This window comes from Prinia subflava, chromosome 14 (assembly GCF_021018805.1).
Source record: "Prinia subflava isolate CZ2003 ecotype Zambia chromosome 14, Cam_Psub_1.2, whole genome shotgun sequence".
NCBI lineage: Eukaryota > Metazoa > Chordata > Aves > Passeriformes > Cisticolidae > Prinia > Prinia subflava.
In genome coordinates, this window is record NC_086260.1 from 13,620,437 (window position 1) to 13,749,591 (window position 129,155).

General features: G+C 46.5%; 4 protein-coding genes across 9 annotated transcripts; 2 read left to right on the forward strand and 2 right to left on the reverse strand.

The window, feature by feature from the left end:
* Window positions 1–18,070: 18,070 nt before the first annotated feature.
* On the forward strand, window positions 18,071–79,988 carry RAF1 (Raf-1 proto-oncogene, serine/threonine kinase). 5 transcript variants are annotated; one of them, XM_063411827.1, is made up of 18 exons: window positions 18,071–18,383; window positions 53,163–53,218; window positions 61,327–61,542; window positions 62,230–62,342; window positions 63,356–63,458; window positions 65,008–65,165; window positions 66,049–66,147; window positions 67,586–67,739; window positions 70,986–71,013; window positions 71,099–71,226; window positions 72,235–72,352; window positions 73,599–73,683; window positions 74,503–74,679; window positions 75,430–75,476; window positions 76,837–76,955; window positions 77,474–77,605; window positions 78,120–78,254; window positions 78,902–79,988. In XM_063411827.1, exons 3-18 carry the CDS (start codon window positions 61,336–61,338, stop codon window positions 79,040–79,042), a joined length of 1,944 nt encoding a protein of 647 aa, XP_063267897.1. In that variant the 5' UTR covers window positions 18,071–18,383; window positions 53,163–53,218; window positions 61,327–61,335; the 3' UTR covers window positions 79,043–79,988. The 5 variants fall into 5 exon arrangements, with proteins under 5 accessions (XP_063267897.1, XP_063267898.1, XP_063267899.1 ...); XM_063411828.1 differs by lacking the exon at window positions 18,071–18,383 and adding an exon at window positions 43,197–43,370; XM_063411829.1 differs by lacking the exon at window positions 18,071–18,383 and adding an exon at window positions 43,373–43,395.
* A 2,946-nt stretch (window positions 79,989–82,934) lies between these two features.
* Window positions 82,935–89,574, reverse strand: MKRN2 (makorin ring finger protein 2). The gene is made up of 8 exons (XM_063411832.1): window positions 89,419–89,574; window positions 88,844–88,972; window positions 87,792–87,934; window positions 86,835–87,157; window positions 85,884–86,098; window positions 84,831–84,941; window positions 83,714–83,858; window positions 82,935–83,247 (listed from the first exon to the last, which is right to left on the reverse strand). Exons 1-8 carry the CDS (start codon window positions 89,442–89,444, stop codon window positions 83,104–83,106), a joined length of 1,236 nt encoding a protein of 411 aa, XP_063267902.1. The 5' UTR covers window positions 89,445–89,574; the 3' UTR covers window positions 82,935–83,103.
* MKRN2OS (MKRN2 opposite strand) lies at window positions 89,538–94,133 on the forward strand. Its single transcript, XM_063411833.1, has 4 exons — window positions 89,538–89,781; window positions 90,402–90,451; window positions 91,027–91,189; window positions 93,426–94,133. Exons 1-4 carry the CDS (start codon window positions 89,585–89,587, stop codon window positions 93,730–93,732), a joined length of 717 nt encoding a protein of 238 aa, XP_063267903.1. The 5' UTR covers window positions 89,538–89,584; the 3' UTR covers window positions 93,733–94,133.
* Window positions 91,205–103,807, reverse strand: TSEN2 (tRNA splicing endonuclease subunit 2). Of its 2 annotated transcripts, XR_010082308.1 has the most exons (13): window positions 103,727–103,807; window positions 102,447–102,636; window positions 101,628–101,709; window positions 100,927–100,963; window positions 98,843–99,329; window positions 98,669–98,746; window positions 98,156–98,206; window positions 97,430–97,568; window positions 96,407–96,443; window positions 95,654–95,765; window positions 95,218–95,307; window positions 94,609–94,773; window positions 91,205–91,687 (listed from the first exon to the last, which is right to left on the reverse strand). XR_010082308.1 is itself a non-coding variant. In XM_063411831.1 (12 exons), exons 2-12 carry the CDS (start codon window positions 102,618–102,620, stop codon window positions 94,714–94,716), a joined length of 1,347 nt encoding a protein of 448 aa, XP_063267901.1. In that variant the 5' UTR covers window positions 102,621–102,636; window positions 103,727–103,807; the 3' UTR covers window positions 94,275–94,713. The 2 variants fall into 2 exon arrangements, 1 of the variants encoding a protein (XP_063267901.1); XM_063411831.1 differs by lacking the exon at window positions 91,205–91,687 and having other exon boundaries at window positions 94,275–94,773.
* Window positions 103,808–129,155: the final 25,348 nt, after the last annotated feature.

Below are 129,155 nucleotides of genomic sequence, written 5' to 3' on the forward strand. Positions count from 1 at the left end.
TAAAAATATCACTTATTAATGTAACATGATTGGACTCGATGAGCCCAGGCATTCCAGGATGTTGATGCCACCAGTGGAATATTTGTGCCATTCTGTCTATTCTGACAGAGTATCTCCTGAGCTGGGACTCCAGGGGAGGGTCAGATCCCACAGCTAATCCTTCTCTTTGCTGGACAGTCCCACTGGGCTGGGTCAAATGGATTTTGGAGCCTCCACTCGAGATTCACAGCCAGCCCATGTTGTATCAGTGAACATTTGACATTGAGCAACTGTCCCTGGACACCAAAAACTTTATCTTGTTGAGGGGCCATCCCCTCATGACTGTTCCAGTTAACTCTGGGAAGGAAAGAGATTCCTAGGAAAAAAATTAGTATGTCAAGAGGGCAGTGGCAGAGCAGACACATCCTGGTGCTGGAACAGCATTACAAAGTTTTCCAGAGCTGGAAGCAGAGAAGTGGACTGGTCTAGGCTGAGCTGACTGAAGAGAGTTCAGTGCAAAGCTGCCTTGTCCTCTCACACTGCCACGGCTCCCAGCAGCAGGTTCCTCACCTAGTTTGGATGCAGCAATCCTCAGCCTGGATCCAACACTGAAATGAGCTCTTTATCTGGACTTGACCAGGCTCCAAGTGATTTCAGTAAGAGGAGGCTGAGTCAGGACTTGGCTATAGGTGGATGGGAGCCTTTGCAGTGTTTATTTATTAAATATCTCCCATCTGGTGTCCTGCTTGCAGCCTGCCAAAAGCAAAAGGGATTAAAACCTTGCCCCCCCGACATCTCATTACTGAAGTAATGAGTAGAACTTTTTTTCTCCTCTACATTATTCCTGGAATAAGCTGTCAAGCAAGCAGTTGAGTTGTTGCACCTTACCACAACCTTTGCCAAGAAAGATTTTGCAGCATGATAATTTAATGGAAAATATTATAGCCACATTCCTTTCAGACATAAATTCTCTGCACAAAGATAGATATCTAATGGGAAAAAATCTGTGTTAATATTACAGTGATTTATCTGCTTTATTGTTTTTTCCAGTGAGGTGTTTGACCCAAAATAGCACAGAGGATATAGGAGGGTGAGCTAAAGTGAGGTTATCCCACCTCAGACTGAAATGTGGATACAAACCTGACAGCATCATTTCAGCTGCATTAAATAATACATAGAAGTACAAAAATAAGGATGAGAAATACTCTTTAAAAAGAGATGTTCATCTAAAGCTGTGCAAAGCCATGTTAGGGAAATGCCTGTCAGGAAGGAGCAGTGGGAATAACTCACAGGAGAGGAGAAATTATCTAAGAAATGTAAGCATTGCCAACAACAAAAAGATAACTGAATTCCATGGTAATATCCACCAAGCAACAAACGAAAGCGATTGGGCTCTACCAACAGAGATGACAAACAGTTCTGTAGTTCCTAGAATATTTGTAAATGCTAAAAATAGGCATGGCTCACTGGAATTGCATGAGAAACTACAAACTGAGGATGAGTAAAAGGTCATTAAAAGGTGCTGGCTTAGAGGTAGAAAAGCATAGGAACGGGCATATCGCATCTCACAGTTGTGACAAAGGTGTGTGTGTGAGATAGACTGTTAATAGGGTTGCTTTAATTATGTAATATGCCCAAAGTTGGAGCAATAATGCAGCTGAGGAAGTTTTAAAGGTTAAAAAAATCCCCAGGTACTGTGGGGTTCCCCAGAAGTGCAAACATACTGTGTTTGGAATTGTAAATGTGAAAATTTACGGGAGAAAACTCCTAAAAGTTGCTCTCAGTTTGACTCTTTTCATGTCAACTCCATATAAATTAAATAGAAATGAAACAATTTTCTCTTCATATAATTTCTCAATTCTAAATTTACAATGTTAATTGTTGTTACAATGCAAAACAATTATAATATTTTTTACAATTTTCAATGCTAGTTGTTTGATTCAGCCAAAACCAAAAAAATCCTCAGCTCTTGGTAAGTGACAACATCCCAAACACATGAAGCAGCTTTTTGTCCTCAGTGCACACAGCTGGGTCCTGCTCTTCTTCTCTTGAGATGTTCTAGAGTTGTTTTAAGGATTTCAGTCCAATAAATAGAAATGGACATTGCAAAACCATCCTGAGGTCTTGGGGTATCGCTGGTTTAAGCAAGACTTTTACTTAGGAAGGAACTATCTTCATTTCCTAGGCTTCTCCTCATTAACATGTGTAAAGTTTAACTCAGTGAACAGCTACCAAAGTTTTAGAAAAGGATTTATTCATGAGCACATATGGCCTGCTATATAAATTCATAGCTCATAATTCATAAGAAGTGTGATCTTCTCTGTATAAATAAATAATTTTCTTCTGTTTTCCAGCTTTTTGAATTGATTACTTATAAAATCTTGTGGTGCATTCTTAGGGAATCTAGGAATAGCTCTCTCTGGCACATACACTTAAAACTTTCACATAAACTCTGATTTGAGTGCAGAAGGAGCTTCCATTCAACCTTTTCAGGATACATTTGCCAATGCTCTGCTGTCATGACAGGTAAAAGAATTATGAAGGAAAGGCCTCATAAAAACAGGCCTGCTCTGCTAAATTGCCAAAGTTAGCCCGTCACTTCTTTTAAGTAATTTGCAAGTTTCCATGCAAAACCAATCTTGGTATGAAAACTTAATACTGGTATCTAGCAAAAGATAGAAAAAGGGACGCTGTGTGTGAAATAAGGAGAAAAATCAGCTGTCCCTGAAAACTGAAGAATAAATAGAATGATTTGATTTTGTTCTTTACAGAAGGAAGATGTTATTTTTCAGAAATTATCACTTATTTTTGTCTTCAGTGTGTACCAGGATAAAGCACATTATCTGCTCTGGCCGTGGTTATTTTCCTGGAAGCAGCTCTCAGTGAGCTTCAACCTGGGAAAAGCATAGAAGCAATAACAAGTGGAAAGTACCTCAAGAATGTATTTTCGTATTTGGAGTTGGGAATGACCTTGGGTGTTGGCTGCTCCCTCCATTGTTCCCAGGGTTCATGCCGTGAGTAACGTTGACACTGCAGCATTCAAAACAAACACATTCATTAGCCAACCTGATGAGCAGGTTTGTGGGCAGGGAACTCCACTGAGTAATGAAAACTCGGGTGTTGTGTTGGAAGCAGAGCCCTGAAGTGCAGGGAATGTGCTGTGGGGTGGTGGAACCCACTGGAGTGGCTGTGCTGGGGACACTGGGCCTGGTGGCAGCACGGTGCAGCTGAGGGGCTGTGCTCCCCAGAGTGGGTCTGGGCAGCTTTTCAAGCTGAAAAAAGAACTTAAATCAAACGCTCCTTGTTCCTCACCTGCTGGCCACGGGGATCTCTTCCCCTGTGCAGGTATAAAGGGAATGTCTGAGCACTTTCCATTAAATTTTCATTGAATGAAATGGAACCTCTTGCTACAAAGGCAGGAAAGGGGCTTCGGGCCAGTCCATTAGTGCTGGTGAATAAAATTGTTAATTCTTCCTCACACCTGAGCTCTGCTGCAACTGCAGAGTGTTGGTGCAGCTCGTGAATCCAAAACTCACCCAGAAAAAATGCAGTTATTAGAATACATTAGAACACAGATCAAAACTGGGACATGCTAGGGTTAAGTTTGTTTTTACAGCCTCAATTAGGAAACAGCCTTCAGTGAAATAGTTCAGTGCTGCTTTTTCCCCGCCTCCCTGGAGTCAATCAGGGTTGCTTGCTAATGGAACATTTACCTTGCTGGAAAAGCTGGGAGATGCACAAGGAGACTACAGCAAAGGGAAAGGATAATTTCATGGCCCAGAGAACCAAAGCTGGTCCAGGGTAACTGAATTCTGACCTGGTCTGTGTACAGATCTCAGGTGTGATGGCACACAGGTCACAGAACCTTTTCCCAGCCGGTGACAATGTGTATGTGTTTCATTTCCAGAGGCTCTGTGTGTGAGACAGGAGTCAGGAATGACCAGAACCGTCAGCAGATCCTAACCCTGAAGCACACGAGCCCTGGAGTTACCAGGAAAAAGTCACAGGAACTTCTTCTGAGCCAAGGGTCATCCTTGGGAATTGCTGAATGAGTTTTATTTGGTTGTGTCTCACCAGGTGAGACACACACATTCATCTTGAAAAAAAATTAAAATTTGGGAGAGTGCTGAGCAAGCCACCCTAGAGCCTTTCAGAGGAAAACATGGGTAAATAATCCACAGTAGTCAGTCTTTAGACTGCCTCTAAGTACAGGGAAGGCAGTGGGAGAGATGGGACCAAGGAAAACAGGGGAACTTCTGCCCTTCCAGTTTTAAAAAGTGGGACAGCACAGAGTAACCAACAAGGCTTTAGGGAATGTAACAAACTTCTCACACCAGCGTCTCCGTGCTGATCATTCCTTTGAAACAGAGGCTGCTCCAGAGCATTTCTGCCAGTACACATCCTAAAACCCCTTTAGATGTGTGTTCTGCAGCTACAGGAGAACAGCTTTCTATCTGCTTCCCCTGCCACGGAGAGATCCGAGTGTCCTGATGCTCCATTCTGAACTCCAGCCAGGGCTCTGACTCACTCCGGCCCAGGAGCTGGAGGGGAGCCCTGCCAAGCCCTGCGCACACCCAGCTCGCAGGTGAGGGCTCCAGCCCCCTGTCCTGGGCATGTCCCTCCTCCTCCTCCTCCTCCCAGCTCCCTGGAAGCTCCATCTCTGCACTCTGAGCTGGCAGCAGCAGCGACTTCAGCTGCCCTGGGGAGGTGCCACAGCTGAGATTCTCCTGGCTGAGCAGCAGAGATCAGTGTTCATTCCTCTGTACACCTCTAATTGTCCACTCTGCTCTGGGGATCTCACAGCCTGCAAAACTCCCAAGTTTTGCTTCATTCCCCTTCATTTTTAAAGAATAACTTGAGAGAAAAATGGCTCCCAAGAAATTATTGCAGAGTACTTGGAGACTGATCAGATGAATTGCAAGTCAGTGATGCTCTGTCTCTGTGTTGCAGTACAAGTGGAAACACAGACTCCTTGGCAATGCTAAACTTGTCAAAATCAAATCTAAAACTCCTGGTTTGTTTTTCTATTTGACATCTCTCTTTCTGGGTTTTACACAGAAACTCAGGGGGAAAATACTTGTGGAAAAGGGTGAGTGAAAACTGATAAAAGGTGTTAAGCACAGCCAGGGGAATCCCTCTGTACAAACCAGTCTTCCTCCTTTTAGTTCTCTGAGAACAAGACCACTGTCCATATATCATGCCCTTATTTTTGTGTTGTCTCTGAAAACAAGCAGTTTATTTCTAAAATAAAAGAGGATATTGAAATAAAGACTTTCCTTAGCCAGTCACTGGCTTCCTCATCTCAAATTTAAACAAACTAAAATCACATCCTGTTTGAGGAGTCACTTTAGAGAGTTCTCTTAAAATACAACCCAGCTTCTTTTCATTATTATATCCTAGAAAGCCACTGGTCTAATTTTGCACTTGGGAGTGTGATCAGAGGAGTAATTCTGTTTTGAATAATGTCCAGGCAGAGCCCTGTGGTACAAGATGTGACAGTGGTCAGGAGGAAATCCAGAAAGTGCAAGGGCCCTTTTCACCCTGTTTGTACCACAGAGAATGGGATGTGTGAATTCCAACAGATCCCATTTCAAGTTAATTCCGTATTTATACTCCTGGTGCTCATCTGTTCCACCAAGAAAAGATCATCTGAAAAATGTGATCCCTGTTAAAAGCAGCTAAAAGGCTCATTCAGCTCATCAAGTGAAGCAAGCAGAAAGCTCCTGGCAGGAGCAACAGCTGTATCCTGACCTTTCCCCATTCTCCTTTTCCCTCTCTGCACCCAGGACCAGGCTCAGGCATTCCTAGGAACTGTGTATTTGGAAAAAGAGAGCTATTTTTATTCACCGTGTGGTTTCTCAGCAGAGAGGTCTTCAGGAATATTTCCTTTCACGTCAATCCCTTTAAACATTTTACAGAGCAGAGTCTGTTCTGGGAAGTCAGTAAATTAGAATTCATGTTTTGAAGTTTTATCATGGCTGGGAATATAACGTGCAGAAGGCAGCCAGCAGGGCTGATGAATAAAGCAAATGCAGGCTGTGTAGTCCTGCTAAAGCTATTACCAGAGTATTTTACATTTTCTGTGCACCCAAATTAAACCCTTCACACAAGCAGAGTAATCCAAAACCATCTGGCACCAGAATTTGGGATTTCATAATGCTTTAATGCAAACCATGTGAGCACGATGTCCAGAATGTCTGTGTCAGTGTGTTGAATGAATAGAAGTGGAGAAGATGAACTCTGCAGTAGTTTTGTCCAGTTTTCATGTGTCCAGTCAGTGCCTGTCTTGCACCTCTGGGGTTGGGCAGGGATAATCTCTGCATTGTCACCTGGCCTTGCCTGACACTGGGCACTTCTCTGCTCCTGGACACAGAGGAAAAACCAGGAGCAGAGAGGAGGAGCCCAACTCTGAAGGCAGATGTACAACTCCAGAATAAAGCTAAACAGCCACCTGAGGTTTTTGCCATCTCGACACTGAATGGCAGGCAGGATTTGTTATATAATAGATCATCAAAGAGCTGTTTGGCCCTCAGGATGGACAAGATGCTCCAATGCTGCTAATGCTCTCCTGAAGTGCTTTTCCACCCTCCACTGCAGTTTACCAAGCAGTGGGAATAACTGTGACCAAGGGAACTGAGGATCACTTGGAGTTCAGGGTTCCTCTCCTCCCCTCAGGGCTCAGTCCGGCCAGGAGTCCCCAGGGGACCAGGCAGAGCCTGGTTCTGTGTGAGGAGCCCTGTGTTCCCAGAAACAGGGCAGGTCACAACAAACCAACTGCTGGCACATTCAGCAGCCCCCAGCTCTGCTTTCCCTGCCTGTGCCTCTCCACAGGGTGCTACAGGAGGCTTTGCCATCCACCTTTACCTTCCCAGGCTCCTCGAGGTCCCAGCCGGGGCATTCTTTATCCTCTTCCCTGTGTGGATTCTTTATTCTTCCCTATTCATTTCCTCTGAGGACACTGCCACAAGGCCCCTGCACTGCTCACGCTGGGCCCTGAGGACAGCACCACTGCTCAGCCATCCCTCCACTGAGAGCTCTCCTGGAAGGAGGTGGATCCTAAAGAGGGGCATCTCCAAGGAGAAGGAATTGGGAGATGCCAGATTCCATTTGCACTTGGGAATGTGCACGGTATGGAAATGGGTAAATCGTGGAATCCCAGACTGGTTTGGGTTGGGAGGGACCTCAGAGCCCCCCCAGTGCCACCCCTGCCATGGCAGGGACACCTCCCACTGTCCCAGGCTGCTCCCAGCCCTGTCCAGCCTGGCCTTGGGCACTGCCAGGGATGAAGGGGCAGCCACAGCTGCTCTGGGCACCCTGTGCCAGGGCCTGCCCACCCTGCCAGGGAACAATTCCTTCTTAACATCTGATTTAAACTCTCTATCAGTGGGAAGCCATTTCCCCTTGTCCATCCCTTGTAAACCATCTCTCTCCCTCTTTCCTGTAGCTCCCTTCAGGCACTGGAAGGCCACACTTTGGTCACCCCGAAGCCTCTCCAGGTGAACAATCCCAATTCTCTCAGCCTTTCCTCACAGGAGAGCTGCTCCAGCCCTCTGACCATCCTCTGTCCCTGAATGTGACAGACAACTCTGCCCTGGCAGGGTGGGGGACGAGAGAAGAGGACTCATCTGGCACCCAGCCTTTCTAGACAACATTTTAAATTAAAAAAACCCGGTAATAGTGCCAGTAAAATAATCACAGCAATTACATTTCTTTGGGATGGCAGCACTGAAGTCCTTATGGCAATGTGAAGCCAGGAGAGCTGGAGAGGGACTTGGGACAAGGGCTGGAGGGACAGGACACAGGGAATGGCTTCCACTGCCAGAGGGCAGGGCTGGATGGGATTTTGGGAGGGAATTGTTCCCTGGCAGGGTGGGCAGCCCTGGCACAGGGTGCCCAGAGCAGCTGTGGCTGCCCCTGCATCCCTGGCAGTGCCCAAGGCCAGGTTGGACAGGGCTGGAGCAGCCTGGGACAGTGGGTGGTGTCCCTGCCATGGCAGGGGTGGCACTGGGGGGGCTCTGAGGTCCCTCCCAACCCAAACTGGTCTGGGATTCTGTGATTCTACACCAGCAATCAGTACATTATCAATTACACAGTGACTTTACCAGCAATATTTACTGGTAATTTCGTAGCTACTTTATCCCAAAATTATTATAAATGCAGCTTGCCAAATGAACGACTTCGAGTAAATTCTCTCTTTATAAAGCCCTCTTTCTAGATGTCGGAACACAGAAATGCCAGCCGGGTTCCTGCTGCCGGGGATGGCTGGGGACAGACGAATGGCTCAGTTTTGGATGCCCGAGTCCGCCACGAGAGGGAGGACGTGCCCTGTGCCAGCTCAGGCGCTCCTTCACACCGAGCTGCTATTTTAAACCAGCGCAGCCAAAATCGGTGCAAGATGTTGGCTGACATTTGTAGCCGAGAGCAAGAATAGCTTATTTTGGGTTGCCATAAACACATCCCAAGCTGACATAAACTAAACGAAGAGCCTTTACAAAGTGTTTACACCAGTTTCACTGGGCTGGTTGAAAGCTCCGTGGGAGATTAACCAGTGGGACCTTTGTGTTTGGATAAACGCTGAGCCTGAAATACACTCATTTAGCTCAGAATAGGAATGAAAAACTCTGGTTTATCCTCAGAAGTAAACGGTGCTCTGTATTCAGCAGCAGCTTCACAGAAAGTCCTTCTTGAAGAAGAGGCTCCTCATCTGTATTTGATTGTTTCTTTTTCAATGTTTTGCATTAATTTTTGTTGTTGGTTCTGCTTCCAGACAATCTCTTAGCGCTAGGGCATTCTGTGAATGCAGCCACACGTCTGAGGACAAGGGAGAAAAGATGTCCCAGCACTTGGCTGCTTGAGAACTTTGCGTTTAAAGCAAAATTCGTGGCTGAAAAATTTACTGAGGATTTGTTTCAAGGATGGTGCTGAGGTTTGTTTGCTCAGATGCAGGGGGAAATCACTGTTTGGAGTGGTTCAGATTTGAAATGTCTGGATCTGCACAATATCCTCTGAATATTTTTCCCATCCCTTGCTTCTCTCAGTTAAGATCACCTCGTTCCTCCCTTTCAAACACTTCCTCCTGGGCTTTGTAATCTCCATTGCCCCAAGGAAATGCAGCTGTCATGATGGTTCACAGATCAGAATTCAGCCTTTAATGTAGCTAAGGCTTGATCCATTAACCACTTTGAAGATTATGAGCAAAGCCTGTAACTGGCATCTGAAATATGAGACTTGAGCAGGAGTTAATGAGGCCCAGGGAAGCTGCACAGCAGCTCTGCTGTCCCATACAGGGGAATTAGGGAGAGACAAAAGCAGCCAGCCCTGCAGCAGGGCGAGGGAGAGCCTCAGACATCCCCAGCAAGGTTAAAAAGCAGTGAATTCAGAAGGAAGAAGGGGATTTTTGACTACACTATTGAACAGACACAGAAAGGAGCAAAATCTGGAGACAGGAGTGACGTGACTGCTGAGATTCCCAAGCCAGTGTGAGCAGGAGTTACTGAGAGCAGGGGAGACACGGGCAGAGGCTGCCCTGGAAGCACAAGGATGCACGGTGAGATTCCCAGGATACACAGGAGCCACTTGCCAGAGGAAGGCTCTGCTGATGTAAATGGCAATAATCCAATTTACACACCCTTGGTCCTGTCAGCTGAGAGGGAATGCAGGGATATAACCCACACTGAGCTGGGGGTGAGCACTCACAACCCTGTGCTCAGATCTGGGAGCTTCTTTTGAGTGAAGAAAGAGCTCCAGTCCTTAAAACTCCTGTTAAAAATAAGCTGTGCCTTCATGTTGACCAGCACAGCCCTAGGGAGCCAAAGGTGAAGCCACTATTTTCCTGAGCTGCAGGAGAAAATGAGCAAGGAGCCATCCACAGCATCAATTAAACAGGATTCATTTCACGTCAGCACACAGAGAGTTGCTAAGACCAAGGATCCACCAGAAACAGTCCAATAAGTTTCCACTAAATCAACATTTTCTGATGGAAAACTCAGAATATTCTGTGATTTTGTCCTGTGTCTAGAAGTTACAGCATCTCAGACTGTTACATTGAAAGCACCAGTTATCATTTCTCCATTCCATGAATACCAAATGCTCACAATTGCTGCCTTTTTGAGTTTATTATCATTCTAAATATGATCCTGCTGTGACCCATTGGAACAGAGTAAATGGCAGAAAATGCAAATTGACAAAACTTGGAGATTCAGGCGTTAGAATTATTCCATTCAGTGTATAAGTCAGGCTCCCATTACGAAAAATAACTTAAAATTTTGGTTTCAAGTACTCACCTCTACTTGTGCAAGACAAAGTCAAGTCACTACAACTTGGTTGTGCTCTTCTGTTTTACACTTCACCAGCTGAGTGAACATATTTCCATCTGAATATTAAAGAAAAGAGCCTAAAAGGGAAAATAATTAGTCAAAGTTTTGTGTTTTCAGTTGGGTAATATATTCATGAGCAACCAGAATTTTTTACCAGCAGACACAGCGAAAGTGGAGATGGCCTTGTTCATACAGTTAATCCAAAATCATTCTTCAGCCTTCCCCAGGAGTAAGGCAGGATTGAAGAAACAATGTATTTGAGGTGGCACGTCCTCACCTGACTGATAATGTGCAATTTTTCTGTGATAGGAGGAGCACTGAGCCTGAGTTTCAAGGAATTTCTTTCCAGTTCTATGCCCTAATGTGGGCAACCCTAGGGATGAACTCAGCCCCTCAGTTCTAGTGAATGAACTAATCTGGTTCACAGCAGGTCGGCAGTGCCAGAGCCATGACATCACACCCAGGCCCTCTGTAACCTTCTGTGCAGGGACAGCTCCCACATGACTTCCAAGAAACGAAACTCCACTTTAGAATTGGATATTAACTGCTTGCTGCTGGGACTTTTGCTTTGAGCAGGTGTTTATTTGGTTTCATTGTCTGGAGCTCACTGCTGGGCCAGCTCTGGCTCCCTGGGGCTGGGAAGCAAAATGTGAAGCTGGATTGGGCATAGTGACTCTTGGGGTTTTTTTACTTCTTTAGTGGCTGAGGTTTAGGTGAGTCTCAGGGTTATTGATTTCCTGAGATTCTCCTTGGGGTTGGTGTTCCCCAAGGTGCTCAGGGTTCCCCCAAGGTTGCTGTTCCCTGGGAGTTTCCTCTGGGTTGCTGTTCCCAGAGTTAATCAGGTTTTCAGTCTTCTCTTTGCCCTGGGTGTTTCACACCAGAGGCAGAGACGACAAGCTGAGTCCCCAGTGCACATTTCCAAGGTTGTTTATTCTTCATTATCTCAGTCCTTTTCCAGCTCTGCCAGGCCTCCCTGGCAGGGTCCCTGATCTCAGTTCTGTCCCAGCTCTGCAGGGCGTCCCCAGCAGAGCAGGACACGCAGGGGACTGGGGCGGATCAGAGAGCCCCACACCTTATGTACAGTACCCCTGACCCAAACACTGTCCAAGACGTATTTTTTATTTACAAAATTTTACGAATACCTACTACATATACTAACATGTCAGTTCTACTCTAAACCAATCCTTGAGATCCAACTCAGCAGAAAATGGGGGACGAGAGCAAGAACAAGGAGCACGGGGGCCACTCCCCAATTCCTCCATCTTGTCTCTTCAACCCCATATACTAAAAATCCTAGATTCTACATTTACATTCTATGATAAACTAAATACTACTTATTTTGAATTCTCTCAGCTTGTGATTCTCCATACACTGTGGGCATTCACTCCCATGGCAGGGATCAGAGGCAGTGTCCTCCTGGGCTCTGTGTGAGGCTGGTTGACCCCCTTGTACAGATCCCAGACCCCCTGTCCGGTCTCCAAACCCTCCAGGGTGGCCAGAGGGATGTTCTAGACTCCAACAGGTGAGAGGTGTAAATGTTTGTGCTGTTTCCCAGGCCTCAGCTCACGGGTCATTACAAAAACACATCCTTTGGGTCAGGGACTCACAACTCAAGGTGCACACCTGCCTTTGAACAGCATCCGTGTCCCCACAACAGCACAGCCACCTGTGCCACCACACTGCCTCGGTCCTACAGCTCCAAAACCATCCCAAAAATGGGTCCCCACTCCACGTGCAGCTGTGCTCACTGCTGAACTGCAGCCCCTCACATCCTCCCGAGCCCAGACTCACATTGTGCTTCATGGTTTGCAAGCAGCTCCCACATGTTCTTCATGGCCTTGCAGTTGGAATATTTTAGTGTGGAGCCACCACATGCCAGCTCCAGCACTCCCTTACCACCAGTGAACTCAGCACTGCGACTGGGATTGCTTTGCTTTTGTTTGCTTAAGCATTAACCAGCCTCTGTGATGCAGGATTTGAATGAAGCAGAGAGGGAGCCACTGAGAGAGGCACTGAAAGAGTGACTTCAGGTCCTGAACCCCTGAACGCCTCCATCCCACCGTGCCACAGCCAATATTGGCTTCACACACGGCCAGCAGAGGAATTTGCTCTGCTTCTCACATGCCCCCATGCTCCTCTGCCTCTGCAGGTATTTGTTTCTAGCTGCCCGCAGATATTTTGCAGGAGAATTCCCTGCAGGGCAGCAGAGGAATTATAGTTAACTCTTCCCAGGCCAGTCTGTAATCTGGAAATAAGCCAGAAATCTTGGATTAATGTCAGTGTTTTGTTCAGGAGCTCTGACAACCAAACCCTCCAGAGCATCAACAAGGCCCTTGGCCTCTGGAAGCTCCCTGTGAGAACACTTGGGAAGTTGGCACTTGCAGGATTTACCCTTCCTGGAACCCTGTTTGAGCTCAGATCTGAAACTCTGTCATTTTTAATCAACTTTCAGGCTGTTTTCAGAAGTCTTGGGCTGAGGGGAGGCAGCTCTCGGTGCCCCTTGGTCCAGCAGGACTGGCTGAGGTTGCTTTGGGAGGCACTGTCCCAGCTTTACTGGGGTCAGGGCTGAGGTGACACAAAGCCCTGGGGGTTGGATGTCACAGTTTCCCAGGGCCAGCCCTGCTGCTCTGCTCCTCTGCACAGACCAGACCCTGCCCCCAGAAACCAAATGTCTCCTTCCTCAGGGAGAGCTCTCCCCTCTCCATCTCTGCAGGCCTGTGAGGAAGGGCCGTGGGAGGAACAGGAGTGACCCTAAAACCTACGGGCTGAGGAGCAAAAATCAGTGACTTTGTGAAGGTCACGTTGGCTGTGGCTGTGAGCATTTCCCTCTGCAAGGCAAACCTCAGCTGATGCCGGTGTTTGCTCTTTGCATACACCATAAAGTATCCAGGATATGAAAGGTGGAGCACGCAGAGATGCAGGAACACCTCTCACCGAAGGACTTCTCTGATTTAATACTGCACCAAGGTGAAAGCTTCACTGTGCTGTGGCAGCTCCCCTCAGCACTTCAGCAGGAAGGACCCTGCCTCCCTTCTGGACACTGAAGGCACAGAACTGCCCCAGAGTGTCCCAAGGCTGAGCCTGAGTCAGCCAGCCTGGCTGGAGAGCAGGAAAACAGCAAAGCTCACAGCACCTGCCATATCTGCAAGCTCCCTGTGCACAAAAAGCCTCAGGGGTAGGTGTCACCTGGAATTTGGGCCCGGTGTGCAACAGCCCCGGGGTTTAGGCAGTAAATGAGTCAGGGCTGGTGGCTCAGGTGCCCTCAGAGGAGCTGGCATTCCCTTTGGTGTCACACAGCAGCTGCCCAGGGATGCTCAGCTTTAGGAGCCCTCTGTGGAGACTGGAGCGAGCTCCAGCAGCAGGGAAATGCAGCACTGGGTTTGTGCCAGCTGATAACAGGAGATGGAGTCTCCTCCCACCCTGCCACATAAAACCAGCCCCCAACACCCAGGATCCAGTTCCAGCCACAAAGCACCGGCTCCTTATCAGCCCCAAGGAGTGCCTTTGTTCTCCTGCTGGCTCTTGACCTGCATCAGGAAGGCAAACACGCTGCAGAGTTGCCTTTCCTGTGTCTCAGGCATGAAGGAACAGCTGGGCCAGTCTGAAGTCCTTGTTCCAGCATAAATTTCTCAAAATCCCAATTATCTGTATCTGTGCTGCTGCCCCATGCACCTGGGATGCTCTGCTTGCCAGTGTCACAGCCAATTCTCCATTATCTGATAAGTTATCATGGAGAATTCATCCATGGGCATGGGATGGTAGAGAGAGCAATGCCCAGATTTCTTGCCCACAAATCCTGATTTTAACCCAGGTGTAATTATTGACTGGGAGGACTCAGGGATGCTCTCTTGGGTTTGCCCCTCCTGAGCTGCTGAGTTGTTCTCAGGGCAGTTTATAAATCCAACAGTTCAATGCTTCCTGCTGAACTCCTGACACCCTAGCTCACCCCAAGCCATCAAAATCATCACAATTATTCAGGTCATCCATTTTATGAGGTAGGAAAAAAAATGAAAGAGTTATTTTTCTCCAAAACGATATTACTTCTGTATTGTTGTCAGGCTCAGCCCTGTCCCAGATGTACAAAAAAATCCAGTTTTCTGTTTAGCAATATGCTGTGATTGCTTTCTTCTGAAGAAGAGAGAGGCTGGTGATACTCCTGAGTGATGTAATGGTCATAGGGGAGTTCACTCCCCTGCTCAGGTTTGGCTCCTGCTCTCCAGTGTCTCCTCTATAAAGCAATTTATGTTTCATGGAGGCTTCAAGGGCGTGGGAGCCTGCGTGAGAAAGGCAAACAAAATGTTAACTATTGCATCATCCTTTAATATCCAAGTGACCAGCTACAGCAATTGCTGTAAGAAACCCAGGATTTGGTTATTTTACTTCTAATTTTGTTGAGTATTAAGAATGAGGGCATCGGGCATATTTTAATCAATAGGGTTTGCAATTAAGTCAATCAGAAGGTAAGAGATGTAAAAAGAGACCAGCTAGGGTGGCCTGCTTTGATTCTGAAAAAGAAATACTTCTTTAAGCACTGTAATAAACCATCTAAACTGAATTTATTTGCTTATTTTAATAGTGACATAGCTGCTCCCACTTGCCCAGAGATCAGCCCAGTGTCAGCACTCACTGGATTTTCTGCCTTGATCCCCTTCTCCAAGCCCTGAGGACCAAGGTGAGAGAATTCTGAGACAGTTGTGATATTCCAGAGCTGCTGTGTCAGCTCACACTCCCTGGCACAGTCTGTGCATCCAGAACGACAGAAACCAGAAAAATGAAAGAGCAGATGAGAAATTCCCTTAACAAGTCACTATTACTCTTCTGCCACTTAAAAAAAAAAAAAAAAAAAAGAGCAAGGCAATGGGACATGGGCAGATTGCCAATTTTTGACTCATCATTGAGCCTGAATCTGAAGCACTTTCAAGGAGGTGTCTCAGGCTGCCAGCCAGCAGCAGGAAGAGAAAGTGAGGCTTGGGGTCAATTCAGGGAAAATGTGGATGAGAAGAACAATTCTATGGAAAATTTGCATCAGCATGAAAGACTAGCAGGTTTTTATCTTCAGTTGTGCCTGATGTGATGAGCCAGTGCAGCATCACAGTGGCAACAGCAGCTCTCAACTCTGATATGCAGCACTGAGGGTCAGTAATTCACTTTCCTTGGGGTTCCTTTTAGGAGTTTGCCAATTTGGACAAAGAAAATGAAGGGTTCATCAGGAATGAGCAGAACCAAGAGGAAATGTGATCCAAAGAATATGTGAGAAGAGAGAGGATGAGCACACAGGAGGGTGCCTGAGGTGTGTTTGCCAGTCTATTCCCAGTCAGTGAGGGCAGAACACCTCCTCCTCTGTGTGAGGTGACACCAGGGACAGCTGGCACAACTGCTCCCAGGTAGGTGAGCAAGTACAAAATAATGCCAAGGAAACATGCTCAGGTGACTTAATTTGCCCAAACCAGTTTTAAATGTGCCAGGAATTAAAAAACCCAAACCTGTAAACTTTATGCAGTGGAGACAACAGACAGGTCACAGTGGCTCTGTTAAGATCTCTGCTTTCGACTCATTTTGCTCTGCGTTTGTTACTGATGAAAGGGCAGAGATGCTGCCTTGTAAGAAGTTAATTTTTGAATGAACAGTGTGAGTGTCACACACTGTGGATATCCAGGAAATATCCCTGCAGCCCAGCATTCCTGCCTCCCCTCGTGGAGCTCGGTGCTGTCCCCTGCTCCACGGCAAGCCCGCTGCTTTTTGTTTTCCTTGATTTCTCCCCTTTCCTGCCAACAAACACCGAGCCCTGCCAGAGCACGGGCACGCAGCAAAGGGCAGGAGAGGAGCATTCCCAGCGTTTGGAGCTTTATTTGGAGGCTGCAGCAGGAGCAGTGAGCTGCACTCGGGGTGGGCAGGCTGAACACCCCAGCCCAGCCCAGGCTCTGCTGCTGCCTCATCCTGCCACCTCCGGGAAGGAAAATACCTCTGTATCCTGGATTATACCTTCTAACCCAGATATGGGGCAATTGAGAGGTGTTTTAGAGACTTTTATTCCATTTGCAGAGTCATGAGAAGGGTGAGACAGTACAGATGTTACAATTCACACCATCACAATCAGAAGTCAACTATTTCCTAATTACAATACATTATGAGCTTTTGCCACACAATGTTGTAAATGCCTTAAACCCAATCATGTAAAATTACTTCTTGTGGGTCCTACATCTTTCACAGTTCTATTTCTCCAAAGTTTCTAGTCTTATTTGCAAGGCCATCCTTTGAAAGTTGTTTCTAGTTCCATTTCTCTCTCAATGTCTGTCCTATTCCACGGCATTTCTTATCTCAAAGTTTGCATACAGATGCATACTATGTGAGCCTTCTGTCAAGCTTTAAAAATTCTCTGCAAATGCATTTCCCACATCCATACACTCGTGTTTTTCTTCCTTGGAGCATTCCCACTCTGTTGTAGACACGCTGCCGTGGTTACAGATCCCAGAATAGTCGGGATGAACAATTTTTCAAGCAGGTAAATCGGCAATCCCTCACTTGGCTCTCTGCTGCAGGGCCAGAACGGAAAACTAAAAAGTCACTTTGGGTAAGGTGATCCAGCCAGATTTATTCCAGTGTGGAAGGGAAAGGTAAAAACCTGACAGCTGGGTATGGGATGTGGCCCTGATGGATCTGGAACAGGCTGGGGGCTGCATTTCTGTGAGTACAAAAGGAGCCATGGGAAGGAGCCTGGGAGAGCTGCCCTGGAGGAGGCTGCCAGCACTCACCTGCTGCCCCAGCCTTAGACAAAAAAGAAGACAACCTTGTCACCCACCCATCGACCTTTCTAAAGGGCTGTGCATGCCCGGCCTGTTTCTAGCCTACTGCAGTGAAATATCTCAGCGTATTTTTTTGTAAACTCCTGCTTTTGGAACCCAGCTCCCACAGCTCTCTTGCAGGAGAGGCCACTTTGCACCTTGGAGTTTTCTCTGCTTACCCCTCGCCCTTCCCAGCTCTTCCCTCCATCCCAATGAAGTTCCCTCTATCCCGATGGAGTTCCCTCCATCCTGATGAAGTTCCTTCCATCCCAATGAAGTTCCCTCCTTTCCGATAAAGTTCCCTCCTTTCTGATGAAGTTCCCTCCATCCCGATGAGGTTCCCCCCATTCCGATGAGGTTCTCTCCATCCCGATGAGGTTCCCCCCATCCCGATAAAGTTCCCTCCTTTCTGATGAGGTTCCCCCCGTCCCGATGAGGTTCCCCCCATCCCGATGAGGTTCCCCCCATCCCGATGAGGTTCCCTCCATCCCGATGAGGTTCTCCCCATCCCGATGAGGTTCCCTCCTTTCTGATGAATTCCCCCCATCCCGATGAGGTTCCCCCCATCCCGATGAGGTTCCCTCCATCCCGATGAGGTTCTCCCCATCCCGATGAGGTTCCCTCCTTTCTGATGAATTCCCCCCGTCCCGATGAGGTTCTCTCCATCCTGATGAGGTTCTCCCCATCCCGATGAGGTTCCCCCCCATCCCGATGAAGTTCCCCCCATCCCGATGAGGTTCTCCCCATCCCGATGAGGTTCCCCCCATCCCGATGAGGTTCCCCCCATCCCGATGAGGTCCTTTCCCGAGGCAGGGCTCAGTTCGGGTGCCGGGCCGTGCCCGGTGCCGGGTTTGGCCGCTCCCGGCCGCGCTGCCCGGCCCGCAGGCCGCGGTGTCCGGTTACAGGCGCTGGCGTCAGGCGGGCCCCGCGAAACGCTAAAAATAAACCGGCCCAAAGCACAAACCCCGAGCAGAGCGGGATATTAAAATTCCGGGAAAGCTGGAGGAAAAGCTGGGAGAGGCTCACCGGGGTGGTGGTGGGGAAACACCATCGCTTTGGGGCGGTTTAAATGAAGCCTGTGGGTTTGCCTTTTGTAGCGCTGTCACCCGTGTGACCCCGCGGGGCCCGGCCTGTGGCTGCAGGTGTTTGTGCCCGCACAAAGCATGAGCTGCAGAATTTTGGGAAGCAGAAACATCCCCGGTGTCCCAGCTGTCCCCGAGAACTCCTAAGCCCGGGTACACCTGGCTGAGCCGGTCACCTTTGGATTTCCCTTGGATCCGAGGCTCCGGATGGGAACGCGGCTCCGGTGAGTCCTCGGGGCGGCTGGGGCTGTTCACACCCTGCAGCACTTTTAATTGTCTGGAGGGTTAAAAATGGATCTGTGAGTGCAGGCTAAAGGGTCGGGATTAAATGCTTACCCAACCTGCTTCCAAAGGTTAAATGAATTAGTCGGCAATCAGATGGAAAAGCCCCAGTGCTATTTCTAAGGGGAGGTTTATGAATTTTGTATGAAGGATTGGGTGGAAATTTCCACAATTTCTGAGCAAAAATCATAATCTAATAATCTTTGAAATTGTCGTTTTCTGTTTAAATATCAGATAGAGACAGGGATTAATGTTTACCAGGTCCAAAGCTGTATTTTGAGGTGTGACTGCCTTTCCTGGAGCAGCACAGTCCCAGACTTTCAGGCTTCCAGACTGCCTGCCTTTGACTTGTCCGCAAAATCCCTTCCTAGATTTAATCGAAGCCTCTTTGCAGGAGGCTTTATTGCTGCCTCCCTTTTGAAACGAAACCCGCCAGGAGTGTGAAAGTGAGCTTTAAAAGCAGCTGTGTGTTTGCATAACAATGAATTACATGCACACAGTCCTGGGGCTCCCGCAGTCCATGTGCACCGCTGGAGTTTCAAACCATGGCTGAGATTAATGCCTACAAAGGGGAGTTCTCCAAGTGTGCCACAGTTTAATCCTGTGGGTGCTGAGAACCACGGAATGAACCGGGTTGGAAAAGACCTTTAGGCTCATCTGGTTCTGCTGCTGCACACCCAGGGCTCAGCCTGGAGCAGGGATTGCAGGGTCTGGTCTGCAGCACAGGCTCTTGCAGGGATGGAACACCGGGGCCTTGTCCTGCTGTGCCATTTTTCATCTTTGCTTTGGTTCTTCACCTTAAGAACAGCAGCTGTTTGAGAAGGGAGCTGGGGGTGATGTCCTGCCCGCACTGGGTGGGTGTTGGAAACTGCACTGGTGGTGTTTAATGGGATCACAGAACATCTGAGCCAGGAGGGATTGCCCAGAGCAACCCCTGGCCCTGCACAGACCCCAAAGCCCAGCTGTGCATCCCTTGGCCGTGGTTATGTCCAGCACTGGGGTGTATAATGTGTGTATAATGTGTGTATAATGTGTGTATATGTGTGTATATGTGTGTATATGTGTGTATGTGTGCGTATATGTGTGTATATGTGTGTATAATGTGTGTATGTGTGTGTATATGTGTGTATAATGTGTGTATAATGTGTGTATGTGTGTGTATATGTGTGTATATGTGTGTATGTGTGTGTATAATGTGTGTATGTGTGTGTATATGTGTGTATATGTGTGTATATGTGTGTATATGTGTGTATGTGTGTGTATATGTGTGTATATGTGTGTATGTGTGTGTATGTGTGTGTATAATGTGTGTATGTGTGTGTATATGTGTGTATATGTGTGTATATGTGTGTATGTGTGTGTATATGTGTGTATATGTGTGTATATGTGTGTATGTGTGTGTATATGTGTGTATATGTGTGTATATGTGTGTATGTGTGTGTATATGTGTGTATATGTGTGTATAATGTGTGTATGTGTGTGTATATGTGTGTATATGTGTGTATAATGTGTGTATGTGTGTGTATGTGTGTGTGTGTATGTGTGTGTATATGTGTGTATGTGTGTGTATATGTGTGTATATGTGTGTATAATGTGTGTATATGTGTGTATGTGTGTGTATATGTGTGTATGTGTGTGTATATGTGTGTATAATGTGTGTATGTGTGTGTATGTGTGTATATGTGTGTATATGTGTGTATGTGTGTGTATATGTGTGTATAATGTGTGTATGTGTGTGTATGTGTGTGTATGTGTGTGTATAATGTGTGTATGTGTGTGTATGTGTGTGTATAATGTGTGTATATGTGTGTATAATGTGTGTATGTGTGTATAATGTGTGTATAATGTGTGTATGTGTGTGTATAATGTGTGTATAATGTGTGTATAATGTGTGTATGTGTGTATAATGTGTGTATGTGTGTATATGTGTGTATAATGTGTGTATAATGTGTATGTGTGTGTATGTGTGTATGTGTGTATAATGTGTGTACGTGTGTGTATAATGTGTATATGTGTGTATAATGTGTGTATAATGTGTGTATAATGTGTATATGTGTGTGTATAATGTGTGTATGTGTGTATATGTGTGTATAATGTGTGTATGTGTGTGTATATGTGTGTATGTGTGTGTATATGTGTGTATATGTGTGTATAATGTGTGTATAATGTGTGTATATGTGTGTATATGTGTGTATATGTGTGTATGTGTGTGTATATGTGTGTATATGTGTGTATATGTGTGTATGTGTGTGTATATGTGTGTATATGTGTGTATAATGTGTGTATGTGTGTGTATGTGTGTGTGTGTATGTGTGTGTATATGTGTGTATGTGTGTGTATAATGTGTGTATAATGTGTGTGTATATGTGTGTATGTGTGTGTATATGTGTGTATGTGTGTGTATATGTGTGTATAATGTGTGTATGTGTGTGTATGTGTGTATATGTGTGTATATGTGTGTATGTGTGTGTATATGTGTGTATAATGTGTGTATGTGTGTGTATGTGTGTGTATGTGTGTGTATAATGTGTGTATAATGTGTGTATGTGTGTGTATAATGTGTGTATATGTGTGTATAATGTGTGTATGTGTGTATAATGTGTGTATAATGTGTGTATGTGTGTGTATAATGTGTGTATAATGTGTGTATAATGTGTGTATGTGTGTATAATGTGTGTATGTGTGTATATGTGTGTATAATGTGTGTATAATGTGTATGTGTGTGTATGTGTGTATGTGTGTATAATGTGTGTACGTGTGTGTATAATGTGTATATGTGTGTATAATGTGTGTATAATGTGTGTATAATGTGTATATGTGTGTGTATAATGTGTGTATGTGTGTATATGTGTGTATAATGTGTGTATGTGTGTGTATATGTGTGTATGTGTGTGTATATGTGTGTATATGTGTGTATAATGTGTGTATAATGTGTGTATATGTGTGTATATGTGTGTATATGTGTGTATGTGTGTGTATATGTGTGTATATGTGTGTATATGTGTGTATGTGTGTGTATATGTGTGTATATGTGTGTATAATGTGTGTATGTGTGTGTATATGTGTGTATATGTGTGTATAATGTGTGTATGTGTGTGTATGTGTGTGTGTGTATGTGTGTGTATATGTGTGTATGTGTGTGTATAATGTGTGTATAATGTGTGTGTATATGTGTGTATATGTGTGTATAATGTGTGTATATGTGTGTATGTGTGTGTATATGTGTGTATGTGTGTATATGTGTGTATATGTGTGTATGTGTGTGTATATGTGTGTATAATGTGTGTATGTGTGTGTATGTGTGTGTATGTGTGTGTATAATGTGTGTATAATGTGTGTATGTGTGTGTATAATGTGTGTATATGTGTGTATAATGTGTGTATGTGTGTATAATGTGTGTATAATGTGTGTATGTGTGTGTATAATGTGTGTATAATGTGTGTATGTGTGTATAATGTGTGTATGTGTGTATAATGTGTGTATAATGTGTGTATGTGTGTGTATAATGTGTGTATGTGTGTATAATGTGTGTATGTGTGTATAATGTGTGTATGTGTGTGTATAATGTGTGTCACCTTCTCAGGCAGCTTCCAAACCTGCCTGCCTGTGTTCACACGCTTCCTGCAGCTCCATTCCTTACTCAGGACTTTTGCTCTTGGTCGAAGCTCTGTTTCACAGAAATCAGCTCAGTTTTTTGTTAAAACAGTTGCCTGATACACCTCAGGTGTCTCCACGTTCATTTTCTAGCAGCAGGTGCAGGGAACAGCTTCAAGGTGTGCCCAGGATGCAGAGTTACCAACATCCTCTGGTTACTGGATAGAAAAACCCCACTATGAACTGAAAATCTGCAATGTTTACTGACCTCAAGATTAGCCCTGTGTTTGATGTATTTTAGGCTCGCCTCACCTCTCCAGCAGAATTAGAATTAGCCCTCCAAAGACCTGGCCCAGACTCACTGCTTCCTGAAGTCATTAATTAGGGTAGCAGCTAATTTTGTACAGGATCCTTTATTTTTTGCTGTGTTTTATAGAATGATTGCTGGAGCATGTTGGATGTGTTGCATCTTGAGTATTGCTGAGGCTGGAAAGCAGCCAGAACAACCAAGGAGCAAAACTTCCAGGCAGTTTTCCATATCTGCAGTAAACTCAAGTCTGCAGCAAAGCTATCTGAGGAATTCAGGCTGTGAACAACAAATGGAAAAGGGAATGACACATGATATGAGGGGGAAAAAAAAAGTGAGGTATTTTATGATTTTGGACAGCTTCCTGCAGTTATATCACTGCATTGCTATTATTCCTCAGCAAAATCAGAGTCAACAGATTGCCCTTGAGCAGCTCCACTCCCATTCTCGTTCTCTGGCAAGCTGGGGAAATCCAAGGGAGCCGAGAGAGGTGGATCAGAGGTGATTCCCCACCCTTGCCCATTCATTCCAGAGTGAAATAGCCAAGGACCAGAATGTTGTGGATATTCCCCAGTATTTTAATTCCTTTGTGCCTCATCTTTGGTACGGTTTGCTGAGTATTCCATGGTTTTTCTAAGAACAAGGGGACTGAGCTTACTGTGTTCTGAATGTCAGAGCACATTTCAAGGGAAAAAACCCCAACCCATCGCTCCACAAACAGCAAGACTAAAGCAGTTCCACCACAGATTTATGTGGTCTCATCCCCAAAGCACCTCTGCTGTGAGAAATAAGAATCTTTTAGCTGTGGTTCTCATTTCAGAGGGCAAACCCCTCACGTGCTGGGGTTAATTCAGCCTCAGGTACATGGGCACTGAGCAGCCTGCTGCAGAAACAGGAATATTTGGTGCCTGAGTTCTTTCTTTCCTTCAGCTGAGGAATGAGCATGGCTCCTTTTTCTGTCTGCAGCTCCTGACTTCCAAGAAACTTTAGAAAATTAATTCTTCTTGAGGCCTTGACTCATGTGTCAAATATGTTTGAAATTTGGAGCAAGAGATAGACTGAGCCATTACATAAGCTTCCTCTCCTTAGGAAAGCAACCTAATCAAGCTTGTTCCATAAAAACTCCCCACCCAACTGACTGGAAATGGAGCTTTTTTACAAACACAGACCTGTGCCAAACAACAGCCAGCAGAACCCCTTTGCCCAGTGTCCTTTTTCTTGGCAGAGATACCTGCTTGTGTTGGACAATGGAGCACTCTTTGTCCTCTGTTTTGAAAGAGGAGTTTACAAGTTAAATCTAATGCCAAGTTATATGCCCAATCCAAATCCTTCATCAGCTACCATTAATCAGGCTGGGGGAGAAAGAATAAAAAAATGGAAGTGCATTCAGATTTTCCCCCAAATGTTACATTGCTGTATTTTCCCCTCTCAGCTCCAAGGCCACACTGCGTTTCCCTTCACTGACAAGTATCCCAAACTTCCTCAGAATCTGAAGCAAAAAGGTTGGGATGAGTATTTTGGGCATTGTGAGTTGGATGACTGTAGATAATGACTGTAGTTAATGACTGTAGTTAATGAATGCAGGCTCCCTACCCTGCACACCCAGCGCTCCTCAGCTCCTGCTGAGTCTGGGCTCTCTTGTAGGTGATGTGGTCACTGCCTCCTTCACTTCTACAGCCCAATGTGACATTTTTCCCATTTTTTCCATGTTCCTCTGGTCTGGGTTGTGCTGGGGTGCTCCGTGCTCCTTTCTCTGTCCGGAGAGAAAACCCAAAGAGGAGCAGAGCTGCCAGCAAGGATGGAGCAGCATTCCCTCCAAAATTCCCTCTGCCACTGCACTCACTGATCCTTGCACAAAACCCTGTTGTAGTTACACCGTTCTCCCATAAAAGATGTGTTTGGGCTTATTTCATTTTCAGTCAGATCATTTTTAATCAGAGTTTAATCAGGGAAGTTTAATTAAAGACCTGTTCATTTTGATACTCAGGAGGGTATTAACTTTTGCAATCAGTTGAGTATCAGCAGATTCAGATGGACTCTCAGGTTTAAGACTTGCTCATTTTGATCCCACCAGGTGCCCAGGAGCCCCTGCTCACGTCTGAGGGCCCAAAGCTTGTCCCCTCTGACTATTTCCAGCCAGGAATCATCACTCTTTCTCCCTGCCTCAAATATTTTGTTACCCTGGTAGCAGGAAGTGTATCAGGGGGTCAAGAGAGAAACCTTTTTCACTGGAAAAAGGTTTCCTCTTCTCTTTGGAGGCTGCAGAGAAAGAGTCCAGAATTCTGTCACAAGGTTTTATTTAATTTTATCTTGCCCCCTTAGCAAGAAGAAGGTATAATGGTTCCATAAAGAATGTGGACTTTTATACAGAATACATCCCTCTGGTGCCCAAACACCCTGGTATGTGCAATGATTGTTTGCTTAATAAAAGGAAAACAAAAAATGCAAAGTTTTGGCAAGCCCTGGCTTTGCATGCCCCAAACACCAGGTAGGCACCTGCACAAATATTGTTTGCATACAAATAAATCTGTGTACACAGAGGTGGAGAAGAAAAAAAATCTAAAAGCTGAACCACTCTGTAGGAGCCAAGCCCCAGCTCTCCAACTCTTACAGTATGTAATTACTGAAACAATTACTGTATTAAAGGAAAAAGAGAATAAACATTTTTAATGAATGCTGCCAGGTTCACACTCTGGGACTTCACTGGCATTTTTAACTCGCTGACTGAATTTACAGCAGAGTATTTTTAGCTGCACCTGTAGGTTGTTTTTGCTTTTGTAAAACATCTCCACACCCCCTCCAGCCTTTCCAGCCACTGTCTCCAGTGCTGCTGGAAGCACCACACACACACAGAGAGCCACCCCACAGACGGGCTGGTCTTTTCTCTATTTCACTTCTTAGCACATTCATGGGAATAATTTCACTCGTTTCACTTGAATTTGTAATCTGTTTGTCCACCAAGTCACCAATACCTAAACCAGCTGGTTAAAACTTGAGTATCCTCCCAGAAGTTCCATAGAGAAAATTATTTCACTTTTTTTTGTTAGGAAATCTGTAGTGGATTTGAAATGAACTTTGTAGTTTTGAGCACTGAAAGACAGGGAAGAGTTCTAGGTACAGAAGCTTGACAGTTGAGGCAGAGAAAGCAGTGCTGCTGTCTGGATAAAGGTTATCCCAGACTTTGTTACAAATCCTGTCCTGCCTGTGCATTCCAAAAGCCAAACTCCAGGTGCTGGGGACTGGTGATTTTCCTGGTGTCAGAGGTGGAACAAGGCAGAGGCCACAATGAAAGAAGGGGCTTGATACCAGGATGCCAGCAGGGAGAAGTTTCTCAAAGTGAGGAAAAGGAGAGGAGTTGGTATTTTCATATTTCAGTCCAAGCCCTATTTTGGTTGCCACAGACCCCCACTGTCACCCCATGCTGATCTGCATTTAATCCTGCAGCCTCCTCCCCACTTCTCCATGGCCTTGAGCAGCCCCTTACAAACAGCAAATCCTTTCAAGTTGAGGAGGATTCATGGGAATGCCTTTGCCTAAGTGCAGAGTGCCAAAAGCAAAGAATATAACCCTGATTTTGCAAAAGGGGCCACCAAAAGTGCGTCAGGCTGAAGGTGCTGATGCTCAGCAGCAGCAGCTGCAGTTGCTCTCTGAGGCTCTCCTTGCCTTGTTAAATCAAGTCAATACTTGCTCAATGATCAGAATCTCTCCCAGTTTCAGTGCTGTGCTGGAGCTCAGAGGAGGAGGCTGCACAAAGGCCTCACTGTCCTTCTCCTCCGAGCTCAGAACCGGTGCAGAAACGGGAGCAGGAGCGATCTCCTGCCCAGGGATGTTATTGAAACTCCGTGGAAATCCTTTCCTTCTTGGTGCTGGCAACTCCCAATCTGCAGTCACCTGCAGCACAGGAGGAATTCCTTGGGTGTACCAGATACTTCATTTCCCTTTGGGCAGATAGCAGGAGAAATTACAGGTTAGTGAGCCAGTTCAAAAGGGAGAAAACCCAGGGCAATTAGAGGGCCCTTCTTAAGCAGGAGATGAATTCCTGCCAGGCTGCATTCTGGGCTGCTGGGATCAGCTCCCAGTGCCAGCAGATGACATCCAGAAGAAGTGCAAGGCTTTGATTTTGAAATTACACGCATAAATATATACACACACACATATATATTTTATCTGAGGGAAGATTGTAATCGTTGTTTAATCAAAGGTGAAGTTTTCAAGGTGCAGAAGGAACTCTGCTCTTCAGATTATATATTAAGGTTGGATGTGCATTTCTAAATCTTGTTTTGTTTCAAAATGTGGACATGGTTTTGCTTCCAGTATATGATATACTGGTGTACAAAAATATATGAAAGCCATTTAATGCATGATAAATTGGGGCTGTGTTAGTTGTGAAAAGCATTTAAATACCACAATTAACTTTACACATGGACTGGAGACAACTCTAGTTCTTTGTGTGGAAACACAAGGTAGGCAAGAGACCTTTGGGGCAGTTTTGTGTCCATTTTGAAGGCATTCAGCTCACAGAATAAATAAATAAATAGTGCTTAGAAGATATTGAAGCCTATGTTGAGCAGCCAGAACTGGGGAATTTACCCAGTCCCTGCAGTTAATTCACACACCAGGGATGTGCAGTCTCACTGGCTATTTCAGCTCTTCCTCTGCCCAAATTAACCCAAATTAACCTCAAAGTTCCCATCCTGCACCGAGGGGTGGGTGATGCTCTGGGGGTGTCTGGGCACGTGGCAGAGGGGATTCCTGCAGCAATTTTATTCTTCAGAAAATACCACCAGATTGCATTACAGGAGTCAATGTTCCTATGTACTGAGATTAGAAAAAAACAATTGCTAATCATTTCTTTCTCCTAATTCAGCTGAAGGAACCAGTGTCTGAAAGGCTACTAAAAATGATCAAATTCATTACATGCTACTTTATTATTAATTTATTATTCTTAGCTTTCCACGGGATTCAGTTCTCTCAGAGGAGTTCAAATCAGTCTAGATGAGTGCAGTTTTTTGTGTGTGAGCGAATGAAGGAGAATCATTTCTCCAACCTTTCTCTGAGGGCACTCCAATCCCCAGGACCCCTTGAGGGCACTCGGAGGTGTCTCCTGCTCCTGTGGTTCTTCCCAAGGCTGCTCCTGCCTCCTGCCCATCAGAGGCTGCAGCCAGGGGATCACTTGAGCCTGTGCTGGGGAAGGTGGCTGCAAACCAAAGGAGGTGTTTTCCCCTGGCTGCAGGAGCCAGGCTGCTCACAGCTGCCTCTGCAGACAGGCAGCCCTCAAGTTAAAACAGAATTCAGAGTATCCTGCCTTGCTGGGTAATGCCATGCCAGGACATGGAAGAGCCAGCTCGGTGTGGAGTGTGGAAAACAACCCCAAAGCTGCCTGAATTCCCCCCTCAGCCTCCCTGCCAGCTTCACCACTCTCCCACCGTGCCAGCCAGTGCCTCCCACTGATTTCCAGCTCCTTGGGGAATCTGGTTTCTCTCACAGGCTTTGCATTTGGGTTCCTTCACCCCTTGCCAAAATCCTGCAGTTTGTCCTCAAATCCTCAAAATTCCAGAAGAATGCTTTGCTCACCTTCTCCTGGTTCCTTCTTTGACCCAATTCTGGAAATACAGAGCTGAAGGAATGCAGTGACAGCCTCAGCTCTGCCAGGAGAATTCCACCAGTGAATATTGGTTCAGGAGCTGATGAAACTGTGGATGAGCAGATGCCACTGCAATTCTGAATTGATGTGCTAACAGGGGCTTGTGGGAAATTTATTATTTCACCAAAGAATTCAAATTCTTGAGTGCAGGCTAATGAAAAACTACTGGTACACAAAGTTTTACGTATTTAGGTCTTAATGAGAAACTTGTGCAATGTTGTTTATAGAATTGTTCAGATTCAGATGTGGCTGTTAAACCACTTTTGTTGAGACTAAATAGATGCCATGGCACAGAATAAACATTGATATCTGATCAGGTTCACTGGGAATGAAGTGATTACTGACTAAAGTCTTTATTTAAGGACAAAGATAGCAGAGATGAACCATGAAGTCAGCAGGACCATCATTCTTCGATCCAGCTGGAATGAATCCTTTGTGTGAAATGAATCCTTCCCACTAATATAATACTTCTTACCCATTTTCCACACCTTTACATTATCAACTATCCCTTGATATGAAAAATGTCCTTAAAGTATTGCTCTGTGCCCCTTTGATAGTGGTAAACTGCTCCAAATGCCACCTTTCTGCATCCTGCACCTCCAAACGAGAGTGGATGCACACTCAGCAGAGACATTCTGTCATCAAAAGGAGTTTTTTATTCCCCTGGTTTCAATTACACACTAAATGCTGAGATTATAAAAAGATATGATCTCATTGCTGAAGTGTCTCCAGCACCAGTGAACTGAAATTGTTTTTCTCATTCAACAAGCAAAATGCAGCATTTTCACAGCTTTTCTGAACATGGTTGTGGAACTCTTCATTCAATATTAGTAGCTTGTACATCCCTGGATTTTAAAAAGGCCAGAGGGGAGATGAAATTTTTTTGGCCATCTTAGCAGAGGTGTGGTGCTTCCCCTTCTCTGCTCTGGGAATAGACACAGGATGCTCAAGTCAGCAGGGAAAATTATTGAAAAACTGGGAAATTACGGTGCTTGTCTTGTCCACAGTCACTTTTGTGCAAATGATGACCAGAGAGCATCCAAGAAAAATTCATTGCCCAAATCTCAGGGGCAGTACCTGTGCCCAGAGACTGAACTAAGCAGTAAATTCCATGAGCAGTAATTCCTGAGCTGTTCCTGCATCACCAGCATCAAACCTCTCCAGATGCCAACCTCTGGAGTTGCCCATGGAGGGGGTTCCAACACCCCCAGCAAAGCCTCCCTGTGTGGAGCCACCTCTGCTTTGATCTTTTTCCATCCAGAGGTCAATAAAACTCACTGGAGTCATCTCGAGCAGAAATCTGTGGAGTATGAGGGAATATGTATGTATTGTATACATTAAAGCTGCTTTCTAGATTGACATTCATGGGAGCTTTGCTTTAACTTGGTCTCCCTGTCCAGAACCTGGCAGGGCATTTTGTGGTCACATCTCCTGCAGGGCAGCAGAAATTGTCAGCATTCAACTGCAAAATGCCTCCTCGTGTATCTGGTTTGAGGGGAGCACAAAGATGATACAAAACACTCAGATTCTCTTGTCTTCCTCTAATTTCAGTGCTCAGAGTGCCATAAATTATCACTTGATGGGCCTTTAAGATTCTGCTTCAGTGGAATTTATTGGGCAATATCAAAAGCGAGCAAAGAAGTTGAGAATGAAACGCAGCTTCCAATCTGAGGGTAGTGTTCCATGCTGAATTGTCCACAGAAATTGTAATTGCTTTCTAGCAGGAAGCAAAAGATGCTCAATCTCTTTCAGAAGAAGAAATTAGTCATGCACAGATCAAAACCTATTCATATGCAAAGACCACTCATCAATAAATTGCAGCTGCCTGAAAATAACTGCAAGCCAGTGGAGAATGCTTCTGTGTGTTTGTCAAGTTAATTACATAAAATTGCATCTGTTGGATGACACTGATGAAGCTCAAGATTTTCAAATATGTCCTTGGCCTGCAGAGTGACTACACAAAAAGTATTTCTTCAGAAAAAGAACTCATCAGGGATCTTTTTGACAAAATGCTTTTTCATTGGAAAATGAGATTCACACCCAGTTTTGCATGGAAAGTTGAAAGTTTTGCATGGAAAACCAATTTATTTTGGTGATGCTTTTGTCAGGGAAGGTCTCAGAGTTCTAATGCAAAGTTTCTGGTGCAGAAGAGCTGTCCCTTCATTCCCAATTATCACAGTCGAGGCCAATTGCTCGGAACAAAGAAGTTCCAGGATTTTGCTGGTATTTTTGTGTATTTATACAAAGTAAACCAGTTCCATCAGGAAGGACTTAAAAAAAAAAAAAAAGAAAGACATCCCAGCCACCAGAGGTGTGGAGCTGTCCCCTCTTCCAGAGCCCTGACACAAAGCCCAAATCCAGGGACACGTGGAAATCTCGGAGCAGATCTGGAGGTTCCACCCCAGCCTTTCTAGGCCAGTGTCACCCAGTCCTGTGACATCCCTGGGTCATGTGAGGATGGGCACTGGTCTTGTGAGGATTTGAGAAGTTCCAGCTCCTCCGGGGGTTTCAGGCTGGCTCAGGATAGGACAGGAGCCCTGTGAAATGCTGATTTCCTCCTTGCAAGCAGCAGCAAGGCTGGGACAGCACAGAATAACCCAGAGTGAAACGTGGGGCACTGAAAGAGCTCTTGAATTTGAACTGAGAGTGGTGGTCACAATCTGAGATATCCCCCCATCTTCTGGGCACAGAGGGAGAACCACAAACAGAATAAACAGGATTATCTCGTTTTATTTCAGTGTGATCTCACAGTTCTGATGGGAAGCTTTGGAAGCTCCAGGTGTACAATACAATAGATAATCCCTGTTTTCATTCCTTGCTGCTTCACACTTTTCCCCACCTGGTTCCCACTATCACTAACATATTTTGTCATTCTTGGAAATCTCTTTATTGCTTTTAACTTAATCTCAGAGGCAGTAAAACATTTAAGATCATCTAATTTCCATTACTTCCTTGAGTGACTTGGCCAAGTAGTTTCTGGTAGAGCCACAATTTGAGCCCTTCACTGCTTTAAATCCAAAGCCTTTGTATTTGTTGCTCATTAAAATTTGCCATGATGTTGTGTATATTTTTGTTGTGCATTCTATCTTAAAACCACATTATTTCCTTAATAACACATGGCTCTATGAAGAGAATTAAGTGGCATAAGGCATCACACTTGAATATTCAGCTAATCTAGAAAAGAAACCTGGAATTAGTGGAACTGGATAATGAGAGTGACCTCAACAGGCAGGAGCTGTGACAGTTCCACAGCCAAAGGAGGCTGTGGTTAAACTCCTCACTGCTGTGGTGATGGGGGAGAAATGCAAAATCAATTTATGGGCTGATTTAAATTCAAGACCAGTCCTAAAGATGGACCCAGCAAGTCATGTTCAGCTCATAGCAGAGCCACTTTGTTTTTTTTCATAAAGGACATTCTAAAAGGGTTTTTTTCCCCCCTTTCTGGCCATATTCCGTGCTGGAAGGAGCAGTAATTCTCTCATGTGGTTAGAAATACCCACTTGGCCAATGATCTCATGCAGCAGGGCTATGGAATGATGCTCTTTGCTGCCATCAGTGATTAACACACTGCATCCAGCTATTAATTATCTTTAACCAGCTCAGCACTCTGGTCTTTTCCAGTGTATTCTAATGGAAATCTCAAAAGTTGTTGTATTTTTAAAATTACCTTTAACCAGTCACAGCTCAGCACTCTGGTCTTTTCCAGTGTATTCTAATGGAAATCTCAAAAGTTGTATTTTTTACCTTTAACCAGTCACAGCTCAGCACTCTGGTCTTTTGCAGTGAATTCTGATGGAAGCTGTATTTTCTTTCTGGCTCACTTAGAAATGGTTTAGGATTACATTTTTAATAAAGGCTCTTTGAAATACTTGAGATTTTGGAAAACCTTGTCCTGGAGGATGTTACTGTGGGAGTGCAGGCTGGCCAGGCTGACATGCCCTGTGCTGCATCCTGATCTCCTGGCTACCTTTATTTCCATCACACGACAGAAAAGCAAAACTCCTCTGTGTTTGAGAAGCCCTGAAGTGCCTTCCTGAGGGCAGGACCTCGGAGAGGGCTTGCTGGACACTCCATCTCCATTCCCTGCTGCAGCAGAAGGAATTCAGAGGCTTTGTGATGATGCATTTAATTAGAAATAAAGGTGTTCGCATCACTTCCATGCAGGGATTTCTCTCTTCTGCCACAGGGCACTGATGGAGCATCAGGAGGAACAGCTGAACTCCCCTGACCTGGGCCACTGCCCTTTGTGCTTTTTCCTAGAGTTTGGCCGAATATAAATTTTTCAGTTTAAAAAAAGCAAGGGTTTAGTCCACATTCACATGACATCACTCCATGTGACTCCTTGGGGGGTTATTTTTGTAGCCTGTGGTGATATCACTGAGTTCCTAGAATCAGGCTGATATATTTTAGCACTCAACATTTATTTAGTTGGGGAACTTCTGCTTTTTTAATTTTTTTTACTGCAAAGTTCCTTATTTTACTTCTCTTTTAAGCCTGGCTTTCTGCAAACTGTCTGTTGGGTTGAGTCTGCTGCTCTCTCCAGAATACCTGCATGGGAAAATGTTATTTCTCTTTGCTCTCCCATCCTCTCTCTCTCTCTTTTTCTCTTTTTTTTTTCCCCTTAATTTTATTTATTTGAGAGAAATCTGGGATGACAACCCTGAGTGTTTTAAACTTGCTTTTTAAAAACATATTGCACATTTTCCCGAAGCTTTGTGTTGCCAAGCTCTATATAAACAAAAACTCTTGAGTTCAATATCTTTTTATATGCTCTTTGCACCTTTATTCCAGAATTAACACCCCAAATGTTTCTTTAGGATTTATCTGTCAAGGATTTTCAAGTTATTTATGGGATTTTTGTAAACACAGCACAGCTTCTTAACCCTTCAAATTAAACCATGTGGGTTTTCTGCTTTACTGTCAAAACAGTTCTGAGTGTTGTTATGTCACATTGGTATTTTTTCTGTGTTGGAGAAACAACTCTGTGTTTATCCTAACAAAGGTCAAGCATGGCAAAATGTGCTCTCCAGGATTTTGGGAGGGAACAAGAGCATCACTAAAGCTGAGCCATAATTGCTTTGAAAATCCTTGGCTGTCCTGGCTTAGCAGATCCAGATTCCAACAGCTATGGAACATTTGGAAAACAGATCTGCATCTAAATCTTGTGTCCTAAATACTTCTCAAATTAGGAGATGCACGAGTAACGTGTATTATCTATACATTACTTATTTTTCAATAATAGATTATTGATTTTATCACTCCCTGTCTGCATTTTGAAGTAACAGCTAAAAGGATAAAATGCTTGCAGGTTGTTCAGAGACTCAGCATAATTTATTTAATAAAATAAATAATTTTATTTTAAAAATCCCCAAAAACTAGAAGGATCTTTCCCTCCAAATCTAAACAGGACAAACAAAGAGCAATATTAGCTGCCAAGAAGTGATTTGTCACAGTGTAAGTTGTTTTCAAATGGCAATTTAAAAGCTCTTGGCTCTGGTATTTCAAATATAAAATCATAGGAAGCTGCACACAAATCCCAAATGGCAATTGAGAGAAATCATAGAAGAATTTTAAATGCCCAGAAATAGAAAATCAGCCTCCAGTTCAGGAAAACCTTTCATTGATTGCAACGACACTGAAGGTCCTAGTGGGAGCAAATACACTTTTGTGTTTGCATGCAGCACCTTCCTGCTCACTGTCCCTGGATTTGATCGGGAACATCCACAAATCCCCAGCACAGTCCCTGCTTGCTGAGTTCCTCCTTTCTTACCCAAATCTTCCCAGTCCCTGCAGGATGACTGTATAGGCATGTGAGAGCTGCTTGTCTCATGAAAGTCACTTTCTTTTTTCTCTCATCCTTTTCTCTCTCTCCCCAGCTGAAGAGTGCTAATGCCTTTAGTTGTTTGTCATGTGGGAGCTGGTTTGTGTCTCTCCAAATCCCTGGTGCTCTTTTCTGTTCCTCTTAATTTTGTTACACAGAAATGGCAGTGCAGGAACAGACCTTCATGCTGTGTTCAAAATGTGGGAACATCCTTAAATTCAAAAATTTAGGTAAATACTCTCTTCTGTTTTGTTGTCACCTCTGTCCCATCCTAAACTCCTGATGTTGTTTCTTGTTTTAACCACAGCTGGCATTTTTAGGGAGCTCTTCCCAGTAAATCCACCTGTCTTTATCTGGTTGACAAGAGCTCAGCCAGAACTCAACTGGTAACACACACACACAATTTAGGCTGTCTTTTCCTAGACTGTTGCTTTGCATCCACTTTCCTAAGGTGTAATCAACAATTTCATCATCTAAGACTGCACTTTTTCAATGTCTGTGTTTTAGTCTCGAGTATCTTGTAAAATTTATCTAAAATTTGTTTAGCAAATTTTCTTGCCTTCCAGTTGACTCCTGCTGTTACTTTTTATCACATTTTGAAGGAGTCACATGGGCTTTCTTCAAGCCGGGCTAATACCTGTGGCAGGTAAATTAATTATAACGTACACGGAATTTGGAACAATAGATTAAAAAATAATGAACGTCTTCAGCTGTGCCTGCACGTAATGATCTTGCTGCTCATGTGAGCGTGATAAACAGCTGAGTAAGCAGGGCTGGCCTTTTTGCATATGCAAAAGCTGCTCTTTGTGGGATCAGCTTCCAGCTGCTCAGGCTGCGGCTTCCCAGCCAAGAACCCGCTCCGTGGGCTGCTGCCAAATGGGGAGATTCCAGTCCCTGCACACCTCAGCCTGCCCTGGCCTTGCTCAGGGATGGCGTTAGTGAGGAGAAAGAAATAGAAAATAAAACCTGACTCAGTGCAGTGAGTGCTGCTCCAGGTGAGAGGGGCAGGGGGGGCTGCAAGGGTCCCTTTGGCACCTGTTGGATTTTAGATCCTTGTCGAGCCTTCTCTTACAAAATATTATCTTCAGTATGTTCTTACTTTTTTGGAAGTCTTCCCAGGTTTCTGCTGTAGCAGACCAATCCCATTTAACCCAGATATGATTACAGTGACACGTACTGTTAAACTGCACCTCAGCCCCAAAGCACAGCACTGCTCCTACTTCCTATTCGCAGAGGACAAGATGAGGTTCAGAGAATTTAACCAAACCCTGCTTTTCTCTTTGTTGTCTTAACCAAACCCTGCTTTTCTCTTTGTTGTCTTAACCAAATCTTGCTTTTCACACTGCTGCCTGGTGAATCCTGAACCTGTGACAAAGCTTGACTTGTGAGCACATCACCTGTGAGGAGCTTCCACTCACACCGCCCCTGCTTGTGCCTGGAAATTAAGCCAAAAAATTAAAAGTGTTTTAAGGAAATATGAAGCCTGACTCAGTTAAATCTGTCTGATCGTGTGAGTCTAGCAAGAATTACTCACCAAACTCTTTGAGTTAATCCTGTGGCTTCCCTGGAGGAGCCGCAGCTGGTGGGAGCTCCTGGGTGGCAGCAGCTCCTGCAGGGCAGGTGAGACAGAGCTGAGCCAGGCTGCCTGATAACAGCGGGCTCTTTGTTTACACGGGGATATCAACGAGGAAATCACAATAACAAGTTCAGGGGAAGCCTAAAAATCCAGCAGTCAAGGCTGTCAGGAGGTAGAACTGAAACCACTGCACGGCACAGCTGCTTCTCTGTGAATTATGCTTCACACTGCCTCTGCTAATGACAGTCATAATCTGAAAATGCTAATGGAGAGCAGGGCTCTTATGCCTTGTAGTGAATAGTTGTGGTAAGAATGGTATTTATAGGGCTTATTGCTTTGGAAGTTCTCTGCTGCATTAAGTTACTGGGAAAGGGTAATTCTGTTTTGTCTCCTTCCGTGATAAAACTTTTCTTGGAACTGCTGTTCCTTCAAAGAGGTACACTGTGATGAATGCAAAATAACTAATTTTCATAACCAAATAATTGGTAAATTCAATAGCCTGCATAAATGGTTATTTACAATGCTGTTCAACTTTGGTTACCAAGGATTTTATATCCTCGCCAAGTCTTTTCCAAAATCATGTTTTTAATAATTCTTATTTTTGAAAGCCTGCCCAGGTTTCTGCTGCAGCAGAACAATCCCATTTACTCCAGATTAGTGAATTCTACAATACCAGCTGCTTCCAGACCAAAACCTGCAAAGTAAAGGTAATTAGGACATCGTGGTTCCTTGCCAAATTCCAAAGCAGCCTTCCTTGGCAATTATCATCCCAACTGTTTCACAGGAGTTGCTCCACAGCAGTTCCACTTTCCTCTAGGAAAAGCGATTTTATAGAAAGGGAGTCTGAGCAATTCCTACCTCTTGCCTATTTCATTATTTATTGTTCCATATCACTACACAGCAGTGGCATATTTTGTGTAAATTCTTTCCATTACTCACAAAGCCACGCAAACAGCTCGGAGCTTTCCTCAGAGAATTCTTAACTTCCTGCAAAAACAAGGAACAAAAAAGCCACCAGGAAAAGTAACCAAAGACTTTTAATTGCTTGAGTCCATTTCCTATCCCTAAGAGAAACTAGGATTTTCCACCTGCTTAAGTTAAATACTCAAGTGAATTACCTTGTATTAAACGAAATAAATCCGTGATATTTTATTGTGTCAGATATCAGAATGGATCCTATTTCTTATTCTTACTCAAAGACTTCCAAGGATTGCTACAGAAATGGCAATTCCTCTTGAGTAGGTCTGTTTTATGCAATCTCAATAATATACTTTACTGTGATAGCACTAAAAATCTGAATTTAGGCATTTGGTTGTAATGGAAATATCCTGAACTCTCCTGGTATAAACAAAGCAGGGGTGAAAAATTCTTTTATAAAATATTTAATATATAATAGTACATAGTCTGTATATTATTAAATTTGCATATAAATTATGCATTTTTTATTTGAATAAAACTATGGCTATAACCATCAATACTTCTTTAAGAATAAGTGCAGTTGACTGATATAAAAAGATAAATGAAGAGAGGGAGGGAGGAAAAAAGAAGGCAAGAAATTTTGCTTGCATTCTTGTCAGCCAAGAGCGTGATCCTACTTGAAAACGTGATAGATCAAAATCCATTTCTTGAGGAAATAATTTATTGCTTTGTACTGAATGTTTCACCCAAAAAATTAGTTAAAATAGGTAATTTTGAAGGCTGAAAGCTACAAGAAGTTTGATAATTTACCCAGAGAGTGCTGGGACAAAGCATCTGAAGATTGCCTGCACCAACATAAGATATTTTTGGTTATGCTGTTCCTTATTTACAAGGAAAAGGGTTTCACAAGAGGAGGGAAAATCCACCTTGGTTTATTTTCAAAGGACAGCCTTGAAAGAGGTGAATCTGTCAGGTGTGTCCTGGGGAGATGTCTCAGCACCGAAGCTCCCAGAGGGAAATAATGCCTTGGAGTCACCTCCCTGCTGGGGAGGGCTTTGGCTTTCCTGAATTCCAGAAGCAGCAGAGCCCCAGTGCCTGCCCCTGCAGCCACACTGCTCGAAATTCAGTATGGGGACAGCTGGAATCTGTGTAAGAACCGAAACAGGGGATGCTGAACTCATCAAACCCAAGCTGGAGCTATAGGTAAATACATTATTACATACTAGCAACAGAACATTGCTATTCCTTTCCATCCATTCCACTTTGTATGTGATAAGGGAAAAAAAAAACCCTTCTTTTTCATTTCCCATCTAGAATTCATTGTATGAACACAGAATCAGTTATTCCAAGTTACAAATACTTGCTGTATGAAAAGCAAAGGCTTTAGCTCGCTTTAGATTTTGTTTTTTCTATTTCTTTGGCCTCACTATCAAATCAAATGGATGTCTCAGCGATGATGTTCCAGCAGTTGCTCAAGCCCTTATGTCACTGTTCCATTTCTGTGAGGGCAGAAGAAAGCCTTGCATAATTTGTTGCTAATGCAAAGCTTCTGTCTCCACCAGAAATAGATTTGGAGGTGAGGAATGTCTGAATAAATGAATGTGAATACCTGTGAGTATTCGATGTGTATCTCCAAAGTATTAAAAATACTCAGGTACAAGCAGACATGTCCACACTCATTTCTGTGCAGTTGCTGAGAGATGGAACAAATCTCCTAACGCAGCACACTGGGCTCCTGCTCTGAGCTCCAGCAGGAGACTTGTATGTTTGCATTCCTTTGGCCTGATGTCGTTGCTAATTACTGCTCAAGTAATTTACTTGTTTTGCTCATAGCATTGTTTTGGGTTTTTATTATCTCGCAGAAAGAAATTAAAAAATAAGTTTGTTCAAAAATAAGACCAAAGTGAACATCACCATTCATTTAATCAGAGTTGACTTGTCTATTGAAGCAGAAGTATATCCTGATACATATAATCAACCTGATTACCACTGGCCAGTCTGAGAAATAATGTGCAACAGCAAAAAAGAAATGAACAAATTAACAAATGAAATATCTGACAAAAACATCCCCCACCTTTATAATCAGACACCAAATGAGCCATACACACATGCAAGCTTTTAAAAAACAGCATAGCTGCACTGGTGTGTGGTGTTAGAGCTTCCCAGGGGGAATCTCCTGATCCTTGTGCTGGGACAGAGCAGAGCTGATCCCTGTGAGGGATGAGTCCACCAGCCCAGAGAGAAATTTCTGCCGTGCAGCCCTGGGGTGCTTTGGACAGGGCTGTAAGAACTTCCCCTTGCACAGCTGCAGGACCAAACTCCTGCCCTGCTGGCACATTTTCCTGAGTGCACTGCTGCTAAGGTAGGTGCTTGCAGTGTGATTTTTAATCGTCCTGGCCCTCAAAGCTCAAATTGCTCTGTAGGCCATGGAGGACAAGAATCAAAGGCTGGCTACAGCAGGGGTGGATCACCAAAAGTAACGCAGCCCTTTGATCACCTATCTTTGTTTATCCCAGTGTTGGAGATGAACTTGAAAGACAATGGATAAATAGGCTGGAGCTGAAAGCCAGGCAGCTTCTTCTCTGATTTTGGATTGCTTTTTGTACCAGAATCCAGTTAATGAGAGTTGCTTTTCTCTTAGTGCAGGAATGCAGGCACATGGCTAAAATGGACTTTTGTCTTGGTGAACCTTTGAGTGGTGCAGGTATTTATGACCTTGTACCCACATGTTAATTAGCATGTGTTATCTGGAATAGCAGAGCTGCAGAGCAGTGGGATGGATTCCCTTCTGGGTTTCCTTGTCTCTGGAATCTGCCTTTGATAGAAGCTGAGGGTGACGTGAGCAGGGCAGGAGCGAGGCTTTCACATCACAGTGAGAGCAGGTTTCTCACCACAACTATAAAAACAACACTGGGGCTTTTTGATGAAGAAACAGAACAAAAAGGATTTTGAAGACATAAAGGAAGGTTTGTGTATTTTTCAGCTACAGTCTGATACCAACTTCCTGTCTTACCCTGTCAATACTCATTCCATACTCAGGATTCCTCACACAAAAATGAAATTTTGCTGTCATCCTCTACATTATTACAGTGACCATCTGTAATTCTTCTGTTTGGAGAGAAACTAAGTATTGAGTGGAGTTCAGTGACCACGAGAAATTGTCAATGCACAGCTCAATGTCACAGTAAATCAGGTGATAAATCCTTCATGCAGCTCTCTATCAGGTGTAGTTGCTCTGCTGCAGAAGGAGTTTTTATGATATGTTCAGGCTGGGTTCTAAAAATGTTTGTCAGGAAAGAGCTATTTATGCTTTGTTATTTTTAAACTGTAGTACCTAGCTCTGAAGGGATTTTGTTGTGGTTAGACTTTTTCAGAAAGTCAAAATAAACCAAATAAACCAGTCTGGTTAGGTTTCAAAAATAGAATACATGTGTAAATCAAAATGCTGTATTTATTGTCTCTGCTGTAGGAATGACTGTTTAAATAGGCACAAATTATAGCCTAGATTTTTAATTTTTAAAAATCTCTTTTTGGAGCTCAAATAATGCTTATTCAGGCTGAGTTTTTATTCCCTGTGCAGGTGGCACTCATCAGCTCAGCATCTCCACATTAAATTTATAAAACATTGTTCTAAAATTATTTTCATGCTTTGATATTCTCAGTATCCAGTGCTACCCCTGCTGACCTGGTGCATTTGTTTTGTGCTCTTTGAAACTTCCTATGTTCTGAAAGGAGATTTACCCAGACCCTCAATCCTTTCCAAAATTATTTGGAATTTAACTGCTATTTTTCCAACACATTCCAGCTATGGGGAAAACGCAGTTATAGTCACCTGAAAAAATACATCTGTACCCATCAGCCACGACAGAGAGCACTTTGAAGCCACGTGGCTTTAGGGATATTTTCTATTTGCTTTTTCTCAGTTGATCTGTACAAATAAACAGGCACCAAGGTGTGGAACAGCAGAGGGTCACGGGGAGGATTGTCTGTGAGCAGGACCTGCACTGACAGCTCAGGTTTCGAAGCTCTGGGCAGCATTCTTGCACGTCACAGCTCCTGTCACACCAGGGGAAAGTTAAATCTCGGGCATCAGCGCTGCAAATGAGAATCTAAAATTCAGGAAAGCCACTGAGCTCAGCCTGGCTGGAGGAGAGTCTGAGAGGACTGGCTGGGGGAGTGCAGTGCCGTGAATTTTCCTAGAAGCAAATTGCATGGCACTGAAATTGGAGAGGCAGCAATGCTCCGCTGCCCTGCCAGAACCAGGGCACAGACACTGCAGAGCTGCAGGCCATAAATGACAGCAGCAGCACTCCCAGCACTGCAAACTGCTGCCCAGCCCGCTGAAAATTCCACGGATCTTTTGTGTAACATTATCACCGGGGAAGGGCTAATATAACTGTATTTCTTCACTAGGAGATTGTTGGTTACTGCTTATAGAGCTGCACTCTCAGAATTATTTAATTACGCAAAGCTTAATGAAAAGCTGTTTCAATTTATATTCTGAAGTGTTGCCACACAAACTGGTATTGAAAATCTACAGAACTGATATTTTCACGCAATATATTTATTGTTAATTTTGTAGAAAGACACCCAAGAACTACATCAGTATGAACACGTAATAGATGATAGTAAAGAGATTTTCATATGGAAGAGAGAGATTTGGCTCCCAAGATTGGGCTGAAAAGCTGCTGGACAGGGTGAGAAAGGCATGCACTGTAACCAGCCCAACAGCAACCACCTTTGGCTGGATATGGATAAAGTAAAAGACTTGAACAATTTGTTCAGGACAAAACAACAAAAATAGTGGTTTTCATTCCAGCAAAACAAGTTTCTGCACTGTTAACAGCTTCTTACATAAGGTGTCCCGTTGTTGTAAGGCAATTTATGCAATTGAAATTCTCAGTGTATGAAAACCCCAAACTAAAAATTATATTTCCAATCCTTTGAACACTTTAGTGACAGAGGGAAATAATAAAGCCTTTCAGCTGGGTGATAAAATATAAATAGTTTATGCATCATCATACAAATAAGAGATGCCTTATTTGGCTTTTCTTTTAGGTTGCAAATGCTTGATTTGTTCAAGGCCACTTTCTTCATGGTCTCTGTATGCTGGACTTCTTTTGTATCTAACTTGACTTAAATTTTTTCCTGAGCAATGTTCTCTTAATCAAAAAGAAAAAAAAAAGACCTTATACAGGAGTAAGAGGATAATTTGTAGCATAATCAAACCTTGCAGAAGGACAGTGCTTTGACTGTGGCTGGGTGAAATGGCAAAGTTTGTCTACAGCAATCCTTGGATTGAGGAGGGAGGAAGATTTGAACCCCAAAATTCCATAATAAAGTGTGTATATGCGTTTCTTCTTTTTCCCAGCCAGCATTCCACTCCTAATTCTTGCTGCTCATTCTTGTGAGGCTTAGAGGTATTAAGGATACAATTATGTGGTGCCACTTCAAACATTCGATATTTTTGGAGACTCCCCAAGTAAAGACTGGGAACACAGGAATACTGCACACAGCAAATGGAATCACAGAAATCAGGAAAGGGTTCACTTTTCCATGCTCCCTTCCAGCAGTCAGTGTGAAAACTCTTCTCAGCAATGGGGATCACCCCTCCTGTTTTGGACTGTGAGGAAGCTGAGCTCCACGAGGCTGAGGTGGCTTTGTATGACAAACCCACTGGAGAAAAGGGAATTAATCCCCAGGCAGATCAGCCTCACACCCCAGGATAACGGTGCAGTCACAGCCTAAAGCCCAGTGGTTTTCATTCTCCTAATCGCTCCCCAGGCTGCTTTTCATGCAGGTAGGAAACCCTGCAGATGGTGAAAATGCAAGATCTGGTGATACGCCTGGACAAACGAGAGTCTCACACCTGAACCTTTAAACATCTCACCACAAACATAAACCAGATCAGCCTGGGGAAGAACGCTGATCATTTTCAGTTTATTTTGGAAAGTCTGTTCAGGTTTTGTTTCCCTTCTGCTTCAGTGCTGTAAGGTTGCAGTTTGCCTGTTTGCTTTTCTGTTTCTTTCTTGCAGTTATTGTCTGTCTTTGCAAGTGTTGCATTGTTTAACTCTGAGATCTGGCTTGCTTTCCTCCAGATCTGTGTTTATTTGCTCCATGACTACACTCCTTCACTGTTCCAGTCTTCTTTTAAAACAAGCTTTAAACTTTATGGAAGGTCTTTGTCAAAACCTCTTCTTCTTGAGGTGGTTTTCCCTCCTTTCTGTCTTTATTTTCAAGCTCCTCATTGTGTTTATATTTTATAGTACAATATTTTATGATCAAGATCCTTTTGCATATTTTGCTAAAATCTGTACTACTTCACCATATTACATGGACATGCTTGGTTTAAGCCATGTGAATATTTATTGTACACACTGCTTTGAGTGTATTTTTGGAGAGCACCAGGACCTAAGGACTCTCTTATGTTTGGGGATTTCTTTTCTTAATTGGTGTTTAGTAGAGGCAGACCCAACAGTGCTGCTTTTTCCTTGTCCTTGCTATGACTCTCTGAGGTTAATGTGACTTTAGCTGAACTCAGGTTTTGGTTTATATCAAAACTTTCTTCCGTAGAGAAATCCAAAATAAGGCTGAGAATTTTGCTGGAGGCTCTTTTTTAGAGTAACACTTATTTAATTAACAATTAGTGTAACTTATATGACTGTAAATGCAGACATGCAATGCTCTTTAAAAGCAGTTCTAGGAGAAATGTTTTCCTTTGCTATGGCTACCCTGAGCAGCTGTATTTTGGGGTGATAATTTGTTTACTGTTTTGATGTGCTGTTCTGTACGTTTTCAAAGCTAAACCCCGTGAGTTAACAGCGAGCAGAGCCCTTTGGTATCCTGCTTTTCCATGGAGGCTGTGCTGAGTTACACACGGATTGCTGCCTGACAGCTGGTCCCTGTCTCCTCCAGGAAAAAGAGCTTGCACGCTATTTTTTTTTTTCAATTTATTTTTTTATTTCTCCCCAGATACCTTTCGCAGCAGCTCACACCCCACCCCTCAGCACGTACCGCCCCTTGGGAATTGCTGCCTGCTCCCTTCAGAGCCAGGCTTTGCTTTGCTCAGGTAGGACAGGGCTCGCTTTGCCCAGGTAAGGCAGGGCTGCCTTGGCACGGCTCAGGGCTCCGCCAGCGCGGCCGCTGCTGTCGGACCCGGCCGGTGCCGGTGTCCACACATCGGGGTAGTTAATTAACTAATTAATTGTCAAACTGCTGAGGGACTCAGCCGAGGCAGGGCTGGAGCGGGGTGGAGGGAGGCGGCCGGCTGCGGGAGCTGAGGGTGAGGGGCTGAGGCGGCAGCGCTGCGGTTCCCTGAGGGGAGCCGGCTCTGCCGCCCCACCGGCGCCGGCTCCAGCCCCCGGCGCGGCGGCAGCGCTCATGCCGCACTCCCAGGCCGGGTGGCGGGCAGGGCTGGAGGCGCAGCGGCGGCGGGGTCCCCTCGGGGTCCCCTCCTGTCCTCCCTCAGCCGAGCCCGCGGCGCCTCAGCCGCTCCCAAATGGCGGCGGGGCGGAGCGGCCGATCCGCAGCTCGGCGCTCCCGCGCCAGGCGGGGAGGCGGGAGCGGCCGGGCAGACGGGCGCAGGGACGGCGTCGAGCGCCGAGCGGGCGATGGGCGGGGATAAATGTCTGCCTGGGCGCGGGGCCGCCATTTTCTGTGAGGCGCGGAACGAGCGGCGCCGGGCGGGACCGGGGTGCGGGGGACCCGCCGGGGGCCCGGGACGCAGGTACGGGTGGCAGGGCTGTGCCGGGGCGAGCGAGAGAGCCGTTCCCGGTATTTCCTCTCTTTACAGCGCTCCGTTCCGAGCTGGCGCCGCTCCGGGCTCGGCCCCGGGCGCGCTGACCTGGCCGCCGCCTCGGCTGCTCGGCGGACACTGGGGAAGGAGGAGGAAAACGGGGCGGCTTCGGGCTCGCGGAGCTTCGCGGCCGGATTGCCCGGGCCGGGCCGGGGGGATCGGTGCCGAGAGGGCTGGGGCGGGGCGAGGGTGCCCGAGGGTCGGGGGGAGCTGGGCTGGGTCGTGGCCGTCGCCTGTCAGCGCCAGCGCGGAGCCGCGCGGGTGGGCCCGCAGCGCCCGGGGTGAGCATCCCGCAGCCTGGAGCCGTGCCCCGAGCAGGGGGGATGAACTGAGGGCATCCCGCACAGCTGGAACCGTGCCCCGAGCAGGGGGGATGAACTGCGGGCATCCCGCAGACCTGGAGCCGTGCCCCGAGCAGGGGGGATGAACTGCGGGCATCCCGCAGCCTGGAGCCGTGCCCCGAGCAGGGGGAATGAACTGCGGGCATCCCGCAGACCTGGAGCCGTGCCCCGAGCAGGGGGGATGAACTGCGGGCATCCCGCAGCCCTGGAGCCGTGCCCCGAGCAGGGAAGGATGAGCAGCAGGATGAGCATCCCGCACAGTTGGAGCTGTGCCCTGAGCAGGGGAGGATGAGCAGTGGGATGAGCATCCCGCAGCCTGGAGCCGTGTCGTGCCCACTGCCAGGGCTGTGCTGGCCCGTTCTCCTCAGGACCCCCTGGGATGCTGTAGCTTTGTCCTTGCTGTTCTTCCAGCGGGGCTGCCTGACCCTCCTGTGATCCAGAGTCTGCTGAGCTTTGAATAGAAAATGCCTTTAGGTGTATCAGCACAATTGATTTCTTTCTGCTCAGGCATTCTTCAGTTCAAATTGCTTGCTTGCTTATTTTTTTGCAGCTTAGACTCTGTTAGACATTTGCTAACAGGAGGAAGAGTGTTTTGTGTCCCTGTTCCTTGTCAGCCGTTCAGCCTTGCCCTGTAGCAGTGGTGCTCCTGCAGAGCCCTGTCCTGTTTCCTGCCTCTCTTTATCTGCAGCCTGGCTGCACACACCAATAACCTGCCTGTCCCACTGCTGTCCCTTCTTCATCTCGCCTGTCACAGGCCAAATGACTTGTGTACAGTCGTTTTCCTTCTTGGCCCTGGGGTGACATCCATAAATGCAGGGACTTTAGTTGGACCAGTGAGACTGCAGAACCAGTTGCAGTGGGATTGCTGCAGCACAGTTTGTGTTCCAGCTGCAGGTTGGAGGTGTGCAGAACCAGAAGGATCTACAGTGGTGTAAAACTCAGAATCTTTCCAAAACGGAATCCAGCTTAAAATATCTGAAGATGTTTATTTTAATGGTTCTGAAGAACTCGGCTCCAGCTCTTGCCTGAAGGATCACTGCATTGTGCCAAACTGGGATATCATTGGAATGGGCATGCTGATTCTTCAGGACGTGTCTGCAGTGTCAGTGCAGAGAGAGAGACTGAGCTGGTGAATGTGAGAGTTAATTCTAGGCAATTCACTTAAATCTCTTCTGGGGACACCCACTCAGAATGGAAGTGGCTTTAGTTTGGTTTGTCTTAATGGGAATTTTCTGTAGGCAAACCCTAAGGCTGCAATTAATCATGAAAGACATAGGGATCTCTGTGTGTACTCATGAAATGAATATGGTGACTGATTAATGTAGTAAGCAATTTAATCTTAGATTATTAAATCAGAAGTGAATTAGCATCGTTTGGTTGCGGCAGTGATGCTTTCAGGGACCTGGAATATTTTTTTCATATGGTTTGTTGCAATTCTTAGTATCTTCAGGACTGGGCAACTTATTGTGCAACACTGCTGATTAACTTGCTATGAAGGAAAAGCTGGAAATGGCAGAAAAAAGTTTATTTTTTTCCCAAAGAAGATCTGAACCTATTTTTTTCAATTTAATTCCTTTTCCATTTTTTTATTCTTAACCAACCGTGCATTCTGTTCAAATTACGTATGAAGTCACTGCTGTCTCAGGGCCTGAACTCACTACATCTTATTAAAATAACTCATTTTCTAAACCACAGACATGACCCACGGAAATCATTGGTCAGCACTTCTTGGTACGCTACATCAGCAGTAATTTCTTCTGGGACATCTACTCCCCTCCTCCCCCCAGATTATTTATGTGGCTCTTTGCGCTGTTGGAAAACCAGGAGTTGAGAAGAAAACCGAGTTTTCCTTCTTGGAAAACATTCAATGCAGAGCTGTTGGTTTGCAGGCTCCTGTAGGAGATAGGAACCAAAAGCTGTTGGGTTGAATTATTGTATATAAAGGAGCTTCAGTCATGGTTTCAGTGCAGGAGTTGATGTTCTGGATACAGGATGTTGAAATTATTTTTATGTTGCTGATTAAGTTAGGAGAGCAAATGAACTTGGACAGTGGAGTGCAGGTTGATATTTGGGTGTCTCTGTGCAGCCTGTCCTTCCCTGTGCAGCCAGAGCCATTCCCTGTCCACACCTCTGTCACACCTGCAGCTCCCCTCGGCTCCCGAGGTGTTTTCCTGCTCCCCTGGGCTCCCGAGGTGTTTTCCTGCTCCCCTCGGCTCCCGAGGTGTTTTCCTCCTCCCCTCCCCGAGCTCCCGGGGTTCCTGTCCTGCCTCCCCGGGCTGCCGGCTGGGCAGGAGGGAGGGCGTGCCTGGATCTGGGCTCCTCGCTGGGAATGCGCTCCTGCTGTGATGCCCTGGCTGATGGAGAGCAAGGAATTCCCCCATACTTAGGCTTCCTGTTTCTATATCCTGTGGGAATGGCCTGTTCTTTGTGCCTCTGGCTAGCTTTAGAAAGGAGAAATTCCCCAGAACTGCTGGAGGAGAGGCAGGACAGTTGGGTGTCATGATCACCTACCACCAGTGGCCCCAGGAACAAGGACAACGGGGTTTGTGCTGCTGCATTTCCAAAACTTCCATGGCAGTGCAGGAAACAAATGAGTGTTTGGCCACTGTGTGCAAATGAATGATTGAGAAGGATGACTGTGTTGTAAGAAATAAGTTCTTGGAAATAAGTTCTTCTAAATTAGAAACACAGAAATCTAAAGAGTGTGTAATGAAAAATAGTCCTTGGTGTTCTATTTATAATAAAACCATCAAATTGCATAAGTTAAAGTAATTTTTATTTGGAGAAGCAACAAAAGTCGTCAAAAAAGATGAAAACTTGTGATTTACCAAATTTCAAGCACTGTGATTGAAGCATGATTTCAGTGTGTTTCACATAAGTTTAATTTGTAAACAGACGTGTTTACATCTACACTGTACCGATTTTGATTGATCCTGTGTAATTGCTTATGCAAAACCCTTTGGTGTTTTCTGGTATGGAATATATCCACTCTATATTGACTAAGGTTATGGAAACATTTGGTCAACTCTACAAATTAATTGAAAGTGGAGTTGATGTAACAGTAGGGACTTGGCTAAAAATTCTGACTTTATGACAAATTACCAAGGTATTTTAGCAATGAGCATGCATTAGCTCATGGCTTTTGAGAGAGGGTGAAGTACATACAATTTATTCTGTATGGGTAACCCATGTTTAGTAATGTTCTTATTTTTTTCTGAAAAGAAAGTCTCTTTTGGCCTAAGTTCTGTGAATAATTCTCCAGCTCTGCTGGCTCTTGCTGCGTGCGCTGTTTTTTTGTAAACAAGGGTTTTGCTTTGAAAAGCAGCTGGCGCACGTTTATTCCTTTAGTGACTTGAATATTGTGTTTGTACTATAAATGTCATCTGTTTTACACAAAGTTGATTTTATTGCAGCAGTGTGTACTGACCTTTTACAGTTTAATAGAATATGGTCATCTTGTGTACTGAAATGCTGCAGTGCACGCAGCAGATGAGGATAAACACAGTGCTGCTCTGGAGTCATTTGTAAATGAGAAAAGCATTTTCAGAGCTAGGAATTAGAACTGATAATTAATAAATAGCATGTTTACAGAAGTCTCCTGCTGCCAGGCTTTGAAGGGATGTAGTCCATGTGACTGAAGTGTGTATTGTGCTCTCTTCTGGGGAATGGGAGATGTTACCAGCAGAACCCTGGAGCTGTGTGGCACAGCAGGGTGGGAGGCGCAGGGTTTGTTTGCAGGTGCAGGCGTGGCAGCTCTGCCTCAGTGCTGCTCCAAATGGGAGCAGAGAGCAGCACGGTTAAACCAGAGCTGCTTCTCTTCAGGCAAAAGAGCTGCAGAGTTGCCTTGCAAATCATCTGTGCGTGTGGTGAGTGTGGAAGGTCTGTGTTTGCTGGGCCCTGTCTGGAGATCCCAGGTGGGACCTGTGTCTTCTGCCTCGCTGTCTCGTGGCTCCGCAGATGCTGCTCTGGGCGCTGCTGCTTCCCCCCAGATTTCAGTCCCGTTCTGTTCCTGCCATTGCTGTGCCCCCGAAGCGCCGCAGTTGCGAGGAGCAGCTGACAAAGGGCGTTAATGAATTAATTAATGAATGGGGCATTCCGATGGCCGCACGCAGCACCGCGCTCACTCGAGCCACGGGTGTATTTTTAGTTCACAGGCACGGCGAGGTTGCTCCCCTGACTCGCAGCTGGGTGTGGCGTGGGGTTAACCAGATTCATTAAAGCTGCCTCAGAGGTTCGGGCTGTCAGAAATGGCTCTGAGCCCCCATTACAGGCTTCTGTTACATAAACTTTTTGCCTGAACTTTTTTGCTGAATTTTTTGTAGAACAAACTGGAGTTCTGAAATTGAGGATTTTGGGAGCACTGAGCTGAGAGGTTACCTAGAGGAAGATGTAGGGTAGTGCAGAACTAGAAGAAAGATGTCTCCAATTCTTCTGTAGGGGAAAACATTTAAGGTATATATTGAAATATTTTAACACATGACCAATTTTCCTTTTTCTGTAATGTCTTTTAGTTTGATTCCAGTGTATGTCCCTGTCAGCTCTACCAGTAATTTGTGCTGGCTTTTGTATATCCCTCTTGTTCTCAGCCATTTAAGAGTGTTTGCTCAAAGTCTGGTAATACTTTCAGTATTTTATAGTGGTTTTTCAGTCTATTAGTACACCCCAAAAGGCACTTCTCTTTTTACTCGCTACCTGTAGCAGAGATGACTAAATTAAGATTCTTTTTTCTTTATTCAGATTTTCTTTGTGTATAAAAACCGTGAGATTTTATGTAGGCCTTATTGGTGGAACTGAAGGAGCACAGTGAGGCAGGTGAAGATGTGTGTACTCTCTTTTGTTTTTATGGAATTGTTGCAGAAATTTAGGAACACGGAGGGAGAATCCTGCAAAGCAGAGCAGATATAGGAGGAGGGACCATTAGACTGGAATTGTTACTGGGAAGGAAAAATACTAGTTCATCATACTTCAATTTTTTTCTTAAGTTCCTAATTTATTGCTACCCAAAAAATGCTATTTATATTGTTTCCAAATCATTACCATAGAAAGTACACTATTAAAAGTTTCTTGTAAAAGAGAAAGTAAAGTGGATTTTAATTCCACATAATTTGGAGGTAAGAGTGCCTGTAATTACCTGTGCAGCTTTCACTTGCAAAGGTGTATTTTGATACATGGGAACTTGGGCTTGTTTAAACCTTGCTCTAGAAACTTTGTTCTAAAGTTTCTCTAAAAGTTGCTCATATTTATGGTTCAGGATGTGACTTCACCTTCACAGTCAAGAAGACCTTTTTTTTTTCAATTCCTGAAGTTCAGAGCTTATCTAGTAATTGTTAATTCCAAGACTACTGTTGGGTTAATATTTTTCTTATTTTGATGATTTCTGATAGAAATGGAATTCTTTCAGATCTAATCTATTGCATAGCCCCATTAAAATATTTTTTCAGTTCTTGTGTAGTTCTGATGTGATTTTTCATGTATTTTGGGATTTTTTTGTGGAACTTGTGTTACAAAATTCATACATTAAAAGTACGGCAGAAGTGTCGAAACTCTTTACTCTTGAATTTGCATGAGACTGATGCTTAGTTTTTTAAATAAGCACCCAGTACAGGGTGCAAATAACAAACATCTCTGATTATTCCAGGGCTTGCAGGTTGAAGGGGAGGTAAATGTGTTGATGATCAGTCAGTTTTTCTTAGACTGAGGTAAAAAGTGTGAGAGCCCTGTGGCAGCTCAGTGCCTCCCTGTTTTCCCAAGCTCTCTTTTCCCTCCCCGTGTGCCTGCAGTGGCTTTGGGGAGTCCAATCGATGCCGATGTGGAGGAGGAGCAGGCAGGAACCTGTTTGTGGTGCTGAGGTGGGAGGTGCAGGTTTCCCTGGGCCTAATTAGAAAGCTAAGCACTTTTGGTCACCTGCAAGTCAAGCTGCTGGCTGTGGAGCAGAGTCTCTTCTGGTAAAACAACATTTCTGCCTTTGTTTGATCACCGGGCTCACAGTTTGAATGCTCAGGTTGGGATGGGTGTTATCTTTATGTGGAAAAAAAAAACCTATTTGGAGTTCAGTGCTGGGGAGGGGTTGTTCCAGGCTGGCTGCCTGCAGAAATGGGATAAAAGGAGTTCTGTAGAGGATGGGTCGTGTGCTTGGCAGAGAATGGAGTAAATTAAGGAGCTTCCAGTGTTCTGCAGCCAAAAGGAGCAACAAAGTGTGCAAGCCTCTAATTTTATGCTGACATTTGACAAGAAATCCACTGAATTCTGAGTGACATCATCCCTGTGCTGAGTGCTCTGGTGCAGGTAGAGAGCTCACACAGGCAATGACAGTGCTGCAGCAGAGGCTCCCGGGATGCAGGGGATTGATTTCAGCTCACAAACAGGGCACAGCTCACTCTTGGATTTCTGCAGCCTTTTAAGTTGCCTGTGTAACTGGCTCGCTGGCAGTGGTGAGGTTATAAAAAGAGAGCCAGCTGATGTTGCAATGTAAGCACTGCCCCTGGAGTGGAAAGACTGTCCTTTGGCATGTGCACTGCTGCTATTTTTACCTATTCCAGTAAGATCTGCCCTTGTGATGGTGAATTACAGGACAGTACCTGGAATGATTTTCTGTTACAGAGTGCTGTATGTGCTGAAGAAAACCTTCAACAAAATTGGGCAGATTGACACTAAAACCATCTTACACTGAAAAATGTTTTTTCTTGTGTCAGCACAAATAATACTGTAGCTGTGACTACAAGAGATTCTTTCACTTTTGTTTGGCTATTTTATGTCTGGCAGAGTTTTTCTTCTTTTTAATTTTAGGTTCCTTTGCATATTGATTATTTTGTCCTCAGTTTCTCATGTGGAGACTTAAAATAGGCAATGTAAGTTTTAAAGATAGGGATTAACAGTGTAGCTCCCTCATAAGTGGAGTATGAGGTTTTGTCCTAGTTTTAAAAGGCCAGGCTGATGTTGACTAATTTTTGTTTTTATTCCTGCACACTATAGTAAATTAATGTTTTTTTCTGGGAGTAAATTGTCAGCACTGGCAGTGACGAAATGCTGTATCTACCCAAAGAAACTGGAGCAAACAGCAAGAATGCCCTGACAGTGAGACAGGGGTTTGGTGGCACAATATCACACAGAGAAGTGGGATTCCTGAAATCTCTGACATTTGTGATTACCTTATCTCAGATACAAGGTGTATTTTCTATAATCATCAATATCTATTTTGCAGCAGTGATTGACAACACTGAAACCCAAGCCCCAAGCTTTTGTCCTGGCTCTTTGTGCATTTTAGGAGTAGATTTGGGGCAGAATCTTTCCAAAGCAGTGGTTTGACACTGCAGTGTGATGAGTGATGCCAGGACAGAGGGATTTTCTTCTCCCTCTGCTCTGCCATTGTCTTGGGTGAACAATCCTGGTCAGGTTTAATTGAATCTCACATCTGCAGTAACAGCTGGGCATTTTGGCAACTCTTTTAAACTCTCGTTGTTGCCAGTTCTGTTAGCAGATGTTCTTACTGATTTTTTTTGTCGTGTGTCTCTTTATCTGTCAAGAAAAATAAGAATTTTTTCCTGCCTTACAACTGTTGCTTTGGTGGCAGATAGAAATACTGCACCTGCTTCTTCAGCCCATCCCACTTGTTTTGTGCTGTGCTGTCTCTTCTTGATTTATGCATGAGCTTTCTTTTCCTTCTTGCTGATTTTACTGTAGAAATGCTTTGGGTTTTCATTCTGTGAGTGCAATTTCCCCATCAGTTTTGACTCACTGTTGTCTCTTGTATTTGGTTATAACTGAGGATCTCACCTTTCTCTCTGGTGTGAGGAAACCAGAATTCCTTCTTTCTCCCCAGTCACCCCGCTTATCTTTTTCCCTGATGGAAGGTGTATTTACAGTATTTTATATGCCACATTCCTTAGTGTTTGTTGGAGACAGGTGTGCTAGGTGTAAGCTGGGTAAATGCACAGTTCAGATGTCAGCAGGTTTTACTTTTTAAATGACTGAAAATGGCTCAAGGTGGAGGTCCCAAAGCATTCATCTGGTTTCTTGGTAATTTTTGAGAGTTTGTTGTCTTAAAGTTATTGCAGCTTCTTTTTATTTATTTGTTTTAATTTTTCCCCCATCTGCTCTGTCCAGAAGACACAACCAAACCTCTAACCAAAAGTGAGCTTTATAGGATCTCTTCTTGATTTTTTTTCTTATATTTCTTACAAAGACATGAGGAAGCTGAGACTTCTTGGTCTGGAGAAGAGAAAGCTTTGTGGGGGATGATCCCACCCAGATCTCTTCAGCCTCCCTAGGAATTCCTCTTACAGTTGGTGCTTGTATGCAGGATACAGAGAGCCTGCAGAGGCCTCGCTGCTCGCTACTGTTTGTTTGTTTTGTCTCCAAGTTTTGGCAACTTTTGTGAGTCAGCAAGGTGTTTGTCTGAGTGAGGAACTGACGTGGGAGAAGGGAGTATTCAACTCTTGTTTAATTTTCACTTCAGTGAGTTTTTAGAAAAACCTTGTAGAAGATTTTTGGTGTTCTGTCATGAAATGCTGTTGAGCTGGGTAACGTTTGGTTGTCCTGCACTCTGTGTCCTTACACTGAAATGCTGCACAAAATAATGAAAGATTGGAAGACCCTGAAAACTCTAAAAGTAGAAGGATGATAATTCAGCACTGATGTGATTTTTTTTTTGTTATTTATTTGGTATGTAGTGCACATATATGTTTGTCTATAAAATGTCAATACCCTCTTTTTTTGTCTTCCACAGATGATGTGCTTCATCCTTTTGTCATAGGACTTCATTTGCTGAAAGGATAACTAAAGGTATAAATAACTTTCTCTTGTTATCTTCCTCCTTGTTCCCTTCTTTTTCTTTGGAGATGCCTGGACCTTTCCTTCAGGGAGGGAAACTCAGCTCAGCCCAGCTCTTGCACTACTGCTGAAATTCACTTTTTGTTTTTTTTGAAAAATGCTACCAAATCGATCTGGAGCTACAGTTGTTACAGGATTTGCTTTATCAGTGTACATTTAACTTAAGCTCTCACTTGAGTCAGTCTCCCTGGGTATTTACTCTGCAGGGGAAAAGCCCTTCCTCAGTTTAGAACGTTGGCTCTTGATATTTACCTGTCCCCTCCAGACACCATTTGCCTTTCCACCCAACTCAGGTCTGTTGGGAATAATCCAGACCTAACATAAACCATGTCTGTGACATTATCTTCAAACTCTGTCTCTCAAACAAAAAGGCTGGTATGGCACTTCGTTAAATACACAAAACCCACCCAGACCAGAACTGTAATTTCATGGGTATATTTAATAAGATAGTGTTTAAATGGAGCATAATTTCATTTGGAGGCTCTCAGGACAGTAAATGTTTGACATAGTCTTAAGTATTTTTTGTTGCATACAGTCCTAAATTTTTAAGTACATTCCATTTTTATTTGCCATTTTATTCAGTTTTCCTGGCAAATACAGGTGCATGCAAACCAATAAAATAAAGTTGTTACAGCTGCCAGGCATTCTGTTGTGGAAGGATCTCTCCAGCTGTTCCCAGGTGTGTTTTGTTACACAATACAATGGAGAATCCTTTGTTTCATCTCCAGAAGATCTCTAAGGCCGCCTCTGAGCGTGGCTGGGTGCTGGTGTCCCCGTGCCCTGCCCTCTGCCCGTCTGGATGGTGTTTCCAGGCTCTTGGAGTGCCATTATTGAGCTCCACGTGGCACTGCAGGCCTGGCACAGAGCCCACAACCATCACATCGATGCCCTGGCTGCGGGCTGCCCAGGCTGTGGGCAGTGCATCCTGCTGGGTGTGCAGGAATGCAGCATTGCCTGTGCTCTGCAGAGCTGTGTGACAGCTCCCTGCAGGCTCTGTGTGTGCAGTCACACATGAGCACAGCTCCAGCAGCTTCTCTGGCAATCCTCAGGCTGTCCCTTCTCCAGAGCTTTAATCTGGGCTCTTCTCAGTGCTGTTCTCTCAGTGTTGCTCCATTTCCACACGGGACTGAGGGAGGACAGAGCCAGGCATTCTTTGTGCCGAGGTTCTCAGTCACTTTTTTGTTTAATCCTTGAGAACTCGTGTGGGAAGGGCATTTGGTGGATTGCTGACATTTGAGTAACTTTTTTCGTCCTTGCTGTAAAGTGGATGAGTTCCAGGCAACTGCAAACACAGTTTGGGGCTTTCAGACTGGGAACAATTGGGGCATGAGCAAGTGCAGAATGCAAACAGGCACATGGCTGGGAAGGTATGTGCACTTGATTGAGAGATTTGGGGAAAAAAGGCTTGTGCAGAGTGTTTTGACCATGTAAAGAAGGACAAAACACTTGTAGTCCCACTTGTGTCTGCAGTGTTAAAGAGATCTCTCTGTAAATCTCCCTTTGGAGGATTCTCCTGAGAAGAATTTAACATTGTGGCACAGAAACAAGAAGTCTGAGTGACAGGAGTGTCACATAATGTGATTCTGACACAGTCAGCTATAAAAAGCAGTTTTCAGTGCTTTTTGTTTCTAGTAATGAGTTTGAGTCCACTGAATTAAGAAAGGAGCACATCTTAAATATCACTTCAGCTTTAATAGTCTTCGTAATGTTAAGAGCACATTAGATAAAAAAATATGAAATATTATGCTAAAGAAAAATGGAAGTTTTATTCCATGGCAGAGTTCAGGTGCTTTGTAAGCAAAAGTTGTACAAAATGTATGAGCACTTTCCTTGCTTGCTTTTCCCTTTCCTACTGTTCCAATAGCAATTCCATAAAGTTGTTTGTGAATCTATATAAACTCTGTAGCTGTACTTAAATCTAATTTAAAAACACTCTGATTAGAGACACCTGCTGCATTTTTCTTTTTACCTAGGATTGGTTTTTTGCTTTAGGAAAAACAAAGCTTTAGATTCTGTATCCTTCTTTTAGATGCAGGGTGTTCAGTGCTCCCGTTTCTCCAATGTAGGAATTGTGGTTTTGTAGGGAAACTTGGAGCGCCACATTTGAATTTCATGGAAATACCGTGGAAAGAAACAGGTGACTGACATGGGAATGATCTGTGTGGAGAGGACAAAGCAAACAGATCTTCCTGGGAATTGGCTGGGAAAAGCAGCCTGGAGCTGTTAGAGCCAACAGAGAGCAGGCCCAGGGTGGTCAAAGGTGCAGATTGTTTTGGTGACAAACTGCTGCTGAGCAGAGCCCAAAGTACAGCCTGCTGCAGCCAGCGAGTCTGCCTTGGCTTGTGGTTACTAGCCAGAGTTTTCATCTGACAGCAGCTTTCAAATACAAAAAGATAATAATCTCGCAAATAGTCAAGTCCCAAAGCAGGGTGAGGGTTGTATTGCTTATGTCTTCATTACTGTAGGGCCCACCTGTTGGAAACCAATGTTATTTTTTTTCCCTGAAGGCTGAAGTAGTGATTAAAAACAGAATACTTCTGATAAATAAAGGAAAAAAGCAGAAAATACTCTTCAAGATCAGAACAACAGAGGCAGAAATTGTATGTGTTTCACTTGGTTTTTTCCTGTTTGGTTTTTTTTCCTGAGCACTGACATTTCCTTCTGTTAATTTTTAATTTTTGTCAGTTGTCTTAGGGAGGAGTTTGTTTTTTGGCATTGATCTCGTAAAATGAAGGACACGTGAAGGAAAAGCACTAACCTTGTAGATGTAAGAGGGATCTGCCTGGCTTCTTACACTGATCCCAGCTCATGCCCTGCATTCATATTTCCATAGATCACAGCTTTATTTATTAATTTAGGAATGGTACATATTTATACTTTACAGCTCTGAAAAGCTACTTTTAAAAAATACTGCTATAGATCACAACAGAAATTTGTCTGGTTTGAATTTCTGTTTTTCCTCCAGAGAATTGGTCACCCAACTGATATTAGATCAATTATTTTCTGTATGGGAGAAGAAAAGGCCACAGTTAAATGGGTCATTGATCTTTTTGTGTTAGAGATGAAAAATTTGCTTCTAAGCAACTTTTCAAGCTTATATTTACTGACAAAAGTGTTTAGTTTGAAATGGATTCTGGACTTTGTTCTGCGCTGTTCTGTCTTTGTGGGTGTATTCCACGAAACACAAAATTCCGTGAATCTGTGTGGATAAAAATGGCAGCGTGTGTGTGTTGGCAGGGGGAACTGTTTTGACATGTTTTTAAAAGCTTTGGGTGTTTGTTCCAGAAAAAAGAAAGGACAAAGTACCTGAACTCTGGAGTGAGAGTTCAGCTTTGTAAGTGAACTTTCAGCCTAATTCAGTACCAGCTTTGGCATTTCGTGAGGAGGGAGATTGAAATTTTGAACAGTTCAGACCAGCAGTTTGTCCTGCTGGTGGAAAAAATCAGAGTAATCTCCAATACCTTTTAAAGTGGACTGAATGACATGAATGTATTGATTGTGTATGAGTGACTGATCTCCAGGAATTTGTTCCTGTCAGATGTGCACATTCCAGAGCTTTTGGTTTAATACTTGTTCCAGTGCTCCATTGGCAGGATCTGTAATGTGTGCAAAAAGCACTAATGAAAAGTGCAGTCTTGGGCACAGTGTGCAGAGTTCCTGGGGGACTTGCAGCAGTAAATGACATTATTTTTCTGCTTAGGCTAAACATTGAATATGAAACCAATCCGTATCAGTTTCCCAGCAATCCTGGGACTGATGTACTTTAATATCTTAAAATATTCTTTGAATGCTGCTGTTGCTGCTTGTCAGTTAGAGAAAGGCTGTTTGAAGTCATTTTCATGAAAGTGATGAGCTGCAGGAAGAAAAGATTTAAAGGAAATTTTTAGAAATACACATGAAGACATCCAGCTGGCAGTGGATTGTTTGAGCATGGCATAAACATAAATCCAGTATCTGGTAATGATTATGTTTCATAAACATGCTTGTAATTAATTTAAAGAGAGAAAAGCTATTTTTTCTGGAAGAGACAAACCTAAGAAGAATATAGTTATGAAGGCATCATTGTAAAATCTTTCCTCCTTTATTTTAAATTTAATGTTTCTCTTTAGAACAGAGTTTCAAACATCTTTTCACTGGAGTGAATTGGTGTGGATGTTGGGGGTGCTGGAGTAAATGAGAGTAGTGAGTAAAAATGCCTTTAATCGAATATTGCTTGGAGCAAAATACCCAGAGGGGATAAAATCGATTCCAGGGCCCAGGTTCCAGGACACTGCACATGAATTACCTGTTAAAGTGGACTCAGACTTGAGTCCAGAGATGTTCCCCCTGCTTTGTTCTGTTGTTGTGCCAGTTCAGGGTTCTCTGAATGAGCCAGAAGTGGTTTGTGTGGATGTGCAGTATTAGGTTGTGTCATTAAATGTTACATTCTGTCAGCTCTAAGGTGCTCAGTTAGGTGCCATATTAATTCTCTTCTCTCCTACCTGTGCATGCAGTGAGCCTCTGGAGTTCCATGGGGATGCTTTTGTATGTATTTATATAAATTTGGAGCCAGCTTTCTTTGCACTAGGAGGGTGGGAGAAAGGTGTAAGTCATTCAGAAATCACCTCTTAAGCAGCAGCTTTTCTGGCTGTTCTTCCATGATAATAATGTGGATTAAGGCTTGAGAAGCGAGTGTGGCTGTCCATGCTCTGCCAGAATTTGAGTGTTCCCACCCAGACTCTTGGTGGCCCAAGTGAAGAGGCCCTGGAACCTCTGGTACCCTCAGGGGGCTCCTGTGAATGGCTGCAGGAGTCAGCAGCAGGACAGTTTGGGTTTCCTCAAGGAGCTCCACCTTTCCAGCTGCCAGCCCTTGTGCAGTGGGTGCCAGAGCAGGTTTAGCAGCTTTCCAGCAGGGATTCCCTGCCTCTCCCCAGGAGCCTGTGCAGATCTGTTAAACTTCCCTTTCTTCTCCTGTGCCCCTGCACCCTCAGGCCTCTCGGCAGGTTTTTGTCAGCTCCAGGCTGGGTCTGACCTCTGTTCTTGTGTTTTCCCTTCAGTGCTGGCTCCTGAGTAGCACCAGAGCCCTCAGGTTAGGGGAGCTAAGGATGGTGTGTGGGACATCCATTTCCTAGGAAAAGAACTCTGAACATCGGTGCTGAAACCCAGACTGCCAGGGACTCAATCCTCAGCCCAAAGAGACAGCAAAACCCCGCTGATGGCAAGAGAGAGCAGGGCATTGCTGGAGGGGAGGGCTGTGCCAGACATGCCCGGTTCTGAGACTGTCCAGCACTTACTGAGGCAAAGATCCTGCGAGAGAAGGATGCAAATGCCTCATTAAAGATAGAACTGACATTTGGATCCACAGAAGGCTGAGAGCAGTTGCTGTCTGTGTTTTTCTGTGTGTGCAACAACCTTAAAATACATTGCTGTGATCTTCCCTGGTAGGCTGTGCTTCAGTGTGCAGTGTTTGGGAGAGAGAATACCCCGAGAGCAGGGAAGGAGCTCTGTGGGTATGAAGCTTATCTTTTGTCAAAATGCAAGTTTGAATTGTCATTTCCTGCTTTCTCTGTAATGTTTCAGGAAGTGTTGGCAGCATATCAAAATATTAAATATAAAGGCTGTAATGTTGGGGTATTGTCAACTTACATCAGGAGGGACAAGGAGGTTTGGATGACTGTCCTGCTATTCCTTAGCTCAGCAGAAAAATCAAGTGGAGCTCCTCTTTTTGTTTAGTGTCATCTGTTACCTGGAAGGATGAAACAAAGGAGTTTCCCATAGGGGATAAGTTAAGAGAAGCTCTCTGGGTTTCATCTTTCTCTTCTTATCTAACAGTTTATCTGAGTTTTTATTACTGCCATCTCAGTAGTTACTCTTTCAGCTGCCATGTGAATTATATGGGTGTTGTAACTGAACATAACTTGTTTTTCACCTTTCTGGTGCCTAGGAGTTGTGAGATGTTTCAGGTGCTTATGTGTGGTGAACTTGGTTGTATTCCTCAATTTTATCTCCCATATTTCAGAAAGTGTGTGTCTTGCTATTCCTTATTCCTGTTTTACATCAAATATAAACCTCTTCTCATTTATATGCCATAGATTAACAAAAAAACCACCCCAAATATCTCAATCCTGTTAGATGATTGGGGATGGAGTTTAAATCGTACTGACAATTAAATATTTGGAACCTTTGGATATGCACAGGTGATGGATTGAGGAATGGCAGGGATTGGCAGGAGGGGAGGTGAGGATGTGTTGTCACTGTGTACCTTGTCAGTGAAGGAGATATTCAGGAACTGACTGAAAGTTCCCTTTGAGGCTGAGGGCTCTGCTCTGGGCTCTGCGTGTGGTGTTGGTGACCTCACCTAAACCAAACCTTTCTCTGGAACTTTGTTGTTACATTTCCTTTCAGACCTGGGTTTAGGTCTGGACCGAAGCTGCAAATCTGCTGTGGCTTTTCAGAGCTGTGCTGTGAAGGAAAACACTCTGAAATTCAGTTCAGCCTTCTGGGCACCCCAGAATGGGCACTTAACGTTAGTGGAGATCTTTTTTATCCAAGAATTCCATTGTTTTAACTTTTGGAACAAACACTGCTGGCTTTTCTCTGACATAAACATGAGGAAATGCATTGGAAGGTTCAGATAATTTGCAACAAGGGAGGTGCAGGACCACACATGAAATGAGACTTGAGCAGCTGCTGACAGGTGTTCAGTCACAGAGTGCTGAGTGTTCTGAATTAGTTTGTTTGATTTCAGTACAGACTTTGGTTTTGCCTAATTTTGAATAGGATATTTGAGTATAATTTGGAGTTCAAGCTGCATTGCAATTGGGATAGCTGGGGGAAAAATCCAGTGGTACCTTTATCTTTGTCCCTGCGTGTGCAGAAACGTGTGCAGGTTTGGAAGTGTGCAGGGGCTTGTTGGTGTCCTTGCACTGAAAGATGTTTGTAAAATCATAAAATTATTTGGGTTGAAAGGGTCCTCAAGCTCATCCAGTGCCACCCCTGCCATGGCAGGGACACCTCCCACTGTCCCAGGCTGTTCCAAGCCCTGTCCAGCCTGGCCTTGGGCACTGCCAGGGATCCAGGCTAGGGCCTCACCACCATCACAGGAAGGAATTTCTTCCCAATATCCCATGTAAATATCCCATCTGAACCTACTCCCTGTCAGTTTGAAGCCATTCCTTTTGTCCTGTTAATTGTAAATAATCCTCTCTGTCTTTCTTTTGGCTCCCTTCAGATACTGGAGGGTTACAGCTGAGTCACTCTGGAGCCTTCTCTTTCCCAGGCTGAACAATCTCAGTTCTCCCAGGCTTTATTTATGCTGAAATATAACTGAGCATAGTGGCTGTGAGGGTTGAGAAATTTTTTTTGCTGTTTCACGCTATGTAAATTGTGATAGTATTAAAAAAACCCCAAATAACCAAAGCCTCAAAATCAGTGTTAATAATAGATTCCTTAATTAGTTCTTTTTATTGTAATTCCTGTTGAGTCTGCTTTCTTAAGTCTGGGCTAATGCTTGTGTGGCACATCTGGGTTACAGGACTGCAGTGCTGGCCTCCTACAGAAGTCTTTGCTCTTGTGAGGGTCAGGTTGGATCTCAGGGAAGGTTCTGCCCCAGAGGGTGCTGGCACTGCCCCGAGGCTGCCACAGCTCCAGGGGTGCCCAGGGTGGGATTGTTGGGATATCTGTGCAGGGCCAGGGCCTGCACTGATGATCCCCGTGGGTCCCTTCCAGCTTGGGATATTCTCTGATTGTAGAATCTGCCCACCTTTCTGAAAGCCCCTCAGACACTCATTACGTAGATTAACCTGATGGTGAAGTGCTGCCGTGACCCTGGGGTGCAGTGGGAGCAGTTCCACGTCTATTCCTCGTGCTGTGTGTGTGTGTGGGATGCCCAGTGCCTTCAGGGGTCAGGCTGGTGGTGCAGCTGTGGGTGAGCTGTCCCCTGCCCCTGTAGTTGGTCACAGCACAAGGCAGGGCAGCTCAGACACTCCAGAGGAGGCTGAGGTTGGGCGTGTCGGGAGGAGAGGGCAGCATGAGAGAGTGAAGGGCAGGGCCATGTCCCTGACTGTCCCCATCCTCCGCAGGCCGCGCCAATGGAGCACATCCAGGGAGCCTGGAAGACCATCAGCAATGGGTTTGGGCTGAAGGATTCTGTCTTTGATGGCCCCAACTGTATCTCACCCACCATCGTGCAGCAGTTCGGGTACCAGCGCCGCGCCTCCGACGACGGCAAAATCTCGGACACGTCCAAAACCAGCAACACCATCCGCGTGTTCCTGCCCAACAAGCAGCGCACCGTGGTGAGTCTGTGCTGCCCCTGCCTCACAAACCCTGCCTGTTCCAGCTGCTGACACTGCATCTGGCATGAGAAGTGCCTGCCTTCCAAAGGGCAGCTGGTTGGTTTTACAGGATGTGTTTGATTTTGAACGGGAGCTGTATCTGTATTTTGAGAAGCTGTATTGCTCTGCCTCAGTGCTGTGGATTTTTTAATGCATGTGAACATATTCCCCATTAAAAGTCATTGTTGGCTCACCTAAACAATGAAGCCTGTGTGACAGTTCTGTCATTTTCCTCTCTTGGATGCCCACAATGTGGGGGTTAAAGCCGACGTGAAGCTTTTTGAAGGAACACTTCTGTTCAGTTTCTTGGAGCTGAGTGTGCCTAATAATAGTCTTACCCAAAGTTCCCTGAAATCTAAATTAATTCTTTTTCTGTGCTTGAGGTAACTCCATTTGCCTGCATTTCTGTTCCTTCTATAGGCTGCTTACTTGTGTGAAATCCTGTTTCATGGAAACTCAGTCATTGTAAGAAACTGAGAAGTTAGCAAATGGCTTCAGAACATCATTTTGCAGGAGTGCACAAAAGTGCACTTTGTCCAATTTTCCTGGAACTTCTAGAGAAAATGGTCTTCCACTCTTGGGAAAACTTAGAGGAAGTGAGGAGTCATTGCCTAAAAGTTTTGTTGTTTGTTTTCCCTTTGCTCACAGGTGAATGTGCGAAATGGGATGACCTTGCATGACTGTCTCATGAAGGCACTGAAAGTCAGAGGTCTGCAGCCAGAATGCTGTGCAGTTTTTCGACTTCTTGCTGAACCAAAAGGGTAAGAGTGAAATTTCCTCCCAGAGAGTGTAAAAATCTTGGCTTTGGAATAGCAGCAGTAATGTTTTCTCCCCCTCTGGGTAATTTCTTTTAACAACAGTTTGGTTGTGAACACTTCACGTTGCTTTCTTTGCCCTCCTCTAGGGTAACTCAGTCAGCTTCCTCTGTATTGGCAATTTCATTTTTGCTTTAAAGCTGAATATTGAAAATATTTCGAATGGAGGGGTTCACTCCAGTGCTTGCAGCCCCTTGGTGAGGGTTTTGCCATGCTCTAGATGAAGTGATGCCTTCCTTCATATGTGAGTGCATGTCTGTGCTGCCTTTGTAGTTGCTCAATTCGGTGTCAGTGATTCTTAGCCCCCTTCCCTGAATGGTTCTGTGTGCTCAGTGTTGAGGCTCTGCATTCCTCTGCAACTTCCCAGTGTTTGGATTTCAGTCTCACCTCAGATATTCCTTATTTTTGTTGTAGGAGCGGGGATGCTGCTATTAAATACCAAATAATTGTTTTACAGGCTGAGGGAGTGAAGGTATCTCATGGAGTTAATGCACTTAACTTCACACCTCCTAAGGCTTGGGCTTAAAGCTCCCTGTACCTCAGGCCTTTGTTGGGTCACATCTCTGAGCAGCTGAGGCCATTCTGGGGTCACCTGTCAGTGCCCAAGCACCTGCTGATGGCTTTTGTGTCACTGAGTCTGTCACTCAGCATTTCTGTTATATTTATAAGGGTATTTCTGTGCTCCATTAAAGCTTCCAGGTGCTTTATGTCAAATATTTTAAAAATAAATAACATGTTAAAAATGAGCAGAAGAAGAGGTGACTTGCAATGTCTTCCAAGTTGCTTCTGATTTTCTGAGTGAAAGATCCTGAGATCTATCTAGCCCTCACTGTAAGAGGTTAGCCATGCTTTTTTGGGTATTTGTTTTCAGTTTACTCAAGAAAACTCACAAAACATAACTGTTGATGAGGCCAGACTTATCTCCAGAATGATTTTGTTGTCCCCATTTTCTCTTTCAGAAAGAAAGTGCGTTTGGATTGGAACACAGATGCTGCCTCCCTGATTGGAGAGGAGCTGCGAGTGGACTTCCTTGACCACGTCCCACTCACCACACACAATTTTGTAAGCTTTTCCTGCTCTGAGTTCTGGTGTGGATTTTAGCAGCTGAACCACAGGTCTGGCCAAAGAATGTTTTGGGCATTTGACAGCTTTTGGCTTTCTGGACACAGAGGGTTTCAGAAGTTGTGGTTGATTCCTTCACCCCTGTTCCACACAGATTACATTCCCCAAGTATCAATTTGCGGTGAAATGCTAGAATTCATTCATCATCATCACACTGCTGATCTGCAGGTGTCAGAGGCTGTCAAAGCTCACATTGTGCATGTTCTTCACAGGTCTGATGATTGCCATTTTTATCTTATGTAAATACCTATGTCTGTAACTGTTGTGGCAAGATACCCATGTCTGTACAGTCCAGAAAAGGGAGAAAATCTGCATTTTCAGTCTCTGGCTCATCAGTCAAAAAAGGCTAAAGAAGTTCAGCAGCTTTATTGGACTGATGGTCCAATATTTATTATTTGTACTGGATATTCAGAGGTGCTGTTAATTGTGCAGGTCATGGCATTATTGTGTGAGTTAATGCTGCCTTGTAATTTGACAGTGTTCTGTGGGGGAACAAAAGGCTTTACTTTGTAGTTCCTTCTCAAAAATGGATTATTTATTCCATAAAAAAGAAATAGAAGGTGGTTTTGTGGGTTTTTTAATTTTTCAAAATCTTAAATTTTTTTTTACAAAGAGAGTGCCCAACTCCAACAGTTTTACTTTGCATTATTGTCTTCTCCCTAGGAAGGAACTCTATTCCCACAGTTTAGCTTTTTTTCTTGTTTTGTTCTAGAAATACATTGTGGCAATCCTAAATCCTAAAGGATTGTCATTTACATCCATTAGAAAGGTTAGGGTTGATTTACAAAACCTGAAAGTCACTTTACTTCCACATTACATTAAAAAAAAACAACTACAGAAAATGTCATCTGCAGTCAGCAGAAAATGAATATTTTTCTCCACATCTGGAAGAAGCTGAAAGTTGGAGCCTTCTTCTCCAGTAGGTTCTGGGTGAAGAAATCCCTTGGTTCACTTTAACATTTTTTCATACTTCAGAATCTTTTAAAAAAACAAAGTAGGCTGCCATTTAAAAAAGCAGAAATTCCTTAGATTATTTTGATTACTAAGGAATTTATTTCTCATGCAAAGGATAATGTTTAGTCATAAACACCAAGAGTTTTGGCTAGTAAAAACAATGAGGTGGGCCTTCCAGTCTGATCCTCTTTCACCTCTTTGGTGCTGCTCAGAACAAACAAAAACCCCAGCTCGTGGCTCACACAGCTCTGTCACCTTGCTGAGCAAAAAAACTGCTTTTTTATTTGACAGAACACTTGTCCTTTCCTTGTTTGGGTTTTTGTAAATAAAGCCTTCAGTGTTTTTAAACTTTCCAGGTTTCCAACCAAACTGGAAATCCATGGTAGAATATTTGAGTGTGATTTTAAGCTCAGTAGCAACATGGGGGCTCTGATAGCATTTTAGCTGGTTATTATTCCTGCTGGGTTCTGAAAATCCAAATCTTGGTTAATGAAGAGGTAATTAGCTCAGATTAATCACTTGCTGTGTTTTCCAGGCTCGGAAGACATTTCTGAAGCTTGCCTTCTGTGACATCTGCCAGAAGTTCCTGCTCAATGGCTTTCGGTGTCAGACGTGTGGCTACAAATTCCACGAGCACTGCAGCACCAAGGTGCCAACCATGTGTGTGGACTGGAGCAACATCAGGCAGCTCTTGTAAGGACTGCTCCTCTCTCAGGGTGGCAGCTGGGTTTGTGTCTGATCCCAGAGATGCTCTGGGGTGTTGGGAGGGCAGTCCCTGTGAGCAGTGTGCAGTTGTGGATTGATCTCGTCAAACAGCCAGCAATGAGTGTCTGTTCCCAGGGGACAAGGCCGTGCACAGCAGCTGCATTTTGTTCTTGCTCTGGATTTTAATATGCTGGGACAAGCAAACAAACACCTGGAACGAGCAGGCAGTTGCTCCAGTGCCCTCTGTTTGAACAGGGGACAGCAATTCCTCTCACACAACACATGTTAGGAATAAAGCAGGCCATGATTCAGTTGGATTTTAGCTGTTGGAAATACTGGTGTTCTACACCTCAGCTTCTGACACTGGGGAAAATGGTGAATGGTGAGAAAACAGATGGAGGATAATGCTTTCCTAATACCAGCTACAAAAAGTTGAAAATCATTTTTAGAAGTCCTATAATGCAAAAGTATGAAAGCCTGTAATTGTTTTTATGTGTCTTAGCAGTTGTATTTTTTATAACTAAACTTGGTCACCTAGTTCTGCATTTTCTGAAGAGAGTCAGGATGACTTGTGCCACTTGGTGCACCTGGCTTTAATAGAACTTAATTATGTCCAGTGCCCTTTCAGGAAAATCTCAAGTCTGATATAAAAGGATTTTGTCTCTCAAGTTTTGAAAGAACACGTAGAACTTTCCTTTGGGAGTCTGAAGGCAGAGGTTTTAGCTGTACACAGAGGAAAAACATAATGTAAAGACAGGAATGTGTTCATCATGCTGCAAAGAAACAGCCCGTTCAAACTTGAGCTTTCAGGAGCATTGTACAGGAGGTAGTGTAGCAGTTGAAGTTGTAATTGTTTTTGTTGATATTTCAGATTGTTCCCAAATTCAAATATCAGTGACAGTGGTGTCCCTGCACTACCTCCCTTGACAATGAGACGGATGCGGGAGTCTGTCTCCCGGATACCTGTTAGGTAAGCTTGTATTTCCTGTCACTTCTCTTTTGGGAAATACACTTCTTTCAAAACAATCAGTCCAAAGCCACCAGAGACCCCCAGCTCCTCCAAAGCAGAGCAGTCTGATGGAAGGTTGGGATGGATGTGCAAGGCAGCAGCACCACTTCAGCACAGATGATTCTTTCCTGTTCTTAGATGCACCAGAGCACTGATTTGAGATTTCACATATTTTCAATTTTTAGCCTTAAATTTTTAAGGTAGAGTATGAAAGGCTTTTTGCAGACCTTTGTTTTCCTGCCTAAGAAAATCCAAGGCTCCCTTTTGGTATTTTTGTGAATTAATTTTATGTTATCTGATCAGGTAGTGTGCATTGAGGGTTTGTGTCTCGTGGTGGATGATTCACACCCATAACTAAGTTAATGCTCTGATACTATGATGACAGATAGGAATTTATAGAGAGAACAGTGGGAACTGAAAATATGCTCCTCTTCAAGAAAATTCTGATACCTAAAGAGAGCATTCCTGTAGGTTTAAGTGCTGAAATGAAACTTTGTCCCTTTGCCAGGGGCCTGTCCCCTGACCCTAACGTGTGCCTGTGTTCTTTCCCTTGAAATTCTAGAGGCTGAAGAGAGCAGGCCAGCTTTTGTTTTTTCTGCACCCGTTTGAAAAATCTGGTCAGGAATGAGGCACAGAGCACGTAGCTGACTTGGAAATGGTTTTATGTATTTATTTCTTTATTTTCATGGGAACTGCATCAGGAATTGATCTTTGCCATCTTACTCTTATTTCCAGTGTTGTTGAACAGTGACTTGTTAGCTTTATAGATGTTTTGAAGGGTTTTGTGAAGGCTGGCCCATTCCATTAAGATGCATTTGTGTTTTGGGATCCTTATGGTCTGAGTGGCCTTAGCTGTGATTTATAACTCTTTGTTGAGCTGGATTTTAGTCTTGGCCTCCTTTGAACTGGTGTTGGGTTTCATGACTTCCTTGCTGGCTGTTCTGTGCAAACCATTGAACAGTCTTGCAAAGCTTTACCAATTCAGGGCTTAGCTCTTAAGCTGTGCATTTAACAGGCTTGGAATGAGCAGTTTGTTTAATTTCACAGTCCTGAATTCATCTCTCAGAGCCAGTATTTTGTCAGTGTATTAAATGTGATTTGATGAAGATTGAGGTGAACTGTGGCAAAATTCTAACAGCAAAACCAGACCTCAGCTAAACACACTAATGAAATATGTGAGCTGACAAGATCTTCAAGTTTTTCAAATTTGTTTCTTAAATCAAACTGGGAATGTTTCAGCTGACCAAATAGTTTAGTTGATGTGTGAATCCCAGCTTTTTCTCTGACCAGAATTGTGTGTGTATTGCTTTTGGACAGGTTACATTGAACAGTGTTTTTCACTTGCCAGAGGGAAAAAAAAATAACCACAACTCTCCCTTTGTCTCTCTTTCCTCCTCAGCTCCCAGCACAGGTATTCTACACCTCATGCCTTCACTTTCAACCCATCCAACCCTTCCTCTGAGGGCTCTCTGTCCCAAAGACAGCGCTCCACATCCACCCCCAACGTGCACATGGTCAGCACCACGATGCCTGTGGACAGCCGGATCATCGAGGTAACGCTGGGGCTCAGAGCTCAGAGCTGGGGCTTCCTTTGCCCATCCTTGGGGCACTGGCTGCTCCTCCTGCCTCTCCTCTCTCACTGTCTGCCTCACTGAGTGCTGAACAGTTCAGGAGAGGCATTTGCACTCTATTAAAGAGGTTAATAATTAACTATCGCAGTCTATCAGCTTTGCTGGAGTAATTGGTAAATTCTAGGGGTGTATAAAGATGGGGTGGAGCTTAACAAGCTCAAGTTTTCTGAAGAAATGCTTTTTAGACATGTCTAAAGCTGTTCTTCTGAATTTCAAAGTCTGGGTTTGTGGGGGGCTGGTGTTAATTTGAAATCAGACTAAAGGGGCCCTGAGTCTGGGTGTAGTTCTTGGGCATGGAATGCTCAGCTCAGAGCTTCCTGGTGATCTGCTCCATGTGCACCTGGATGGAATTAATGGCAGTTCTGGGCCTGTGGGCTGAAGCCAGCTCTGTCTGGGACTATTCCCGCTGTTCTTGCCTTCAAGCAGGTTTCTCTTGTATTTTCCTGCCTTAGACTGGCAGTGAGGGACAGCTCCTGGAAATCAGGCCCAAAGTGGTTGGGTTTCTTTAATTCAGTTTTGTGATCACCTTAACAAACTGGTGCAGGAAAGGCTGGCAGAGGCAAGTGCTGAGCTGCAGGGTTGGAAGAGGGAGCAAGCACTGTTTGCTGCTTTTGCCTCTGGAATAGTTTAAAAGCTCTGGAGGCCAAGCAAAAGCCTTTGACTGCTGAGTTCAGCTGCATCTTCAGCTGGTGATTTGTGGCTTCTGTGAAAGGTGAAGATGCTCTGAAGTGAGTTAGAGAATTCCTCTGGCCCTTGGCAACAGAACCAAGGTGCTCCAGCCCCATTTTTGGTCAGAGACTTTGTGTCAGCTGGGTTTCTGGGGAAGGGTGTCCTCCCTTTCTTTCCCTTTGGGTTTCTTTGGCTCCCAGCCCTTTTTTCTGCTTCAGGGGCCTGGCTGACCATCCTTGGTGGCACAAACCACAATGGAGCACTCAAGGAAATCTGAATTATTGACCTTGGTAGAGTGATGAGTCTTTAGGAGACATTGCTTTCTTTATTCTTTATGCAGAGCAGTAAAGGCAGAAATACTTTCTATTCTGGCTCTTCACATTATCATAAAAATAGTTGTTATGTCTTAAAAGCTCTTAAAAGGCCCCAAAGCAATGGAAAAAGAAAGCAGGAGAGACTTTCTAGTACACCAGGTGAAAAACCATCATAAAAAAGTGGTTTACCCAGGGATAGATCCTAGTGAACCTCTGGATTTGCACAGCAATAATCACTTGAATTTTTTACTGCACTTAAATTATCATTTATCAAGCAAATTAGGGCACTTTTTCTTTCATTTAGCCTAACATTTGAGTTTTAAAAATACTTTTTTATACTTCCTCTGTTCTTTTCTTTTATCTCTTACTGTGTTGGCCTAGAATAACAGCCTGAATGCTTCTCCCAGCTCGTGGTGCAGACGCTTTTGTTTGAGGGGAAGAGTAGGTATTTCCTTGGTGCCTGTTGTTTTCTTGTGATTAACAGGATTGCTGTAACTTGTAAGCCATGGCAGTGTCCACGTGAAGTGTTTAATCTGGAGCTGATTTGATGAGAATCTTCCCAGCATGTTTATACTCAAATATGGAGGCTGTTAATTGGAAGAGGCAAATTGATAAAGAGCTTCATGTTTAGTTGAGCTGGCTGAATTCATCCTCCTCTGAATTTGAACAGGCTTGGATTAGAGTGCACTGGGTCACACAGCCTTTAAAGCAAAACCTTCTCAAAACACATCCATTGTGTGGCTTTTCCCCTCTGGAAATGATTTTTATTGACTGTACCCATCCAAAGCCCTGAGATTAAGAACACGTTGTTCTGTTTTTGTTTCCCATCAAAGTAAAGTTGACAGACTACAGCACTGGGGGATGGTGTTATTTGTGTTGTAAGGACAGCTCTAAAGCACAGGGGGTTTGGTTTGTTTGCTGTTGAATTCAGAAGCAAATAAGCAAATATTCACATCAGCATTGAAGCTCAAAAATACTTTTTCAAAGTAAGAACTTCATATAGATAAGTATGAGAAACAATTTAAGTTCTTCAGTTATCCTTTGCCAGCTTCCTTGAGAGCAGTTACATTCTCAGGCTGATGTACAAAACAAATCACTTGTTATTCAGGTTCTGAAAGGTTTTATTATCCTGAAAATGAACAAAAGTAATAAATTGAAGAGTTCTTGATTGGTTGTTTATGCAGATTTTAATCCACTCAGGTGTGGAGCAGTGACAATCTGCAAGAATGCTGTACCTAGCCCAGCCTGGGTGAATGCAACTAATGAGCTAAAACAATGTATTTCATAACTGAATCTCTGCTCAGGATAATCCTAGTTTGAAACTGTGGAGTGCAATGTGGGCTTGTTCTGTCCTCCTATGAAATCTTACATTTATTGTTCTACTAATTAGTTAGTTTGAATTGACTTCTGTTAACTTTGACAGTGTTTAACCTCTCTGTAGTGCATGTTCTTGCTTTGTACTTACACAGTCCCTGGATATTTTCCCTTTCCTGTTTGTACTTTGGGATAATACAAATGGCAGGTGAGAAAAGCTGTGCAGTGCTGTCTGTCAGAGCTTAGATCTCTCTTGTGCATGGCTGTAGAGTTGTGTTGTGCCCGTGGCATGAGGTGACACTTGTGGCACTGTCCTGGTGACCTGTGGGAAAACACTGCTCAAATGCCCAATTCCCTGTGGGAATGTGCTTGGAAAAGGAGAGGGCTTTGTGTAGGGGCACTTGATGAGCCTTTCTTGGGGGTTGAAGTAGTATGGAGAGTGATTTCACCATGGATATTGAGCTGGAATATTTGGGGGGTTTAAAAGTCCTGCTTAAACCCAAAATCTGTTTGGGAGTTGCCCCTGGGGACAGGAGCTCTGTCCACACCTGGAACACAAGCATGAGGTGCAGGGGGAATGCAGGCAGTGTTGCTGCTGGTGGTTCTTGTTTTGTGTCTTTTTTTTTTCTTTCCTTTTGGTAGCAGTCCTTTCAATATGCTGTGATTCTCTTCCCTGTTCTGTAAGAATTCACAAATTGCATGGGTTTCCTGCAGGATTGGTGTGATGAGCAAATCCCCAATCCTGCAGCTGCTGGCCAGTGCTGTACTGCACTTCCCAAAACTGGCCCAGCAATTTCCACACCAGCCCTGCTTGGTCCTTTGTGTGCTCTCTTCCATTTATTAACTTCATTTTCCATCCTCTCTGTTGCAGGATGCAATTCGAAGCCATAGTGAATCAGGTATGGTTTCTAAAATTAAACATTTTCTGGTGTCATTTGATTTGGTTGTTTTCTTGTTCATAAACTGTTTTCTTCTGTCCTAAAGCCTCACCCTCTGCTCTGTCTGGAAGTCCTAACAATATGAGCCCGACTGGCTGGTCTCAGCCTAAAACCCCAGTCCCAGCCCAAAGAGAGAGAGCCCCTGCATCTAACACACAAGAAAAAAACAAAATTGTAAGTATGGTGATACTTGTTTTAATTAAAAAAATCAGTTAAACTGTGCTGGGAGGAGCGGTGTGTTGGAATGAATTTCTGCACTAAAAGATGCAGGTAATCTTGGATTGCTCTGCACTGTGTATACAGGAGCAATTTAATTGTAATTAATTTGGGAATGATGGCATGATTGCCTTGGGTTCTAAATACTCAGAACAAAGTGTTCTGGCTTGCAAATTAATTCAGGCAGTGGTGTGACATTGTCAGTGCAGGTCCAAGGATTACCTTTTAAATCTTTAGAGGTTGCATCTTTTTGATTCAGTTTTAATATATTTAAAAATTATTTTAATTAGCACTGTTTGAACTGTTCTGTTTCCACAGAAAGTGGATATTGACAGTGCCTTCATTTTCATTGGGGTGTCAAATATCTCAGGGAAAACCAGATTTTACAAAATGCAACTTTTCCCTCAAAGGTTTGATTTAAACTCAGGCGTGGAGAGAAAGAAAGAAGAGTCAGAATAGTAATTGATAATACCTTGAAATTTTTGAAGGCTTCTATGCTTTCACAGTGAAAATTCAGTTCCTTAGTGGGATTCACAGTTTTTGCTCAGACATTCAAGAATTTTGCTCTCATCTGTTTGGCTTATTCCATTTAGATATGTAAGAGTTCCAGAATTTTAGCATTGTACTTTTGAAGAAACCGCTTTCTTAAATATTTCAGATGTTTTTAAATAATTGATCATAAAACATATGTTCTTTTGGGAACTCAGATTAGGGTTTAATTTTCTAGTGCAGACCTTCGTGATAAACAGTTCAAGACATCCAAGAAAATGTGGTGATTTGTAGTTTGGGTTGTTTTGTTAAACACCACCCCTCCCAAACTGAGGAGAAAAACAAAAGTCCAAACTGCAGGACAAACTCTTCAGGGTTTCAGGTTGTCTTACATTTGTGTGAAGGAACTTAATTATTTTTGTGTGTGTGTACAATACAAACGATTAAAAATGAAATCCCTGTGAATTGCTGTTGCAGAGGCCTCGTGGCCAGAGAGATTCCAGTTATTACTGGGAAATAGAAGCCAGTGAAGTGATGCTCTCCACCAGGATAGGCTCAGGCTCCTTTGGGACAGTTTACAAGGGCAAGTGGCATGGTGAGTGTGATCTGGGGGGACAGCAACCCAGGGAAAGTGGATTTAGGGGTGCTGGGGGCTCATCTGCCTCCAAAGGGAAAATGAATTTAGGGGTGCTGGGGGCTCATCTGCCTCCAAAGGCAGAGGGGAAAATGGATTTAGGGGTGCTGGGTGCTCATCTGCCACTAAAGGCAGAGGGGAAAATGGATTTAGGGGTGCTGGGGGCTCATCTGCCTCCAAAGGCAGAGGGAAAATGGATTTAGGGGTGCTGGGTGCTCATCTGCCACTAAAGGCAGAGGGGAAAATGGATTTAGGGGTGCTGGGGGCTCATCTGCCTCCAAAGGCAGAGGGAAAATGGATTTAGGGGTGCTGGGGCTCATGTGCCTCCAAAGGGAAAATGGATTTAGGGGTGCTGGGGTTCATCTGCCTCCAAAGGGAAAATGAATTTAGGGGTGCTGGGGGTTCATCTGCCTCCAAAGGCAGAGGGAAAATGGATTTAGGGGTGCTGGGGTTCATCTGCCTCCAAAGGGAAAATGGATTTAGGGGTGCTGGGGTTCATCTGCCTCCAAAGGCAGCAGGCAGAAACAGGAACAGCTTTGTGGGAGCAGCACTGGAGTTAAAGCAAAGCACAGACACCGAAAGCTGAATGTCACAGCTGCATCTCCATTCTCGCTCCACTGATCTCTTCATTCCCATGTTGCACACAGCTTGCTTTCTGAAAAAGGTTTATTTTCTGTTAGCTGGGAAATTCCACAGCCTGCTGTTAAATTATATTTACCTTCTCTTAAAACCTTTGTGGCCTAATTATCATGCTTCATTTCCAGGTAGGATGGAAAAGAAATCAGCATAAACTGTGGAGTTTTTTCAATGAGAAAATGTTTCATGTAAGAAGGAGAGATGTTTTCTGATGTGCTCAAATGAAGTTTATATATATAAACATTTCAGTATTTAAATTTGATAATAAAACCACAAAGGTGTGTGTACATATTTCCTGCAAAAAGCATTCTACCCAAACATAGCCCTTAAAAATAGAAGGGAGGTGTGTGAGTAATTAATTAGTAACTTCTTCCATTAGACTGAAACTCAGCTAAATTAATTGCTTCATACCACACAAATTTGTCTGCAGGGAAATCTTGACCTTTGGACAAATTAGTAGAGGTGTGCTGTTCCCAAATGAGGAATTTTAATTACGTTGCTTATTAATGTTATTTTGAAGGGGAAAGGAAAGCTGCATGTTCAGTAACTTTGGTGGTGATTTTATTTCCAGGGGATGTAGCAGTGAAGATCCTAAAGGTTGTAGACCCAACCCCAGAGCAGTTCCAGGCTTTCAGGAATGAGGTGGCTGTCCTGAGGTGAGCTGGGCTTTCACTGCTGGCTTCTGATAGCCCAGGCTCCTCCTTGGAGCCTTCTGGGCCAATATTCTGTGTGTGATAGGCACAAAAAGGAGATTTCCAGAGAAGAATAAAAAAGGCAGTCGTAGTTCAGAGTATTTTTGTGGTCTCTTAACACCCACATTGTTCAGGATTCATAAATTCTGCCCTAATCCTCACCACCACACAACACTTAAACTGCTCCTCTTCAAATTGCAGCATAATATTTTTTTTCCTTAAGCACACTTACTGTTCAGTGTAACTGTTTTCTGCTTTTCAAATCCTGAGGTTTTTTAGTGTCTGTGATGTTACTACTGAAAAAGAACCAAAGTAGATACATAAAAACCATCTCCTCATCTGATAATTCCTTTGGGGTTTTCCTCATCTGATAATTCTTTTAGGGTTTATAGTTATCCTTTAGTTTCCTCTTGGGATTCAGTCTTCCACCTAAAGCTGGCACTTTTTCCCAGCTTTTGGGGTGATTTCTGTCATTCCAATATCATCTAGTATCACAAGTGTGACTGTTGCTTACTGATGTCAAACCATTTTGAATTTTCAGAAATCCTTTTCTTAAATGTTGATTTTAAATAACTGAAAGGAAGTATTGTAACTAAAAAGCAAAAAAAAAGGTTAAAAAAAAGGGAAGAAAAAGGAAACTGTGGTGTATTTTAATTATTTTAAGCCCAGACTTCACTCAGACACTGCCCCAGGATTGCAGAGATGAAATCCCCTCAGCCTTGAGTGCATTTTGAGAAACTCTGGGAGCGTTTTTGCACTGATCTCTCTTGGTGCTCCCCGTAGGAAGACCCGGCACGTGAACATCCTGCTCTTCATGGGCTACATGACCAAGGACAACCTGGCCATTGTCACGCAGTGGTGCGAGGGCAGCAGCCTCTACAAACACCTGCACGTGCAGGAGACCAAGTTCCAGATGTTCCAGCTCATCGACATCGCGCGCCAGACCGCGCAGGGCATGGAGTGAGTGGGGCACACAGGGCTGGAGCAGGGCCAGGGTCAGCTTCTGGCCACACTGGGGCTGTGGCTGTGCTTTCATTCCGTTGTTTTTCCCGTGGGTTCTTGCCTTAGCTCTTGTCTTTTATCACATTTTCTCTAGCTGGTCTGCTCTTACAGCTTGGGGCGTTGCTGTGGTGCAGCAGATGAAATCCTGCTCTGATTACAGAGTGAAGGGGCTTTTCCTCCCCTGTGTCACTGCAGGGTTTGGCACACACTGAGTGATGCTGTGGGAGGTGAGGGGTGGCTGCTCTGTCCCAGATGTTTTTGGGAGCACTCCCAGCTGTCTGAGTGGCTCCAGGCCCCCCTCTCTGCTTCCAGCCCTTGCTGTGGTGCTGGGAGCACAGAAGCAGCTGCTGCTGCCAGAGCTCATTCGTTTTGTAGAACAGGGCCCAGGTTTGCAGTCAGGCACCAGAAAACAGGGCACAATCAAATGGAGGCACTTTGGAACACTCAGCTTCAGCACGGGGTATGGATTTGAGGATATGAGGACAGTCCCAGTTTTCCAGGGGTAATGGAACTTGTGCCTCTCCTTCCTGACATTTCTTTACTGCCCTGAGCACAGCTCCATTTCTTTGTTCCCAGAGTAGACTCTTGGAAAGCCAGAGGTGTGTGGAGGGGTTGGGTGTGTAATAAATGGAATAAAGTGTCTGTGGGGAATGAAAATGCTTTTTGTGAGCAGCCCTGCTAATGGCTCTTCTGCTTTTCCCTTCACAGCTATTTACACGCAAAGAACATCATCCACAGAGACATGAAATCCAATAGTATCCTTCCTGAACCTTGATTTTCTGCAGGGAGGGAGTGATTTATTGTTAATGTGCAGCTTTCTGTGGGGGTTGCAATAGCTATTTTAAATATATTTAAAAATATAACTACTAATGGGCAATGCCTATGGATGAGCTAGCAAGGATTTGCACAGAACATCTGTGCTTGTTTACCACACTTGGGATAAAGATGTGCAACAGTTGTGCTCCAGGAGTCTCTTATTTTACTTAAATGGGGTTTATTCAGCCCTCTGGTACCCAAATGCTGCTCTCCTCCCTGGTGGGAGGTGTGTGTGCCTCTTCATCTGTGTGCACACATGGGTTTGTTTCTGTTCCTTGTATATTTTTAATATATTTAGAACTCTTCACGTGACTGGCAGAAATGAAGCCAAAAATCTTACTTTAAACTCAAGAAAAGGCAGCCTTTTACCATTATATTTTGTGCAAAAATACCAATTTAGTAATGCATCTGGAATGGAAACGGTGTGAGCTGATGTCTCTCACCTTTGAAATGCCTAATTTTGGAATTACCAAATTAGCAGAACATCCATGGAGGTACCAGCAGGACTTGGGGCTTCCTTCCATCAGATGTGAGCAGGATGTTTTGGCAAATGTCATAAAAAAAAAAAAATAAAATCTGCCAAGTTCAGTAGTTCCAAAATGTCAGTGGATTCCATTTTCAGTTAAAATCCCCAATGATTTTAGTGTATGGGAGACCAGAAATTTGTGATTCCTCATAAATTATATAATTTATGATAATATATATGAAATATATTAGCTGTGCTCCTGACATGGAAATGAGTATTCAGTCGTGTTTATATTTCTGAGTTACCTTTCTGAACTTAAGACATTCCCAAGTGAAATCATTAAATGAGAGCTTCTTAAAGTAACCCCAGCAAAGAAAGTGCTGGTATCAGTAACAGATCCATGAAGGAGATAAATATTGTGGATATATTTCCAGTTAAAACCATAGTTAAATCTCAGGAGATCTGCCTTCATTGAAATTGATTTTATTTTGATACTTCTCCTTGTAATTGTTTTTGTTTTTTTACTTTGAGTTGTGAGATCTCTGTGCTGTTTCCCTTTCTCAGTTATTTAAGGAGCTGCAGCCATGGATGGTAATGAACTGCTGATTCCTGTCCTAGCTCACCATAAAGATAAATCTACAAATAATGCAGGAACATCTGCTCTGGTTTAGAGTTCAGTGTTAATTTAAGCGTGGCTGCCATAAAATCCCTTTTCCTTTGTTCCACATACAGCTCCCAGCAGGTTTAAATAAAACAAGCAGCACTTGCTAGTCAGCTCAGAAAATACAGAACTGTTGACTGGAGTTTTTGCAGTTTCTTTAACAAAACCACAGATATATTTCTTCATGAAGGCCTCACAGTGAAAATAGGAGACTTTGGTCTGGCAACTGTAAAATCCAGGTGGAGTGGATCCCAGCAGGTGGAGCAGCCCACGGGCTCCATCCTGTGGATGGTGAGCAAAACATTCCCTGCCTTCAAATATTCAAATACTCATGCATCTGTCCCTTCAACATTCCAGTCTGTAATTCCTCTGCAGCTGGAATTTTTATTCCAGGTGTAGGACAAGTTAAAATGGAAGTGCTGGAGAGATTAATTAAAAGTAGGCACCAATCACCCAGGGGTTCTCCATGGGGGTTTGTGAGTTACTTTAAATATTTGGGGCTGCCAGTATATCTGGAAATGTGTATTAAAAATATTAAGATGCTTGGATAAGAATGGTTTGTGTTTTGTAAAATCACCTGAAACAAAGTTCCAGAAGCACTGATTTTTTGTGTGTGCTCTGAACTGTGCTTTTAATAAGATGTGGAGTAGCCCTGCCTGACCTTCCCCAGAACCATGAGTAAACCCATCAAAGGTTTGGGGGTACCTTTGCTCACTCATTTCTAGCTGAGCTCACTGGCTCTGCTTCCCCAGTGCTTCCCCTCCTCTTGTGCACTCTGCTTTTGTTGATAATTTGTTTTCCCCTGCCAGGCCCCCGAGGTGATCCGGATGCAGGACAGCAACCCCTTCAGCTTCCAGTCAGATGTCTACTCCTATGGAATAGTGTTATATGAGCTGATGACAGGAGAGCTGCCCTACTCCCACATCAACAACAGAGATCAGGTGAGGAGCCCTCTGGGAACACCCCAGATCCTTCCTGGCACATCCCCTTGGCCTCCAGAAATGCAGGATAAATACAAATGCAAAGCAGCTGCAGTGGTGTTCACAGCCTGCTCAGTTTCAGCAGTAACTGAATGTTCACCTCAGTACTGACAGTGCAGGTACTCAAAGGAAAAAAACCCTTGAAGTGCCCTGTTAATTTATTCCCAGGTTACAGCTTTTGCTGCACAGTAAAATACTGGTTTATACATTTGCAGTTATGGGACATTTCCCCTTTTGGTGTTAAACATGCTGCTGTTACATCAGGAAGATTGGATTTGGAGCTTTTTACTAAAGGAAAAAAGCCCAGTAACTGTAGTCCGGCCTTTGAATATTGAATATTTCTTTAGTCCTTCCCAGGCAGGCCTGCAGGGCTCTGTTGGTGCCTGCTGGGACTGGGTTTCATCACCTGGGGGCACTGAAGCTGCCCACGGTGAGGCCCCTGCTGTGAGCTGCCCTTTGTGCTGCTGCTTTTCAGATCATTTTCATGGTTGGCCGGGGCTACGCGTCCCCAGACCTCAGCAAGCTGTACAAGAACTGCCCCAAGGCCATGAAGAGGCTCGTAGCAGATTGTCTGAAGAAAGTCAGGGAAGAACGACCTCTGTTCCCACAGGTGAGTGGGGTGTCCTGCACAGGAGCCTGAGGCTTTTAAAAGAGCCATTGGCACCCACCAGAATCTGCTCAGATAGGAATTGTGGTTAATAGGAGTGCAGCCCGTGTCCTGGTTTTGTCTTTATTCATCTTGCACACAACTCTGAGCAAGCAAAATCCACTGAGGGTGTAAATTCATGTAGCAATTTCTGCTGTTTTTACAAGGGATGTTTTACCTTTTCCTGTCACTATGGGGAAGGTACTTTCTTATACTCGTGAAATACGAGTAATTAATTAATTACTCCAGCAATTTTGGAACAGTAACTTCTTGCTGAAATTGTTTAGAAAATTCTTTCTGAAGGTCAGGCAGAAAATGCCTTCCCTGTTACTCCACTGGAGGATGGTTTAGGTGCTTATTAATGGATCCTAATGGCTGTGAGCTGATGACAAACACCCTCCCACCCTCTGAAACTCCCTGAGGCCCTCACAGCACTGACAGTGGCGGGCAGGGTTGGATTCCTCCAAATCTGTGTTTTCAGTGCCCCACGGAGCATTTAATAAAGCTTAGAGCCATAATAAGAAGTGAATGAACGAGTGAATGAATGTTTGAATGGCCACAGAGGGAGCTGCTGGTCCCTTGAGCCTCTCTGAGCTGCTGTTTCCCCCCAGATCCTCTCCTCCATCGAGCTGCTGCAGCACTCTCTGCCCAAGATCAACCGCAGCGCCTCGGAGCCGTCCCTGCACCGCGCCGCGCACACCGAGGACATCAACGCCTGCACGCTGACCTCCACCAGGCTGCCCGTGTTCTGAGCCCTGCCTGGGCTGGGGCAGCACCAGGAGCTCCAGCTGTGCCCCCCCGTGCCAGCTGTGCCCCCTGTGCCAGCTGTGCCCCCTGTGCCAGCTGTGCCCCCCACGCCTCCGTGCCCGGGCTCCTCCCGCGGGACCCTCGGCCCCGCTTGTACAAAGAAGCTGCTCCGGATTCGTGCAGTTCTCAGCCTGCAGGGACACAGCTCCTCATTGCCTTGCTACCATCTCTTGTTCTGGGAGAGGTAACAGACTACGAATCAAGAGATCTATTACTATTTTTTTAATAGATGCACTTGAGCCTTATTTCCCCCTTCCCAGAAGCGATGGCTGTTTCTTTGGCAGTGGTTGTGGCTGGGTTTGCCCAGCGAGGTGGCTCTGAGGACAGGAGATGTTCTGGTGCTCTGACTGCCCCGTGCCAAGTGCCACCTCACCCCGGGGAGCTGTGCCTGGAGTGGGAAGAGGAAAGAACTCTGGAAATCAGCTCCTGCCTAAGAGCTTCACCAAGCCAATGAAATAAGTTCAAATGCTAATTCAACACAAAATAGTTTTGCAATAGTTTTGCACATAGAAGAAAAACTCTTGCAAAAAGGATGGAATCTGTTGTGAATTGTCCTGCTCAGAGAAGGAGGTGAGCCAGCCCTGCTTTGGTCATCTTGAGAGGCCTCCCAGCTGCCTTTGGTACTAGGGACGTGTTCCTGCAGCCCGGGGTGAGCGAGGAGGGCTGGGCTGGGCTGGAGAAGGCTGAGGGATGTCCCCACCTCCTGCACAGGCTGCATCCCAGCTGTCGTCCAAGAGATGCACTAGCAAGAGGAAACTGAGCATATACAGTTTTTCTTGTTGATTTGGGTTTTAATTTTGTTTTTATTGCTCCTGAGAAAATGCATTTATTGTAAGCCAAGGATCCTCTGATTATCTTATTTTAATAAAATAAATTAAATTTTAGGTTTAAGATTCAATGTCATCATTTTAATGTAGCCATTCACAGTTCTGATGGGACATCTGCATTTGGAAAACTCAAGGACTGACATTCTGAATCGTTTTTAAAAAGTAACTGATAAATAACAGCAGTGCAAGTAAAAACACACTCGATAGAACAATCTCTACATTTCCAGTCACAGGACAAGACAGGTTTCTCTACTGTAACGCTCTTCCAGCAGCAGCTGCTTTGGACACCACCCTGCTGTGCTCTCAGGCTCTTCCCTGCACACCTTTGGCTCTTTTCTCTCATTTATTGAGGTGCAGGTGAGTTTTGTGTGTTGGCTGAACTCCACGGAGGACAGGAAGAGGTGGGGGAATCTGAAAATGGTTTTTTTCAAACAGCAGTGCTGAAATGTGGCTGAATGGAAGCCCAGTTTGGGATGTTGTTTCTGTGGGTGCCCAGGGCTGGCTGTGCCCTCTGGCACCTCCACCCCAGAGCTGCTGCCTGTGCTGGGGACTGGGACAGCCCCAGCCCTCCCTGCAGTGCCCAAACAGCCTCTGCAGCTTCTCTGCAGCAGCAAAACCCCACAAAGCTCCTGGGAAAGGAGGAGAGCCAGACACAGAATCACCTCCAGTCTGTCCTCAGAATTTTCTATACCAGAACAAGGGCAGAGTGTTAATAATCCCTGGGTGATTACTGAGGATGCTTTGCTTCCTTAATAGTAAATTGAGACTTGAAGGAGACTGCTCCATAAAGTTCTGCATGGTTTTTAATAATGTTATTGGTATTTGGGCTGCAACTCTCTCTAAACATTATTTATCTCTAATTTTCATTTCATTATAATAAGCTTAAAACATGGAAGAAAAAACCCAGAAGAGGTAAGCTGCTTTTACTTTAATTCTGATTTCCCAAAAGAAACCATTAACCCCTGAGTTTTAAACCAGATCATGTGTCTCTGAAAAAACTGAAGTATTTTTGGTAAGTAGGTTTATTTTAAGCAGCAACTGAAGTCCAATTAAATGAAAGGTGCTGAGTGGAGAACTTAGAAACTCAGACAGTGTAAGTCCCTGGGTAGCTTTGAAAAACAAGTTAAATTTTTAATTTCAGACTACTCCTCACGGCTTCTTGGGGCAAAGTAAATCACGAATGTCTTGTTTCAGGTCAAGAACATCCTCTCCACTGATTTTTTTGTTGTTGTTGTTGTATTCCTGCCAGTATTTCTTTCTGGAAAAAAAAATTATGTGCAGGAAGGAGCAGATGGAAATGAGCTTCAGTGGGGGTATCCTGGGGTAGAAAAGGTGTTTGGGTGCCCTTGAAACATTCATCTGAGTGTGTGACATCCCTCTGAGGGGTGATTTGCCTTCTCCTTTGTAATTGGTGCTGACCAATTGCACTGATTGCAATTAACACCTTTGCTGGGCCAGTTTTACCAAGAAACTGGGAATTGTTGCAGACACTGCCAGGGCCAGACCTGACTGCAGTGAGCACTGCTAAAAATGAACCTTGGGGGGAATAACGATGAGAAAGTTTAATTTACGTGTCAGAAGAGAGGGCACAGCTGGCAGGGGCAGAGACCCAGAAATGCCACCAGCAGCTGCCTGGATAATCCTGGAGTCACTGCTCTGGTGCCAGTTCCAGATGTTTGAATCCCAGATGCAGGTTCCTGCTGTCCCCTCCCAGCAGCAACCCAGATCCCGGTGTCACCTCCCCAGGGGTGGCCCTGCTGCCAGCAGCTCCCTGCCCAGGGCTCTGGACACGTTTTGTTCCATCCTTTCCACCCCTGGTGCAGCAGGACTCTGACCATCACAGATCCATGGGGGGTGATTACAAACTTTTCTGCTCTTGGCCTTTCTTTCTTACACATTTTAAAGTATTATTTTTATGCTTTTATATTGCTACAGATAATAACCAAACCAGCTACACACCTGCCTTCCATTGCAACCAAACTCTTCTAAAGCAAACCCCACATCTCTGTATTTACAAACCCTGCTCAGTGCCTCACTCACCCCCAAGGGATTTACCAGGCCCTGAGTCAGTGCCAGCTCAGGCTCAGGGCTGTCCCTGCTGTTCTCAGCAGCTCTTGAGTGCACACTGAATTCTTGGTTTAACTGCAAAGTTTGTACAAATGATTTAGCAGAATTAACTTCTGGTACCAGATTCCATCAAACTGCCTTTGCCACATCAACAGAAATCTCATTTTTAACGAAGCCAGAATGCAGTGACAATTCTGTGAACTCAGCAGAGCTGTGCATTCATCCCCCAGTGCTGGGGAAAGGGGAATGGGGGCACTGAGCTGCTGCAGAGCCACTCCTGGAGTGGGGCAGGACTGGCCAGGACTGGGAGAACTCAGAGCTGCTGCAGCTCCAGTGCAGTGAGCTCAGCCAGGGCAGCTGCAGCTCCAGGGCAGTGAGCTCAGCAGTCAGGGCAGCTGCAGCTCCAGTGCAGTGAGCTCAGGGCAGCTGCAGCTCCAGTGCAGTGAGCTCAGCAGTCAGGGCAGCTGCAGCTCCAGTGCAGTGAGCTCAGCAGTCAGGGCAGCTGCAGCTCCAGTGCAGTGAGCTCAGGGCAGCTGCAGCTCCAGTGCAGTGAGCTCAGCAGTCAGGGCAGCTGCATTTGCTCTGCAGCAGGAGCCACTGCTGCCCCTGAGCCCTTGGACCGTGTGAAACAGGGCTGGGAATTCACCTGCAGCCCCTGCAGAGCCCGGCCCTGCCTGCCCCACACAGAACCCAGCACACTCCGGGTGCTATCTGAGGTAAAATGTACCAGCTCCTCTCAAGGAGAAAACCCTACACTGACCATTACTGTAGTTAGACATTTAGCTGATTAGTGGAGAACAAAACCCAAAAGCACCCAAACTCTATTTAGCAACAGTTTTTACCAGCTCAAGCTTTCACTGGACCTGTATTTACACTACCACTCAGCTCACAAGACAGCATATGTTAGGCCAGAGAGGGAGAAAACCCTCCTGGGATTAAGGGATTTTTTTTCCATGCAGTCAATTCTTTCTTTTTAATGTCTTTTAGTCTTTTTTTGTTGTTGCCATATAAAAACTATCTGAAAACGTTACCAGGACTGCACAAGTAACCACCCAGCAGGGCACGCTGTGTTCTGGGTGTGCTGGAGAGTAAAAGCACGGCCAGGGAGGAGCTCAGGGGGCAGCAGGGGGATCCCCCTCGGCTCCCGAGAGGTGCATGAAGAGCTCCCCCAGCTCCGTGACCTCGCTGTCGGCGCCGGGCGCGCTCCGGCTCTCCCTGTCCTCGATAAAGTCCCACAGGCGCACGGAGTTGAAGAACTGCAAGAGAGAAGAGCAGCCTGAGCACCACCCACAGCACAGCCTGCCCTGGGCAGGCATTTCCTCGGGAAAAAACAAAAAAGGAGAGATCCCAGCGCTGGTGTGAGCTCAGGGTGACAGCCAGGCTCTCGTGTCCCAAACAGGCAGTGAGGGGACACAGCCAGGGCAGAGCCACCACCACTGAAGGTTTTACCCTTTTGAGCTGCCCCCAGTGCCAGCACAGGAGAGGAGCTGTGGGTACTGTGGGTGAAAGCCTCAAGGGCACAATTCCACTGAGGAAAGGTTTGGAGTGGTTGAAACAAAGCAATGATATTTTGCAGTTAAACAAGAAACGCCTTCTGTCTCCTTGGAAGAACCAACCCTTGCCCAAGGACACTGGGATGTGCCTTTTCCACTTGTCGTGCGTGGCAGGAGCCATTCCCAGGTGGCCCTGCCCGGGCTCTGGGGACAGCAGGGCTCTCCTTACCCGCACTGTGCCCTCGGAGCTGAGCTGCTTGCGCGGCTTCTCGGGCTCGGCGCGCGTCCCGTCGGGGTAGGCGTGCAGGTACAGACACTTCCCTCCAAAGGGACACGTCCCCTTCCCCTGCTCAAAGTACTTGCAGGGCTTCTTCCTGAGTGAATCACGAGAGAGAGGGTTGCTGCCTTCCAGCTGAAGGGAGGGACAGGCACTGCAGTCCCCACAGCCCCAGTGGTGCTCTGCTAACACAGCCACAGCTTTGGCCTCCCATGCCCCAGCTGAGAGCAGTGAAATAGAGGGCAAAGGTCACTAAAAGTGAACACAAACACACAAAACCCCCCTGCATCACAAATCAAATAAAATGGAACTGCCTTAACATGTGCAAAGTGAAGGATGTTCAAAGAACATCACCATGAGCCAAGCAATTACTGTTTTCCCAGGCTGTGTTTTCTCCTGCACTTTCATGACCCAGTTCCTCTGCCCCAATACTTTGTTAATTAAAGTTCCCCTCAGCTCTGCTGATCACCCAGGCTGTCCTTACAGCTCCGGGGTGGGTCCTTACACAGGACCTGGGGCTGCTGGAGGGTTTTTCTACAATTAAATTGTTCACAATGAAGAACAGCTGAAGAGAAAACCGCAGGCCCAGCTGTGCCTGTTCAGCCCAAAAAGAGGGAGCAGGAGGAAGTGGCAGCTCCTCACTGCTCTGGGAAGCACAGGCCTCACATTCCAGCCAGATTGCTGCTGGACAACGCAGGGAATGCTCTCCTGGAGTATTTGCCATTTCCAGCAGACATTACAGAAGCCCTGTGAATTTTTATCCCACTGTCCATTTTCCTTCCCTGTTTGCTCTCCTCAGTCACCACGGCTGAGGGATCCACAGAAGCCACACGAAGCCAATTTTGGCACTGAGCTGAAACAGCTTCAACATTTCTGAGCACAGGGAGGCTGAACTTGTGAACTCCAATTGCACAGCCACAGAGTGAAGCACAAGTGTGACCAGGGCTGAGGAGCTCTCTGTAATTACAATTCTTAATTACATGAAGTTTAGAAATAAAGGCTCAGCACTTGACTGAGTCTTGGAGCAGCTGAAGAACACCGTGAGGAGTGTGGGTGGTGCTGAACTTACCCCACTCCCTGCTTAAAGGCTTCAATCAGCTCATTCTTCTTCTCCTGCTCCTCCACCCAGTACACGCTGGGGATGACAAACTCGGAGATCACCCGGCACTCGGGGCAGGACCTGCAGCAGGACACAAACAGGGATGCTCTGGAACCTCCCCAGATCTGCCCCAGGCAGTGAGGATCCTCCCCAGGGAGGGGGGCTCTGTCACCTCGGGCAGCAGACACCTCCTCCCACGTTAGCACAGCACTCTCTGTGCATTCCAGTTGGAATTCCAGTTGGAATTCCAATTCAGGGCACTCAGGGCTTGTGTTTGTTTCTGGACTTGAGCAAGAGCACCAGGGATTTCCTCAATGTGCAGAAACAAAACATGTTCTGTGAGTGCAGCAGGAAGCCAAAACCACAAATTAGGGTGTCTCAGCCTTTTGAAATGCAAGGAGCTGATGGTCACCTCAATGAAATTTGGAGTTAAAGTTGGGCAGAAAAGTCTATTGTGGTAGAAGACTGAAAACATTTCCCAGCTTCTCCTCAGCATGTTTGTAACTCGGGAGATGCTCAAAGAAGGAAACCTCCCTAATTGGATGTTTTAAATTCTCTCATCTCAGGGGGGGAAACATGTTTGGAACACATTTTTGTAGAGCTAGAAGATAAAGGCATTTACTGAGATAGATAAAGTGTGGTTAGTGGGACGTTTACCTGGAGCAAGCTGTAATTTAGGGAAAATCCCCATCATTAAGCACATCACAGGAAAAAGTGGAGTTGTTTGTTGGTTTTGCACTCAGGTCAGTGCATGGGGCAGAGCTTTGCAAGGTCCAGCTGTCCCAGTGTCCACTCTGCCCTCTGACCACACAGTCAGAGAGGGCCGAGCTGCCACGGGCCAAGCTCCCCACACAGGGCCATGGGATAAAGGGAACCAAAGGACACCCAGTGCACCCTGCTGCTTGTGCAGGCAGCTCCAGCCCAGCCTGGGCCTGGGCAGCGCCCTGGGCAGGCTGTGCTGAGCTCTGCAGCTGCTGTGAGCAGGCCCAGCCCCTCTCAGGCCGAGGCACAGGCAGGACTCACTTGATGATGGGGTTCTCGAACTGCTTGGCACACCTCCACTGGCGGATGCAGGACAGGCAGTAGGTGTGGGTGCAGTTGGACAGGATCCCAAACCTCCTCTCCGAGGCCGAGGGCTTCTCGTACACCACCTCCATGCAGATGCTGCACACCTTGTCCTGGCTGGCCTGGATGGCAAAGGCCCTCTCCATGTCGTGCTCAAACGTTGCCATGCACATCTGCCAGGGCACAGAGTCACTGTCAGTGCCAGCCTGTCACAGCAATTCCCTCTGGAAAGGATCTACTGCAGGGAAAACACGGAGTGCTCACTGAGGGCACCAGTCCTACCTGGCACTGCCACAGTTTAATTTAAAGAACATTAAATTCAATCATGTGTTTCAGCTTCAGTGTTCTCTCGGCTGTCAGAAATAAAGATGCCAGGGTGCTTCATTCACCCCTTTCTGCATCTCTGTCAGAGAACGAGTACTGAGTTATTTGCTGCTTCCAACATCCCCAAAAATCATCTCACTGAATAGATGCCACACTCAAGGTGTTCCTCTGATTATAACTAAGGCCACGTTCATTCACCAGATGCTAATTTTTACCCAGTTAAGGAATTAGTCTCTTATTTCAGGCTTTCCTCCAGCCTTTCTCATCCCAGCAGTGACAATCTCCAACCCATTCCCACTCCCACTGCAAGGTGAGCTGGTGACTCAGGCAGAGCCCTCCCAAAGACATCCTGGGAGAGTTCAGGGTGCTGTGGGTGAAGGCTGCAGGGCAGCCTCTGATGAGGACACAATGGGAAAGCCACACGCTGCTGCCTTGCAGCATCACTGCCAGTGGAGCTCCAGAGGCTTGAGCTGGCTGCTTCCAGCACCGTCCCCTGGACAATCCAACAGAATCCCCTTGGAAGAAGCTCCTCTGGAGCAGCCAGCCCAGCCCTGCCCCGAGCACAGCCCTCCCCAGCCCCGTTACCATCTCGTGGGCCTTCCTCTGCTCCTGGTCGAAGGGGTGCAGCACCTGCAGCCCGCAGATCTCGCACAGCTCCCCGTGCAGGTAGAGGCAGCGCTCCCCGAAGTGGCAGGCGCCGGCGGCGGCGAAGGGGCACAGCTGCTCCGCGGCGCCGGGGCAGGCCCCGCCCGGGCAGCCGCCGGCGCCGCCCGGCTCCTCCAGGCCGCTGCAGATCGCCTCCAGGTACGAGTGGGGCTTGGCCTCGGCGCCGTCCCCGGGCTCCCCGCAGCTCTCGCCGGCCGCGGGGCCCGGGGGCCGCTGCTGCTCCTCGCCGGAGCCGCACAGATCTGCAGGGACCAGCACAGCCACAGCCACTCAACCCCGGCTGCTCCCTTCCCTCCAAATCCCAGCTTTTCTCCCCAGTGGGATCTCATCCCTGAGCCTTTCCTTGGGATTCTCCCAAGCTGCCTACTGCAGAGCTCAGTTGCAGGATTTATTCAGGTGTTTTCTGGCAGCAAATAGACTGAATAAATCACGGAATCATTAAGGCTGGAGAAGACCTCCAAAATCACCAAACTGGACTGATCCCCACTCTGTCACCCAGCCCAGAGCACTGAGTGCCACACGCAGCTGTCCCTCCAGGGATGACAACTCTCTTCAATGCATGACCACCCTTTCCATGAAAGAATTCCTCCTGCTGTCCAGCCTAAACCTCCCCAGGCCTGAGGGATCAAACAGCTCCCCTTGTCCTGCTGCTGTCTGACACTCCCCCACTGCCCCCTCCTGCCGGGATGGACAAACCTCCCCCCAGGGAGCAGAACGGGAGCAGGCACTTCACAGAGCCGGGGACAAGGACACCGGGCAGTGTCAGCAGGAGGAGGCTCCAGGAGGGAGTTCTGCCCTTGAAACTCCGATAACCACAGGAGATCCTTCCCTCCCTCCCTCCCCCGGCCCGGGCCGGGCAGAGCAGCCCCCACTCACTCCTGTCCCGCAGCACCAGCGTCCTCTTCTCCCTGCGGCTGCGGGCGGCGGCGCCGTGCCCGGGGGGCGCCCGGGGGCTGCCCGGGGCCGCGGGCGGCGGCACCGCGGCCGTGCCCGCCGGAGGGAGCCTCACGTGGTCGTACCTGCGGCAGGAAAGCGGGATCACGGCCGGCACCGGGACACCGGGACACCGGGACACCGGGACACCGGGACACCGGGCCCGGCAGTGCCCGGGGAACGGAGAGCATCCCAAACAGCCGCTGGGGCTGGGGAGACACCCCAGGAAAACCGGGGAGACACCCCGGGAAAACCAGGGAGACAGCCCGGGAAAACCGGGGGGACACCCCAGCAGTAGAGCAGGAGCAACCAGGGCAGTAAAGGGCCCGCTCCATGGACACACGCAGATGCTACAATGTTTTAACGGGAACAGAAACATCCCCTGTCTGTTTCTGGACATGAGCAGCCCTGGCCCCAGCCTGGCACACGGATCAGGCATGGCAGGGAGCTGTGAGGGGAGCTCCAGGCTCCTCAGCCAGCAGGGAATTCCTCCAGGAAGGACCCAGGGGCGGCACATCCCCGATGGATCAATGCCCAGTACTCCCTGGAGCGTTCCCCTGGGAGTTTGAACCCGGAGACTCCAGGGAAAGCTGTGGAAGCTCAGCCTTGCCACCCACCCAGGGGCCACGAGGAGGGCGCTTTGCTCCGGGGCAGAGCTGGAAGTCCCCAAAAATGAGCACCGGGATGAGCAGGAGGGGGTGGCAGCTGCCCCAGGAGCTCCCCCAGCCTCTCCACGGGCACCTGCAGCTCTGCCTGTAAGAACTGCAGGGAAAACACACCTGGAACCCAAGGCTCCATTCCTACAGAGCAGAACAAGCCCTGAGACCGAGCCACAGCAAAACTCCACTACTGGAGGTGACAGCTGCTCTAGGCTCCGGCAAAACTCGCATGAATAAATGATTTCATCCCCCTGGTCCTCTCTGCTCGCTCTGTGACTGCCCTGGGGCGCAGCTGACAGGACGGGAGCCCTGGGGTGCCGGGAGCAGCGGGGTTACCTGCAGCGGGAGCCGTAGGCACACTGCCCCTTCTGGTAGTACTTGCAGACGGTGGAGGATTTGCTGGTGGCCAGATCATGGGAGAACAGGCACTTGCTCCCCTCCCGACACACGCCCTGCAGGTAGTACCTGTGGAGAGGCGCGGGTCTGAGCAGGCGCTGCCGGCACAGGAACGCTTTGCTTTGCTTTGTTTTGTTTTCGGAGAAGCACCGAGGCTGCAGAGCCCTCCTGGCGCACCGACCCACGCCGTGCCCGGCCCCGCGCCCCGGGCAGCCCCTCCATCACCCCAGCGCCCTTCCAGTGAACAGAACTTCCCCGAGGAGCCCTGGAGGAGCCCCTCATGCTGGCCCCGCTCGTTTCCCGGGCCGCCCCCGGGGGAGAGCGCAGGGCTGGGTCCGGCGCAGGGCAGGGGCAAGGGCGGCTCGGGGGGCATCCAGGACCTCCAGCCCGGCACGGGCGGAGTGCGGGGGGGGTGGGAGCGGGCCGCGGAGGCGCGGGCGGGGCCCGGGGGTGCCCGCGGGGCTCTGAGGGCTCTGAGGGCTCTGAGGGCTCCGGGCCCGGCGGGCCGCGCTCACCTGCACGTCACCTGCTTGGTGCTCATCGTGCCGCCGCGCCACCGCGCCCGGCCGCCTCCTCACGCCGCGCACCGAGGTTCCGCGGCGCTGGGGGAGAGGGGGCGTGGCCGCGGCCCCGCCCCGAGCCGCGTTTCCGGCCGGACGCTTTTTGCCGCCGCGCCGGGCCATGGACGTGCTGCGCGTGCGCCACTGCCGCGCGCTGGTGTACTGCCGGCGCGCGCCGCCGCGCTGCCCCGCGTGCGGCGGGGACCTGCGGCGGGCCGGGCTGGCCGCGGCGCCTGTGCGCCTGCGCTGCCCCTTCCGGCACGGCCACGGCCAGCCCCGCGCCTTCCTCGTCAGGCCCACCCGCGGCACCTTCCTGCAGTAACCGCCAGGGGGCGCTGCGGGAGCGGGGCGGGGCCAGGAGTGGGCGGGGAAAGGGGCAAGGGGCGGGAACGGGAATGGGCGGGGACGGGAATGGGCGGGGCAAGGGGCGGGGACAGGGCGGGGAAAGGGGCGGGAATGGAGGCGGGGGAATGGGAAATGGGAGAGAAATGGGAGGGAAAAGGGAGGGAAATTGGGAGGGAAAAGGGACGGAAAAGGGAAGGAAATGGGAGGGAAAGGGGACGGCCATTGAGAGTTAATGGGGAGGGGAAAGGGGAAGGACAGGGCAGGTAAAGGGGAAGGAAAGGGAATGGAAGACAAGGGAAGGGAAGGAAATGAAATGGGAAGAGAGAGGGAAGGACAGGGGAAGGGGAAGGGGAAAAGGAAGGGGAAAGGAGAAGGAAATGAAATGGGGAGAATGGGGGAGGAACACAAGGAGAAGTGGAATGGGAATTGGAATGGGAAGGGAAGGGCAGGGAAGGGGAAAGGCTGGCCCGGGGCTCTCGCAGGTGCTCTGGCAGCGCAGTGCCCTGTGCAGGCGCGGTGGGGCTGTGCCTGTGCCTGTGCCGGGCTGGGCAGGGACATCGCTGTCCCCCAGCCGCCCCTCTGCTCCCTTCCAGCGACTACGACGGGCACGGAGACCTCCACGTGGGCATCACCAATTCCAAGGGTAACCAGGGCCCTGCCAGCCCGGCTGCCTCCCCTGCTGCCCCGGGAATTCCAGCTGGGAATAGCCCGGGATGGGTCACTGGGAATGACCTCACCTTGCAGCAGAGCTCCAGAGCAAATCCATTCCCCTGAGTGGATTAAACAGGCACTGAATGGGATAAACAGGTGCCTTCCACCCCTGGAGTGAAAGGCTAGGCTTGCTTTAAAGGAATTACAGTTTAATTGAGTTTAACACAGTTTTTGCTAATTCTAAAAACAGCCCTAATTAAAAAACTTTTTTAAAAGCCACATGAAAGATCCTATTGGGTTCTAGCTGGAGTAGACCCACCCTGCAGAACATCATTTTGTATATTTAATAGAAAGCCAGTCTCCTTTGGGGGCTAAAAATGAAGCCTGATTGTCCTTAAGTTTGCTCTGATTATTAAAAGATCCAAACATTTTTTCAAACCACGCTGTGAGAATGAGACCAGGTTTTTCCTGGAAGCCAGGAGTGCACTCCCTGCTGGGCTGAGGGGAAACTGAGTCAGGAAAAGCCCCCCTGAAGGGCTCAGTGTGTCCCCTCTGCTGTGTTTGCAGGCGTGGTGTACAGCTACGACCAGCAGGGCGTGCACAGGGCAGGCAGTGGCTGGGAGCAGAGCATCTGCATCCCCCTGGTGCAGCCCGACATGTGGGAGCTGCTGCAGCGCTGGGACGAGCTCCTGGAGGAATTCTCCTTGGGAGAGGCCTGGCTCCCACACAGGTGTGTGGGGAACGGCTTGGGGGGGTTTGGGTGAGCTCTGGGGGTCACTCAGAGCCTGCTGTCCCTCAGGATTCCTGGTAGCTCAGCCTGGAGCAGCCTCAGCCTGGCCTGCCTGCACAGAGTGTTCTGGATTTTAAGTAAAACTTGGCTGCTGGAACATTAAAGCTCTAAAGCAAGAGGTGGCTTTAGGGAATTCTGCATTAAAGCCCCAGTTCAGTGAAACGTGACCTGCATGCTGCTGAGCACAGAGGTCCTGGCACAATTCCATCATTACTGTTCAGCACTTTGAGGTGTATTTGTATTTAAAGGCCGAGCACAGTGATGGCATTCTTGCCCAGCTGCTGTTTTTGATGTCAGTGGTGAGAAATGGCAGCCAGGCTGATTTCCAGCTCGTGTGGTGACAGAGCAGCTCTCCAGGAAAACACCAATCCTGGGATTGTCCCTCAGTGAGAGCAGCTGCAGCACAGAGCCTGCCTGCCTGTCACTGAAGGAATGGAACTGTAACAGAAAAGAAAAAAAATCCCATCAAATCAAAAGCATTTTTTAGCAATTCTCTATGTGCTGACTATAAAATTTCAGGGATCAAACATTACCCCCCTAAAGGAGATGGAAAATTTGATTTAGAGCAGAATTTTTAGATGTTTACAGAGCTGGTAAAAGCCAACAGAATTTCACTTTTACAGTTCCCAGTAATACTAGAACTGCCTTGACATAAAAAGCCATTGGCAGGAGGTCAGAGATGTCTGTGTCCCTTCTCCAGGCTTTCCCTGGTTTCCGTCTGCCTCCTCCTGACCTTTTTCCACAACCACACCAGTGATATCTGAACTGAAAACAACTCTTTGAATTAAATCCTCTGCTTCCATTTTCAGTGCACAGGAACTGCACTAAACTCATCCTGGAACTCCTTTGGGTTCAGGCCAAGCCCAATTCTGGTGTTCTTGAAAGCTTTTCACTTACTGAAGGGTAGCAGAGAAGGATTTGATGCACTGATAGAAGGATTTGAAATGTGCTCCCACACACCCAGGGGGGCACACACAGCTCTGGGGCTGCAGGAGGGAGCTGGTAATAGAGGAAGGGCCAAGGTTAACAAGGTGAAATAAGTATAAAAAAATAACAACTCATTTTTGAGTCAAGCCTTGCAGCCCTCTCATTTTCATGCTCAGAATTCAGGCTGGGAAGTACCACTTGTAATGAATATATTGAACCACTGGGAAGTTCCTGGAGAGCGTTCCTGAGTGAACACTCCCCCAGGAGTGGAGATGGGTGGGACTGGCTCTGCTGAGGAGGCGTTTGATGGGTGGGAGTGCCCTGTGGAGGTGTTTTAGTGAGATGAGGAGGTATTTAGGTGAGCTGAGTGTTTTGGTGAATGTCCCTGCTGAGGAGGTGTTTTGGTGAACTGAGTATTTTGGTGAGTGGCAGTGCCCTGCTGAGGAGGTGTTTTGGTGAATGTCCCTGAAGATGAGTGTTTTGGTGAGCTGAGGAGGTGTTTTGGTGAGCTGAGGAGGTGTTTTGGTGAGCTGAGGAGTGCCCTGCTGGGCAGTGTTTTGCTGAGCGGCAGTGCCCTGCTGAGGAGGTGTTTTGGTGAATGTCCCTGCAGAGGAGTGTTTTGGTGAGCTGAGGAGGTGTTTTGATGAGTGGCAGTGCCCTGAGCTGAGCAGTGTTTGCTGCGCGGCAGTGCCCTGAGCTGAGCAGTGTTTTGGTGAGCTGAGCAGTGTTTTGGTGAGCTGAGCAGTGTTTTGCTGAGCAGCAGTGCCCTGAGCTGAGCAGTGTTTGCTGAGCGGCAGTGCCCTGAGCTGAGCAGTGTTTGCTGAGCGGCAGTGCCCTGAGCTGAGCAGTGTTTGCTGAGTGGCAGTGCCCTGAGCTGAGCAGTGTTTTGGTGAGCTGCAGTGCCCTGCTGGGCAGTGTTTTGCTGAGCAGCAGTGCCCTGCTGAGGAGGTGTTTTGGTGAATGTCCCTGCAGAGGAGTGTTTTGGTGAGCTGAGGAGGTGTTTTGGTGAGTGGCAGTGCCCTGCTGAGCAGTGTTTTGCTCAGCAGCAGTGCCCTGAGCTGAGCAGTGTTTTGGTGAGCTGCAGTGCCCTGCTGGGCAGTGTTTTGCTGAGCAGCAGTGCCCTGAGCTGAGCAGTGTTTTGCTGAGCAGCAGTGCCCTGAGCTGAGCAGTGTTTTGGTGAGCAGCAGTGTCCTGAGCTGAGCAGTGTTTGCTGAGCAGCAGTGCCCTGCTGAGCTGAGCCATTCCCCAGGTACGAGGAGCAGCAGCACAACTGCTTCACGTTCGCGCTGTCCTTCGTGAACGCGGTGCGGCGGGGCCGGGCCCGGCCGCCCCTCAGCAAGGCCGGGTTCACCGAGGCCTTCTTGCTGCCCCACACGCGTGAGGCCGCCCGCTACCTGAGCCTGCAGCAGCACCTGGCACACAGCGACTTCTACATCGTGCCCCTGGCTGAGCACCAGCAGCAGCAGCAGCAGGAGCAGCAGCAGCAGCAGCAGGAGCAGGAGCAGCAGCAGGAGCAGCAGGACAGCCAGGCTGGACACCAGGACCTGCTGCAGTAGCAGTGGGCAGCGCTGAGGCTGCACGCTCGGGGTTTCAGGTTTAGTGTGGCTGAGAACAGCTCTGACCTCACCCTGCACCTCAGGCAGGGATCAGGACTCTGAGCTGGTGCAGGGCAGTGAGGTAACACTGAGAATTGCCACGGGAGCTATTCCTGTGCAAAAATGTCTTGTGAGTTAGCATTCCCTGCGTGCTGTGTTCTGCAAAGACACTTCACAGCAGAAATCAGAACTGCTGTGGAATTCGGGGCTTTACAGCTACCAAAATGGCCTTTTCCTGTCACATTGTTCACTGATGAGTGAAAAAAAGGGAACGTGTGCTTGTGTGCTGCTGAAATCCCAAATCTCTCACTGGTAATTGCCTTTCCTTTGATTACTAATAAATATACCAGCAAATAAATCCAGCCTGTTTGCCCATCGGATTTCTTTTTCCATTCTGAACTGCATCGCAAAGGAAAGAAGCCAAAATAGAGTTACCTGAATGTGAAGCTGCAAATCCCAAGGGAAGAAACACATCTCACCCAGATGGGAAAAGGTGCCCAGACCCCAGAATAAATTTAAATTCTGGGAAGAATTCTTCAATTCTGAGCTGTGATTGTAAAAATAAGTTCCAGGGTCCCAGCTGCAAAAACAAAACCTCTCCACAAATGCAAATCTCAATTGACCAAGACTGTGAAGTCAGGTTTGAGCTGCCATAATATCAGAAATACTGTTCCAATGACCAGTGGAGCCACCAATCAAACATGCACCTTTTTCATTTTATGTTTTGAGCTGAGACACAGCTTTAGTTTTTCCCCTTTCATCTGCTCAGTTACATTTTACAGTAAAACATCTCCAGTAAACATGATACACCTCATTTTAAACAGCATTTATACACACCAAGTGAATGTGTTGGTAAAAAATCTCCTGAGGCAACAGTTCATCAGGAGATCAGGTAAAAACCAACAAGGAGTGGTTTTTAAAGAGTGAGGTTTTCCTGTGCAGTTAAAATTCATCCTGCTCACTGCGCTCACGGGAGGAAACCCAACGAGTCACAATCAGCTCCTGAAATAATAATTAAAGCAATTATTATGGGGAAAAAACCCAAAGCCACAGAAAATCGGTGAGGGATGAGAACTAGGTCTGTAAAATTGGTGTGTATTATGTGACCACTGAGACCTTTTAGTAGATGACTGTTTGTTCCTGAAGTGAGCTGAACTCTCACACACTTTCCCCCTCTTATTTCTGAGCTTCTCTGAGCCCTCCTATCTCCACAGGTGTTTGAGAAATCCCTTTTTCCCCCAGGGAAATGCTGACATGCACAGGACCAGCAACATTCACGTTCAGACTGGGAGATTTAAAGTTCATAGAGATTCTGTAATGCCCTTTTCATGACTTGGGGCATGAAGGAATTTAATTTTACTGCAGCCACGTGTGCAAACCCCAAATCAAGCCAAAGAACAAGGCCCAGTTCTCTCAAGGACCTGCAAAAAAGCAGGAACCCCTCACCTGAACCTTGATTCTCTTCATGCACTCTGGGGTTGCCATCTCCTCTGCAGTCATGTCAGAAGGTCTGATCAAATAGCACAGCATGAGCTCCTGTGGGAGGAAACAGGAATTTCTGTGGATAATGGAAGCACTGTATGCTCACACAGAAAATCTCAGGGCAATTTCAGTCTCACTGCTCAAAAGGAAATCCTGGGAGATGGAAAGGGCTTTAAAAACACAAGTGGCAATCAGGAAACAACCATCCCTCGGGTAATTTTGCTGTTCTTTTTAACATTCCTACAGGTGGCACAACTTTAATAATTACTACTTAATAATAATTCTTCCAGGATTCACCAGGATATTGACAAAGGATCAATGTGTTGTTCAGCAGGGTTCTCCTCCCAGCCTCACTCCAAACTTTATCCTCCCACAGTTGGTTTTACCCCAGCACTTGTACCTTGGATGCATTTGCAGTTGTTCTGTTCAGCCCAGACAGGGACATCCAGCTGAGGGGTCTGCGAAGGGAACCCTCAAAATTATCATCCACCAGCTCAGCAATGACAGAGTAACTGCAAAACACAGCAGGCAGGGCAAGTCAGCCAAAGGAAAGTGGCATTTTCTGAAGACAGCTCAGAGTTAGAGGCTAAAACTGGCCCTGAACAATCTGCCAGCTGGCAGGTTGCAAGCTGTGAAATTGAGTGTTTTTCTGTAAGGAAAAGAGGAGAAATACTGAAGTTGTGCACGTGCCCAGGGGTGCCTTCCCTCCCCACCCTTCTGATGTTTGTAGCTTCTCTTTGTTGATGCCAAGCTGCCATTTATAACCAATTCATTATCTAGGAGTTCAACCTGGCTAGGCAACAAATAAAGACAATTACCACCCCTTAAAGGTCTCCCAAATTACATAAATTACACAGACCACATATTTTTCTACGTCAGTAATACAACATCCAATTATTTTCCTGAGTGCCCCATCACATGAGTATTGAATCCATTGCAACTTGTAATTTTTAATGCCTGTTATTTTTATTCAAATAAATGGGGTCATTTAGCACCTCTGTTAAAAGGATTTTCACATTCTGGGTGTGAACACAGCTGGCATTTTTGAGTACTTTGAGTGATGAGTATGTGCTGAAGCAGTGAAGATGCTAAACTGGTGTGAGTGAAATTTGATTTGAAGCAAAGGAATGAGGCAGAAACACGAGTGTCAAACCTGGCATGGTAGAAGGGGGGCCCCTTTCGATACAGCACTGAAATGAAAGAGAAACACCTCAGTTAGATCACACTTTCAATGAGTTTAGTACCAGGGCCCATCAATATTGTCAAATGTTCTATAAATTTTAATTACACAAGACAGAACTTCAACTCTTCTGAATTTTGCTCAGAATTAGGAAGTGGAGAGGGGAAAGAGCAGCAGAGTGACTCAGGCCAGGTCAAACTAAGGCAGAGGAACCAGAGGAATTAGCAATTGTTGTAGGGAAGAGTTTAGGATGAAATTTTTTGGCAGGGATGATGAATTCAGCCAGAGCTCCACACTGACCTAAAGGACTTGCTCAGCACCACCCCCAAACTGTGTCACCACTTCAGCAGCTTTACAAAACCTGCTGGGTTGCTCACACCCCAAAACACCTCACTTTAATGCACACTCTCCTGTACTAACAGGCATTACTGCACTGCTTATGTTCACACGAGCTAATGGAGTTCCTGAATTCCTTAGCAAGGACACCACTAATTAATTCTGTAATATTAAACCTCCAAACAATAATTAAAAAAGGCAAGTCCATTTTCTATCTCCCCCCCAAACCCCACACAAAGAAACAGTCTTAGAAGTAAGTTCAGCAGAAGTCCAGCCTCTCTTAAAGGGGATGAATGAGGTGCATGAACTTTAATGTGAATTGGGATCTGCATCCAAACCTGTTCTTCTAGAGACTGTCACATTAACACTGCAGGAGAGGTGTTTAGAAGGGGACAGAGCAAGTTGGGAAGGGAATTTCAGGGCAATCCTGTAGGAAATATGAACCTCATGCAGCAAACCAGACCTTCTCTTCACCTGCTGCACATGGGATGTTCCTTTCCACTCACTCCCATCTTCACTGCTAACCCCAAATGGCCTTTGCCAGCTGCCAGCAGCAAAGGCTGCTCAGCCCTGCAGCTCCTCCCTGAACTCCCCTCTGGCCTGAGTTGTGCCTTGCCTGGAGCAGGGGGAGAGGAAAGGATCCCATTTTGGGGTACTCACAGAGATCCGTGCCGTACTTCAGCCCCACCTTGGGCACCCAGCCCTTGCCCCTGAAGTAGTGGTAGGCCATGTAGGTGGTTCTGAAATCAGGCTTCACCTCACTGAACACCTCCCACAGCTTCACGATGCTCAGGGGCTCCTGCAAGGCACACAGCAAGGTGACTGCACTGCTGTGAAGCAGGCATGCACTGCTGCACTGCACTGCAGGCAGACACCAAAGGTCACAGGCTGCTGCACAGAGCACGCACTGCAGGCACTGAAACACAGAATCCCCAAATTCACACAGGAACCTGCTGCCCCACTTAGGGGGGTTTTCAGGCAATCAGTCCCATATCACCCCTGTTAAGCTGATAAATCTTAAACTAAAAGCACAGGTTTGAATTATTATGGCACTACATGAATAATAGCTTGATAGAATTAATGTTTAAAACTTCAAAGAATTTTGCCAGCTCAGGTGTGTGATTAATCCTCCTATATTTCCTGCCTAAGTTACAACAAAAATCCTTTCTCTGCAGACAGACAGTGCTTAATTATATTTGTCCTGGTGAACTTAAAGCTTTCAGACCTGTATTTCCTAAAAAGAAATACCATTACTTGTAGGAAAATCTTCCAATTTCCTGTGTTTGGTATTTCCTCCTCCAGAATTAACAGCACAAATCACTGCCATGCAGTGATTCCCCAAAGAAAAAGCATCCCCAGTAATTCAAAATTAATCCAATCTCTTACCTCCCCGTAATAAATACTTAAACATCCCAGAGCATACACCAGGAAAAAAGCCTGGAAAAACAAACAGAGTCACTTTAACTGATAATCTACCTCCTGTAGTTTATACACAAAGCTCTGCAACAACAAAGGCTTCACTGATTAATTTCCTACAGTGTCATCCCTGCTGAAGGCAGGGTGTTAAAACTAACACATATATTTAGAAGCAGCAGAATTGAAACAGGACTCACATAAATGTTGTATTCCTGGTATTTCTGTATTTAAGTCCTGTCACTGGGCTCTGTCAGTGGGATTACTCACCTACAGCAAACAGGACTGGACCCTATTTTTTAACCATCTCATGTAATTATCACAGCTTATTAAAGCTGAGTTTAATGACTAAGACAATCCAGGTACTTAGGAGACACAGGAGGATCCTGTCTTCTAGAAACATATTTTAAATGACAGTGTAACACAGATTAAGGTTTACTTTTTCAGATGAAAAGCAAACTAATTTGCACTTTGCTTGACACATACCTCCTCCAAGCTGAGTTGTAAGTACTCAAAAATCCTAAATGGGTTTTTTCTGCATACTAACACTTCCTTCTTGACAAGCTACAAGAAAAATTGACTATTGTTAAAACACTGAACTGGAAAAAATACTGAATTTTAAAATAGCTTTTTCTAAAAGATTAGGATGCTTTTTCTTACATTCTCTTGTGCCTGACTGGAGTCATCTTCAGGACAGGAGCTTCCTTCTTCTTCCTCCTCTTGCACCAGCACATATTCTGGAGCACATTCCCTTGAGTCCAACGCCTCCCAAGCCCTCTGCTCAGGGCAGAGCACAGCAGGGTCCCCGTGGCAGGACCCTTCAGCCCCTTCCCTGGAATCCCCCTGCTCCTGGAGCCTGGAGCCACTCCCAGGACCCAGGGCTGCATCCCCTCCGTGCTGGGAGCCCCCGTTCTGACCCTGGGGACTCTGGGCTCCCTCACTGCCAGCACATTCCCTGCTCAGTTCTGCATTTCCTGGCCCTGGGCACCCTTGGGTGCAGCTGTCCCCGGTCTGCTGAGCCCCATCCCCTCTGGAGAAGGGCAGCCCCTGGGGTCTGGTGTAGCTCTCCAGGATCTTGGTGACGGAGCAGTCGTCGAGGCCCTGCTCCTGCAGGACGCTTTTCGCCCACTGCACGCGGCGCTGGTACCTGGGGACACAGAAATGAGCAACTCCAGGGACTCCAGCCCCGATTAACCCAGCTCACAACCACCCCCAGCAGCTGATCCACGAGATCCATGCAGTGGAGTCCAGATTCTAGGGAGCTCCATGGGCATCAGGACTCTGCTGCCTGCTCTGCCTTTGCTGGGCATTTACATTTCCCTGGCAGCAAACACCACTGCTGAGCCCTGCACAAGCTGCAGCTTCAAGGACCAGGAACTTCCCCAGGCAGAAAGTTCCTTCTCCCACGGAACCCCCAAGATTGAATTTCCCAAAAACTCCATGCAGGATAAAAACATGGAACAGGAGCCCTCACACTTCAGCTTTTACCCAGCCAAGGACTGAGAGCAGGGGCTGCAAAACTCTGCTGTAACTGCCCTGGGAACAGCAATGGCACAGCAGAAACACCACTGGAGAAACCTCCAGCAGGAGCCACCTTTTGAACCAAACCCTTCTCTTACATCCCCGAGAAATGACAATATTCCCATCACTGAGATATTTACAACTTTCAGCTACTATTACTAATATTTTTCAGTAATTACAATGTTTTTAGTGTGTTTTCAGTTCCTTCTCTTGAAAATAACATTAATATCCAGTTAAAACATGACTGTTCACTGTGAAAGTGCAAACCTCCTACAGCATTTTTTATTCCCCTGAACAAAATCCTCAGGCAGCAATTTCAGCCCAGGTAACAAAGACAATTAAATGCAAATTCCATGTGCCAACACAAACACAAGTCCCCCTGCAGGCTCCTGATAAAGCTGGACAATTCAGTGCTGTGCTCTTTGTTATATAACAGACACTCCTCTTAGTCCTGTTATTGAATTACCATTTAATTTGCACTTGCAGGTCTCTACTGAGGTAGAGCATTTTGTGCTCCAATAAAATCACACTTCTATTGATGCCCAGCATCTGCAAGCAGTACTAACTGTAGTGGCATTAGTAATAAAATGGTTACTGTTTTTCTTACCTAAAACTGAGGGTGCATAATTTTCAAATTAAAGTGAATTTTTTTACTTATTGTAAGATTAAACCCAACTGAGTGACTCACCTGCACATGCTTAATAGTTTATACACTATTTAAGCAGAAAAAAATAAATATGTGGTCCAACACTGTTTTGCTAAGTGTACAAATGACCAATTTTACTTTTTTTAAAAAAGTAAAATATCCATGTGTTGCAGAAGTTCAAGAGCTGCTTCAGCTACACCATCAAAATCCCTCATGGAAATGGAAGAGATATTTTAAATAGCCTGCCCCAGAAACTTCTTTTCCTGCTCCTCACCTGAGGAATGTTTATTATGCTTGTAATTGTTATTAATTAATTACCCATTCTGTGCATGCACTCAGCTTTGGCTTCTATTCAGCAATCAACACCTACAAGCTTACATGCAAAACCACCAGAATATCATCCCCTCCCCTGTTTCTGCTTCTTCTAAAGTGATTTATAAATGAAATAATGAGAGAAAAAATAAAAGCAAGTCACCCTCATTATTTATACAGCCAACAAACTGAACTCCAGTTAGAGAAATATAAACCAGAAAAATCTGTTCCCTAAAAACACCAAGAAAAAGGCAAATTAACTTACTTTTGAGATGTAATTATGGGCAAGTTTGTGTTAATACCTGTGTAAAGAAAAATCATACATTGTTTCATCAATATAATGATGGTTTGTGGGATTTTGATCCCTGGGGAGATCTGCAGCCTAGGAACTGTCCCCATTTTCAGTCCTCAAAGCCATTTTGGCCCTGCTTTTCAAGCAGGGACGCAGCAGAACCAGGAAAGGTACAAATACAACAGCCTGAGAATTAAATAGATTTTTTTTCTCCAGACCATTAGGGAGGGACAGGATGAAACCCAGTGATGGCCACTGGGACTTCACTGTCATGGGAGAGGTGAGTAAAGACTGAATTTTTGTATAAAGCAAGAGCAGACTGGGTGTGAGTGGCTACAACAGACTGAAAACTTCAGCAATCCTTCCCTCATCACTTCAGGGACAGCAAAATCTGCAGATTAAACCCCAGGAAAATTAGGGAAAGAAAAGTCCCAGGGTGATCCTTCTACTTCAGTCTTCCCAAGCAACAATTCCATGAAGGTTTGGGATAATTCACTGAGGAATTATCCATCTGAATTTCACATTGTTGGATTTATCCTAGGCACGAGAGATGGGGAGAGAGGGATATCCTCCACCTGATCCAATTCTTCTGCAGGTAACTTATAAAAATATCCCTTCAGTGAGTGAGGAAAGAGCTACAGAGCAGTGCTGAGGCACAAACAGCCCCAGTTTACCTCTCCACTTGGCCACCAGCACAGGATCTGAGATGCTGAACACTGGCCGGCTCCTGGAAAGGATCCCTTTTCCAAAATAGCCCTGCAAAGGACAGGAAAAACCCCAAATTATCCCATGGCACAAAAATTAACTTCTTTCCAGTTATAAAATGTGGAATGGTGAGATCAGCTGGAACAAACAGCTGAACTGCAGCATTCCAGCTCTGCCTAAAGCTTGTTCACTGCTGGTGACTGGTTCAGCATGAAACACCTGAGTTAACCAAGTGCTTAAATCTCATTTAGCCTGCAGAGTGTTGGGTCTTTTTCTGAATTCTAAATATTTGCCAGCCAACATCTCCCAGCAAATGTTTGAGAACAACACCAAGGAAACACCACTGCATTAGAATGCTGCTGAAATGGTACTCAGACACCAAAAACTCAACACAGATTGTTTTACACAGGAAGAATTCACTCTGAAGTGAAAAGAATTATACGAGCATTTCTAAAGCATTAATATTTCAATCTCCTGAGCTTTAAAAGCAAGAAAATGCTTTGAAAAGTTGCATGAAATGTTGAAAGGAGACATAAACATGAAGGCTTTGCAGCTGTTTCTCAGCTCACAATGTCACTTCATTCCAAAATCTATTTGCTTGGATAAAGAAGACTTTTCACATTTGATACAGAATATATTTTTTGTAATAATTTCAGCAGAGAAGGGAAACACAGAGAATCACAGGAGGCTAAAGGGGCAGGAAAGCAGAAAGGCAGCAGATTTGAACCAGCATTATATTTTCCCTGCATTTAAAACACTACAAACATTGTGCAAACAGGGTGCAGCACCTTGTTGTAGAGCTGTTCAATATCCTCGGGGTTCCTCACAATCACATTGTTGTTAATGATCTCAGCCTGGCACAGCCTGAAATCCTTCCCCCCTACATCCACGGGAAAGGGAGCCTCGTAGGACTCAAAAACTCTTCTTTTCCTTCTTGGGGGGTGAAAAACTGCTTCTGCCATTTCTTAGTTTGTCCTCCTAAAAAGCAGAAAGAGAAGATTTAACACTGGGGAATTACAGTTCACCCATTTTGGTGTGTTTCAGCAAGACCCCCTTCTCCAACATGAAATTCTCCGTGGATCCTGCAGGTTTAATTCTGTAAATTCTGTAATTCTGTAACACAGGTTTAATTCTGTAAATTACACCAAACAAACACAGGCAGGGATGTGCTGGGGATCTCTGATGTGGCTCTGGGGCATCCCCTGCAGAGCACACAGGGATGCTCCTCAGCCCAGAGCTTGTGGAGGAAACTCCAGCAATAAAGCAGTAGAATAAATAATATAATAATAATATAAGTAGAATAAAAGCAGCAATAAAGCAGGAAACTCAGGAACAAAGCAGAGGGATGAGCACAGAAGCAGAACCACACAAGTGCCTGAATATGAACGGCTCAGAGCAGTGCGAGCTCCAGGAGCACAGGGCGGGACTGCCGGGTGTGTGTGACCGGGGACCCCGCGGCTCCTCCCGCCTGGGACACTCCGTGCCTCTATCTGAGAGTCACGGAACATCCTGCAGGAAACCGGGACCCGCTCCGGCGGGGATCGCCGCAGGGCGGCACTGGGAGCCCCGCCGGGACGGCCGGGCCCTGCTGCAAGGGCCGGCCCCGGGGCGTCCCGGTGGGCTCGGGGGCAGTGCCGGGTGCCAGGGTGTCCCGGTGGGTTTGAGGGGCAGTGCCCGGTCCCGGCTGTCCCGGTGGGTTTGAGGGGCAGTGCCCGCTCCCGGGCTGTCCCGGTGGGTTTGAGGGGCAGTGCCCGCTCCCGGGCTGTCCCGGTGGGTTTGAGGGGCAGTTCCCGGTCCCGGGCTGTCCCGGTGGGTTTGAGGGGCAGTTCCCGGTCCGGGCTGTCCCGGTGGGTTTGAGGGGCGGTTCCCGGTCCGGGCTGTCCCGGTGGGTTTGAGGGCAGTTCCCGGTCCGGGCTGTCCCGGTGGGTTTGAGGGGCGGTTCCCGGTCCGGGCTGTCCCGGTGGGTTTGAGGGGCGGTTCCCGGTCCGGGCTGTCCCGGTGGGTTCGGGGACACCGAGCCGAGCCGAGCCGAGCCGGGCCGTTCTGGCCGCCCGCGCGCGCCACGCACCGTCAGTGTCACCGTCACCGCCGCGCCGCCACCGCGCCTGCGCACTGAGCCCGCGCGGGAACGGCCCCGCCCCGCCCCCGCCCCGGCCCCGCCCCGGCCCCGCCCCGGCCCCGCTCCGGCCCCGCTCCGGCCCCGCCCCGGCCCCGCCCCGGCCCGGCCCCGCCCCGCCCCGACCCCGCCCCGACCCCGCCCCGACCCCGCCCCGACCCCGCCCCGACCCCGCCCCGACCCCGCCCCGGCCCCGCCCCGACCCCGCCCCGGCCCGCCCCGCTCCGTTCCGTCCCCGCTCCGTCCCCGCCTCACTCCGTCCCCGGCCGGCTCCGTTCCGGGTTCCGCTACGTTCCCGCCCCGCTCTATCCCCGCTCTATCCCCACTCTGCTCCATCCCCGGTCCCGCTCCATCTTCGCCTGAGGCTTCGGTCGCGCTTCGTCCTAGCCCAGACGCAGATGCGGTCCCTCCCGAGGGGTTCTGGTCCTGCTTCACCCGGGGATGCGGGGCTGTCCCTCCCGGGGATGCGGGGCTGTCCCCGCCGGGGATGCGGTGATTTCCCTCCCGGGGATGCGGGGCTGTCCCTCCCGGGGATGCGGGGCTGTGCCTCCCGGGGATGCGGGGCTGTCCCTCCCGGGGATGCGCTGATTTCCCTCCCGGGGATGCGGTGATTTCCCTCCCGGGGATGCGGGGCTGTGCCTCCCGGGGATGCGCTGATTTCCCTCCCGGGGACAGTCACCCGGCGCTGGCAGCCTTAGCGTGACCAAGTGAGAGAAGTTTTTGCAGTGTTCCACAAGCCCCCGAGCAGGGGCAGCACACACGGGGAGAGGATTTATTTTATTTTGTTCCGCTTGTCCGGCTCGGAGCGAGCCCCGCGGCTCAGCGCCGCTGTCCCGCAGCTCACCGCCAGCGAGCTCGGGCAACCATAAAATAAAAACACCTGGATAAAATACAAAGCATTTTCACTGGTTAGGACCCGCCATGCCTTTTTCTACAGCTTGAGCCTGCTCATCAAACCCACGGTCACCTTCCCCCACGGCACACCTGCTCTTGTTCGGGATTTCCCTGGGATTTCACTGTCACACAAAAAGGATCAGACCCGTTCAGCTCCAGGGACACACACACACTCAGCAGAGAATGCTGATTCCCAACGGAGATCAGTGAATTCCCTGATGAAAAGTTGTAATCAGTGAATTCCCTGATGAAAAGTTGTAATAATATGTCCTTCTTAGGAGGAATTTTATCTCTCATTCCTGGTTTTTTATGGTGAGCCAAAGGGCTGGCAATAATGGTTACAAGGCCAGACAGGAATTATTACATGAAACATGAGATTACTCAGCTTGTCTTCTTACAGTTATTGCCTACAGAGGTTCACTTGATACATCAGCTGTTTTAATACATCAGGACTTTTAATTTGTTTTGATGTTGGTTCACATAAAAAGCGCTGCAGCCAAACCTCAGAGGGGCCTGATGCATTCCTGTCACCAAAGTACAGAGATGCTCTGGTAGCTTCGGGTTCATTCTCAGAGCTCTGCCACTAAAACGCCCAAATTAAAATATTCCAAGCAGCAAAATAAAAATGAAAAGGTGTCGCACTGATTCAAAATTCCTTCTAAACTGATCAAGTCTTATTGAATGAAAGTGGGGTTTATCTCTGCTAGCTGTGTCTGTATTTTCTCTTTGTGCAGACACATTTACTATGAGACAAGCAGACGAAACACGAGGAGCTACAGGCCACTCACACATCCTTATCTGTGTGCAGCCTTGGGAGGAAGCCACGGCCAGACCCTCAATTAACTCACTCACACTCCTGTTTCTTCAAGCAGATATCTACTCCTGCTCCTGATAAGCCCAGATCATGCTGCAGCCAGCACTTGCTGTCTGGAGGACAAGTTTGAAATGAGTCACGTTTGTTTTATCTGTGGATTTCTTCTATCAGTGATTGTACAGACACTCTCACTGATGTCTGCAGGCTCCCTTGCTGTGAGGAGGCAGCAGGTGAGCGGGCAGCGAGTCAGGAATCCCTGCGAGTCAGGAATCCCTGCGAGTCAGGAATGCCACACTGCTGTCAGGAGCCAAGGGGAGAGGGACAAGGCTGAAATAACCCAATCTGGAAATGGTAAAATGCACAAAACAGACCTGCAGGACCACTGCATGTGGGAGGAGTAAAATATATTGTAAAATAATGAATGAGGACAAGGCTGAGGATTGCACCGTGTCCACACTGGGACTTTTCAGAGCAGGTTAAGCAAACACCTTCCAGGAACAGTACAAATAGAGCCAGCCCTGCCTGCAGACCCTGGGCTGCACTGAGAGCACTGGAGCCCCTTTCCTGGGAGTTCCCAGGGTCTGTTCTCCCTTCCCAGCACGCTCCTGCTGTGCCTGCAGTGGGGTGGAGGATGGAGCTCCCTGCTGAGCCCCCCGTGCTCCCTGGGCTGGGAATGCAGGCTGGCAACAGAGAATTCCTGGTGTCTCTGCCTGATCCATTGCTCTAACACGGGGTATTCAATTGCTCACTGTTTCTTGATCCTCAGGTGATTTATTGCATTATTAAATTAAGGTCCAAGCCAATGTCAGCTCCCTGACAAGGCTGGTGGACTCTTCCTAAACCCCCGTGGCTGTGACCTTTCATCCCTGGCACAATTCCTTTGCTGCCTGACTCTGCCAGCCCCAGGAAGTCACTGTCTGCACCGCCAGCCCCAGGAATTCCACGCTATGTGGATATAACAGTGGATGTGTCACAGCTTCCTTGTCAGATCCACAGGAACCTCCCTGAACTCCCAGTGTCTTTCCAGGATGCTCCAGCTCTGTGCTGTCACAGGATTCCTCAGGCCCTGGTGGACGGATGGAGCTGCAAACCAGCTCCAGTGGCAAGGCATGATCTCCCTGCCAGGCTCACTGGGCTCCTCCCGTGGCCACACACGTGGTGGTTTCCTTCAAAAGCTGCACAGCATTTGCAGTGCTGTGCTCTCAGCTGCCTGTGGTTTGTGTCCTTCCACAAGCTCTGCTTCATTGCAAAGCCCATCTGGAATCGCTTGGAAGAAATATTCCATTTATTAAAATAGGAGCTCATTTCATATGATACGAACTAATATTTAACAGCTAATATTGACTAGTTACTGTGCTATGAAGTTTCCAACCCAGTAAAATGGAGTTGCCATGGGCAGGAAGGTAAAGGGGAGTTTCGTTAGCCAAGGTGGTTTTTGGAGTGTTTGGGGGTTTTAGAGGCAGTTGGGAGTTAATTCTCAGTCCTTCCTCAGCCAAAACATACAGGCCAGGTACTCCTTAAATACATATTTTACATGCTTAGGCATATTAAAAGAAACAGAAATGTCAGCCTGTAAAACTATTTGCCCATATAGAAAGCTACTCATAAAATCATAAAAGAATGATCTGTTCTTACAGTGTCTTTAGGTAATTTTGGAAACCGTGCCAGAAAAGAAGAGGGGTTTGCACGGAGTCCCATGAAATTCAAGTCATGATTTGTCATTGCAATAATTTCTGCCTGGCTTTGACAGAACATTCCAGTGAAATGTTGTTATCCCATCTATCCACAACACCCCCATGATGACACTCTCCTTTCTGAATAAAGCCCTTTTCTTTCTCACAAGGTGATGTGCACAGCAGTGGGAGGATGGGCTGCAGTTATTTACATTAGCCAGTTCCAGTTTCCCCAGACTGACAGAAATTCCCATGGAAATTCTGGTTACATTAACTTTGACAGAGATATGGGACTGTTTTTGGAAACTTTAAAAAAAAAACCCAAAAAAACAACTAGGGAATACTTTTCATTTTTATTAACGTGCAGCATCTTAATTTTGTTTATTAAAGAAATAAATCAAGGTTAGTTTCTGCTTAGTTTCAGATGGTTTTCACAGGAGACTAAAAAAGAGAAGTCAATTACTGGTCAGGCATCAACCCAGAGAGGAATCCCATAATAGCAGCAATCCCGAGGTGGATGGCAGTGGAGGGAACAGCATGAGAAAAGAGGACTTTAGAGATGAGTATGTCATGAGTATATTTATTTCAGACATGGACAGTGACTGTGTGTGCTTGGAGGTTAAATGCACTTGGATGTGGAGCTCCTGTAGGATCCATCCCATCCCATCAGGGCTCTCTGAGGGCAGCACAGCCACTCCTTGCCCTCAATTTGTGTTCTGGATGGGTTTGGAAATGATGTGAACATTCATTTTCTCTGCATCCAGTCTCCCCAAAGCCACTGCTTCCCTTCTTTCCCTGGAAACAAATGCAAAAGCTCGGAGCTGGCCATTCCAGGGGGAATTAAGGGCACTGAAACCCCGTGGTTTTCACCCAGCCCTGCAGCTCCAGCCCCAGCTTTATTTACCTTTTGCTGCAGGACCATTTGTTTCTGCGTGGGTCATTAGTTTTTCTGCTCCATCAGTCCCCTGGGTGAGCTGTTCAATGAGGCAAAGCCTCTGCTTGGCCAAATCCTGACTGCATCACCTTCACCTCGCGTGGCTGGGCACAGACCACCAGGTTGCAGCGAGAGGAGCAGTAAAAGTTCATTTTTGGGTGTGTATTTCAGTCGGAAAGAGCACGGGCAGTGCTGGGTGTCTCCACTAGGTGTCCACGTTTCTGCAGTTTTCATCCAGGGCTCCGCTCTGCCCCGTGCAAAATGCAGAGCAAAAAATTGTTCTGCTCTGCTGCAGGATGGAAATGGGAGGGAGATTTTCATATTTGTCAAGTGTGCACCCGGGCCTGCATCTAAAAGGGCACAGAACACTCAAAACCACCTTGAAATTGCACATCCTAAAAACTCAAACCAGTCCTATAAGGGCTAATTTTCAGATATTGATTATTGCCTCTCTTGCTTTTTCTAATATTCAAATTAATACATGCTTTGTATTACTTTGTAGGAACAAACAGGAAAAGCTTTCCAGATTTTTAGTGTTTTTTTTCTTTTAAAATCTTTTTTTTTTGTTTGTTTGACTTCCAGTTTTTCTCTGCCTTTTTTTGCATTCAGGTGAGAACAGAGCCCCAGAGCAGCGGCTCAGATTTTTAGGAACACCTGCCTAATTGTTAAATAACTGCTTTGCTCATTACATTTCTCTCCAGATATTGGTGCCCAATATTTACCCACTTTTCCTGGGTTTCTAATGGATGCTGGCAGGCAGAGTTTTGTGCACTAGGTGAGCACATGGACCTTTTCATGCTCCCAATTTTAATCAAGCTGTGGGGAGCAGCCTTTGGGCCTCAGTGCTCATTTACTGAAGATGTTTTTCACTGCTTGTGTTTGTGATTTGCAGCCCCATTCATTAATAAGAGGTCAGGGAGCAGGGATTTCAGTCAGATACCAGGGAATTCCAAGGAGCTGAGAAGAAGGCCTTATTTAAAATTACTGAATTCTGTTCTAGGCATAACCCAGCAGATTTTTTTTTTCTTTTTCTGTCCTTCTTCTGGTTTCCCAGGCATTTTCAGTTTGTTAAATGGAAGGGATAGAATATCTTAGAATTTCAGGGGATGCTACGTGCCAGACCATTTTAAGGCAACATCCAGGACCATGTGCAAACGAGGCTCTGGTGATTTATAATTCCCAGAGCTGTGAGTGTAACATCTGAAACTGAGCTTGGCTCCAAAACTTTTACCTCATTTACAACGCTAAGGAAGCAGAAGAGGTTATTTTATTGTATAACAAAATGGGAATCTGGTGTCACTCCATCTGATTTGGAGTGTGCCTGATCCAGGAATGTCCTTTAAGATTTAATTTAAGATTTTTGCACAGGAGCAATCCTATGGAACTCAGGTTTTACCTGAGATGTCAGAGCTCATCCCAAATGCTGTCTAGGTTCATGTGTCACGGCTGACACGAGCACAAAACAACAAGCAAATCAAGAAAAACCCCTAAATCATCACATTCTAAGAGCTGCAAGAAATAAACCAACTTGCTGCCAAAGGTATGTATGTTTTTAAATACAAAAAAACCAACCAGCCCCAGAACATCCTCTTATGGAATATATCCCAATCTGGAATATTTACTTTCCGTTTGTTTAATAACAGGAAAAGACTTGTTGCTCTTTTGTTGAGTTTCATGTGTCAGCATCTTAATATTCCTCTGGTATTCTTGAAAACTTTTACCAGGAAGAAAACAGTGCCATGGCCTATACTAGGAAATGTTCTGTTTATTTGAAATGCCTTTATGAGCGCACAAAGGCAAACAATTACTGTCATAAACCCAGGGAGCAGCTCCTGGTGGCTTGGTTTGCACTTCTTTGTGCAGTTCCTTGGCTCGTTTGTCCCTGCCCTTCCTGTGTTCTGCTCCCTCTGCACCTCCTGAATTCCAGGGCAGGTTAAATCCCTTTTTCCATTTCCCCATCACCTGCTGGGCTGTGCTGCTTTGGCATTTGGGGGTGTTGGGGGAAGGTTTATCATCCCTCTGCTGCTGGGCCCACGTTTGGTGTCCTTGTGGGCCCTTCCCAGCTCAGAATATTCTGACAATATTCTGAATATTGTCACAAACCTGGAACTGAAGGGCTGATTTTAATTGCACAGTCCTGGGACTGGACTCTGGAAGAAATACTGACAAAGAGCTTTCAAAGCTCTTCTTACAGAAGTGTTTGAACTTATTTTGGCCTTGCCTGTTTTATCGTGGCAAATGCAGTAACTATGGTAAATTTGGGCCTGATTGTGTCAAAAAAAGGCAGTTTTATTTCTGTAGGATAGACCTATAAACTGCATAACCCAGGGCAGCTCTCCTCACCCAGCTCTGGTGTGCTGTGGGTTTGTTTAAACAATGACTAAACCACAAACAGCCACTGACTGCATTCCCCAGGAGCAGAGCTGTGGGCACAGGAGTGTCTCAAACCCAGGCTCCAGATAATAAAAAGAAAAAAGAAAAAGGTAAATAACTCATAAAAGGAAGTGCAAACAGCAGGGAAATCTTGTTTCCATCTGTCAAGCTGTGTAAAGGACAGGCAGGCTGGAAGGCATGGGCAGTGCTGTGGGGCTTTTTGTGGGTTTTGGGAGCACCTCACGCCCCTGGATGTGAGCTGGGGAGGAGCTGTGATCTCCCCCTGGTGCTTCTGCATCTTCCCGAGCCACACAGCAAATCCCTGGCACAGACACCAACATTTCAGAGGTGCACAGGGGGCCCAGAGAGGCAGGGCTTTGTGCCTGCCCTGCCCTTTTGTGGGGCAGGGGCTGATTTCAAACACAGCAAAGTAAAATCCTGCTCCTGCTCCAGTCCCCAGTGCTGCTGCACTGCAAATATTGTGGCAGCAACTCTTTAGGGTTACCCAGTGGAAAGTCTCCCAGGTCCCGAATTAGCAGGAGTTTTGTAAAGTTCCTATTACTAATCTATGGAATTTATACCAAAGGTGTTGAAATCACTTATGCTGCTGCTGACTCACTTCCCCCGGGGAGGGCTCTGACCTCAGAAATGCCCCCACAGCAGCCCAGGGCACGGGGCTACCATCTGTGCCAGGCAGAACATCCTGAACTCTCAACTCTGCTTCATCCTGAAATCCTTTCTCAACGTGTCCCGCTGCCCTGCAAGCCCCAGTCTGTTTGAAATGGCACTTTCTTTTATAATCTGCTCTGACTCAGGTGCTGAGTTGGAGTGGTATTTACAAAATATCTGTATCGCCCTGGATTTATCTTGCCAAGAAAAGTTAAATGGTTACAGATTAAAAAGATTTTATAAGCACGATATGCCTGGTATACATTAGTAAAAGTTGTTCTGAAACTATTTCTGGCTTTTGTTGGGAAAAGAAATAATTATTGAAGCTTGAAGGGGAAGACTGCTTAGTAAAAGGAAGGAGAATTAACCATAGTGAGGTTTTAAAGGAACTCTGCTTTGCTGATTAAGTGCTTTTCACAGAAATGCAACTAATGTTTCCTTCTTTTTTAATTCTTCAATCAGGCCCAAGTGCCAGCAAATGTCTTTCTTTACCATGTCTGGAGGTTTATTTTTAGTCCCAGGCAGGGTATAGGCAGCAGGCTGGACACCAAGGCGTTTGCAGGCCAAATAAACTTCCCCACACTTGAACTCGGGGTGTCAGCTCATTCATCTCCCCATGGCTCAGCTCTGTCAGAAAAGGCTCTGCAGCCCCCTCTGCCAAGGCTCTGCAGCTCCTCACACCCCAGAGCCTGTTCTGATCTTCCTGAAAGCATCTCCCAGTCCTGCAGTCAGGATTTCACCGGGGCTGAATCCCGCAGCGTGGGGCTCGGAGGGAGCAGGAATTTCATTTTCCTGCCTGGTGAGGGGTGCTGGGCACAGCCCCACTCTGCCCTTTCAGAGCTGAAATGTCACAGGAGAGAGCTCACCAGCCTGTCACCAAAATTTAACATCACCAGATGGCAACCAGGTGGAAAATACAGGGTTTGGGTGCCTGCTGGGCTGTTTGGGCACTTTTTCTGTTGCTTTATTTTAAATGGGGAGATCCAAGAGCTGAAGGAATGGCTCTCCCCTCCCAGTTTGTGCCCACCAGTGCTGTTTGCCAAACCCCAGCTGCTGCTGAGCCCTGCTTTTCCCTCCTGCTCCCGTCTCCTCGAGTCAGCACTGCCGTGCTGCAGGCCAGCCTGGAGTGTTTGTCACACCATTAAGGGACAGAACATTCTCCCTGGTGTCACCTGGCTCCCAGCAGGGCTGCAGCACGGACTGGGCTCGTGCCCAGACTCCCTGACATCCACTCCTGAGCTGTTTGGTTTAGGTGAAGTGCAGCTCCTCTCAGAAAATGAGACAGCTCTCAGTGCTGCTGCCTCAGGAGAGCTCTGTCCTCTGTTCATCTCAGCTGAGTAGCTGAAAAAAGGGAATTTTTTTTTTTTTTTTACATTTTTTGCTCATACTGTAGGGTTAACACAAGTGCAAGAGAGTGAACTGCTGGTTTCAGCTCATCCCCTGAAGCTACAGACAGAATTGTTTTTGAGTTTCAGCCAAAGTCACTGTGGCAGGTGGGTCACTGAGGATTTGCTGACATGGGATGAGTTTGAGGGCCTCATCTGACCTCTGGAAACTCTTAATTTTGGGCACATGCAAGGAGCATGGAGAACTCTGATGCTGTGCTCCAGAACCCAGCTGAACTTGCCAGGCTTTGGCAATCAGAAAGTTTCTGCGAGGTCTGTAGTCAGTGTAATTCCTTACACACATAAATATGTGATTATTGTCCTCCAACACCCCTCAAAGTGACATGTCAATCACTATAGGAACCACAGTAAATATCCTCGGATGTTTATTTAAATATCCTGATAGAAACAAAGTGAATATCCTCGGATCCAGGGAAAATCTTGGCACGTGAGAGTGCTGGGTCCCACCTCCATTACCAGCAGGGTTACCCAGTGGCAGCTTGATGGCAGAAATGGGAATTTAGGGAAAGTCTTGCAAACTCTGCCCACCACTCCTTGCAAGACTGGAGCAGGATTGCATCAATTCCTGCAATGGGTGTCCCAGCCCCCCGAGAGAGCAGGGCCTGATTAAAAAATGACTCGTGGTTGCATTCCAATACTTGGAATAAATAAACCAGCAACTGGCTCTTGTGCAAGGTCTATACACCCCCCTCACAGGCTTTCACAAAAATGCCACATTTCTGACACCTTTCCAGCAGGCTTTCAGAGGCACCAGGGTCTGGGCAGATTAAAAATCTGAATTCTGGATTCTCTTGCCCATTCTGACAGGCACTGGACAAGGAACACCTCAGTTACTCCCTCCTCTATGTGCAAAAAGGATTGAGGTGACTCCCACACCACTAAATTTGATATTAACAGAAAATAGTAGCATTATTTACAACCTATTGTTTCTTATAATTCCTTTTGAGAATCCTTTAAAAGCAACTTGTTGACAAAAATTCATTTCAAAGTGATTATGTATTGACAGCAATAGTAGCATCTATCTAAATGCAAATTTACTCCTTCATCCCATTAAGTGTCTATAATGCCCATTTAAAATCTCCATAAACCTCCCTGCTCCATAAGGAATATTCTGCTCTCATAGGTAAGCAGCAGGGATTTGAAAAGGCTCTCTAATGCACTCCTAATCAAAGTCTTCCCATGGAAATCCAGATTCTTAGGGATGGCAAATTCAAGTATACAAATGTGCCAAAAAAAAAAAAAAAAAAAAAAAAAAAAAAAAAAAAAAAAGAAGTTAGGAATTGCTAAACTGTACCAGACCCAGGTTTAATCTGCAGTGTGAGCTTTCCTCCTGCTTCAAAGGAACCTGTGAGAAATGAATGTCAGAAGTTGCATTTCTGCAGGATCTTCTGCCTGCTGGAATGGGAGCCTTGGCTGTGGGAGAAATGAGTGAAATTTGGCAAATAGACCTGAACTGCCCGGGTTGGAGCCCGTTCTCACCAAGTAATGGCCAGGTTACACCACATTTCAGAGGGAGGGATTGCTCTGAAGCCAAGGATGCAGCAGAACCTCTCCCCTTGCAGCTGTGCCCCACAAACCGGGATGGATTTTGGAATTGCCAAAATCAGGGTCTGACCTCCCTCCAGTGCCAGCCCTGCTGCCCCTTCCCTGCTCAGGGGGGCTCAGAACAGCCCCACACAGCACTGAAAGGCTGCCTGGCACTCAGCTCAGTTCTGCCTCTCGTTTTTAGCTAAGAGATTTAGAATTGGGAAAGATCTGGAGCCCCTCACTGGAATTTAGACTGCTGCAGCTTAATCTCACCACTGCCTCTTCCACATATCAGAAAGTCAAGGCAAACATCACTGTTTAGTCTCTGTCACGTTGCTGCAATGTTAAATCATGCCAATGCACAGAAATAACTGAAATAAATGGGCTTTACTCCTTCAGGTATAAAAACAACATCTATTTGCAGCACGGGGTGTCCAGATCCAGGCTGCTGCAGTGGAGCTCAGGGCTGGGTGGGCTGTGCATGACATTCTGTGAGGCAGCTTTTTTTTGGGTTTTTTTTTCACAATTAGATTCTAATTATCAGTGAAGAAAGCAGGCAGTGGGTACCAAGTTATCCCCCAAGAAAAGCCAGGAGTCTGCTGGATCTTATCCTTGCACAGCCAAAACAAAGAGGAGGTGCCAGAGCTCCCACTGGATCCTGGAATGTCCCAGGCCAGGCTGGACACTGGGGCTGGAGCAGCCTGGGACAGTGGGAGGTGTCCCTGCCATGGCAGGGGTGGCACTGGGTGGGCTCTGAGATCCCTCCCAACCCAATTTCTGTGATTCCCATCACTCTGCAGACCTGGGAAGGCCACCAAGGGCAGGTGGACCACAGGCAGCTCTTCCCAGGTTGGAGTTGCAGAATTAAGGAGATTTTCTCTGGTCCTGGGGTGAAACTTTCACTGTCTTTTTCAAACAGCCCTATTGCAAGGCCCTGTTGCATCAACACGAGGTTTCAAAACAGAGTAAAAAACCAGCTTGGCTTTAGATTATTTATTTATTTGGGACTAATGTCTGAAAGAGCAGCAGCATTCCTGACAGCCAGAGGATTCCAAGCATCTGTCCTTAGCTTTCCAGTGACCCTGGGGAAGCAACCCATAATCCACATATTTTAATTGCCACAGGGCTTTGTGGGCTGTGCAGGGGTGGGAATGTGGGCAAGAATATTTCTGGGTCTATAATTAATCCTATTTGTTGTAGCAGTGTGATTTATGGGGCAGCCTGGGTGCTGGGGGAACGAAGGAGCTGTTCCACGGAGAGGTGGAGGGAGGGCTGGGATTTGAAGGAAGGAGAATCCAGAGCAACTTCTCTGTTTGATAAAGCAGGAGTGTTGGAAAGGCTCTCACAAAGTACAGTAGCATCCTGCCAAGAATCATCCCTCGGTTTTCTGCGGCCTGAGGATTAATCCAAGAGTGTCCCCAGAGATTTTTTTTTGGCTACAGAGTTCAGGATTCACCGAGAATTTCAATGCAAGGCTGAAGCAGCAGTGGCAGCTTGCTGAACTGAGGCCTCCAGGCCTTCCAATGGATGGAGCAGAAGCAGATGATGCCCTGCTCACCTCTGCTCCTTCCCACGAGGAAAGATTTGCCCCCTTTTCCCAAAGAAGCACCAAAAGCAAGGAGCAAACCATTCTGCCACGACTTATTTTCCACTTTGGCGTAAGCAGATAAAGTATAACCTGGTTATTATTTCATCCCACAACTTATTTTCCACGTTGGCATAAGCAGATAAAGTATAACCTGGTTAGTATTTCATGCACAGCCTCTTTTGGAACGTAACCATGTTTTAAAACAGTATTGGATGATTTAACATTTTTCCTGTGTGAACCCTTCCGCTCCTTCCACGCTGATTCTTCATCAACAAGGGCTCTGTATCCAATTCCAGAACAAACCAGGGCACTAAAATCAGCACCCCAGGAGCCATAAATGTCACCAGTGTGGTGTGACCAGCACCAGTGGTCACCTGACAGTCCTGTCACTGCTGCCCCATCACTGCCACACTCCCCCGTGCTGAGTCACCCCTGTGCTGACAGGACCCTGCACGCTGCTGGCCAACAGGTTTCACTTCCACAAACGCCTGTGAAAGATTCATTCTGCTGTCCACGCTCAGTGGGGCACTTGCAAAAGGCAATTTCCCTCCTCTGCTGAGTCAGGGCACAGCAATTTCTGTGCCTGCGTTGGTTGGAAGAGGAAGGCAACTCGAATTCTCTGTATTTAAACTGCTGGGTGAAATGGAAAGAGGAGAGATTTGTCACTTGTCCCCTCAGCCAGCATCCTGCCATCCCCACCCATTGCCTCAGAGCTCTGGCTCTGTTCCAGTCACTAATTTGGCTGCAGAGCTGCCCTTGACACGGTTGCATACAAATAGCTGTCATTTGCTAAGACTGGAAATTATTCCATTCCTTCTTCTGTGAGTGCTCCCAAATTGCTCTAGAAATTAGCAGGCCAATGTGTAATTATCTCTAATCAGCAGCAGCTCAGCTCTGGTGTTATCTGCAGCTGCTGGTACACAAAACCTCAGGGTCTGAATTCAGTGCAAATGTCTGTGGCTGCCACGGGAGCCTGAGCTGGGAAATGCAGCAGGGGCTGTGCTCACTGCAGAAAGGTTTCAGAAATTGTACTGAGTTGAACTACAACAATTCCAGAACCTGGAAAACAGGCTGATGCTGGCCTTGCTGCAGGAGGCAGCTGTTACTTCTGCTTCATACAAATGCTACAAAAACCAAGTAAACAAAAAAAAAAAGAAAAAAAATCATATAAATGTTCCTTGAAAAAAACCCATCGTGTTGGACATGAACCAAGAGATCTTCCATAGCAGAAAACTGCTGATTATTGCCCAGAGTATGAAATATGGGCTGTATGCATGGCTCAGCCAAATTTCCAGAAAACAGAGTGGTTGTAGCCCTGTTCTCACAGCAAAGGACCAGAAATTTAGTGAGCACTGTTGTCAGCAGGACCAGGAGGGAATGGTTACAAATTCTGGATTAACCTGGGCTCTAAAAGTGGCTTTCCAGGCTGGTGGCTGCAGAGAGGGACTTCTCAGCCAGCCTTGCTGCTGAGTGCCACTGTTGTGCAGGTAACAGACTTCATTCCCCAGAGATTTGATCCATCTCATCCCTATAAAAAGGAGGAAACACATGGCTTAGACATAACCTGTGTAGGATTCCATAAATCCAGCCATTCTTCCCAAATCCTTGGAGGAATATGGCAGAAGCAGCTGAACTGGGCTGCTGACCACACTGATTGCATTTCTTAGAGGTACTCTTCTGGAAAATACCATAAAAATCCTTCCAACCCAGTCTCCCCAGCTCCTGGGTGGGTGGGTGGGAGCTAGAGCCAAGGTTATTAAAATAATAAAATTAAAATAAATCTGGAGGACTGGATATCTAGAATGCCTCTGTCAAAGATGTCACAAAACCCCCCAGGAGAGTTGGGGTGGCTCATGTGGAACCACACCCAGGACCAGGCTGAAAATATTCCCCATAACTCCTCTGTCACTTTGGAGAACCTGCTGGTCACACCACGGCCCCAAAGACAAATCCTTCATCAGGGGGTGATAAAGGATTTGCTCTCCCACATCAGAGCAGGAAAACCCCTCAGAGGCCGTGTGGATGGCACCAGAAGCTTAAAATGAGTTGTCATTTTGTTGAATTAGGGCAAGTAGCAAATCCTCCATGGAGTAAATGCTGCTGCTCTCATCCTCACGAGCAGAGCAGTGGCATCCAGCCATAAATCCAGCAGTGCTCACTTCCCAGTGTCTGGAGAGGCTTTTCCTGCCATAAAACAAAGTGACACGGAGTGATCAGCCACCAGGAATTCACAGGCTTCCCCCAAGACGAGGAAGCAGAGGAGGAACCCAGGGATCAGGGCGGCTTAGCCCCCTTCAGATGTCAGGATGTCACACAGCTGGAGGAGGCAGGGAAAATGCACAGTCAGAAGTCAAGAGAGGGAGCTGCAGAGAGCAAACACAGTCCCAGCTCTTCCCTGATCAGCACTTCTCCAGCTGTTTACCCAAACCCTGATAGATCTCAGCAGGATGGCAGTAATTCTTCCCAGGGTGGCTCTGTTTACAGAGCTGTCCTGCAGCACCTGCGGGGGAGTGATTTCCCCTCCGTGTCCCTGACAGCTGGCACGTCACCTCTGCTGTCCCCTCCTCTGTGCCAGGACAGCTTCTCGTCCACTGTGAGCAGCCAGGCAAGGCCACTGCCCCATCATTCTCCCCTGACTGATGTGTGGGGGGAGGATGTGTGTCGCTTTTTTATCTTCTTTTTCTGCCAGAGTTAGGATTAAATGCGCCAGACTGTATTTTGTGTTTGGACTCAGATGTTTATTAATTCTTATCTCTGTTACAGTCTCACAAACTGTGAGTGCTACAGCACTTCTGGCTAACAAACTAAAAATGGAGCTGTGTCTATCTCTCTACAAGGCCTTTTAAGGATAAATTATCCAATTAAGAGATGACACCTAAATTATTTTTACTTTTAACCCAATAACCATCCATTCCTGGCCCACAATGAGGATTTTTCTACCCAATTACAAAATATCACCAGACCTGTGAAGGAGAAGGTGGAAAAGCAGGACTGGCCTCTGCCCTGAAACCTCCACCTTGCTTTATAGAGATATTCCTGTATTCTAAACCCTGAAACTCTGAGTTTTGCACCCTGTGCTGTCACACACTTCTATCCAAACCCCACACCCACAATCCCAGAGCTGTCACTCAATTTTGGAGCCTTCTCCACGGCCTCAGGTCAATGCAGGGTTTGCCTGGGGGTCAGTGCCTGGCAGCACAGAAATTCTGGAATTCCCAGTGCCCAGGGCTCCAGGAGATGTGCAGGAATCTCCTCTCTGCACACGGAGGGAGTTCTCTGGGCCTGTCCCACTGTGACTTTGAGCAGAGCAGCCTCTCTCAGATCATGACTCACGAGCACTTCTGCCATCATCTGAGGATGTTCAGGCAGAACAAATAGCATGTGACCCGAGGCAATTCACAGCTGGGAATTTGGATTAAAAATAAAAGAGGAATGAGAACATTTGTCACAGAATACTCTGTCCTTCAACGAGAAGGAAATTTTCTAGCGGGGAATAAAAACAGCATTTATTTTTATTAAAAGTGCTTCTGTTTCACTCCATTTTTTCTGACCCTAAGAGCAATTCTCCCTCGTGGGTTTGGCTCAGTGAAACAACACAAAGTATGTTCTTTCTCAGACTGGGAAGAGGGAATGTGGTGCCTGTGAGAAGCTGCCTGCACCTTGCACTTCTGAGTGGAAAAGGACTGAGATTCTTTATACACGTGGGACAGACACCCTGCTGCCAAACAGGGCCACAACAAGGAGGAAAGTTTACACACTGGTTGTCTGGAATTAAAGTTTGGGGAGTGTCCAAGCTGGGTTTGGTATGGGGATTATCTGCTTGGGGTTAATTGTCAGCCAGGCAGGCAGGGATGGAACGCTCCCGTGTGGATACAAGGTCCAGGCAGGGCTCTGCTCCCAGTGCTGCCCTTGTTTTCCACAGAAATCCTGATGAATCAGGGGTGTGTGCCAGGCAGGCCACAGGAGTGGGACAACCTGCTGGAAACAAGCACCAGACTGAAGTTCAGTTTGGAGTTTTGGGGTTTAGTTTGAGTTTTTTGTTAATTTGCTTTTGGTTTTTTTGCCAGCGCTCGTTTTCTGCGTTGCCTCTCTCAGGACAGCTCCACGAGCTGAGCAAACACAGAAGTGCCCAGGAACACCTGGGAAGAGGCTGTGCCCCTCACTGGGGCTGGCAGAGCTCCTGCCCTGCCAAGGCTGGGCTCTGCCCTGCTGGGGTCACTCATTCACCCACCCAGCACAGCCTGCAAGTCACCAAGTCCCCTGGCTGTGCTTCCCTCCCTCCCTTATCAGTGCCAGGGAGGCGCTGCTATCAGCCTGGCACCCTGCTCACAGGCTGCCACTCCACTGTTGTGTCTATAGGCCTGCCCTACACAATCCAGCCAAGGAATTTTGCTCACTCAGCTCCAGCACTTGGGGCTCTGCAAAGCTCTGTAAACACAAGCTCCCAAAGAAAGCCAAGAGCACGCCGTGGCAGGGAAAAATATGCTTTAAATACATTCAGGGAGAATTACTTCAACACTCCATCAATCAAGTGACAAACAAAAAGCAGGATCTAATTTATAAGCCCTCTTTGCTGTGGGTATAGTAAGAGGTTGGTGGATGGCAGGAAAATAAAACCATATTTTATTTTATCACCTGCTTGCCTCTGTCACACTGTGGCCAGTGGTGTGTTAGGCTCAGTGCATCCCAGAGCCCAGGAGTGTGGGAGCAGGAGTGAAACACCTTTGGATTTGTGGGAGCAGCTGCAGGACCTGAGGGGGAGGCTTGGAGGCTCCCTTCAGCTATAGGGTATTGCACACTTTTTTCTTCAGGCAGCTGATAACAGGGAAAAGAACTGTCCTAAAAAACAGATAAACTCTGATTTCCTTGGTTTACTTCAGGAACAGATTTCCAGGAGCACTGAGGCAGAGGAATGATTTCTTTCTTACAATTTTATTTTCTTTGTGTTGAAATCAATTCTTAAATGGAAGGAAATCTCTGGTGATTATGAGGCTGAAACCCTCAGCCTCTGCTGAACTGGCCCAGAGTGGATTATTATTTTCTGTTACTTGAAGACAGAAATGATGTGGAAAAGTCAGTGAAACAGGATTTGAAGAAAGGCTGAATTTGACATGGTGCCCACTGTCACTCCAGATAGAATCAAGTTGTTCTCAGCCCTGAAGGACAGGAATTCAAAGGAGCATTTGAGAACACTTGGGATGTCAGGGACAGATTTAAGAAAAGCAGGGTGGGGGGCTGGTGGAGGACATAAATACCACGTTTAGAACAGGGAATTAGGAGAAAAGTGTCAGAAGGGGATCAGAGATCTAATCCATTCTCCTGCCCCAAGGCAGGAGCTGAGAGTCTTGAGCAGTTGCTGGTAGACTGAAAGGGAAAAGCAGAAGTTGTGGTAGAGAATCTGACGGAGTGGCTGCTGGAGAAGAGCCTTCTGTGGAGTTTCCTCTTTTACTGGAGGTTTATTTGAGGGCAGAGGCACAAAGCCTTGGACAATGGCAGGTGCAGCCTGTCCTGCTGCACCATCTCCTGCTTTTTACGAGCAGACCTGCGACCTGCCCCTTCCCACACAGTTAAACAGAAATTCAGCCTATTTGTTGTCTCAAAGGTGGGGTTTCCTTGGCACCTCTGGGGCGGAAAGTGTTGGTACCAGGGAGATGGAAAAACCCCAGGACATTTCAGCTGAAGGAAGGGCACACCTGGATTAAAGCCCTTGGCCTGCAGCTCCCGAGGGCCAGTGGGGAGGACATTTATGCAGTTCCTGTTTGCTCCAGTGCTTAAACCTTTGCTAATGAGACCAGCCTGGCCATAAATATACAGAATAAACATTTCTCTCTTTGAAACTAATAAAACTCCAGCTGATTCACAGGGCCCAGCAGAGCAGCAGCAGCTGAAGGTGTGACTGCTGTTGCCCAATTCCACCTGTTAATGCCTTTCTGTATTTCCTGCTAAAGGAGCAATTTCCCACATTTGAATATTCTACCACTCTTGCAGGAAAACCCTGCCTTGCAGACCCTTCCCCTTTGCTCTTGGATGCACCCAGTGAAGATTTCCAGCTCAGCCACCCTGATTTGCACACACTGCTGTTCCTTCCAGCCCTGATTGCATGCTGTCCCCAGGGCAGATGCAATTGCCTAAGAGAAACAAACATTAAGAAAGCATTTAATGTATTGTTGCTTGTCCTCTGATAATAAATGCAACAGCTGGAAACAAAGAGGGGAACTGTCACCTGGAACAGGCAGTTCCAAGCACCCAACATTTTGGGAGAGGGCCCAATCAGGAATGTGCCCAAGGGAAGGCTGGGCCAGGCTTTTGGGGAGGCAAATTGGAGCTGTTTTTCTTGATTATTGTGGTAAATATTACCACCAGCTCCCACCTGTATCACAAACTCACCCTGACCCTCTTTCATGGGATGGTTTCACACTGAGAGCCCGAAATTCAGACTTACAGACATGGCAGTTATTTCATTTTCTGAAAATTCTGGAAGCCCTTTTGCCACCTTCTTGTGAATAAAGAGGAGGGCAAAGATCCCCTCCAGGCATCTCCTGCTGGGTGGGACTGAGCCAATCTCAGCACTTCCAGCAAGGCTTTTGCAGGTCACAGGAAAAGCCAGGGACAAATGTCTGCAGTGACACCAAATCCTCGCAGCACCAGGCACCCTGAAGGAAACAGCCCTGCAATCCCATTCCAGAGTGGGAGAAGCAAATACAACCACAGCAAGTGGAATTTTTCTATAATAGAGTAAAATTCTAGATTTTTTTCCAGCCAGACCCAAAATTTCTTGTGCCTCAGGTGGCACAAGAAATTTTTTTTGCCCAATATAAAGTAATTTTACAAGTCTTCACACGGATGTGAAGGTGAGAAGGAAAAGAAAGAGAGAAGAATGAATCAACGACATGAGTTTTGCTAGGTTTCATGCATAAATGCTGTTATTTAGTTATAGGAGCAGATTTCTTTAAAATGTCACACATTAAATGAGAGGAAGAAGCTCCTGTACATGACTGGAAGGAAGATTTGGGGTGGCACACGACTGTGGAGACTGGGATTTGTCTCATTTTTGTTCAGCCATCTAAAATTTCCACCCAGAGCCTGCAGAAGGAGCAGCACCTCCAGAGAAGAAGGCAAATCCCAGCCTGAAACATCAATCCCTGCAGAGGATTATTGCCAGGCTGAGCTCCCACCTCCTAGAATGAGTTTGATTGGATGCTTGGCTTTTGGACAGACTTAAATTAAGGATTAGGAAATCAAGCCATGACATAAAGGCACATTTTTGCTTTGTAAATAGTCAAAGAGTTAGAGGAGGAGATCTAGAGGGAACCTAGAAATTCATTCAGAACCAGATGATGGCAGAAAAAAATAATCTGAGTCTCTTTGGCTTAACCTAAACATCCTTTTTTTCCTACATAAATGAAGCCCTGCTAATTAGCCAGGCCACCTTTCCACACAGTGCCTGGTGCCATCCTTTTATCTGCAGTGTTTAGATCACTGATGTCCATTAACTCCTGAAATATCAGAGAGAATGTTAAAAAAAAAGAAATTACTTCTCTAAAAGGAAAAGAATGTTATGAAAACAAACTGCGGCTTTTTAGGACTTTTTGCAATTTCCTGAGGCTTTTTCTTGAACTGGGGAACATCAAGTCCTCCCTCTGCAGCAATTCGTGGGAACAAGGGGCTGTGCAGAGGGAGAGGAGATCTGTGCCACCCCTGGCTCCAAAATGCCTCTGGGAGGAGCTGCAGCCCCCCAAGCACAGCCTGGATTTGGAATTTGGGATTTTGGGCAGGCTCTGGCAGCCAGGGGTTGGCAGTGCCACCAGGAGAGCCCCAGCCTGGAGGTGGCAGGGGCTGGTTTGCTGCAGGGATGGAAGGGTGGCTCCCCTCTCCAAGGAGAAATGAGGGGCTCTGCCTGGGATTTCTCCTTCTCAGGCATCTCTGGGCTGCCAGAGCTGTGAAATCCCAGCACAAACCAGTGATGGGGAGGGCCAGCTCTCAGCCAAGCAGATGTCCTGGCTGCCCAGCAGATGTTCTGGCCACCCAGCAGATGTTTTGGCCACCCAGCAGATGTTTTTTGTGGCCACAGCAGCACTGGGATCTGCTCTCTGCACACCCTCCTGTCCCACTGCCTTTCACCCATGGGATGCCACAGGGGAGTTTTGCCTTGTAGGGGCAAAATTTCCCATTTTTGGTGGCTGAGCCTCGCTGTGTGGGTTGCAGGAATTCATCCCAATAGCTCAGGAGCAGCTTGGGTTAAAAACTTGGCTCCAGAACGCCCCGGTCTCTGATGGATTTAGAATTTCTAGGTGCACTCTGTGTTTTGTTATCCCAGTCATGAAGCCAAGGGCACCCAGAAAACCCCTCGTGCACCCCACCTGGGGTGAGCTCTCAGTTTGGCAGCAAACTATTCCAAAAAACTGTCCCAAAGTAATTTTAAATTCCTTTTTGCACCTGCAATAGTTTCAGCTTTCAGTGTTTCCCCAGCTTGTTTATAGGAATGTCCATTGCACAGCACATGCACTGCTTCCCCTTCACTCACAAGGTCGATTATTCTGTCAAAAAAGGAAATTAAATCAAATTAACATGGCACGATTTCAGTCTTGACAAAAAAATCCTCGTTATGTTGCTGTTGGCTGGGTATCCCAAGATGGACAGTGAAACAAATCAGTGATTAATTAGCTTTTTGAAGCTGGATAAACCTGTAATTGCCTTGGTCTTTTCTTAAGAAAGAAAAAACTAAAGAAGCATTTTTTCCTTCCTGGGCCCTCTGAGGCCTCACTTTTCCGTGATCCATGAGCTCTTAAAGATAATCATTTAATGCTTCAGATTGTTTTAGCTATTTCCTTAAATACTCCAGGGTAAATTTCCTTGCAGCTCGCTCACTTGAATGTATCTAAGCCAGCTGAGCACATTTAACCTCTTCTCTTCCTGCTCTCCATACTCCAGTTTATTGCTAATTTTAATCATTCTAAGCATCTGCTGGGAGTCAGCCTTTTGCTGTGAAGACTTAAGCAAAGAAACTATTGAACAATTAATCTTTATTCTTTAGTTATTTCCTCGTCTTCCCTTGGCAGCGCTGGGATTTTTATCTTTGTGTTTGTTTTAAAGCACAGAATCTTTTCTCATCTCCTTTAAGGCCTCTTGCAAGCTCTCACTTTCTGCTTTAATATTGGAACACCACTGGCTATTTCCCACCCTGGGCTTGCACAAACAGGAGGGAAATGTTTGGTTTGAGAGCCAGGGTGGAAAAAGCTGCCCAGCAAAGCTGCAGTGATGTGCCCCAGCCCAGAAATTGGGGGCATGGCCTTGCTTACAGGACATATCACCAGCAAGATTAATTTTAATTTACTATTAACAGCTACACTGACCTGAGGTGATTTAGGGTACCTGGATTCAGGACCTGAGAATGTAACACTCAAAACCACCAGGAGAGGGAAAAAAAGAGAAGAAAAAAAAGCTAAAACCCCGAAGAGTTGCTCACCTCGAAGTGAACACACAGCTGGGAAAATTGAATTTTAAAGGAAAAAATTCCAGTATAGCTTTCTTATTTGTAAATTGAATTATTTCTAGTGGTGAATTATAATGGATTTTTCACGGAAAAAAGGGAATTTTCTGGTGTCCTGGAGAAGATCACCTAAGAGGGGAATTGAGGATGAGGGTTGGCAACTTTTGGACGATCTGAGGCTGATCCCTTACCTGCAGCCCCACTGCTGCACCAGTAAAATAAACCAAGCTGGCAGTGGTTGCTGTAAAGGACTTGGAGAAATTTGCTGGGAGAGCAACCCTGCTGTCCCCTTCCCCTGAGGATGGGTCACTGCTGGAGCTGGGAATGGCCGGGTGGAACCAGGAGTCTCCTCTGGTGGAGGTGCAGCTGGCAGGCTGAGATGTTATCTTTGCAAACCACGCTGGAAAGAAACATTAAAATGCCCAATAAAACGCTCTGGCTTCTTCATCCATTGGGCAATTCCTCATTTCAAATGGTGGCAGCGGCATTAAAACGCAGCTGGGGCAATTTCTAAGAAAAGCAGGAGATGGGATCATCTGACAACATCCTTGTGCCCCGCAGTCCTGACGTGCAAGAGGAGCTCCTGAGCTGCAGCAGCTCTGCTGTGTCTGAGCAGAGTGGGGCAGGCTTGGCTTTGAACAAAAAGCTCTTTGCCCTGCACCTTTCACAGTGAAATTCTGCTGCTCTGCCTGTCGGGCAGGATGTCCCCACTGTCTGTGATTTAAGACTCACCAGGCATGCCAGGAATACATCAGCTTGCTCTTGGCAGCAGGAATTTGTGTTTGTGTAGCAACGAGCTTTAAAACCCTGCTAAGGAACATTATCTGCTCTGCAGCATGGGACTCATTCGTTTCTGTTGCTGTCACTTTAGTGAAAAGGAAAAAATAGAAATAAATGAAAGGGGCACGAGACGTTTCTCCAAAAATCTGGAGGGCACCTTGGAATGTCTTAAAACAAAACAAAACAAAACAAACCCCAAACAACAAGCAACAAACACCATGACAGATTGGGTAACAGCTCCATCTCCTCCTCCTGGAAGGCTCACTCAGAATGCAAAGGAGAGTCTGCTGTGTCTCCTGGGCACTGCCTGCTTGTGTGAATTGCACAAGCATTTCAACCCCAGGGCTGAACACCAGGCTCTGAAACCTGGATTTAAGTGTGAGCACAGCTGCCTTTTGCTCAGCACTGCTGGATCCCAGACCTTGGGAATGCCAGGCTGGGAGAGCTGCAGGGTGAGGGACAGGGATCTGCAGTCCCTGCAGTGCCCTCCAGATGAGCACTGGGGCTTGCTGTGTTCGTTTGTGCAAAGTGCAAGAGCTCCATCAGGAAAAATGATGGCAGAGACAGTGCCTGCAGTGACCACGAGACCTGCTGCAGTGAGGGGACCAAATTCCAGTGTTGTGGCTCGAAATAAGAGCCTGGCTGAGCTCCACAGGGGCTTTTCTTGATGCTGCCATGGAAGTTTTGAACTGTCTCATTTTTGCCCCAGTGCAGAGCAAAGCCTCATTTTGTGGATTGCAAAGGGATCTGCTTTTGCAGGAGTCCAAACTTCCACTTTCAAACAAGAGGGGATGATGTTGAAACCCTGGGCATTGAGAATTTCATTCTTTCTGTGCTACCAGGCACTGACCCCCAGGCAAACCCTGCATTGACCTGAGGCCGTGGAGAAGGCTCCAAAATTGAGTGACAGCTCTGGGATTGTGGCTGTGGGGTTTGGATAGAAGTGTGTGACAGCACAGGGTGCAAAACTCAGAGTTTCAGGGTTTAGAATACAGGAATATCTCTATAAAGCAAGGTGGAGGTTTCAGGGCAGAGGCCAGTCCTGCTTTTCCACCTTCTCCTTCACAGGTCTGGTGATATTTTGTAATTGGGTAGAAAAATCCACATTGCAGCCATGCAGTTTTCCAGTTTCCACTCTCAGCAGGGAAAGTGCCCCTGAGTTCTCAGCTCCCCCCTACCCTGAGCTGCTGGAGAAGTTTTTTCTCCTGCTGGAGCTGCCAGGCTGCTCCTCCCGAGGTGTCCCAGGGCTGCCACTGCCCTCAGAGGGGCTGGAGAGGGCAGGAGGGGCTGGGGCTGCACAGCTCCCTGCCCTGGCACAATGGGCTGGGGGAAGGAAATGCTGCTCTGATTCCCATCCTCAGCCCCTTGGCTGCAAACCAGCGTGCCAGAACTGTGAGCAGGCAGCGAGGGACAGCAGGATGCAGGGGACAGGAACTGGGGACAATGGGAAGAACCTGGGGTGCAGCAGGAGCCACAAGCTGGCCCCTGCCTTGCCCTGGCTCTGCTCCTTGTGCTTTATGGAGAGATTTGAACCAGGCAGAGCAGGCAGACACCTTGGGATGACAAATCTCTCTCCCTCTGGTTTCAGCAATGCCAACAACTGAATCATGATGTTCCTGCAAGAGGAAGTTTGAGGATCCTGGCTGTACAGGAGGAAATTCCTCAGCCACTGGAACTCAGTGTGGCTCCAGCCCAGCCCGGGATGGCAGCGCTGGCAGTGCAGGGTTCACACCCTGCTCGTGGCAACCCCTTTTCACTATTTTTAATGCCTGATCTGTTCTTCAAACCCCTTTGCCCCTGCTGTTCTTCAGACATCCCTGCTGCACATTTGGGGCAGGTGTCTCCAGTGTTCCAGTTAGGATCAGATCCTGCTCACACTGGGCACCCAGACCTCCCTGGAGCCATGAAATTCCTCTGTAAATCCATCATTCCATGGAGGCCAGTCCTGCCAGCCCTGGCTCAAAGACTGCTCCTGGAAGCCTTTTCTGACTGGGGGTGAGCACAGCCCCAACCACGAGCCCTGAGCGCTGTCACTCGTAACACAAACGGGATTTTTCTCTAAACCTCAGCAGCTTCCCCACCCTAGGCTTGACCCCAGACTGGAGGCTCTTCCCTCAGCCCAGTGAAGCTCTGGGTTAGCTGTGTGCCAGGCTTGGTGCTGGTTAAGCACAGCTTTATTGTGTACCAAAGGAAGTGCAGAGCAAACAGGGAGGAGAGATTATTTATCAAATTCATAACTGGGTGCTTTACAGCCCACTGGTTCCTCCCTCACAATGCATCCCTGCCCACGGCAGGGGAATTGCAATTGGATGTTCCTGGAGGTCCCTTCCAACCCAGCCCTTTCTGTGACAATATTTGGGTTAAGTTGTATCATTTCCACTATTGGCAATTTCTTGTGGTGCCACTCATGTTGGACCTGGCAGGTGAACACCTCACGATCTCCTGAGAAGTGATGGCTCTGGGGACCCAAAAATAGCTGACATCAGAGCATCCCCCCTCTGTGATACAGGAGTTTTACAGCTGGGTGCAAAAAGTGCCCTCTTCAGCACCCAGGCTCTCCAAGTAGCTCTTACAGGCCACCTCTGCAACCCTGCTGTGTTTTCAGAATCCATTTATTTGCACGACTTCATCCCCCTTAACTTCATTTTGGTGTGATGCCGTTGTGGAAGTCCCATCTTCTTTGAATCTGGCTTTATTACCCTGTTTATATTTTGTTATAAAAATGCTTAGACTGAAAATATCAAATATTTTACTCAAGCTGTTCAGGCAGAGCCCAGATGCAGAGGAACCTGCACATCACTGTGCCTTTCCCACCAGCCTGGAATTAATCACACTAATCTCCATTACAACGTGAAAACTGAAGAGAAAAGAAATACAAAAGAGGAAATATTCAGCTGGGGAAACATTCAGCTAAAGAGCTCCTGGATCTTCTGATTAAAGTTCAGCTAAGAGACAGCAAGTTGAGCATAATCTGGATTCCAACACACAGCAGCAAACCCATTCCTTTGCACTGTACACATCTTAATTTACTTCTGACTGCACGGCTCTGATCATTCCTTTCCTCTCATTTGTTCTGCTTTGAGGCTGAGGTGGGAAGGATCCTTCTGTGGGTTTCTTTCCAGAAGGATCTCCCTGTGCAAAAGGACCCCAGCTGGAATTGTGACTGTGGGCAGATTTGAATTTATCTCTGCACAAATGCTCGGGGTGCTGCTCGGGGCTCAGTGCTCGAGCTT

What these genes read in the sequence shown, in the direction of transcription:
- RAF1 (XM_063411827.1), top strand. Translation starts at nt 61,336, where the DNA reads ATGGAGCACATCCAGGGAGCCTGGAAGACCATCAGCAATGGGTTTGGG. An exon ending in CCAACAAGCAGCGCACCGTG is followed by an intron (nt 61,543 to 62,229) that starts GTGAGTCTGTGC and finishes CTTTGCTCACAG; the next exon opens with GTGAATGTGCGAAATGGGAT. An exon ending in CAGAGACATGAAATCCAATA is followed by an intron (nt 75,477 to 76,836) that starts GTATCCTTCCTG and finishes ACAAAACCACAG; the next exon opens with ATATATTTCTTCATGAAGGC.
- MKRN2 (XM_063411832.1), bottom strand. Translation starts at nt 89,444, where the DNA reads ATGAGCACCAAGCAGGTGACGTGCAG. An exon ending in TTCGAGAACCCCATCATCAA is followed by an intron (nt 84,942 to 85,883) that starts GTGAGTCCTGCC and finishes GTCCTGCTGCAG; the next exon opens with GTCCTGCCCCGAGTGCCGGG. An exon ending in GCTCCGAGGGCACAGTGCGG is followed by an intron (nt 83,248 to 83,713) that starts GTAAGGAGAGCC and finishes TCTCTCTTGCAG; the next exon opens with TTCTTCAACTCCGTGCGCCT.
- MKRN2OS (XM_063411833.1), top strand. Translation starts at nt 89,585, where the DNA reads ATGGACGTGCTGCGCGTGCGCCACTGCCGCGCGCTGGTGTACTGCCGG. An exon ending in ACCCGCGGCACCTTCCTGCA is followed by an intron (nt 89,782 to 90,401) that starts GTAACCGCCAGG and finishes GCTCCCTTCCAG; the next exon opens with CGACTACGACGGGCACGGAG. An exon ending in GGGCATCACCAATTCCAAGG is followed by an intron (nt 90,452 to 91,026) that starts GTAACCAGGGCC and finishes CTGTGTTTGCAG; the next exon opens with GCGTGGTGTACAGCTACGAC.
- TSEN2 (XM_063411831.1), bottom strand. Translation starts at nt 102,620, where the DNA reads ATGGCAGAAGCAGTTTTTCACCCCCCAAGAAGGAAAAGAAGAGTTTTT. An exon ending in TTGAACAGCTCTACAACAAG is followed by an intron (nt 101,710 to 102,446) that starts GTGCTGCACCCT and finishes TGTCCTTTGCAG; the next exon opens with GGCTATTTTGGAAAAGGGAT. An exon ending in CCCATAATTACATCTCAAAA is followed by an intron (nt 99,330 to 100,926) that starts GTAAGTTAATTT and finishes CTGTGTCCCCAG; the next exon opens with GTACCAGCGCCGCGTGCAGT.